Source organism: Castanea sativa, chromosome 3 (assembly GCF_040712315.1).
Source record: "Castanea sativa cultivar Marrone di Chiusa Pesio chromosome 3, ASM4071231v1".
In the NCBI taxonomy this organism is placed as follows: domain Eukaryota; kingdom Viridiplantae; phylum Streptophyta; class Magnoliopsida; order Fagales; family Fagaceae; genus Castanea; species Castanea sativa.
This window is the reverse complement of record NC_134015.1, coordinates 55001832-55122995: the sequence shown is the minus strand read 5'-3', so window position 1 is coordinate 55122995 and position 121164 is coordinate 55001832. Positions and strand designations below refer to the sequence as shown.

The window sequence follows — 121164 nt, the reverse complement described above, 5'->3', positions numbered from 1 at the left end:
GCTGTGTTTGTATCTGTGTTGGCCCCTAGTGGCATTCTAAACATGTATTGAGGCATTTTCATATGTGTTCATGCATTGCTCATAGTTGTTGTTCACTATTGCATGCTATGTGTTCATCAGAAGTTCCATGTGACATTTTTGTGTTGTTTTGGATTCAACCAAGTTCCAATGCTTGGGTTTACTCTTGATTGAATATGTTTGACATGTTTTGATCAATAAGTGAGTGTTTTACACACTTTTCCCATTTTGTGTGATACCATGCCATGTCATGCACCACACTAGGCACACACTATGCATCACCTGCTGCACACACATGCATCAGCTCATGCACACACATGCACAATCACTTATTTTCATGCATTGTGTTTATGTTTACATGTTTCAACACTTATAACATGTTGTTTTGAGATTTTTATGCTCTATTTTAAGCTGTTTTTACTTTTGTTTTGGACTAACTTGAATCTAATCAAGTTTTGGTGGTTTGTTTTATGTTTCTGTTTTCTTTTGTGCCTTATGTCTGTTTGTGCAGATGTCTCCCACCAAGCATGCTGCTAAGAAATCTTCCAAGCATGCTCGCACGGATTCTAACTTCAAATCTGTTGAGGCAGATATGACTTACAATGACTGCTACAAGCAAGGTACAATAATTATGGAGAGAATTGTCCAATTGGATACCCTTGAAGACACTTTCATTCCCGATGTATTCAAGGAGAGGACATGGACGAAGCTGTTAACTCCGAGTGGAAATGTGTACTCAGAAATCATTAAAGAGTTCTTTTCCAATGCTAGTGTGGACAGAGACCTCATTAACTGCTGGGTGAGACACAAGGAATTTGTGATTACAAGATATTCAATTCAAGATTTTCTTGAAGTTCGTCCTCTTTCATAGCCGATTACCGTGCAATACAGTAATCGTTTGGAATCCATCGAGGAAATGATAAAAATTCTTGGTGGTACACCAACCAAGAGGTCTATGAACACAATTCCATTCAGTCCGGAAATGAGGGCTCTTGCTTATGTGATGATCCACAATTTGTATCCGGTCACCAACTTGACAACATTATCCGCTGCAAGGACAATCTTCCTGTATGATCTCTTCACTCACAAAGAGATTGATATTTGTGGACACATCTTCCACCTCTTGACCAAAAGAATTGAAAAGCGAAACTCTAAATTAGTCATGCCATTTCCCTCTCTTATTATGGGTCTCATTTCAAAGGAAAAGCTCAAACTTCCGAGCGGTCTCACTATTGTGCATAGAGATTACCCCATTGGTGCACGCATAGTGACTCAAAGCATAGCTCACATTAAAGGATCAAAGACCGACACTTCTCAAATTCCAAGGGCTGCTGTTCAAGAAGAAGGTGGAGACATGGAGGATGAGATTGAAAGATTTACTTCTGCTCTAGAGAATTCTGCACAGCCATCTTCCCAAGCACAACCACGAGGATCCAATCGTCTTGATTACCTTCTTACAACGATAGATCAGATATATGGCATGCTCGAGTCTCATGTGCAACACACCGCGAATCACTTTGCTTACATCCAGGGTCAAATTACTGCATTATCATCACAGATCGAGGATATGTCGATGGCCCAAGGATCTGATTCAGAATCTGAGCAATTCTAGCTCCTTTGGAAATTCTGGTCAAAAAGGGGGAGAAAATTTTGAGGGGGAGTTGCACATTTTGAGGGGGAGCATAGTGAAGCATAGTGTAGCACATGCACTTCATAGACATATTGGTTATTTTTTGGTGGTTTAGTTGTTTAGTTGTTTACTTTCTTTTGCCATAGTCTAGAACACTTTTATTTACATTGCTTTCTATTAAAGCTTTAAGTACTTTGTTTTAAATTCAGTTTAATATTCAGTACTTTGTGTTTCTCTCATTACTTTGTAGCATTTTTTTTGTACTTATAGTCTATCTTGAGTACTACACTCTTGTGCCCTTATTGGATCTTGTATCCTTAATGCGAATACTTTGGTATTTTGCATTGGTTGAGTGTTTTGGACATACAATTGATTCTTATTTTGCACTTAATTGCATTGTGTGTCTGAATGATCATTTACTAGTTAAATGATCATTGTAATCATTCCGCAATGACTATTCTTGTATGATCAAGTTATGTTTCACTGTTTATATCTTGATCACATTATACTTGCTCCTATACATACCTTGTATTCAACTTATCATGAACTTAATGAAAGTTTTGTTTGTGTACGAGTGTTTCAGGATACAGGTGTATTCATGCAAGTGCTTCATAGCTTCTAGATTTGGTGTGAGTGAGTTTTGACATTGTTCCCAAACTCACGTTTAAGTCTAGAGTCTGTTATAGGGTGTTTTGTCACGGAATAGTCAAAGAGGGAGATTGTAAAGTTGTGATTTACAACTATTTTGTGTTGGCTTTAATTCCGTGTCAAATTTGATTGTAATTTTATTCAATCTTTTGTACCTTGTATTTTATGTGGGATTTATTTGTAAGGGTTGTGTGTGAGAGAGAGAGTGTGAAGACTCAAGGCATCTGTTGAAGACAAAGGAGTTTTCGTGGGTAGCTCGCGACTAGCCATCCCGCGAAATGAGGCATGTGCCCTACACATGACTGGAATGCAAAAAGTCATGACAGATGATGACAGTTGGTTTTCGCGAGTGTCTCGTGGGTAAGGCCTTCCAGCGAGATACCCGCGAAACAGTCTGTTCTGCTATTTTGTCCTATCTGCTCTACTACATCCTCATACATACTATATATACCATCATTACCCACATATTGAGTAGAGAGCTTTTCAGAAGAGAAAACCCTAGCCTCAAACCCTTGAGAGTGTAAGATTGTCATACCCACAATTCTCTATACCATCCATTGTGGTTTTCCTCTACTCCTATCTCTCCATTTCCAAATCCTTGAGAGGTTGATAGCCCAAACATTTACCACACCCATACTGAGTGTCTAGTGAGGTTTTGGTGCTGTTGGGAAGTATTGGGAGAAGCCAAGCTTTGGCGGATACAATCGAGTGCATTGCGGGATCCGGAAAGCTAGACAAGACACGGTTCCGAGAAGCCTTGTTGGAGTAGGAGTTTGGAGGGCTTAGGTGCATTGGGTAGACTAGGCTTGGAGGGTCTTTTGCTATTCCTGTATCCCAACTTATTGTCTAGTGGATCAATTTACCGCTTGGAGGGCGGCAGAGAGGTTTTTCACCGAGTTCTTCGATTTCTTCTTCGATAACACATCGGTGTGTTATCTTGTGTTTGCATCTTCTTCCCTTACTCTTGTGCTTTACTTTTATTGTTTGTTGTTCATGGTTATGCTCTAGAGTAGTATCGGTTGTTTACGCTTCATTTCCTCTTGTTTCCACACTTAGATAAATTAGAGTAAAAGCAATCTAGCCGTAATTTTTTTAATTTGGAGTCTAAACAGCTCTTGTGTTTTTAACACAAATCCGAGCTTTCAGAGGATAATTTTGGAAACCTGCCCTTAAGCAAAGGGAAAATTAGTACACAACATTTTCAATATTAATTTAACAAAATATGGTCAAACAGATGTCAAAGGTGGAAAATGTTTTTTCCTTTCAAGTTTGGGGTGAAGTGTCATCTCCCCAATCCTCAAGGGAGGGGGGTGTAATTACCTCAATTTAGAAAACTTTTTATGAAATTAAAAAAAAAACTATTAAAAAAATCAATTATTTTTTCATTTTCCCATAAAAATTTTCATAAAATGGTTTATCAATAAATGCCCAATGGGCATTTGTTATTATTGTTACCATCATATCTCTCTCACACAAAAAAAGGTAATTATCATGTATCATTATGAAAAATAAGCATGGATATTTTGTAAATTCATTATTTATATTGAAAGTTGGATAAATACACCAATGTTATAGTTTGGAGTTGCTAATACCAAGTAATTATGTTTGTGCATATTTGAGAATCGATAAAATTTCTGTCTTTACCCCTAAAAAAAAAAGGTTTTTAATATCTAGTTTTAGTTTTAAGTTATTTTTCAATGTTATGGGAAAGCAAAAGCTCTTAAAAAAATAATAATAATAAACATGTAACAAGTCTTGCTAAAGAGCTTTAAAAGTTTAAACTACTTACCAGAGTGTAGTAACTGATCAATTGGTTGGTACTTCTTCGAGTTTCTAAGAGAGACATTCATAATTTTGTGAATATATTTTAATAGCTTGGTGCAATTTAACAAGATGGTGTTCTTCAACTTTGTATGTTGGCTTTGATTCGATCTTACATTGTGATATCTGCTGTAACACCAAAAAAATATAATTGGAATACTAGCATGTATCTTTTGAACTACAGTTCTCTCTCTCTCTCTCTCTCTCTCTCTCATATTTTCCCTTCTTTTATATTTATTTATGCTTTAAAAAAGACTGTTTAGAGACTCAATTTACAAAAGGCTAACTAAACCAGGAGCAGCTCCACGTTGAGGCTAGGGTGGTCACAGGATCTTGGGAAAAAAAAATTATATATAGATTTTAGAACTTTATGATTTTTTACCTTGAAAAAAAAAATTTTGTGACCACTTAAAATTTTTTTTGGGCCAAATTAGACTTTGGCAACAAACTTGGTTGTAGATTAAGATTACAACTCCACTTAATATTTTTTTTATTAGAAATGTGAATTTTAACAAATCCATCATTGGCTTACATTTTCTTATATCCTTCATATGCTTGCAAAATTTCAATAGATCAAAGATCAATAACTATATCATCAATCAAATATTTAAATTTTGAGTTTTTTAGTCTAAAATTAGACATAAAAAATAAGTTTATGGATAGAATTGTAAATAATATTAAATTGACATGCAATTTGACATGTGTTTTAAAAACACAAAGACCATACAATTCAACAATTATACTTTCAAAATATGTAGGCATACTAATTTTATTAGTAAGAGTTGTAGCCTTAGGTAATAGCTCATTTTGTAGTCAAATTTTGTCCTTAAACTTCAATCCCCTTAACATTATATTAGGCCCTTATAAACAAGTTACAATGAAAAGTAGAAGAAAAATTTTATTGAACTAAAATTTTGAAAGAAATGTAACTTATAGCATTAATAATGAGACTATCATGCAACAATTTTAAAATAAGAAAACTCGAAAAATGAAATTGTAAATTTTATGTATTTGTGTTTTTTTTTATATCAATATATGAAGTTATATTTTTATTAGATTTTGAATAATTTAAGTTTTATAATGACTATTCTGAAAAAAATTCATAGAGCCGCCACCGAACTAGAACTAATCATGGCATAGTTCGTAATATAGAGAATTAAATATATGCCATAAGAAATTCATAATGAGTTAATTACACGTATCTTTCATTTAGTTCAAGATTTTTAAGAAGGTTGAAATCTTGGCATACAAATCAAAATTGAAAAAAAAAAAATTAAAAGAAGTATGTATAGGAATATTACAAATTCGACTAAGGAGTAGATGGACAGCTACATGGGTTGGTTTTTTGTTTTTTTTTTTTTTTCATAACAATATTCTAATTCAATTGCATATTGTTGTTATCTTAATACAATTTTATAAGATTATCAAACACGAAATTATTTAATATATACTTTGCAAATTTTTGTGGTCCTGTTTCAAATACAATTACTTGTTTTATTATATTATTATAATTAAAAATAGTTTGAATTTATTTTGTTAGAATCTCTCTTGGTCTAGAGAGAGAATTATCAAACTGATAGAAAAAATATTAAAATATTTAAAACATCAAACATAAATAAAATATATGGAAATGTTGATTTTAATAATTGTATTGTTAAATAGCAGAACATATAAATAAAATAAATGTTTATTCACAGCTGTATTCTCGTATATAATAACATAATTTGGCATAATTAAAAATTATAATGTCGAGGTCAAATTAAGGTGCTTTTATACTGTTAGGTTCTAAGGATTTAGGATCTAAATGTATTAGAACTTCAATGTGTAATGTTAGCAAACCATGATCAAAACTTAGAGTCTATAATTAGGCTGCTCAAAGTGTATTTATTTGTATAGTTGGAATCGAGTGTACTGCAGGATTTATTATGTAAATCTACAAGGCTCGATTGATCGAAAATTAGACTCGATCGATCGAAACTCGTGCAGATTGTTTTTCTACAGAATTTTCTAACTCATCCCAAGCTCGTTTGACGTGTAGGGTTTTATGCTTAATGTTTCATATAAATAGAAAAATCCTAGCCACATTTTTTAGGTTGTTGTTTATGCTGTGTGTTGAATCTCTTGTGAGATCTAGAGGTGTTTGCCTTCATAGACACTTAGGGTTATCAATATCGAGATTGATGTCGAGAGCTTGGCGATTGTTTCAGTTGCTGCATAAAGAGCTTAAAGATATACAAGTGGTGTACTTGTGGATGTTGTGGATCTAAGAAAGAAGTAGTCCGTGGACTCAGAGCTATTACGTGGTCGTGGTAGTAAGTTTCCTACTCGAGGTAGCAATAGGATGTTAGTGGTCTAAGTCACTATTGTGTAAACTTCAATTCTTTCATAGCAGATCTTGTTTTACCTTGAGGATAGCTAGGTTAAATCCTCCTCAGGTTTTTTACCGATTTGGTTTTCTAGGTTATCATATCGTTGTGTTCTTTATTTTCCGCACTTGTCAATGATATGATTTACTTGTGTCAACTTAGATCTGAATAATTTACCTAAGTTAATCACTTGGCTAAATAATTAGGTTAATCTATTTGTGTTTAAGGGGTCTAAAAACGTACAAGTGGTATCAGAGTGGGTTAGCTCTTGTGTTTAGATCCTTTGATCTAAGAGTTGATCCTTGACCCTTGTTGTCATGGAATACGGTCACTCTCTTTTGATCCCACCTTATTTTGATGGGAACAATTATGCCTATTGGAAAGTAAGGATGTAAGCATTCCTGAAATCCATTGATGAGAGAGTCTAGAACTCTGTTGAGTACGAATGGGAGAAGCCCATTACTCTTGTTAGTGAGTGGCAAACTTCTCAGAAAGAAGCAGCCGCTTTTAATAGCAAAGCCATGAATGTTATTTTAATGCTGTTTTTATGGAGGAATTTAAGAGAATCTCAAATGTTGAGATTACTCATACTGCATGGAATATTTTCCAAACTATGCATGAAGGCACAAAGGCAGTGAAGATTAACAAATTGCAGTAGTTAACTACTAGATTTGAAAGTATTAGAATGTCTGATGATGAATTTTTTTATGAATTCTATGCTAAACTGAATGATATTGTTAACTTTGCTTATAATTTGGGTGAAATATATGATCAACCTAAGATTGTTAGAAAGATTCTTAGATTTTTAACTGAGGATTTTAGACCCAAAGTGACTGTCATCACTGAAAGCAAGAATGTGGATTTCATCCATGTTGATGAACTTGTAGGATCTCTCCAGTCCTATGATTTAGATATACCCAAGAAAAACAAATCCAAATCAATGGCTCTTAAGTCAGTTGATGATGTTGAAGGGAATGGATTTGATGAAGAGCTCTCTGCTACAGAGATTGCTTATCTTGCCAAGAACTTTAAGAACTTTCTTAGGAACAATAACAGAAGGGCAAGAGGTAAAAACAATGTTGAACCTAGAAAGTTTAGGAGGAATGATCCCACTAAGGTGAATAATATTGAAAAACCTAAAGAAAAAGTAGGTCAAACCTCTAGTAATTCTATGGGTCAATAATGTTTTAGGTGTCAAGGATATGGTCATGTGAAAACAGAATGTCTTACATTCTTGAGGTTTAAGGGTAAGGTTATAGTTGTAACTCTTAGTGATGATGAAATTTCTAATAATGAGTCTGGTAGTGATGAGGATGGAAACTTCATTGCTTTCACAACTACTGCTATAGTTGATGAAAGTGTTGTGGCTGATGAGAACCTTTTTGATGGGGAACTCTCCTAGAATGTTGATTTGTAAGAAGCCTATAATAAGCTTTGCAAGGTTGCTGCAAAGGATGCTATGAATGTTGATATAGGCTTAAAGAAAATTGCATCTCTTGAACTTGATAAGAAAAATTTGTTGTTGAAACTGTTTGATGCTAATGAATTGTTAAATAATGTGAAGACTGAGAACATGCTATTGCTTGATAAAGTTCAGAACTTGGAACTTGAATTATCTGTTGCTAAAGAACAAATAAATAGGTCTGCTAGTCCCAACTTGATCACATGTTTAGTGTTCAGAAGTCTCCCTTAGAAAAAACTAGTTTAGGTTTTGTAGAAAGCATCTCTGTGTCTAAAACTCATTCCACAAACTTTGTTTCTTCTTCTGAGCTCCCCATAAGTGAGGTTGTCAAATCTGTAGAAGTTACACCTCTTAGGAAGATTAGGGTTAATCTTAAAGAGTCCAAGCTTAAGACGCCTAACCTTCCTAAGGATAAGTTGCATGATAGACCTGCATGAGTTTATCATTTTTGTGAAAAGTCTGGGCACATTCGTCCAAACTATTTCAAGTTGCTAGCTACTAAGCGAGCAAATAAACCAAAAGTACCTGTGCCTTAAGCACAAGATCCTATGATACTTATTGGTGAATTGATAAAGGATTTAAACCTTTATTCCAATCCTGGAGTTGCTCATCATTCTAATTAGAATAATAACTCAAATGCTAGAGTTGTATCTAAAAAACTTTGGATGCAAAAAACTCAATCTAATTGAGTTTTTTTGACATGGTCCTTGTGCTTCATCTCTATACTCCTTGTGACCATTTTTTCTTTTGTTGTTTTGGTTTGTTTTTGTTTTTAGGATTTGCATTGCATAACATTCATGCATTTCATTCTAGGTTGTTTTTTTTAAAAAAAAAATAAATGTGTTTTGCACTATTTTTCTTGGATTTTGAAATTAAGGTTGGCCAAACCATCTTTGCATAACATGTTTATGTATTTTGTTTAGCTTGGATGAGCTTATTTTATTGCACTTTACTAGTTTGAGCTTTGTAGTGCATGTTGTGTGGGAGATGTTTATAGTTTTAATCATTTGATCTTAATCTTAAAGTCACATGCTTTTAATTGTTAGACTTGAACTCAATGAGAAAGGCATAAATAACTATCTCACCACTGTTAACTAACCAATCATGAACACCTCAGTGCATATCATAATATTTTGTGCTCGAGAAAGTATAGCACATGCACAAAAAGAATATAAGATGTAGCCTTGGTTTAAATAATAAAATTGATGTGTACATTATTGGGCTATAAACAATTCACAATGAAATAAAATTTATGTGTACATTATCTTGACTATTCTAATAATCTCCAACTCTAATAAAATTAGTGTGTACATTATGAGGCAAAATAAGAAACTTACATGATTGCAAGCTTGTTTATAAGGAGATATGGGAGTTATATGATGTAACTCTTTGAGTGATAGTCTCTTTCTAATTTATGTGATGAATTTTGTAGAAATTGTGATTGATTTCTATCTACATATCACATCACATGTATCTCAAGCTTATTGCTAGTTGCACACATTTCACAAGTTGCTCTTTGCTAAACTTGGTACATATTATTGTGTGTGATCTTGTTGTGGCCATCCAAAATTGACAAGCCTTGATTTTGTTACAAAATGTGTTTAAAGTTTGTGTTTTTGAGGACAAATTGGTTGAAAATCTTATTTTTGGATAATGAGGGTTAAATTCAAGCATTTTTGAAAAACTTTTTATCCCATACTCATGCATTTCATTCATAAAATAATGAGTTTTTAGGAGTTTCTGCATTAAAATGCTCAGTTTTTTGAAAAATTGATTTTTCAAGATTTTCAATCAATCGAACCTGTTGCTTAACCGATTGAAATTGTGATTAAAAATTAGGTTTGAATCTGCCTAGCTCGATCGATGCTGGATCAATCGAATGTGTTTTTTGATCAATCAAAAATTGTTCAGAAGGTTTTTTAAAAACATTAGCTTTTCACATGTTCTTCACTTTTTCAAAAGTTTCAAAAGCTATTCTCTCTCTCTTCAATCGATCTAGATTCAAAGACGAATTTTTTGTCGTTTTCCCTCAAATTTTCTTCAAGTTTTGTCTTCTAGCACCAATAAGACTATTCTACCCCTTTTTTTTTCATTTTATTCACATATTTCATGCATTTTTTATGCATTTTTGGTGGGAATTTCGAACCTATAGAAATTTCGGGTTTTTGATGTTTTCAATGATTTCTTTCAAAATTGATCAATTGGTTTTTGTTGTTGGATGATTTAAACATGTTCTTCATGGTTTAATTTGATCAATTTGATGAATTGGAACAAATTGAAATTTCTAGGGCTGAAACTACCCGAATTAGGGATTTTGTTCAAGCAAGCATATATTGATGAAATTGGCTTGTGTTATTGATTCATTTTGTCATTATATACTGTTATCTAACTTGTGTAATGATAAATTGATCAATTTGTTGGGATTTTTGAAAGTGAGTTTTCAAAGTTTGGGGTTTTTGAAATAAACTCTATGTTCAAGCCAAATTCTGTGTCTTTAAAGTAAAATTGAACTATTCTCAATGCATTAGAGCATGCATTATGTAGTTGTTCTATTCATGCATCATATAAATTGTTATTTTCTATATTTTGTTTTGTGCTCTAACCTTGTCTGATGCAGTCTGCCCTTGGTTTTTTTTTTTTTGTGTGTCTATCCTATTCCATTCCTTAGCATCATGGTTAGGAAGACTAGAGCTCATAGGACCACCTCCTCTTCTTCTTCTCCATCCTTTAAGTGTCATCGGTTTCTCACTAAGAAAAACCAAGAAACCTTTGAGAAGTTGAACATATATAAGAAGGTATAGGCCGAGAGGAAAGTGATTTTAGATGAGTTGGACCTTGAGATTCGTAGGAATTTTGATCGTAGGGGTTGGTTGCCTCTCTTAGATATAGGTCCTCCTCCTCCGGCTGTTCTGATTAGAGAGTTCTATTTGAACCTCTCTATTCACTCCACTTCATCCAACAATCAGTTTGTGAAGAGTTAGATAAGAGGAGAAGAGTATACCATTACTCCTCAGGTAATGGCCTCTGCTCTTGGTGTACCTTTGGTACAATAGCCAGTTTATCCCTATATTGAGTCTCCTCCCATGGATGACATTATGTCCATCATCACTAGTACTACCATTTAGTGAGGTACTGATCCTCACATTAACTTTCATGAGCTTACTGAGCTCAATTATTTGTTTTTCAGGATTTCATGTCATTCCATCTGGCCTATTTCTCACTTGCACACCATTCCTATTGAGCGTTGTGCATTTTTGTATGCTCTAGTGACCGATGCTCCCATGAGTTTTCCTACTCTTTTCATTCGATCTGTGGTTAAGGTTCATAGGAGTAGTTCTAGGTCACATGGTCTGTTCTTCCCTGTTTTCATACATCGGATTTTGTAACATCTAGGATTAGAGGATTTTCCAGCTTCTGATTCTGTTCACATTATAGCTCCCATAGGTGCCACCTTCCTTCAGCAGAGAGCTGCTCAGATGCAAGAGAGCTCTAAATGCCCTAGAGTTGAGTCTTCTTCGGGTGTTGCACCTCTTCCTCCTTCTTCTTTAGGTGATCCTACTGTTGAGGAGTTTATTGATCCGACTGCTGCTGCTAATCCTCCACCTTCTACTTTGGATGATTCTAGCTTTCATCGTATTTTGGACACTGTTGTGACCGTTCAGGCAGCTCATGGTCAGCTATTAGTGGATGTCCTCACAAAGCTTCAAGCTTGCGTGCGGACTAGGCTAGTATTCGGCAGTCGCCTCCACCAACTCCTTTTGATGGTGAGTCTTGATTGCCCTTTGGCAATTCGTCACAAAAAGGAAGAGTACATATGGATGGAGATAGGGGGAGATTTTTTGGTTTTTGGAGTTTTGGAGCTTTAGATTGTATCTAGGTGCTTCATCTTGTATCTATTTTTTTTTGGCTCATGCTGTTTTGTTCCTGATGTATTTATTTTTTTTGGCTGATGTATATGTTAAGGGGAGACATTTTATTTTTCTATTTCTTTTCTTGCTTCACATTGTGATACATTGACTATTGTTTTATATTTATGAGGTTATTTGTGATATATGTCTTTTATTTTATGTTATGTGAAATCAAGAATTTATTTATTTTTTACTTGTATTTTCCACACATGCGTTTAAGTGTTTGTTAAGTGTTTCAGGGAAAAGACAGGTTGGTTCAGTCGTGCTGCTGTCTACACTTGCAACTAATAGATAGTAGTTAGGTTGAATTGTTTTTGGTTGGCCGTTTTTAATGTAATGGGTTGTTTGTGTAACTTTGAGCATTTTGTGTATTTTGTGTTTTGTCACGGATTGCCAAATGGGGAGTTTGTTAGGTTCTAAGGATTTAGGATCTAAATGTATTAGAACTTCAATGTGTAATTTGGCAAACCATGATCAAAACTTAGAGTCTAAAATTAGACTGCTCAAAGTGTATTTATTTGTATAGTTGGAATGGAGTATACTGCAAGATTTATTATGTAAATCTGCAAGACTCGATCGATTGAAAATTAGACTCGATCGATCGAAGCTTGTGCAAATTGTTTTTCTGTAGAATTTTCCAACTCAGCCCAAGCCCGTTTGACGTGTATGGTTTTATGTTTTATGTTTCATATAAATAGGAAAACCCTAACCACATTTTTGAGGTTGTTGTTTATGCTGTGTGTTGAATCTTTTTTGAGATCTAGAGGTGTTTGCCTTCATACACACTTAGGGTTATCAATATCGAGATTGATGTCGAGAGCTTGGTGATCGTTTCAGTTGCTGTTGAAAGCTCGGATTTGTGTTAAAAAAACAAGAGCTGTTTAGACCCAAAACCAAAAAAAAATTACGGCTTTGTTGATTTTACTCTTACTTAAACTAAGTGCGGAAACAAGAGTACATGAAGCGCAAACAACCGATACTACTCTAGTGTATAAACATGAACACCAAAAAATAAAAGTAAAGCATGAGAGTAAAGGAAGAAAGATGCAAACACAAAATAACACGCCGATGTGTTATCAAAGAGGAAACCGAAGAACTCAGTGAAAAACCTTTCTGCCGCCCTCCAAGCGGTAAATCGATCCACTAGAGAATAAAGTTGAAGTACACGAATAACAAAAGACCCTCCAAGCCTAGTCTACTCAATGTACTTGAGCTCTCTAAGCTCCTGCTACTAACGGACTTCACGGAGTCATGTCTTCTCTAGCTTTTCGGATCCTACAATACGCCCGATTGCATCCGCCAAGCCTCACCAGCTTATTTTGGCAAATCCCCAAAACTTCCTAAATTCCAAAACACTCTCTGCACTTTCGAAAGGTGTGGGTTGTGTTTGGGTACAAATCTCCTCTCAAGGTATGACAATGGGAGAGGGAAGGAGAAGAGGCTAGGATGATTTCTCACTAAGGATTAGTAGCTCTCTCTCTAAAAGATGGGTGTGTTTGTTGTTGAAAACTTATTAAGGGTTTTTCTCTCTTAATGGCATCCTTACACATTTGTGGGTAATGAGGGTATATATAGTATGGGTGAAGGGTAAAAAATTTACACTTAAAAATCCTCCAGGTAGAGAGGTTCGCGGGTATCTCGCAAGAAGGCCTTACCCGCGAGACACTTGCGAAATTCTCCAGGCTGGCACGACTCTTCAGCTTCCAGCATGTGCTTCTCACGTGGCTATTTCACAGGTTAGCTACTAGCGAGATAGTCCCGAAATCCACTGATTCTTCATTTTATGCTCGATTTTTTCACCAACTTAATACTAAACCCAATACAATAAAATCCTACAAAATACAAGGAACAAAATTAAAGCAAATACAACACTTTTTGTTATGGAATAAAACTAACATAAAACATAGTTGTAAATCACAACTTTACAGCTACATAAAGAGCTTAAATATATACAAGTGGTGTACTTGTGAATGCTGTAAATCTGAGAAAGAAGTAGTCCATGGACTTAGAGCTGTCACGTGGTCGTGGTAGTAAGTTTCCTACTCGAGGTAGTAATAAGATGTTAGTGGTCTAAGTCGCTATTGTGTAAATTTCAATTCTTTCATAGTGGATCTTGTTTTACCTCGAGGATAGCTAGGTTAAATCCTCTCCAGGTTTTTTACCGGTTTGGTTTTCTTGGGTTATCATATTATTGTGTTCTTTATTTTTCGCACTTGTAATGATATGATTTACTTGTGTTAACCTAGATCTGAATAATTTACCTAAGTTAATCATTTGGCTAAATAACTAGGTTAATCTGTTTGTGTTTAAGGGGTCTAAAAACGTACATATACAAATATAAAATGAGAAATGTTTGATATATACTTTTAATAATAGAAAACATGTGTTTACTTTGTTATAAATATATATATAATGAATAAAAGTATATCATACACGGTACAATTTTATTTCAAACCAAGTTAAGTGAATCTCCTTCAAATCATTATATATATGACAATTCGAATTATCATCCTTAAGCATTTGTTTAGACTAGAGTTAATTAGTTCCTCCAACCCAGCTACTACATGATAACTTAAAAAATTACTCATGTACTTATGGTTACAAGATTTATTTAATAGTTAAGCGATTTGTTTGAATGATTTAATGACACATGATTTGATACATGTGGATTGTCTTATGATCCATAATGCAGAAACTTTGTTCTTTTAATCACAAGACTGATCACTAGGTCATCTAGGTAAGTTGCATTACCATTGAATGTATCGTGTAATTAAGGTTTTTTTTTTTTTTTGAGAATATAATTAAATTTTTTGATGGCTACTTATTTGAGTCAAGACTTGATACATAGAGAGATATAAACAATGGTGTATAACAACACATTTGTATTCTATTAAATCCACAATTTTGTTCCTGTCAGCTTTAAATATCTTTACTGTCCCAACATGCCCGTAGTCTTAAATTCCCATTAATGAAGTCTGTCGTAGAGTACTCCAATCCCAGTATCCGCACGTCACTATTTCTTTTTGGGTAGTCGACAATCATTCACTTACAATTTTTACTGATTGTTTCTCCCAAAAAAAAAAAAAATTAAAAAAAAAAAGTTCTTAGAGTTTGCGTTTGTTACGTGGATTCCAAAGGCTGATACTCGCAAGTTCAAAATTTAACAAAAATAATTTTAAAATTGAGTCTTATGATACTATTTATATATTTAAAATTTACTTTGCAACAGTATTTTCAATTTTCAATAATAGTATTTTTCTTTTTCTTTTTTTGTTTTTTTGGTTTTTTTTTCCTTTTTCTCCTTTAATGGGAAGAGCAATAAGCGTATCCAAATAGTGTTTCCCTTTCTGTTTATTTTTTTTCCTTTTTCTCCTTTGATGGGAAGAAAATATTCTGTTGGCCAAATTATTTGATAGGTAAGAATATTTTTTTCTTTTTCAAAGAAAATCAAATTCACAATTAAGTGTGCACTTCTTCCCAATTTTAAAAATGAGAAGTCATAAAAAAAATTCCATGGGAATTTAAGATGAAGTAAACTTTGATCTAATCAGTTTAAATTTCCTTTATTTTAAATGAATAAATCTTTTTTAAAAAAATTAGAGAGAATTTAGTTTTTTTGACCTTTCGTATTTTATTTGTCATAACAATGATTGTAAGGTTGCAATTTGTACCTAAACCCAACAAGAGGAAGGGTATAGGCCCAAAGAGCCAAATACAATAAATTTATAGAGAATGGGTCAGAAATCTTGTTTCTAATGAGCTTAAACGGTAATAACAGTGGTCCAAGATTACAAAATGATAAGAATAAATGGGTTTATATGATGAAACTTGTCCTCGGACTCAAGCCGAGGAACAAATTCTTATATTTCTTCTCTCTTAAAGATTAATTACAGATATCCAGTTTACAGTGTTTTCTCTTCTTATCTCATGATTCCCCCCTTCTTCGGGACCTTCTTCCTTCCTATACTCCTTCCACCCCCCTTCATTTTTGTTCTCCACGTGTAGATCTAGACTGCTCCCTTGATACTTGTCCCATTAACACCTTCTTGAAATCTTTAGGTAATAACTGTAAGGCTGAAAATCACTGTTCAAATATCATTTCCTCATTAATGCGGCCAGAGATTTAGGTACAGAGCATTCAATGCAGTGATAGCAGCTTTCTTTAAGATATTTTACAACTGTTCTTGCTCTCTGTGCCCCCGTGAAACATATCTTCATCCACAAGACCTCCTAAAAGATCATTCTAGTCAACATGACGTACCATTGGACCCTTACTTCATTGAGCCGAGGAGATACCCCTCCTCAGATTACTTCCATTAACTTCTTCCACCACAATTTACTCGTGGGTCTCTAAGTTTGACATTTTTATTGCCATCAATCCGTCCTCAGATAGATAAACATCCTCGAACAAAGTCCATAACTCAAAAACGCATCTTGGACCTTTTATCCCCACAATGATAGTAATGACTAATGACAATGATGGAAACAAAATTTTAATCCTAAAGTTTTAACTTTTAAGAAGTTTGAAATATTCTTTATATGAAAATTTTATTACCAAGAGTTTAATTAAATTCAAATAAAAATTTGATATTTGTTTTGAAAAATTTAACAAAACTTTTTTTAATATGTACTGATAAACACTCAATTTTACATGACATAATTTAAGTAACTTGAGGTCTTTTTTTTTTCCATTAAATGAATTTTTTTTTAATTTAAATTTAATTTTTAATGCATCACACATGAATATTGCTAGTTATCCCTAAGTCAGTCTCAAAAAAATTTTAGCTCAGTTAATGATATTTGAAAATATTTATAAATGTGTGCATGGGTTTATTTTGCTTCATTCATGCATGTCATTATTTGCAAACCTTCATGTGTTTTTAGACAGAAAGAATTTATAAAAGGTTGAGTTCCAAATACATACATGATAAGTTGGAAAAGCATTTAAGGTATATAACATTGCCATTATTCAATAGTGAAAGTTCGTTTAGAACCATACCATGTGAATTGACCAATATTAAGCCAAGCAATTAATAATCAATTTTTGTTTGAGGCTTTAATTAGTGCAAACAACACCAATATTGTACAAAAATAAATAGCAATGAACACAGTATAGTAACCTACAAAAAACTATCTGAGCAATTGTTCCAAAGTAAAAACTACTAGGGAAAACCTTCCAATAGAACAATTCATTATAGCAAGAGAAGTTATTACAATTTATGTAAAACATTTACATAGACTTTACAACTGGTACACCGACTTATAACAACAACTTTCTACTACTCTAAAACATATTAAATTTTTAGTTATATGAATGCTCCATGGATAACATATCCGCAATCACGACCAAAACCTCCAACCAATTCCAATAACCTCTTGAAAATTTTAATTTTGTTGTTGCACTGGGATGAAAGTTCTGTGATTTCAACAAATGTCCAATACATTTTTGGATCTTGGTGCATGGAATAAAAAACCTCTTCATGGATATTTGATGGAAGAGGTAGAAAGACTCTAGGAATGTTCCTATCGAGTCTCTCTTAGCTTTGTGGCTATCTTCCTCTTATCTAAATTAGGGTCACAAAGTCATGTTTAAATACATGTAAGGTTTGGGGTTTAAGTTGCTACAAAAAGCCTTTGAAAAGCCTAGGTCGGTGGCTTTCTGTAAAAGTTTGGTGGACCTAATTGTCAGGTGAAGGCCAGCCGAACTCCCCTAGAAGGCCACATTGATGATCTTAATTGACCCAACTATTTGGGGAACATTAAGCAAACTTTTTTTATCGACTCGATTGTTAAGTCAACGTTAGGCGAAATTCTTTGTACAACATATTAAACGACAACTCTTGACATCTTCTAGTTTTACACTCAACGTACCCAATTACAATGAAGGGCAAAACTTAAGTACAGTACCTTAGGTTCTCTACTTAAAATTTTGACATCTGTCTAATTTAATAACCCAAACAAACGGCATTAAAACTAAATTATTTTTTTCCTTCTTCCTTCTTTTTCCAGTACTGCAACTGCAAGAGAACCCACTGGCTTAAAATCTCCAAAAAAGAAGAAAGAATCATAGATTAGAATCATAGATCAGAAACGAAGAAAGACTCATAAATCAGAAAAGAAGAAGGAAACAAATACACATACATACACACATCGAGAGAGAGAGAGAGAGAGAGAGAGAGAGAGAGAGAGAGAGAGAGAGAGAATCATAGATCAAAAAAGAAGAATCATAGATCAGAAACGAAGAAAGCCTCATAGATCAAAAAAGAAGAAGGAAACAGATACACATACATACACACACACACTGAGAGAGAGAGAGAGAAAAAGAAGAAGAAAGGAAGCAGATACACACCGAGAGAGATATGAGATTTTCTTTTCTTTTCTTTTTTAACGCCGTTTACTTGAGGTGTTAAATTAGACAAATGTCAAAATTTTAAATAGGGAACCTAAGGTACTGTACCTAAATTTTGCCCTACAGTGAATACATGGAAATTATTAGGATTGCATCAAAACTTTTGACATGGAATTAGCCAACACTAAGATGACCCTAACAAATAGATACACATATATAAACAAGCATTCATGCAATTGTTTTCCCAAATATATTCATTGCAAGACTAATCATTGCTTCAATATGTTCACTCTAATCTTATATTTAGTTAGTGGGTCCCGTTAACAAATGCGGACAATTGTTAATAAATAATTTTAAGAATGTTTTGACATCACTTTAATATAAAATATAAAAAGCCGTTAAAAATATTAATTCATTATTTCTTTTCTCATAAAAATTTTAAAAAATATTTTTTAAATCAAAATTCTTAGACCATCTGTTAACTTTTCCCTTAGTTAATTTTAGTAAATCCTTATAAACATTGTTCAATTGCTTCATTTAAGGGAGTGTTCCCTTAGTTAAATTTAGTAAATCTTTGTAAACATTGTTCTATTGCTTCAGTTAAGGGAGTGATTTTGATTCCCAATTCTAGTATAGGCTACTTAAAGTATTGATTCCTATCAAATCTTAACGAGTAAATAGCTATGGTGATTTCAATTCAAAAAAAAAAAAAAGCTATGGTGATCACTGATCATACGTAAAAAAATAAATGTAATTCACCACGTACGGTTGGTCAACCTTTACCCTTTTCATTCAGTAAAAAAAAAAAAAAAATGTGAAGCACGTTACAATTAATGAAATGAGCAAATGCATGCCCACCCACGCTGAAATATTGTTGTCCAGCATTTTCTTCCTGGCTTTGTAATAAGAAAACACCTGAATTTCTTCCTAGACGTTACTTTTTTTTACAGAGAAACTTGACAGATCGATTGTTTATGCTTATTTCATGAGAGAGAGTGTTTTCTGATTTCTATTTACTCTCATTTATAATGCTTCCTTCTGCAGCAAAAGTTGAGACCACGTACCCTGGTGCATGCATGCTACTCTGCATTACAATTTATCAGCAAAAATATAAGGGCCTGGTTAAACAGGTGTGTTTAAAACATTTGTTAATTGATTATTTTAAAAAAAATTTGATACAATTTTCACGAAAAATATAGTAAATTACAAATTATAAAGTTTGGGATATTTAGATTTTACACGCTGAAATTTTAGAATTTGAAATTTATCCTCCTAAAGTTTGGGGGTGTTTGAATTTTATATTGCGAGTATAATTCAAACATCCCCAAATTTTTGGTAGTAAAATCCAAAAACTCCTAAAATTTAGAGAGTAAAATATAAATACTGAAGCGTTAGGGTGTAAAATCCAAACACTCTAAAACTTTAAGAGTGTAATTTGCAATTTACCCAGAGAAATATAAAAAGTTGTCGAAAAATCAGTTATTTTTTCTTTTTATATAAAAAAGTTTAAAAAATATTTTTTAAATCAATACCTTTAAGACATTAGCAAACATTTTCCAAATTATAATATCTATCACATTATGGATTCAAAATGTTTCGTTTATAAAATAAAACATAATGATTAAATTTTTTTTCTTTTTAGGTAAAAAAAAATACACATTTTCCAAAATATAATATCCATCCACATTATGGCTTCAAAATGTTTCGTTTATAAAAAAAAAAATTTTTAAAAAAAGAAAAGATAATGATTAATTTTTTTTTTCACATATATGTGTGTACACATTTATGCTATGATGAATTACATTTATCTTGAGTGAAAGCTGTGGTCCTTATACAAATTAATTAAGAGCTGAAAGTGCTGCAATTCATATTTAATTTGGCAATGATAAATGCTCTAAATTCAATATAAAGGAAATGTATTTATATCATTACAGTTAAAAAACCACCAAGAAGTTTGTGTGGTTGGTGATTTTGAGCACTGCATTTGTCAAATGGAGCCAGTATGCCATAACTGCCTCCAAAATGGTTCTGATAATAATTATACTAATGAAACCAAAATTTAAAGCCCAAAATGATCATAATGTATAAATCACACCAAGGTGACAAAACTCAACAGAAAAACATTTTCCTTTATTTTTCTTTTGAATCTCTTGATGTTAAATCCAAAATGGCTTATGCAACTTTCTACAAGTACCATAAGACAAGACCACCAATTATGATGTATGGTATTTACTACTTTATTAAACAATATTTTTTTATACAGGTTTTGAAAAATAAAGTGCGCACACAAAATGCAATAAATTTATGTGTGAAAATCAATGATTTTCTCTCTATATTTTGGCTTAATTATCAAAATGGAAAAACCAAGCTCACATTTACAATTGTCAGAGATAAAACAAAAAACTGGTGCATCATAAAAAAGAAAAGGAAATAGGAGACACTGGATAATAAATATATCCTCGTGCCTCACAACAATTAGTGTCGTACAAATTCCCAGTTTGCTTAGTTGTACCTCTTAAAAACTGATACTAAATTCAGGCATTTAATTACCATGTGGTCACGATGCTTTGTATTTTTTTTTTTTGAGTCAGATGCGTTGTATTCTATAACTTCATAGTTTATACATGCACGCAGGACTGGAGCTAGACTTCTTTATTTATGGTCAAATTTTGTTACTAATATGGTAATTAGGAATTAAGATAAATCATCACACACATGTATAAATGCACATACATATATATATAAATATTAATATTTTGATACTAAAGTAAGTCATAATTTATAAATATATAGTATATAAAATTAATAACTTTCACATATGTATATTCGCAAGATAATTTTAAGAGAATTTATAATCTTTTAAACTCCAATTAGTATATGAAAACTATTCAGTTTGATATTAAACATATACAAAAAAAAGAATTTGAAAAAAAAAACTATATTGTTTCTATAACTATTAGACCGATTGACAAATTTTATTAGTTTTTAAGAGCATCATTAAACTAACTCAAACATTTGAGGAGGAAACTTCTATTTTTGTAGCAAAATGTTTAAAGTTTTTAATACTTATACATAATATAAAAGAAATTTTTTAAAAATTGGGGGTGGGGGGGAAGCCTTGCTATTGCTCCGCCCCTGAATACACATGCATGCATTTGTTATTTACTATACAATTTAAGAATGTGCTTCCATTATTAATACATATATGTACTATAAAACAACCCAGTAATTCCTTAACATGCATGCATACCATTGATTTTGTTAAAATGCTTTGAGCTAATTAAAGCTTGCGAAAATCTAAATTTGATATAAGTTGTGTTTCACTTGCAAAAATCTAAAGTGGGCTATTCTCATGACCCCCCTCCCCCCCAAAAAAAACCAAAAATATGTTGCTAAAATAATTAGAAAAGAGAAAAACAAGTAATCTTAATTATGAGAAAAAAAATATATTTGAACATATATAGGAGATTGTCATTCATATCAGGACGCGTAAGGATGGTGGTGGCAAGGCAATGTTTTTATTAGAATTAACTGTGACTTGGAACAGGTTTTTGATTTTTAAATTTTCTCCATAATTAATTAATTAATTATTAAGAAGAGAGGGGTAGATGAAATTTATTAAGCATATATATAGGGCCCCAAACCCACCTTAAAAGGACTAGCATGAGTGCATGGCTTCGGTAAGGGTTTTTGGCAAGTCAACTTGTGAATCTTATTTCCCTGTTTTCTTTTACATAATATGCTCTTATGATCTAAATACCAATATGTATCCATTTATAAGTACCATTTTACTTAAGAGGAAATAGGTTTTCTATCGATATATTATCTTCAAGTTCAAGGACTAGCATAACTGGTTAGAGATTACATCTTGTAAAGCGGATGTCACTAGTTTGTATATATTAATTTTGAGTCATTTTCAAAGCAAAATTTACATATCAAAGAAAAAATGTGTCATCCTCGCAGAACGTTATCCACTTCATTTAAGAATTGTGTCCATTTCATAGTTTTATGTCTTGACTTTTAAATTTATGTGACATAGATATACTTTTAGATTTATAATTTTAATATTGAAAATGATTAAATTCAAATTGAGATAATCCTTTTCTCATACAGTTTGGGAAAGCTAATTATGTGCATATAAGCAGAGTAAAGCCCTATTAAGCTTATTTCATTGGTTATTTTGTGGAGTAGTACTCTTTCATTATGTGAAACAAACAAGAAGGGATTCTACTTTCTATTTCTCAATATCCTCAGATTTTTTTTTTTGTTGGAGTATCTTAGTTATTTATTGGAAAATAAGCTAGCAAAGGTCGTTAGAAGTAAAGTGTTGGAGCAAGAAGACAGTACCTCTGGTCCTCTACGTTAAATTGGGGAGTTATTTCGAGCAGATACTGTCACATCCATATGGAAATGTAGTTGGAGAAGTATTCTCAGCTCTACCAACTAAGTGTACATTTGTTCAGTACTTCTTCAGAGTTGGACCCAATGATATTTATGTACAATTGGTTTACCTTTCTCTGTTACGAATTAGCAACCAACTATGATAAGCCTTTAATACGGTACTTTTATGACATATCCTCCAAAATATATTAAAAAGCAAGAGTACTCTGAGAAAAGCAAGAGTACTTTGTGAAAGCATGCCCTTATGTTTGTTCGATGGGAACAAGTGTTTCAGTATTTTATAACAACAAACACAACTTTTTCTTCGTTTGGTCTACTTCAAGAGTTTTTTTGGGAGAGATTATGGGATTCATTTGAAAGCTGGTAAATTGTTTTTTGGAGAAAGTGTCATACATAGCTACTATAAGTGATCTGTAATTCTGTGTGGTCCAATTGTGCATGTGATTCAGTGAGTCAGAGATATGTAGGAATCTTCTTAGTGTCATGTATAACAAGGTGGAATGGTTATTATATTATATATGCATATTTAGAGCTTTTGACAAACAAAGCCACAAGAACTTCGGAAACAAATTAGGCCAGTTCATTGGTTAGCTAGAGTTAAGGGTCCGTGTAATGATAGGCTGATAGAAAACTTCGTGAACTTGATTGGATTGGGTTTTATTGGTGTGCTGTGTCGTATGTGCCGAGTCTCATATCTGATGTTTATTAGGTAAAAAATATAAGTGATTAGAGCCTTAAATGTAATTAGTTAATCCTTTTGAAATATAACATAAATGTATCCTGTGTTTTTTTCGAGTTGTGATACTATTTCTTTAAGTAAAGTTGTAATAATATGGTAACCCTAAAGAGCAACTTACTCATAACATTTCATGGTAAAAGGGAAAATGGCAATCACAGAAATTATGATGGTTCCAGGAGTTTTAGGGTTGACTTGTGAGCATCCAACTTCACACATTTAGGATGTTATAAATTGGTATAGTTAGAAGCCATTTATGGATTACATTTACTAAACACTAAACTGCAAACAAATTTGGTGGGGAAGTTAAGTTACCTTCATCAATCTCTGACATATACTAGTAGTGCACAATGATATCAAATGGGAAAGAGAAGTAACAATGGTTGTTCCATAACTAGAATATTAAACAGGCATAAAGTTTTCTATCAGCCTATCATTACATGGATGCGATCAAGGGAGCTCAACCCCCAACTATCAAACAGCTGGATGACCTAATTGCCTTGAAGCTGAAAACCAGCCCACTTTAAAGAAGGTAGGGCAAGAAAATGGGCTCAGAAGTCTGGCCCAGTTCCAATCAGGCAATAGAGCCTTAAACATCTGTGGGAACCAGGAATTAACAAGCAACTACAAAGGGAAATTGAATTGTGGAAGCTGGGGGTGATACTGAATATTTACAGCTGATCATCTGAAACATAAATTGCCTTAATTCACAGTAAGGAAAATTCTAATAGGTTTGCCAGTTATGAATGGGTTGCCACCCCTAGAAACAGCTAGGAGTTGTTGGCAAAGAGTAGTGATAGATACTGCGTATGGGATATACGACTGAAAGTGTGTTTTGAAAACACGATTTCAGTTATAATTGTGAAATCATATTTTCAAAACACAGTTTCCTAATTTCACAACTGTAATTGAAATCATGTTTTTAAAACAAAGTTTTAGCTAAAGTTTGTACGTCAATGTATAACTCAGCGTGTACAACAATAATTAGCGTATGACAAAGTAGTAGTTTTAGTTCATTAAACTAATTAAATCTCTTGTTGCCAAATAATGGACTTGAATTTGAATTTGAATTCCATCCACTCATAAAAGAAATCTATTAATGTTTTGAGCCGATGATAAAAAGAAATATAATGGAGTATATGTAATAGTTTCAAATGCTAATGTATCTTTGGAAAAAAGGTGCAGGCATAAGGCAAAGCAAGGCTTCTATCATTAATCAATCATCGATTCTCAATCAGGGCTCTAGTAGAATCGCTGAACACAGGCTAAACATTTGGATTGCCATTTGAGAGTTGACGCATACATGACATTGGTTCTAAGTCGTCTTTTGAGTTTCCAAACATTCTTTGGTTGCAAATAATTAAGGGAAATCTTTTTTTTTTTTTTTATGTCAGTTCCCATAAAACTTTATGATAAGCAGAATTTTGAATTCCTTTGAATATATATGGGATACTTGTCTTGTGTACACATTCCAGAGTTTTCGAAAATTCTATTTGTGCTATATTGATAGTATCATGTTCATGTTTATGCTCCCTTCCTCACCTGACTACTCTCTCTCCCTCACCCCAATTGAAGTCAGGTCATCATTTTGTAGACCTTAACAATATAAAGTGTTTATGCTATGTCTTAGCTTGAGATATTTCTTGAGATCATTTTGTTTTGTATTTTGTTTCTTGAGATAATTGATATTATTAATTTTTCTTGAGACATTTCAAGTTTATATTCTACATGAGTAGTTTGAGAACAAAAATCCCTTCAAAATTCTTGGGAATAAGCTAATGAGAATCTTATTACGATTGTACATTCCAAGTTCATAAATAAAACTCTACAAGACTTTTAGGATTGTAAAATGCCTTTGAGCATTCCAAGGAAAATTTCCAAGTAAATGGACCTGCCACTAAAAGGCTGTGTCTACATGCAAATCTGATCTTCAATACATGAATGTCACTTAATATCAATGGTCACCAGCTAACTGTTTTATTACATGCTGAGAACCAAAACTCAGAATAGTTTAAAAATGGGCAAAAAACTAGGCCTTTCTATAGCACTGACGTAATGTGTGGCACTCTTTTACTCTTAAGAGGCGGACGCCAATCACCATCCAATGCAACAGATATATGAATCATTGCATGAAAGAGGGTAATTGATTCGCCATCTTTGAAGCTTGAAAAGGTGCTTATGAATGGCTCTAATTTAGATCTTAACAGTTGCATGGTGAGTGCTGAACAATTAATTTATCAGAAGGAGGAGAGCCCTGCAATTTGTCTGAGTTTCTCATAAGAGACCCAAAACACAAATTGCCATGGACCAAGCCTTGCCCATGTTGGAAAGAACCCCTTCCATAGTGCTCTCAATCCTTCAATTCTAACAGTCGTCACTAGACAATCATAAGAACTGTTGTAAATAATCTTCCCTTCTTTGCCTGCTGCCTGGTTCATCATTCTTGTCTTTACTACATCAGCTGGACAACTCAAAGTAGTTGCCGAAAGACCTGACATAATAGAGGCCAAGGTGTGGGCATAGATATTGTCATTAGCTATTTGATTTTGAATAACAAAACGTTTTGCATGATCATAGCATGCTAATTCTCCCATATTCACCAAAAATGCTCTTTGTACATTTGGGAAAACTCCTTTCCAAAGTCCTCCAAAACCTTCTGTACGCACAATCTTGTTTAAAGCATCAAGAGGGCCTGAGTATCTAGGTTGGAGTCCTTGGCTCACCAAACGGCCATCTGCTTGCATCCTCACCTTAACAAGATCAGCAGGGCTCGCCACTACCTGCGCTACTAATGGCAAATAGAGAAGTACCATTACTCATCAAACAAATATGCCATGCACTAAACAAATTAATCAACAGGTTTTCTTGTTGAACCAAGAACTGTAGCAGGTATTAGTATCATTTGGTTACTAAAATATCATTAAACTTGTAGCATTATGTGTTCGTCCACTTAGGAGTTAAGGACATGACATGAATCATTTGAAAGTAAAGCTACAATTGACTTTTAAAGATACCTAAGACCTCTAAGGCCTGGCAAACAAATGAAACACCAGATAAATATGTTCTCGTGCAAATCTCAGCAATAACTTGTTCTAGTTTCACATATTGATCATTTTAAACTCAAAGAAATTTTTTTGGTGGAATAGTATAAGCAGACTCATTACTGACGAAGCCAATGATCCATTTTCTGAGCCAGTGCTTCGAAAAAAAGTACACTGATAAGGAGGGGTAAGATCTATTATATTCTGTAAGAGGAAAAAAGAGATTGAGGACCATATTCCCCCATTCAATCAAGCAAAGTTTTTAGCCAGTTGATACTCTCTATGGAGTTAATGAATAGTCTAAGATTTACCTGTCAAATTCAAAGGAATGCAGGATGATGCTTTCTCATCCTTAAATAGGAACTCCAAGACTATCAGCTATATTCTAAAGTGATGCCAGGAACGGTTTTCTGTTTTCTAGAAAGATGTAATGCTTAATTGAAGAGCCATCCATTTATCCTCAAAAAAAAAAAAAAAAAAAAAAAATTTGAAGAACCACAAAACATCACCATCTAACAGAGGACCCTAAAAAACAACTCAATTGATTGTATACAAGTTGGGGTTGATAATCTATAGTCATGGTAAGTGATCATTAAGTCATATATTGTTTAGAAGTAACTTGTTGGATAACTTGGATTTGAGTTAGTTTAGAACAATTATTGTCCGTTGATTGGCAGTAAGTTAATTGTAGCAATTGGGTAGTAGTAAATGGAAATGTTTGTGGAGAGTATATTAGGACTTAGGGGGCCAGTTTCCTTCAAACCTTACCAAGTTTTCTTCAATTTTTCTCTTACCAAAATAGACTCTTGTAACTTCTTCATTAACACCTTCAAAGGGCAACCATCACAATTTTACACAAACTTTTCTGAACCACTAATCACTTGCAGCTTTGAAGGACTTATATATAAGGTAACCTATGTATTTAATGGGTCGTTGTTGTAGAGATAAACACCCTTGGAAAACTCTTTGAGTAGTTACTTAAACCAAAGGTCTAAACTCAATGGGTACAAGCTCAACTATGTTATATTAACCACTCGTTCTTCTCGTCATTATTCAATGAGACACTTCACTCAACACGTGTATACCCAACAGTCTTGATCTGATGACCTCGTCCTCTATCTCATTACATGAAATAAGGAAGTGTCATTTAAGCAAAGAGCTCATTACATTAGCTCCAAAGGTATACATTTTCTAGCAAATAACACATGGGGTTTTGAGTCACTTCTATAGTCCTATTTTGCAACCAACTCTTAGTTAAAAAAAAATTTGAGGTCTCTACTACAATACCCACTTCGTTTCCTTATTTCCAAAAGGAAAATAGTAAAGCTACTACTATTACAAATGAGCCTAAAAACCAATGTTTGAATTACTTTTTTTTTTTTTTTTTTGCGATTAGTGACATACATGAAAAATAAACAAATGTGTATGTCATGAATTCTAGTTAACTCAACTCATAAAGTCTCCGATTGATGACATACACGAAAAATAAACAAATGGGTACGTCCCAGTTATCTCAACTCATAAAGTCTGTGACAATGGAATAAGTGAAAGGGTGAGGGTGTTACCTGAGCAATGACACCGGAGAAGCCACCGGCAAGAGCTTTGGCAGAGAGAGAAAGCGAACCACCATCACCGTTGGCAGAGACCACCGCATTCCTGAGATTCTCGTAAGCTACGATCCGAACGGGAGTGTAGAAGAGGTGTCTGATAATCGCTGGGGACAAGCCCTTGTAGAGCCCGAGCGGACCTTGCTCCCGAACGATCTCCGTGGCCACTCGGAACGCGTTGGTCCTCGACCTCGACTCAAGCTGAAGCCTGGTCTTCGTGAGGTCGATCGGGAAGGTCGAGGTCTCGGCAGCCATGGCTGAGAGTGACGTCAGCATTAGCTTCACGTGGGTATTTTTGTGGGCCCGGAACTGACCTTCTTCTTCTTCTTCTTCACCGCTTGGTTTCATCTCTCACTCTCATTCTCATATCTGTTCTTCTCTGTAAATGAAGCTTTATTTATTTATTAATCGTTTTCTTTTTTTCCTGTGTTTTCGGGGATAAACGACGTGCCGTTTATTGTTTATTTCTTAGGTCTTTGCGGATTTGGCGTGTGTTTGGATTGGGCGTCCAGCGTCCAGCGCCTGCGTCCAGCGTCCAGCTTCAGTTTTTTTTTTTTTTTTTTTTTCCTTCCCAGCCGTAGTTATTGACTTTTCTTCCGTGAACAGTGCATTCGTGTACTGTTCACGGACCCACAAATTTTACTTTTCAGCCACTTTTTCATTAAAAATGGGTCCCAAGGTACTATTCACACATTTTAAAATTATTTTGGTACAGTGTTTTCAGTTTTCAGTTTTCAATTTTCAACAATAAGCTCTATCCAAACAGACCCTTGAACCTCAAAAATTGGTTTTTGAAGGGCCTCTAAAAGAGGCCCAAATACGATTGAAGGAAAAATAAAAAGTGGCAAAAATGGGGACAGGTGATGAGTCTTTGGCAATTAGCCAATTATTACACTTTTTTTTTTAAGGAAATAATACGTTTTAAATTAATTTCTTATTTTTCATACTATTTGTGGGTTTAAGTCATTTTATTTCTTATTTTTTCTACTATTTGTGAGCCCAAACTAGCTTATTGTTTAGTTTTTCCTACTATTTGTGGGTCTCATGTGAATTATTTACTTATTTTATTTAAATTTTGCTTATTTTTCCTATTATTTATAAGTTATGTAAGTTACTTACTTATTTTATTTAACTTTTATCTTTTATCTACAATACTTTTAGCCAAAAAAAAAAATCTAAATAGATTGTTCCCAAACAAACTCTAATGAATGGCTTATTTGTGTTTGTTATAATAAACTAAGTTTTATCTTAGCTTTTAGGGTTGCCTCTTGCCTTGTAGGTGAACTCGAGACAAGTTCATACCAAACTTGAACACCATGCAATCTTACAATAGCATTTGTTTAGATTTAAGCTTATTTTGTTAATGTATAATTTTTAAATCCACACATTTTCAAAATACATATATATTTTAGTCAACTTTTAACAAAAAATAATTAGCAAAAAGTTAAATAAGTTGATACCAAACTTAACTTACTAACTCAACTATAAAACAACATTAATATAAATTCACTTAAAAACAAGTTGTTGAGAAGTCACATGTTCAATCTTAATGCGTGCTCCAACTCGCTAATCAAAATTCTCAATATTGTGCTTGGATTATTATTTTTTAATAAAAAATACTAAAGTTGTTATGACTTCTATAATAAAATGTTTACAAATTAGTATAATAATGAATATGATTATTAGACTTTAATAGTCTAACAAACGAATATTCAAATTAATTTTTGTATCCATCAAAAAAATTAATTTTTGTAAATTGTACGCAATAATATTTACAATATCGAATTATCAATCATTTTTATTGATTTGTTTGAAATTGGATAAAATTATAAGTATAAAAAAAACAAGTATTTAAAGTCCTATATAGTATATAAGTAATAAATGAATAACGTTATCATATGCGAAGTATGTTTAGTGATACGAATGTAAGAAATTCTTGTGACTTATTAAACGCGCAAGTTTAAGAGTTGTAAATTCAAATAGTCCCACCCCATTAGTGCTCCTAGGCATGGGTATAAACTGCTTAGTTTGTCGTGGGTGCTTCTGAATTACCCGACAATTGGTTCTAATGGGTGGGGTCTATTAATTGTAGGTTTTACTAGCTAGAAGCGAGTCCAAAGGTCTTTTGAGAGGTTCCCTATGTTATCCAAACTTGAAATTTAAAACATCTTATAGTTGTGTGTGTGTGAGAGAGAGAGAGAGAGAGAGAGAGAGAGATCAATTAAAATTCTTGATAAAGATAAGGTATTGAATTGGAAAATTGGTGACTTGCACTTCTTTTTTTTTTGGAATTATACACACAATGCATATGGTGGATCATGAACCGGCGATCTCACCTTCTACTTTACATTTACGAGGGTAATGTAGAGAGAGAGGAGATGCCATTTAAGCTACAACTCATTGGCTTAATTGTGAAGTGCAGATATGCGAGAGTGAGGTTCAAGAAGTGCTGTGCAAAGCTCTATAAGAGATATCTTTGGAAAAGCAATACCAGGAGAAGTGCTTATTGATGTTGTCTCATGCTTTGCAGTCCTACAAGGATCAGATGTCTGAGGGAAGGAATCCTTCGGATGCGGAGAGAAGCCATCTCTTTTCTAGATACCAATTACTCGTGTCTTCAGTGCTTATGGCTAGTCTTCCTCGGCATTTTCCTGGTATATACTTAATGATATATCTTGATTGATTACTAGTATTCTTGAGCATAGTGCTTTTGCTGAGTTTGTGTTGGCTAAAAGCTAGATTTCAATGAATGCTATTTGGTAGTTAGCATCCTTCATCTAAGTATCTTTTCATCTAAGCTTGATCTTCTGCTGAATGTTCTATTTTTTTGCCATCACCCAGTTCTCCACTACACTAGTCAGTACAAGGTCAAGTCGCTCAACTTTAATTAGGTGTGCTTTAGGATTAAAACAATCCACTCTTCTTTTTTTACCTGATTATCTACACTGGAGATCTTTCGTTTTATGTTGTCTAAAAATTAGCTTTGTGTGAGTGTGTAACAATTTCCTGATTTTTCTTTAATTTCTTCCTTCTTTTTACCTCCCAAATGTTCTTAGAGATACTCCACTGGTATTTTAAGGGGAGGCTGGAGGAATTGAGTACAATAATGGGTGGAGAGTTCTATGATGATGAATCTCAAGACAAAGATGAAATGGATTTAGATGAAAAAAGCAAAATCTCTTATAGGACTGGTGAAATGGATATTGATGAATGTTCTCACCAGGGTAAGTTCTTGGAGAACAATAAGTTGGTAAAGAGCATTGGGAAGGTTGTTCGAGATCTTAGAAGTCTTGGATTTACATCTATGACTGAAGATGCCTATTCTTGTGCCATATTTCTGCTTCTAAATGTGAGCATGTGCTCCATTTTTGCAATACTTGTCCAGCTTATTTCTTTTCACCTCTACATTGGCATTTTTCTTTTCATTTCCAATATTGTATTGTTGTATTGGACATCCTCTTTTCCAATACTATATGTGAGAATCACATCTCACATTTTCTTTGTATGTAATTTGTCTTTGGGTCCCATCAAAATTTTCCTGTCTGTGTGGCAGGCTAAAGTACACGATTTGGCTGGTGATGATTACAGAAGTTCTGTTTTGGAGTCCATTAAAGGGTGGATACAGGTATTTTTTCTTGTTTGTGTTGCCTTATTTTTTTAATTATCATTTTCTAAAATCCCTAATGTCTGAACTTGTTATCTATCCAAGATATTTTCATTTGCATTGGACTTTTGATTCAATAAACCTGGTCCTCGTTTTGAGTTAATGTATTAAATTATACTGGTCTATACTATATGACAGATGTTTTCTTGTCTATATATGCGGAAGGTCGATGAACAGTTGTTGAAGATCTTATAGTTGTTTCAGCCAGGCATATAATTATTTGGTTTATATGTAATTGGGTTTTTGATTTAAATTATTTGTTAGTTATAATATGGCTATATACAAAATTGTATTAGTTCTTTGGTCATAAACAGTAATTTGATTTGATTTAAGGAGCTACTGTAATTGTCCAAAAATTCTTCCTGCATAGAGTGAATGCCATCTACAAGATGCTGTAAAATTGATATTGTTTTTCTTGCCATAAATTGTATTTCTTCTGCTTATTTTTCTACTGTCCTCCATGCTAGTTTCTATTTTTGGTATATATTTTTATGCTACTAATAAATGACTCCATATACTTGGAGTTATGTCTCCCAGGCTGTGCCTCTCCAGTTTTTCCTTGCACTTCTTGCTTATCTTGGTGACTCTGTTAGTTATGATAGTCCTTCATCTGGTCTCAAATCACCTTTGGCTTCACATCCTTCGTCGTGCTATCCTGGAATTGATACTCCTTCTCAAGACTTTTTAGATGGCAGTTGCGACTAGAGTATTCTGCTTATGAGACGTTGCAAGATTTAAGGATAGCCAAACTATTTGAGATAATTGTGGATTATCCTGACAGGTGATTCCTTTTACATTCTTAATCTGGTATTTTCCTTGGTTTCCTATTGTAGAAGTCAAGTAAATGTGATTGTTTAGTGGTCAAGTTGTCAAATTGTACACTGGTCTTGCTTTAGTTTTGTTTCTTAAAAATGAGAAGAGAATTAAGATTCTTACAGTGGCTATAATTGCAACATAATTTGATGTGATGAGATCTCTATATCAACTGGATGGTGAAATGGGTGTTAATGTTTGATACAATCACCTGAATGCCTGAAAGATTCTCCTGTGGTTGTCCTCATTCTGTTTTCCATTTTTCTTTTCTTATTTTTTTTTTCTAATAAATTTTGCAGCTCTACAGCTAATGAAGATTTAAAACAATGTCTTGAATATACGGGACAACATTCTAAGTTGGTTGAATCATTTATCTCAGCACCACAATATCGCTTGCTTACTGCTGGTGCCTCAACCAATGACATACTGCGTCAATATGTTTCAACTATTAAAGAACTACGGACTATAGACCCAGCAGGTGTTTTTCTTGAAGCAGTTGATGAACCAATAAGAGACCATTTAAGGGGAAGGAAAGATACCATAAAATGCATAGTGACAATGTTAACTGATGGGACTGGTGGAAATCCTAATGTATCTGGAAATGCTGGGGATAGCCTTCTTGAAGAATTAAATAGAGATGAAGAAAGTCAAGAGAATACTGGTGTTGATGATGATTTCATCACCGATGACAAGCAAGCATGGATCAATGCTGCCTGGTATGTTTATGCTATCATGGCAATGGATGATATGTAACTTAGTTGTACCTTTAAGCTTGCCTTGTCAGTTGACTGATATATGTCTCCATGAATTCTGCCTGTCAGCTGGGAGCCTGATCCTGTAGAAGCTGACCCATCGAAAGGTAGTAGGAACTGGAGGAAGGTTGACATACTTGGGATGATTGTTGGCATAATTGGTTCAAAGGACCAACTAGTCAATGAATATTGTGTTATGCTGGCGGAAAAGCTTCTCAACAAATCTGATTATGACATTGACTCAGAGATACGTACTTTAGAACTCCTCAAGGCAAGTGGTTTGTATATTGGAGTCTTTGATCTGTTTAATTAGCTCTCCTGGTAGTAGTTGACATTTGGCATTCTCTTTGTTACGTTAGAATTTTTCGCCTTCATTTTCATGGTGGTACTGTCATCCTGCAGATACATTTTGGAGAGAGCAGCATGCAAAAATGTGAAATAATGCTCAATGACCTGATAGATTCAAAGAGGACAAACTCCAATATAAAAGCAACCATTGCTCAGACCCCTCTGATGGGTAGCATTTTGAAATTAGGAATGAGATAATCTATGATTAGGTGACACCTCATCAAATTTGATGGTGCTGCACCCATCTTCTCATTCCATGGCAAGAATACTTTCCATATCCAAATCATTCAAATAAATCTACAAACTATGATGGATGGCATTTTGCTTGAATAAGTGTAGTATTATGATTTATATCTTTCTTTAGTAGTTTTTGGGACTACTTGTGCCATGATTGCCAGTAGGCCATCTTAGTTTTGTATGATCTATTCATTTATGAAAAAATTTCAAGTAACCTTTGGTGAATAAATTCTTGGGGGCTGAGCTGGGGGATTCTACAGTGTCAATGGATATTCTTGATGCTACAATCATATCTTCTAATTTCTGGCCTCTAATACAGGTATAGAGGTCACCATTGCTATCATTGATATCAATCATTTTAAATTCTGGTAGTTGAAAAAGGCTTGATAATTTACGTGATCTTTGTTGATGGTCTCCTGCATGGGGTTTTACTAATAGTAACTCCGTTCAGTCCATTGCTGATTTTTTTTTTAGCTGTTGCCTTTTTTTACAGAATAATTTTTTTCTAATTCTTTAGACTCCTTTGTGTTCATTGTACATGTGCATTAAGTAGTCTTATTTCAATAAATTTTTTCTTTACTTATTAAAAAAAAAAAAAAGTTTTCTGGCAATATTACTTGACGCGCTATCTAAGATGATTGGGCATATTTACATGTTTTCTCATTTCTGCTTTCACACACACTCTGCTGTCTCTGCATGAAGTATCTGTTTACACCAACACTATAGACCTATATCTGTCCCTTGCTAACAATATATATACTTAGGTTAAAATTTCTTCTTTTCAAATGACAATTTCTTTTTCCTTAGTGACAAATTATTTTTGCTCTATTAACGTTGAAGAAAATTTTCAGGATGAGACCCTTAATGTGCCTGAGCCAGTTGACACCTGCTCTCTGATTATGAAAAGAGGTTTAATGAAATCAAAACCCCTTGTAAGTTTCTATGGTAGAAAAATCTTGGTACTGTCAAGGAATGGTTCAGAATTTAAAAAATGCAATTTCATACACACACTGATATTTGGATTACTTCCATGTTTAAACAAAGCAAAATTTGTCCAGTTTTCCTTTCTCTCTGTCCTGAATCAGTAAATCATTCACTTTTTTATTTATCATGGATGTGCAGTTGGAGTTGCAATTTGAAGATAGGGCAGTGCAGTTCACAGTGGCACCTGTACATGCAGCAATTATTATGCAATTTCAGGATCAAACAAGGTAACCATGGGAATTATCTGATGCATTATATGCTATTCATCAATAGTGTAACCGCATTTGTATTTTCTACTTTCAGTTGGACCTCTAAAAATCTTGCAGCTGCTATTGGCTTACCTGTAGATGTACTCAATCGAAGGATAAATTTTTGGATAAGCAAGGTATCTGATAACATTCACGTACTCAATTAGTTTTGGACACTTGATAGATCTAATGAAAACTCCTGGATTGCTGCTGAACATACATGACCAATTCAATGATTCATTCTAGTGAGTGATCAATTATTGTTGGACACTCAATAGATTTTTAATAGCTGGAAAAAAAAAAATAAGGCTGACTTGCTTGGTTCAGTTTCCTTTACCTCAGAACTTTCCACATTATACTGGCAATTGCACCGATCTTCTTTTATTGACTTTGTGGTTGTTTTGAATCGTATGATTTGTCGCTTTTTTTGTGAAATCAACCTTTTTGATTTTTTTCTCCCAAGTACTGGTTAAATCTTTTCAATTAGGTAGAAATTTGGTAATCCATAAAAATTCAAATATATGACAATCTTCAAGGGCTGGGGTCAAGATGAAAACTAATTTTTTTTAACCTCCTTTTGTAATCAGGGAATCCTTGAAGAATCACTTGGGGCAGACTCTAATGACCTTGTATTTGCCCTGATGGAAGGCATGGTTGAAACTAATAAGAATGGTGGAAATAGTGGAAGTTGTGAGGAGATTTTAGTTGGTGATGACGAGGGAGAGAGATCTGTGGCCTCTGTTGAGGATCAAATACGCAAGAAAATGACTATTTATGAGGTATGTGATGTGAATTTGAGCATTATTTGACGTATTTGCATGAATGGTTGTTTAAAACTGTTCCGTTGTTTCTTTTTCTGACTTTCCTCGTACAAATTCCAAATTAGTTAGACTCAAGGCCCTGCTTTGAAGGATATTTACTTTTATTTATAGGGTTGGGTGGGTCTGGTGTTTCATTTTGGACTAAAGGCTATAACTAAAAGTTACTCTTAACTCACCAAGGTTAAGTAGAAGCAGATATCCCCAGAAAAAGAGATGGAGAAGAACAGAAACACTGAAACACATGCCCCTGAAGCCAATTATTTGAATCCTAGCCTAGGTCATTATCACTTGCTGAATCCGAAGTGACAAATTGGGTGGGTCTGGTGTTTCATTTTGGACTAAAGGCTATAACTTAAAGTTTCTCTTAACTCACCAAGGTTAAGTAGAAGCAGATATCCCCAGAAAAAGAGATGGGGAAGAACAGAAACACTGAAACACATGCCCATGAAGCCAATTATTTGAATCCTAGCCTAGGTCATTATCACTTGCTGAATCCAAAGTGACAAATGAGGGTTTTTTTTTTCTTCTTCTTTTTTAATGAATTAAAAATGAGGCACTTTTTTTGTAATGTAATGAAATGTGACTAGTAAGGATATTTTATTGGATAGGACTAGGGGTGTTTGCGGTACGGTGGGGTGCAGTTTTAGGCCATTTTAGCACTGTACTTTGCGGTGTAATTTAGCCAAAACCATAACTGCACCGCACCTCATTTTTGCAGTCACATGTGCAGTATGGTACGATGCAGTGCAATGTGGTTTAGAGTTTAACTAAAACTATAACCACACTGCACCTCATTTTTGTGGTTACATGTGCGGTGCGATATATAAGATGCAGTTTGAAATTAGTATATTTTTCAAATTTTGTGCTTTCTTGCCCAGCTTAAAACTGTTTTTTCCCTTTATTTTGGGCCAAATTTTAAACTATTGAGTTAGTTTTTTTTTTGTTTTGGGTTGGTTTCCTAATCAACACTTGGGTTATTAAACTATTAATAATATATTTAATATATATGTGTATATATATATATATATTAATATATAGAGAGGGTGCGGTATGGTGCGATGTGATGCTGTGTGCTGTTAGTTGCGATGCGCTACGGTTATACCATTTTGAGAGTGATTTTGGTGTGATTTTTTGCGGTTTGGTGATCACTCCTAGATAGAATGGATTTGGATCCCACACAATATTTAGAGTATTGAATAGGATGCAATGGCATCCAATGACTAAAAATTATTAAAATTAAAAAAAAAATGTTGAAAAATATTTGTGATTGGAGGGGATTTCTTTTAACTTTTTACTACTATTTATTTTTTTAAATTTTTTGGTCCAATCCAAAGGCAGTTATTTTTAATATTTTGCTAACCATTAGATGCTATTGTATCCTGTGCAATATCTAGAGTATTATATAGGATCCAAATCCTATTGCGACATTATTCATAATAAAGAAAGAGTCGCGTCAATAGTCGATTCAAATCCTATTTGCTAACCATTATGATTCTTTATTTAAATTATGTTATGTTAAAGTTTTTAATTTTATCTCTATTATACTTTTTTTTTTTTTGGTTTTGTGGCTAGATAATTTGAGGAAGTCTTGTTGCAAGAATATCATTTGTTCTAGTCTTGACTTCCTCTTATGAGAATTGAAGGCACAGAGCCGGATGAATACATTTTAAGGCTCAAGGCAAAAACAAATTAGTGATTTTTTAGTATTTAAATATCAATTAAATATTATTTATTCAATTTTCTATATTATATTTTTTATTTAAAAACCTTTGTTCTTATTTTGTGAGATGCAATTTTTTAATTAAGTTTTTGTATTTAGTGTTAACATCTTTTTTTATAAGATGTTATAAAAATTATTTGTAAATGATTGTTTGGTACACTCTTTTAAATATATATATATATATATATATGTGTGTGTGTGTGTGTGTGTGTGTGTGTGTGTGTGTGGGAACAATAAAGTGGGGCGTTCTGGTTTAAAGGTGAATGGCGGAGGCAAATCAGGAAAGGGAAGAATCAGTAGGTTCACAAAGGAGAAACCTTACCATAAATATGCAACGGGGAGTTGGAAAGAAACACACCCCAAGTGTGGCGGTGGAATCGTATCGTAGTGATCAAGTGGTTGGTCAACGATCACCGACTGAGAGGCAAATGTCTCGTGATAATGTGTTGCAGCAAATGCAGTCCGAGATAGATTATCTGCGTAAGCGCTTAGATCGTAAGAAGCATTGTAGGAAGAGCCCGTCTTACTCTTCCAGTGATAGCTCTGAGGAAAAACCTGGAGGAAAGGAATCTTCAACATTTGAGTCTCTTCACAGTGAGGCCCGTTTGAGTACTTCTTCGGGTGCTAGGAAAAAGGGGCGGGAGGAGACGCAAGGTGAAAATGGGGCATACTAAGGTGAGGGGAATGATGCAATGGGTAAAACTTTGAGGCAAATTTCTAAATCCCTTTTCGTGGCCAGGATAAATAAGGCAAAACTCCCCCACAGATTTTCTCAACCTATATTTACTATTTATAATGAAAGGACTGATCTTGTAGAACACGTCAGTCATTTTAATCAAAAGATGGCGGTCTATTCGAATAATGAAGCGTTGATGTGCAGAGTGTTTCCTTCCAGTCTGGGACCAGTGGCTATGCGGTGGTTTGATGCTTTGACGAAAGGTTCCCTAAAGTCCTTTGAAGAGTTGACAAGGGCATTCGGGGCTCGGTTCATAACTTGTAGTAGGATCCCAAAACCCTTGGATGCATTACTGTCTATGGCCATGAGGGAAGGAGAAACGCTCAAAACTTATTCTGATCGATATTGGGAAATGTATAATGAAATTGACGGAGATGTTGAAAATGTGGCTGTAAGAACTTTTAAGGTGGGGCTCCCCACGGAACATGAATTGAGGAAGTCCTTGACAATGAAGGCAGCTGTAGACATGCGCCAGCTTATGGACCGTATAGACAAATATAAACGGGTGGAGGAGGACCAGATTCAAAGCAAAGGAAAAGCGAAGTTATATCCGGAGAAGAAAGATCTTCGGGGAATGGGGTATCAAGGCCGTCGGCCTAGGCGAGACTTTCCAAGTCGTCCATTGCCAGCTGAAACTCCTTTGTTAATTCACTGTTCAAGGAGCCTATACATCACATATTGGAGAAAATTCGAAATGAACCATACTTTAGACTACCTAACAAGATGAGTGGAAATGCATCTACGAGGAATCAAAATCTTCATTGTCATTATCATCAAGACAAGAGACATACCACAGAGGAGTGTCGGACGTTGCGTGACCATTTGAACCAATTAGCCAAGGCGGGAAAGATCAATCATTTCTTGTCTAGGCCGGACGGGCAAGTGGGGCATCAAGGTACGCGAATGTATCGTGGAAATATTCCTCGGCCAGCTTTAGGCACCATTAACGTTATTTTGGCACAGCCGAGAAGAGAAGCCGAGGATCCTTCTCAGATCATGTCCGTGCATAGTAGTTTTGGAAACGAAGTCATAGAGGGAAACAACCAACTGGCTAAAAGAATGAGGTTCTCGGTGACGCCAGTATTGGGTTTTTCTGAGGAAGATAAGGAGGGAACGTATCAACCCCATGATGATGCATTGGTAGTAACTATTCGTATCGGGGGATATGACGTGAAACGAGTCTTGGTGGATGATGGAAGTGGTGCAGAAATTATGTATCCCGACTTGTTTAATGGTTTAAAGTTGAAAGAAGAGGATTTGGAGAAGTATGATTTCTCGTTAGTAGGTTTTGATGGGAAACAGGTGATTCCGCGGGGGATGATTAGGCTGCCTGTACAGGTTGAGGATACAGAGGTCTAGGTTAACTTCATAGTAGTCAGGATATATGCACCTTACACGACCATTCTAGCTAGGCCTTGGCTCCATGCAATGGGGGCAGTTTCTTCGACTTTGCACGTAATGGTGAAATATCCTATCCAAGGAAGGGTGGGGATATTACACGGCAGCCAATCGGTAGCCAGGCAGTGTCTGATGTCTGCAAGTATTAAAACAGGGCAAGGTTCATCAACGGGGGCGACTCCGAAAGCGTTATAGCAATTAAAGAAACCTGCTCGGGGGATAGGTGTCGATGATAATGGAGGTTCCGCTGAAGAACTGGACAAGATATTTATAGGAGAAGGTAAGGAGAAATATTTTCAGGTGGGATCCCAATTACCAGTACCAGAAAGGGAGGAGTTAGTTAAGTTCTTAAAGGATAACATTGATGTTTTTGCATGGACGGCCTATGACGTCCCGGGAATTGATCCAGAATTCATCTGTCATCATTTAAATGTTAGTCCCAACGCAAAGCCTCGTAAGCAACCTCCTCGGCGTGCGTCCCAAGAGCATGCCGAAGCAGTTAAAGAGGAGGTCAACAAGTTAAAGCAAGCGGGGGCAATCAAGGAAATTTATTATCCTGAGTGGCTTGCCAACACTGTTGTGGTTAAAAAGAAGAACGGAAAATGGAGAGTTTGTGTCGATTTCACTGATCTGAACAAGGCATGTCCAAAGGATCCTTTCCCTATTCCGAGAATTGATCAGTTGGTGGATGCAACTGTTGGACATCCATGGATGAGTTTCTTGGATGCTTTTCAGGGTTATCATCAGATACCTATGTCATTGGGTGATCAGGAGAAGACAGCTTTTCGTGCTCCTAATGGCAATTACCATTATCGAGTAATGCACTTTGGTCTTAAGAATGCAGGTTCCACTTATCAAAAAATGGTGACTAGAATGTTTGAGTTGCAGTTGGGGCGTAATATGGAAGCATACATCAATGACATGGTGGTTAAAAGTAAGGAAGTAGGAGACCATTTGAGGGACTTACACGAAACCTTCTCAGTCCTTAGGAGGTATAAATTGCGTTTGAATGCTTCCAAGTGCTCCTTTGGAGTAAGTTCAGGAAAGTTTCTTGAGTATATGATAACGCACCGAGGAATTGAAGTTAATCCTGATCAAATCAAGGCTATCTTAGGGTTGAATCCTCCTCGGAATCCTAAGGAGGTACAAAAGCTAACTGGAATGTTTGCAGCCTTGAATCGGTTTATATCGCGATCTGCGGACAGGTGCCGACCTTTTTATCGCCTTTTGCATAAATGGAAAGATTTTCAGTGGACAGATGAGTATAATTTGGCTTTTGAGGATTTGAAGCAATATTTGGCAAATCCGCTAATACTATCACGGCCGGAGAAGGAAGAGGTGTTGTATGCCTATTTAGCAGTCACGGACTATGCTGTAAGTCTTGTCCTAGTACGGAATGATGATGGAGTTCAAAAACCGGTATATTATATTAGTAAATCCTTGCAAGAGGCCGAGCGGCGATATTTACCTTTGGAAAAGGCTCTTCTAGCCGTCGTACATGCAACAAGGAAGCTTCCACATTATTTTCAAGCCCATATGATAGTAGTACTTACCCAATTGCCTTTGCAGGCTATCATGAGGAGATTTGATTACACTGGTCGCGTGGCTAAGTGGGGAACTAAGCTTGGAGCTTATGATGTTAAGTATATGCCCCGGACGGCTATTAAAGGACAGGTTCTTGCCAATTTCGCGGCTGAATTCACGGAAAGTGGCATTAAGCAAGAAGATGTTATGCTAGTCGTAATGTCTATTGGGCTTAGGAATGTCCTTCTTTGGGAAGTTTATACGGATGGGGTATCTAATCGAAAGGGAGCCGGGATTGGAATTGTGTTGATTACCCCTGAGAAGTTAGTTATGGAAAAGTCACTACAGCTAGGATTTGTAGCCACTAATAATGAGGCCGAGTATGAAGCTCTCTTGGCAGGCGCTCAAATGGTTAGGCATCTGGGAGGAGAAGTAGTGGAATTGTATTGTGATTCCAGATTAGTTGTTGGGCAAGTTAATGGAGAGTTTGAGGCAAGAGATGAAAGAATGAAAAAATACCTCGAACGAGTCAAAGAGGTGTTAGGTCTGTTTAAAAGTTTTAAAGTACGACAAATTCCAAGAGGGCATAACGCTCATGCCGACTTGTTGGCCATATTAGCTACATCCTTGGGCTCAAAGTTACCACGGACGGTAATGGTAAAGGACTTGTTGACTTCTAGCCTTACTGGCATCCCGACAATCAGGGTTCACAGCATTCACGTTGGCCTGAGCTGGATGGATCCGATTGTGACCTTCTTACAGTATGGTGTGTTACCCGAAGATAAAGTGGAAGCCGAGAAGGTACGGAGAAGTGCCCCCCAATATTGGCTTTCTGGGGAGCATAAGTTGTACAAACGTTCCTACTCGGGGCCATATCTGCTTTGCGTACATCCTGAAGCTGTTGAGCCTTTATTGGAAGAGTTACATGAAGGAATATGTGGAAGTCATACGTGGGGAAGATCGTTAGCCCACAAAGCCATGACTCAAGGGTATTGGTGGCCAAATATGCAGAAGGCCTCCTAGGAGTATGCAAGGAAGTGTGACCAATGTCAAAGGTTTGCATCAAACATTCACCAACCAGGGGGAGTCTTGAATCCATTATCTAACCCATGGCCTTTTGCTAAGTGGGGCTTGGATATCATCGGACCTTTTCCTCGGGCAATTGGTAATAGAAGATGGCTCCTTGTCGGCACGAATTATTTTACTAAGTGGGTGGAAGCCGAACCATTAGCTAATATCAGGGATGCAGACGCTAAGAAGTTTGTTTGGAAGAATATCGTAACTCGCTTTGGAGTCCCGCATACTTTGATTTCTGATAATAGACTTCAATTTGATAGCAAGGCTTTTCGTAGATATTGTGCGGATATGGGAATAAGAAATGGATATTCAACACCGGCCTACCCTCAAGGAAATGGTCAAGCTGAGGCTACAAATAAAGTGATTCTGGCAGGATTAAAGAAGCGATTAGACGATGCTAAAGGAAGATGGGTAGAAGAGTTGCCTCATGTGTTGTGGACTCATCGTACTACCCCCCAAAGATCAATAGGCGAGACACCCTTTTCAATGACATATGAAATGGAAGCGGTAATCCCGTTGGAGTCAGGCTTTCCCACCTTGAAATCTGATCAGTATAACGATGCGAGTAATCATGATATGATGTGCGATAGTTTGAATACTATTGAAGAAAGAAGGGAAGTAGCCAGTGTGAAGATGGGCAGTTACCAACAGAAACTCAAGCAAACATATGACAAGGGAGTAAAGTCAAGACCTTTAGTACAAGGAGATTTGGTATTAAGAAAGGTGGTGGGGATAGCAAGAAATCCTGCCTGGGGTAAGTTAGGGCCTAATTGGGAAGGATCGTATAGAATTACGTTTGTAGCAGGTGTGGGGGCTTATTGTTTAGAAGATTTAAATGGAAAGGTAGTTCATCGCCCCTGGAATGTAAACAACTTACAACGTTATTACTATTAAAGGAAGAGCCTTCTTTTGTATCAATTGTAGGCTTATTTTGTTTCATTAGTCTGTGTTTCTTCTTTTTTTTACTGGAATAACCTATACCCAAGTGTTAAGCTGACCTTAGCTCTTGTTCGGCTCCTCAGGTCACAAGTCTAAGATAAATTAACAGCTTATAAAAAATCCAAGTGTTAAGCTGACCTTAGGCCTTGTTCGGCTCCTCGAGCCACAAGTCTAAGAGAAATTAACAACTTATAAGAAATTCAAGTGTTAAGCTGACCTTAGGCCTTGTTCGGCTCCTCGGGCCACAAGTCTAAAAGAAATTAACACCTTATAAAAAATCTGAGTGTTAAGCTGATCTTAATTCTTGTCCGGCTCCTCGAGCCACAAGTTTAAGAAAAATTAACGCCTTATGAAAAATCTAAATGTTAAGTTGATCTTAGCTCTTGTTCGGCTTTTCGGGCCACAAGTCTAAGAAAAATTAACATTCTATGGAACATCCAAGTGGTAAGTTGATCTTAGCTCTTGTACGGCTCCTTGGGCCACAAGTCTAAAAAATAATAACTCCTTAAAGAAGAGTTAAGTGTTAACTTAATCTTAGTTCTTGATCAGCTTCTCAAATCATAAGTGTAAGACGAAAAAATGAACACCGTTTTTTGTTGGCTTATGTTGCAAAGTTGATGATCGCGTTACGTTTAGATGTATAAGCAAAATTGATGATCGTGATCTATGTTATGTGTGCATGAAAAGTTATTATCTTAGCGGTAAGGCATTGTACTTGGCAAATGAGTAGAAACAAAGTAAATACTTAAGTATTGCAATATGTCAACAATAAATAATATGCACGGCACGGCTATTAATTCCTTCCATTCAGTCTATAAAAAAAAAAACGGCAACAAAAAGAACAAAAAGAAAAGTAACAGCATCAAGTGCTTGTTTGTTTGTCTTTAGGGTTCTTCTTCTCTGCTTCTTTCTCTTTTTTCTTCTTTTTTGCCTGTCCCACTTCCTTCGGATCGGCTTCATTTCCTTCATTCACTAGCTCGGCGTTAGGAGAAGGGTTCTCGGCTATTTCTTGGCCCTTAGGATGAACAGAAGAAGGTTCTGGGTCTGGAGTGGTTGCAGCTGCGGGAGGAACGGAACTAGAGTCACTTGTTGGTTTGGGAGGAGCAGGAGCTAGTTGTAAGGCAGAAGGGTAATAAACACTGTCGGGATTTCGAAGCTCGGACTCGGTGGATACTCCGGCAGCGTCTAAGGCCCGACCCCAAACTTCTAAACAGAACGCACGGGCAACCCCTTTTAGTTGAGCGGTGAGGTTGTCAGCAGCTTTCTTCATACCGGCATCATATGCTGCTTGCTCAGCATCAGCCTTCTCCTGCTCCTTAGAGGCTAATTCCCTTTGCACCTGCTTAAGCTCCACCACAGTAAGAGCAAGTCTGTTTTGAGCTTGTTTTTAGGCTTCAAGAGCAATATTAGCCTGCGACTCATAACTTTGCAAGACAGATTCTGCGTTTTATGAGCCTTTTCTACCTTGGCTAAGCGAATGAGGGTTTCCTTCAAATTCTGTTCTGCTTCATTCTGAGCCCTCACAGCGACCTCGGCATTGTGCTCAGCTTTTCTGGCTAAGTCCAAGGAATGATCCACCCATTCCTCAGCTATGAATAAAGCCTGGACAGCCTATAATGTACATAAATTACGAAAGTCATATGAGTAATGCTTTCAATAATAATGAAGATAAAATGATATAGAATTGGGAAAATACCTTAGCTAAGTCCTGTTTTAGAGACAGGAAGACTTCTCTTTTGCGGAAAGACCGCAGTTCAGCCATGTCCTCGGGAAGGCATAAGGTCTTTTCCAAGCACTCGGCCACCAAACTTGAGCTTCCCTTTTTCGGATCTCTAAGATTGGCATCATCAAGAACGGGGCTGCCTGAACTTAGGGTAAAGTTGGGGCGCCAAACCGATACTTTCCTTGTTGGATCGTTACTGGTGTCCTTAGAAGATCCAGTATGAGCGGGCTTCTTAGAGAGGGTTTTCCCTGCCCTAGTATCTTTAGAAGGGAGGTCGAGGTTCTCTCTTTCTTCGATCTCTATAACATTTTTGCTATTTTGACCCCTTTTTCTTTTCTTGTCCACGACCTTGAAGGGAGGGGTACGTGTCACGGCAAAGGTGATTGGACGAGGGGGTACGGCCACAGCAGGGGAAGAGCTGCTAGCATGTGCTTGTAGCAAGGCCAGAAGATCGGGTTTTTTCTCTTGGAAGCCCATGTTGCTTGTTGCTTGTTGAAGGATGTGAATTGCGAGGGGCGTCTTCACGATAAAAAACTTCAAAGTCCTTATCCGTCACCTCGGGGTGACTCGGCTCGGGAGTTGAAGTTTTTTCCTCGACCGCTAGATCAGTGAATTGCTCTTGGGGGTAAAGTAGTCTGGCTACGAGAGGGGCGGGAAGTTGTGCGTCTTGTGTTCTTACTGGAGGAGGTGCAGGTAGTAAGAAGCCAGGCACCGCAACGTCAATATGAGCTAACCGAAGATCCCTGGCTTGGATTACGTTCTTTGGACTTTGAAAGCGTTTGGTGGAAGGGGTGTAGCCGAGGATGACGTGGGCTGCCCAGAGTTGACCGTCTCTGTGCAAGAATATTTCTGACTGGAGAATTCTGTTCAAATCTTGACGGTTCACAACGGCTTTGTTTGGAGCGGTGTGGTAGTCGTCTGCAGTAAGGAATAAAAACCGTTAGGAAGAATTAATCAATGTTAGATTATAAAAGAAGACTGTTATTCCTAAGTATTATATCAGTCCTCGGGAACTCTACCTGGCACCCCATCTTGGGTTGGGCAGTGTAAGCCGTCATGCCAATTCCCCGAGATGATGAGGTAATCCTCGTCCATGCCTTTGCTTGAGTCAGGCAAGCAGGAGATCAACCTAACGGCTGGGACCCTACACTTCATGTAGTATTTGGTTTTTTCCCCTTTTTGGCATTTGTACACCAGTTTACATCATGCCAAGTTAAGTTGGTTCCCATTTTACGATTTAGGGCATCTACACATCCTAGGATCCTAAAGACATTGGGAGAACATTGGGCTAGGGTAAGTCTATAGTTTATAAGAAAATCTCGGGTCACCCTACCCATGGGGATTTTCATTCCGCCTTCGATAAAAACGATCATGGGAATTAAAACTAACTCGGGTGGCTAGGGTACAATTAGACAATCTTTTTCCTCACAATATTGAATATCTACATCGTCAGGAATCCTATATTGGGCCTTAAAAGCGGCCTTCGCCTCATCTGTTTTTACTAGTTTAGCGTATCTACCCATTAAACCTTACGATAGAAAAAGAAAAATAAACAATAAAAAAGAAGCAATAGGAGAGCTGACACACCTCTGAAGAATGCTTAAAACTGCTCCTCGGGAGGTCCTTTTTCCTTTAATCCTTCAAAACGCCAAAATGAACCTCAGCCAGCCTCAAGGTTTGCTTTTATAGGGGTAAAAAAAAAAATGGCAGTAACTTTCCCACTCATAATTAAGATCTCCATCTGAACCGTACGATGCTAATCCAGCCGTAGAATGTGCATAGGTAAGGAATCGCCTGACACCATAAATGCTCCATCGTGGACTACGAGGCGTCAGAAGCATGTCATGGGCAACGAAAAGACGTCCGTACGTGTGAAAGCAAAATCCACGTAAGAAGTGTATCCGAGAAGTTAAAACTTGGCTATTAATTCGTGGTTAATAGCCCAAGTGTTAAGGGGCTATTGTGAGAACCCGAAGATCCGAGGACCCAAAGATCTAAAGACCCGAAGACATATTGGAAGGCATAAGGAGTAGAGGAGAATAAAAGTCAAGGTCCCGAGGATGAAGTGGGATGGCCTGGCAAAGGACGAAAGATAGATTGATGATGTATGGGGTACATTGCAAATATCTGGGTGGGGGTTGGATAACTATGAACGTTGCATTGAATGTTTTGCACCAACCATTCTGGCCGCATTGAATAGGGAGTACCAGCTTTATCCGTTGCATTAATGTAGAAATGACCTGAACAGTACAAAGCACAGAGCTAAAGCTTCTCTCCATTACCGACTACAAGGGAATGGACAAGTGTCAGTAAAGGGGGTTGAGTAGATGAGAGGTGTAGGACTGAGATAGTAAGGGCAAAGGATATAAATAAGAGAGGAGAGACACAGGAATGGGGGACAGGACGTCAAAAACTTTGTTGTTGCTACCCTCTCTACAAATTCGTTGTTTTAGGACCTTTAGTCATAAAACGTTGTTGTTGTTAAGTCTTTTACGTGATTTTTGGTCCTTACAATATATATTCTCAATTGGGAAGGATTTCTAAAGCAAAACCCACCTATATATATATATATGTGTGTGTGTGTGTGTTTCCTTTTAAAAAAATCAATTATCATTCTAGAATTTTAGGACATTTTTGCACTATTTTAAAGGTCTTTTATTTATGTAATGAGGGCCTTAAAAGTTAGAACACCTTCAATATTTTTGGCATAGGTGGTGCCATAGGCCTAAGCGATTATAATAATTTGTCACTCATCTAACTTTCATTTTTGGATGAATTTTTTATACTTGCTTGCATCAATGTTTTATCTGTGGTGTTTTTTTTTTTTTTTTTGAGAAAACCGTGGTGTTTTTATTATTGATGTTCATATATTTACTTAAACAAATATAAATATTTTCTCAGTTATAAGAATATTGGACACATAAATACATAATGAGTCAGTTATTAATTATGACTTTTAATTGGTTTATATATTATAGGAAAGCCAGCAACAACATTTTGGGTCTTTTGATGTGGGCTTTGGCCCTCCTTGTTTTGTATCTGTTGTTAAGGCTGAGGCTAGCTAGTAGTTCTTTTGTGTATTTTTCTTTGTTCTAAATAAGATTTGCAATTCATAAAAAAAGAAAAAAAAAGGAAAGCCAACAACAATGTATAGATGTTAGTATTTTTTTTTTTTCAAGTACTAAGTTAATCTTAAAAGCTAAAACTTAGTATTTTTATTAGGCCTGACAAAATAGCTTCAACCTGATGATCAAACCTGTTAGGGATATATTGGGGTGGTGTATATTGGTAATACAATATAGTGGTAATACAATTGTATTGGTAGTTCAGTATTGATATTGTATAGTGGATTGGATGGTTATGTACACGTTAATGTACACGTTAGGGAAATAAGGGCTGGGCCAAGTTAGTTAGTTAGAAGTTAGTTAGGAAGTTGGGCTTAGTGGGAAGTAACAGACACGGGTCTAGAAGGTGTGGTTTGGGTCAATGTATAAAAGATCAGTAGGTTGTAAAGGGGAAAGATAGTCAAATTGCCATTGTTTCTATGTTCTTTGTTCTCTGTTTCCCTTCTCTGTTCTTTACCTAATTTCTGGGAGGCCTAGCTGACCTCGAATTCAGCTACCAAACTTCATTCCTTGATTTCCATTCTTAACAAAACCCAACTCAATCCATACGAGTTCGGTTGCATTAATTTTAGAGCTACCATAAACTAGCTTGGATTGGATGTTTCTCAATCCGATGAGTAAGGTTAGATTGAGAAAGGTATGTTTCTCTAGCTTTGTTTGGTCATTTGATTTCTAATGCTAAGTTACTTGTAGATACCTTTAGGGGCATTAGTTTATCCAAGGGTTGTCAAAATCGGGATTCTACGTAAGATTATGGGAGGTAGGTAGGGTCGTGGATCGTAAGATCCTACATATTTTAGATTTAAAGAAAAAAACACATCAATAATGACTTTGTATGTTGAATAATCATGTATATAGAAATTAGCTAACTACAGTATAAAATCCAAAAGCAAGACGAATATTAAGGTGAAGTGAACATTTAGGGCCTGTTTGATTTAGCATTTCAAACTCACATTTTTACATTTTAAACAACATTACACACATTTCTACACACTTTTTTACCCGCATGTATTTCAAAAAATTACAAAAATACCATCTCAAACTACTTTACCAAACACCTCTTTAATTATTCACATTCTAAGATTCTTATAAGTTATAATTACTGTCTTAATCATCATTATCCATTTCATCATTTATGTAGACATTGTATATTTATAAACTAGAGCTGCAAAAAACATCAAGATACAACTTCACACTCAACTATTCAAGTTATACTACTCAACAACAATTAAAGAGCATGCTCAAAAAAAGCAATCAATTAATATACAAATACAAACATAACTAATAAAATTATTAAAAAAAAATATTTTAGTAATATTAGAATAGTAACAAACAAATTTAACAATATTATAGCTTAAAAGACAACAAAGTCAACATCAAATTCTTCATTTAGAAATGATTAAGCATTCTTTCATTTGATTACAAAGAACTAGAAACTAGAAAATATTTGCTTAGGTAAACATAATTTTATATAAAAAAAAGTCATACAATCACAACATGGAAAAATAAAAACCCTTAAGTTTCACTAATACCAAAAATTTATCCCATAAAAGAAAACCAAAAATTTATGTTTTGGTAGAATTGGTAGAATCTTATACAATCCTACAATCCTACCATTTTTGCAATCCTAAACGTTTTGATGAGGTAGGGTTGTAAAATTGTGCGATCCTATGATCCAAATCGCGATTTTGACAACTATGAGTTTATCTCATGTTCGCTGCTTAGGTAATTTTGCTGCTCATAACCTTCCTAAATATGTCAAACATGTCACAAATTTTTCAGTGTGGATGGAAGATGTTCCTTTCCACCTTACTACTGTGATCCAAAACGCCCCTAAGTCATACTTGCAAGAAATATATGGCTTACAATACTAGCCTATTTCGGATGACTTAAAAAAAAATCAATTTATTTCTTACATACAATTTTTTAAATTCTCACATTTTTTTTGTTGTTCAAATTACAACTTTACAACACTTAGCATTATAAACGAAATAATACTCATATGGTAAATTTTTTTATAGTTGAATAAAAGATAAGAGTTCAATTCTGACCTGCACACAAAAAAAAAAAAAAATCAATTAATTTTTTGATCTGATGATAAAGAACACAATTATAAGTAGACTTCATAATTTGTAACTCTATAAAAATAAAAATAAAAATAAATCTAATCTAATGAAAATAAAACCGTACCAAACTCATAGATGCTGTATCTTTTTATGCTGAAACATAGATGTTGTATCATTGTGAAAGGTTTTTAGACTTTTGCCCAACGAAACAATCTAATTTAATGAAAATAAAACCGTACCAGACTCATAAATACTATATATATAATTGCAACTGCAACACATTATTGACTATGACAATGTTACACTTTAATTATGATTTTTTTTTTACTTTACAAAACCAATAAAACCGTACCAGACATATAAATACTATATATATAATTGCAACTGCAACACATTATTGACTATGACAATGTTACACTTTAATTATGATTTTTTTTTTACTTTACAAAACCAATAAAACCGTACCAGACATATAAATACTATATATATAATTGCAACTGCAACACATTATTGACAATGACAATGTTACACTTTAATTATGATTTTTTTTTTTTTTTTACTTTACAAAACCAATTGGTTTCTCAGGGGAAAATGGGCATTATTCGCACAAAAAAAAAAAGGTAAATGTCCAATTTTCCAAACTAATTAGGGAAATACTCTTTTTTTGAAACTCGATTTTCTCAAAATCGAGTTTCAAAAAAAAAAAATTTTTTTGGAGCCCTATAGTGACGTTTTAAGGACCTATAGCAGTGTTTTGTAACTCGACCTTTATGAAATCGAGTTACATGCAAGTTTTTTTATTTTTTATTTTTTATTTTACCTATAACTCGACTTCATGGAGTTCAAGGTATAAAACGTCGTTATAGGTTCTTAAAAAGGTCACTATAGGCTTTTTAAAACGTCGCTATAGGGCTTAACTCAATTTTGAAAAAATTGAGTTTTAAATGAAGGACATTCCTTAATTAGTTTGAAAAATGAGACAACATGCTGATTTTTTTTTTCGCGAAAAGAGCAAAAGCCAATTTTGCCCTGGTTTCTCAGTTATAAGACTATTGGACACATAAATACATAATGAATTAGTAATTATCACTTTTATTTGATTTATAATTTTATATTATAGAAAAGCCATCAACAATAGATGCTAGTATTGTTTTTTCATTTATTAATTTAATCTTAAAAGATAGTATATTTTGCTAAGCATGACAAAATATCTCTTCAATCTTCAGTTGCTGCCTTGGAATGTTTGGCGGTTGTTCATGCGCTTAGATTTGCCAGTGAATGTGGCTCCTCCCCTATTATCCTTGAGGGTGATTTGTATGCAAAGCTCTTGGTAGCGAGAAAGAGTCGTTTACTTCTTTTGGTCATTTAGTAGCTAAAGTCAAATTTATTGTGAAGACCTTCTGTGTAGTTATTTTTTCTCATGCCCGTAGATAAGGTGTGTAACTCATAATTTGATTAGACATGTTAGTAATTTATCGATGTGAACATATGTCAATTCTGTAACTTTGACCGATGTTGATTGAGTTTTCTTAATAATATTTTCTATCTTCATGTAAAAACAAATAAAAATACTATACATGACAAAATAGCTTCAACCCAATGAACTAATCCAACTCAATCCATACAAGTTGGGTTCGGTTAATATTTAGAGCAACCCAAACTAACTTGGACGGGAGATTTCTCAGTCCAAAAAGTAAGGTTATATTGGAAAATACCACAAACACAAACCCAAAACCTAAACCCAAACCCAGCACACTCCTAAGTTATACTTGAAAGAATAATATATATATATATATATATATATATTTTTTTTTTTTTGAGAAATACTTGAAAGAACAATATAGCTTAAAGTAATAGCCTATTTGGGATGCCTTAAAAATGAAAATAAATCAATTTATTTCTTAGGTACAATATTTTAAAACCTCCCCCCCCCCCCTCCCCTTTTTTTTTTTTAAATTCTAATTACAACTTTAAAAGACTCAACATTATAAACGAAATAATCTAATCTAAATGAAAATAAAACCGTATCAAACTCATAGTCATAGATGCTGTATCATTTTTGCTGAAACAAGGATGCTGTATCATAGTAAATGGTTTTTGGCCTTTTGCCCAACTATAGTAAAGTATTGAACAAACACTGATAAATATCAGCATGTATTTACAGCTAGTTTCATAATTACATCTGGGTTCTCAATTTTAGTTTTCTGTTTTTTTTTAGTCTTCTTCATCATTAGAGATTATTAAATATCCGTGTTTTCATGGAAGTGATTGAAGTGACTATGCAGTAAGCCCCGGTGCAGTGGTGGCAGTTGGTGACTTATTTGAGTTATTTCTCTTTTATATGAAAATGGATACAATCAAATTAACAGAACGTAAAATCACATTAATGAAGGGATCGAAATATCGAATACGAATAATAAGATATGATGGTTATGCAAGACATTTCTTACCATTTATTCCCAACACGAAGCAATGAAAATGCTGGAATACCAGAAAGTGTAGACCTGTTTTGTATGTACATTTAAATAATAGTTTTTAGTTTTTTTAGAAAATATATGTGCGTAAAAAAATATAAAAATACGTGTAATGTTGTTTTAAAAATGAAAATATGTATTTAAACACATGTACCAAATATACCCTTATTATTTGAATCCAGTTATTTAGCCTGAGCCACACTTTTTTTTTTTTTTTAAAAAGAATTTATGTCTAGTATAGTTATTAGACACAAGCCGTCATTTTTTCTCTTCCTCTAAATATATATAAGTATATAAACGTATTAAAGATGAGTGTTGTATGTATCATAGTCGCTTAGATTATGTATTCAATAATACTTTCCACAAAATAATTCATAATTATCATGGTAATAAGTTGCTAATTGAATGTAATATAAACATTGTACATGAAAATCAATAAAAGTACATGAACTCAACTTATGTGAATTGAAATTGTTTCTTAAAAAACAATTGTGAAAATTTTATTTTGTCTGTATGTCTGTAACATTACTTTGTTACTTATTTACCGTGAGTTGCATGCATTTTTGTTTTTTCTTCTCTCTCTATTTACTGTCTTTTAATCTCCTTATTCATGAGATTCTTCATATGGTCCTGCTATTACTTCATCAGGTGAAGGTGCATTTAATATATACAAAGGGATTCAATCAAATATGATGGGATAAGCTATGGAGACTCTTTTTTTTTTTTTTTTGAAAAAACAAATCCTATGTTTCACTCATAATATTGTATTTTATATATATATTTCATCAATCATCATATATGTCACATGCCTTTATTTTTTTTTGGGAAAGTAATATATGGAGCGAATATTATCATCCTATACATATCTTCTATGATTCATTTACATTTATTCCCATAATTAATCTCTTAATTTACATGGAACTATTATGGAGGAAAATTATAAAATTTTGAAATAGTTTAATTTTTTTTTTGTTTCAATTTTATTTTCATTTTTTCATAATATTTTTCCTTCAATGAATTCTTTCTATTTTGAATTATGTTGACTTTCTTAATTATGTGCTGAATTTTTTTCATATATATTTTTTCTTTGATTGATTTTCTTAACAATAAAATTTTAATTTTTCTTAAGTACTACTCATCATGTATGTATCCATTTGAACATTGACTGTCATATATTGTAATTAACGATTTTATCAATAAATATTATTGAGCTCTCTTTAATTAAGTTTACCTGTATAAAGAGAGTTCGATAATTTTAATATTGTTTTAAGTATATCGCTATATGCTTATATCTTATATTGTGAGTATTTTATGTATTTTTTTAATCAATATATTAATTTTTAATACTTTTTGAATTTTATAAATATTATAAATGGTTATTTAACCTTATAGTTTGATCAAGGACTCAAAACTATAACAAGTTAAGTTTTAGCTTGAGTTTAATTAGTAGAAGTAGTTTTAAATTGGAAGAACACTAGGTACAAAAGCATAGTAAATTTAAAATTTAATTTAGTATAGTTGATACAATATTAATTATATTGAATTAGTTTGTTCATTTACTGAATTTTCACTTTAATTATTTAGTATAGATAGTGAAAATGAGCATACTTAATTTCCACGAGTTGGATTATTGCATCTATTTTTTAATTTTTATCTTATAATCTCCTTCTTCGCATGAGATTATTCATTTTTCTTCTATGTCCGCATATTATTAATAAGTCTAATAATGTAAAATGGTTCGAAACTTTTTCCACAACTGCTAATAATGTGGTTTGTCATTTTTTTTTTTTTTTTTTTTGTTGAGCTTACAAGAAGTGGGAATGGGAACTTTGGATCAAAGTTATTTCAATTTGAATAATCAAGTAATGTCAATAAGTAGTAAGACTCTTGGAATGTGGCTTGTCATAATTGATACATATTAAAAGTGGTGTGAGCTAGTTATAAGCCAGCATGAATGTAATGTTACTACAATCACAGTTTACTATCTTATCAATTTATGAAAAAATTGTGTCTATATCATCAAGGTTTTTGGATGAAATCACTGTTGTTGATAGTGAGGGGGGTTTGGTCCTTTTATGTAAAACTGCATGTAATTAATCGAGATAAACATACATAAAATACAATATTTGAGAAAATTTAATGAAGTAAGATATGTAAAATAACATTATTACAACGAATTCAAGATGTGAATATAAGGAAAATACTGATATGATTGTCATATTTACCACGAGTTGATTTTCATTTTTATAATCTCTTTCTTCAAATGAGATTTTCAATTGATGTCATTTTTTAGTTCATTAAATTAAGTAATTGTCCCTTTATATATATAAAATGAGACCATCAGGTCCGTGATGATTGCCCCCCATACTATTGAGCACATGTGACTTATGTTTCGCTGAACCTTTTAATTTGGGATAATATCATATCTTATTAAATCTTTTAATTTCTTTAAATTTTTATTTAGATGTAAGACATGTTGCATTTAAGAATCAAATAAATACATGTGTGTCACACATCTAAATAAAAATAAAAGAAAATTTGGAGGAATGAATTGAAAAGGACCCTTTTTCCTGTATTTGTTTTCATCAAAGAAAAAAATCTATATTGAAAGTGAGGGGAGTTGGTTTTCTATTTTTCCTAACTTGTTTAACCTATATTCAGATAGAATCACCATCCTTTCCATTTCCATTTTTAACTCAGAATAGAGAGAATTTATTTTATGATTAAAGGATGAGTATAAAATGTCATATTGTTCAAAATTTTAAATGTTGTATCACTAAATATACTTTAATATTTATAATATTTAATTTGAATCATAAAACATATCCATATCAAATGAATCCAATCTAACACAATCGCACGTGATTATATATAGTGCATGAGAGTTGGATGCACTGCAACTGCAACACTACTTATGGCCCTGGCTTATTCATCTATTGCACCATGGTCCATGGATGGTGCACTCAGAATTACTCATAACAGTAGTGGCTCCAAAATTTTTATTTAAGGGGGTCAATAATGGCGGAGCCATGACTTTATTGGCGAGGAGGCGTGATTAAAAAATAAAATGATTATTTTTTTTATTTTTTTTTCAATATATATAACTTTCACGTTATATACAATACAACTATATTGTACAATAATCTTTAAAAATATTAACATTTGAAAGATTGTTAAGACGGCAATCATTGGATCCATAAACAAATAGAATTAAAAGACTAATTATACATTTTTATCAAATTAATAATAACTTATTATATAATTTATATTTATAAGTTATATCAATTGAATAAAAAAAATTAAATAAATAAGAATAGTAACACACTTAGGAGTAGGGCTAGGGCCTGGGAGTAAGTGTGAAACTACGAAAAATAATACTCCTTTAATAAAATTTTGCTTTTGAAGTGTATAATTTTTAAAATATGCACATTATTACTCTCCTGGAATTAGAGTAAACAGTAAAAGATTTCTTAGACTTGCAAATGTGTAGAGCACTTCCCAATATACTTGATCAAACATAAAGAAAAACCAAAAAAACATAAATACAAATCAAAAATAGAGAAAAACTAAGGATCATGTTTAAACTTATTTCAATTGAGTTTAACAAAAAATTTAAAGTTAGAGTGTTCAAATTTTTATTGTAAGAATAAAAAAAAATTATATATAAATGTTTTCTTTAGGACCAGGTCATGGGGTTCGTTTGAACCCCTGGGTTGGTCTTGGGGCCGCCTCTGACTCATTGCAATTGCTGCTTCGTTCTAAATATTTGGTACCAATGAGATGGCCGTACGGTATTCAATATCCAAGTCGCAATAATACGTAGAAGTGTAGAAAAATAGCTGTTACGTACAGTTACAACTGGCAATTAAGTTCACTGAGGCCCATCCATTTACTGCAGATGTTCTGAGTCTTCTGACCTAGATCTACATTGAAATAAATAACAAAATTTTAAAGAAGGAAAAGTAGCGGTGGTTAATTAAAAACTGAGAGCATTCTCGTTAAACATGTCAAAAAATATAGTATTTAGTATCTTAAAATACTACTTTATTTATTTTAACATTTTACTTTATAATACACTCAACATTAAAAGTTTTATTTTTTTTACCACTTCATCAAAATATTATTTATTTTAATAAAGTGAGAGAGAGAGTAGTGGAGAAAGGCTAAGGCACACAGCATAACAGAGAGCGGAAGAGAGAAAAAGAAAAAAAAAAATTCTAACATCTTGCTACAGTGGAGATGACACTCCACTGTAGCAAAAATGTCAAAAATTTTAAGAATAACATGCCTAATGTGGATGAATTTTTAAGGAGATGAGAGCTAAAATTAGGATTTAGCATTTTTCACATCTTTGATGTGAATGCTCTTATACTATCGTAAAAGATATTACAAGTGATCCAATTTTTTATTTATTAAAAGTTGTTAAAGTTATTATGAATTTTACTATAAAAGTGTAAAAAAGAATATGATGTTACCATATCTTAAATATCAATAATATATATAATAAATAATTTTTTTTGTTAAATTAGATATTTGGTCATCAAACTTTAACATTTGTTTCAAAAATTGTACGTACTTATACTTTAAAATGTTTCATAAAAAGCTCCTTAATAAAATATGATCATCTTATAAATGAAATATGCTAACATAACAAATGGAATTCATGAAACTAAGATCACTTATTCCATTTGCCATGTCAATATTTACCATCAAACAAAAGAGGATAAAAACCCTTTTCATAAAAGTTTTAAAGTATAGGAACTAAATTGAAACATTTTAAAATATGAGGAAAATTTTGAAAAAACTGTCAAAGTTTAAGGACTAATATGCAACTTAACCTAAAAATTTAAATTACTCTTTTTTTGTATTTTAAAAATTTATATGTTAATTTATAAAGTCTATGGGATAAAAATTTAAGGTAAAAGTTGTTACACATACTTGTTGTAAACACCTTTTTTTTAACTGAAATCATGAGTTAAAGACACAATTTTAATTGTAAACTGTGTGTAATAAACATTACCCTAGAATCTATAGTTGCTATAGCATTATTTGAATAAAGGTGACCTGCATAATGGTTAAAGCACTTCTCATTATTATTAGAAAGTCTTTCTTATGATTACATTAATGGTCTGTTTGGAAGTTTAGAAAGGGAGGAGAATAGAGGAGAGTAGAGTAGTGGGGAAGAGAGTAGAGGGGAATGGTTGCCCTCCACCTTTTTTGGATGTTTTTAAAATTAGTAAGGGAGAAGGGAGTAATTAGCCCTTTCTCTTGTTTGGATGTTTTAAAAATTATGATGGAAATGAGAGGAAATAGTTTAAATAGACAAATTTACCCCTATTTGAATTTTTTTTTTATCTAATTAATAAAGCAAAATCTTTTTTTTATCTGTTCTTTCACTGTTTGGATGCCAAGAAAAAAGAAAAAAGAAAACTTCGTATGCCTGGATCTTCCTCTCCATCAAGCTCCATAGCGGCCACCGTCGGATTTCCGGTCGCACTTCCCTCTTCACCAAGCTCCATGCGTCTGGCACGCCACGTGTCGCGAGATCGCCCACCACTGCGGTGCCGACGCCGCTCAATTCCTCCTGATCGAAGGCGGAAGCTTCACCGTACTCTCCTCCATCGCTCTCCTCTCGATCTTCCTCATTCTCCCTATCAACCTCTACGCCGGCATCGCTTCTCTGAACGACAACCAGTTCTTCAAAACGACGATCAACCACATTGCCAAAGGCTCTCCTTTGCTTTGGATCCATTTCCTCTTCGTCGTCGTTTTGGTTCATTTCGGTCTCTCCGCAATCGAAGAGAGGTTGAGGTTCACTAGGGACAAGAATGGACATATGAGCGATCCGAATTAACACTTTAGTTTATTAAAATTCAAAATTTTCTAGTTACTTAATTGATTTTTTATATTATTTTTTCATTTTTGTGGTCTTTCAATGGTTTTTAGCCAAAATGACATAGTTGTTTAGCTTCAGTGTCAGTGAAATAATGAGATTCAAATTTTTTTTCATTCACCTTAAATTTTCTCAGGAAACAAACATAATTGGTTTGTAATTTTGTTAATTTAGAAAGAGTAAATTGGAGAATTCATTTGGTCAATAATTTATCTACTCTCCTCTCTCTTTAAATCTCTCTAATTTGGAAAAATTAAAAATGAAGGGTTAGAAATAGTAAAAACCCCTCCAAACCCCTCTCCATTCTTCCTTAAAAAACTTCCAAATAAGCTAATTGAATTACTCTCCCTACCTTTAATCTACTCTCTCCTTTTTTTTTTAACTTCCAAAAACGCCATTAATGCATCGGGCCGCAATAACATCTAACTAAACTAGCTAGTACGTACTAATTAAGAGTACTCAAAATTTCAGAACACAAGGTGTACTAGAGGACGAAGCATTCACCAAATGGAATATACTGTTCCAGTAATTCTTACTGTTCTCCTCAAAATTTCCGCCGCAACTTTTGTCCCCATTGTCCAAGCTGTCTCCTCCACCCATCATTGTGTTATGTTCTTCACAATTGTAACCAAAGATATCCGTGAAACCTTCCATGATATTTGAGAGTTGCATGTTGTTTTCATTCACAGCCCTAAAAGAGTCGCCAATTAACCATGCACTTGCTGTGGTGTTAGTAGTAGTAGTTGTTGTTGTGGTACTACTATTATTCATGTCCTGCAATGACATTGTGTTATCCATTTCACATGTGACTGAGTTTTTGGCGAAATCAAGTGCTGCACTCACTGTGCTTTCATTGAACACAACGTTTGGGATAGTGACAGTGTGGTCTGCGAAGCTCAACGTGGAAGTCGGAGATTCAAGGTCATCACAACCTATAGGGAACATTCCTGGACTTATTGACTTTGACCACACTCCTTGCCAAGCTTTGAGTACGTCTAGGCATGGTGGTGGTGGGCTTTTGTTGATAAGCTGAGTCTGAATCTGACTCTGAGTCTGAGACTGAATAGGTTTAGACACCACAACAAGCTTGGACTCTCTCACAAGTCTAGCTTCAGCTTCAATACGTGCACTCTCCCACTGAGCCATGTGGCTTAAATTGGCTGCATTTTTGGAGTTGCCACTGCCTGAGCTGAGTGCATCGGTTTTGGGCTTGTGGGTCACGGGATCAATGCCCATCTTAGTTAGCCTTTTCTTCAAATGTGTGTTCCAATAGTTCTTGATCTCATTATCGGTTCTCTTGGGCAAGTGAGTTGCTATAGCTGACCATCTGCAAAAGAACAAAAAAAATCATATATATATATATATATATATATATATATATATATATATATATATATATATATGGATCAATAATTTATCTAAGTCACAAATTTTTTTCAATGTGACCTAGTATAATTGACACATAATAAAAATAATGGTCATTAACATATAAAATACCACATCATTTAAAATTTTAAAATAATAGGACATTATTTATACATTTATATTTATAATATTTAACATGAAATATATATATATATATATATATATAAAGATATTATTTTATATGAAAATAATATTGTTTCAATTATAATTTATCTAATTTAACATATTATGAAAAGGATAATATTTCGACAAACGACAATGAAATTAATGATTGAGATCAGGAAAGTCGACAAAAAATGGTACATTGATTAAAATCTAATAAGTTTTGGGAAAAAAGATAACCAAAAGTGAGTTTGAATAGGATTTTCCTCAACCACGTGAGTGGGACAGGGTCTGCCATGTTCAGAGACAGAGCTAAGACTTGTAGTTAGAGAGGGCGACTTTGCTATTGGTTATGTACAGTGACTTTGCTACTAAGGTGTTTTTTTTTATTTTTTTGAAAATTTTTAAAAGGCTGCGTCGTTTGTTTTCGGTAAAATTGGTTGATTAGACTTTTTTTTTTTTTTAATTTTACTATTGGTAATTTTTGTTGTTGGGCTAATTTTTTTGGGCTTGTATATTTTGTTTTAAATTTTAAACTTATAGATTTTTATGGTCTGGGGCTTTGTTGAAGGAGAGGGAGTCTATGTGGTGGAGTTGGAGAGTGGCGGTGGAGGTGGAATCTGGGTCGGCTTCGGTGACTATGGAGAGAGATTCTGATTCAGGTTTTGGCCATGAGAGGGTGGTTTGTGGAGTGGTGATGGAGTTCGGATGGAGTTCTGAATCAATTTCTTCTTCTTTTTTTCTTTTTTTTCACAAAATTTTCTTTTTTCTTTAAATTCCGAAATTTATTTAAAAAAAACAAAAACAAAACGACCTAGTTTTGGCTCAATTAACGACAACTCCTAACTGAGTTCTAATAGAGTCCTACATTGACAAAAATTGAAAGTCAAAGAATAAAAATGACAAAACTGAAAATTAGAGGACTGAAATGAAAAAAACTGAAAGTTAGAGGGTTTACATTTTTACCAAAATAATAATTAAAAATGATTTTTTAGATTTTTTATGTAGTAATAATCACTTTTTTTTTTAATAATCAAGAAACTCAACAAGTTGGAACCACCATCAACAACAACACACAGTGAGGCCAGACTCAAAACAACAAGAGCCTTCAAATAAGTAATAGTAAAAGACAAGAGTGGGACTGTGGAAGGAAAATGATGATATCACAGACACTGTTTTTTGTTTTGCTACAAAACACAGACACTGTAAATAGAAATATTTGTAGAAACCTTAGACTTTTCCTTTAAAAACTAAGATTACCTGTTTCCAAGAAGAGCATGAAGCTGAATGATGGTTTGCTCTTCCTGCAAACTGAACTTTCCTCTTTTAATGTCTGGTCTGAGGTAATTTGTCCACCTCAATCGGCAGCTTCTCCCACATCTCTGAAGTCCTAAACCCCCCCCCCCCCCCCCCCCCAAAAAAACCATGAGTTAGTGACTTTAGAACATCCACAGCAGTGGAGCTAAATTTTTAGCTACACAAAAAAACACTTTATCTATTTTACCTTCTCACATCCTACAACAATGAAGCTATTTTAGCTTTTAACACAATAAAATAATATAAACATTACAATAAAATAATATGTCATTCAACCACCAACACACAACCACAACCACCATCAAACCCATAAAAATCGCTGCACAACCACAACCCTGTCGTGCCTATCGAAACCAGTGAAGAACAAAAAAAGAAAGCAGAAAAATCAACACAGCCAAACCGAAACCCATGCCCGAAACAAAAACCTAGCCGGAAACACAAACTTGAAACATAAGCACAGCTCGAAACACAAACCCAAAACACAAGCACAGCCCTAAACACAAAGCCGAAACGCCGAAAATAAAGAAGAGAGGCCGAAATGGGTCAGGTCGGCGGCGATGGGTTTGTGGCGGTTGGGTTCGTATAGATCGACGATGGTTCTGTTAAGGAAGAAAGAAGGGTTTATGGAGGAAGAAAGAAGAGATGGAGAGGCAGTGAGGAGAGAGACACGGAGAAAGGAGAATGAAAGCAAGAAAAAATAAAAAATAAAAAAAGTAGTGTGAACACATAATAATTTTTTTTTATTTTTTAGCTTTCAGCGACAGTGCTTGTGCACTGTAGCAATGAAGGTAAAAATTTTACCTTTAGCTCCACTAGTGTAAAGTGAATTTTTGGGTTTTAGTGTAATTAAAATAAAATAGCTAAAATAAAATAGCTATATAGCTATTTAGCTATACTGTTGTGAGTGTTCTAAGAGTTGTTGTAATATTTGGCAATATCCATAATACAAGTATACACTATAAAGGGTCCTCATAAATAGAAAAATCACCAGCTTTTGCAGGCAAGCCTCGCCAGCTTCCATGACCATGACCATGTTCTTCGATGTAAGCCAAGAGCTTTTGGTCTTCCTCAGGAGTCCATAGACCTTTTTTTAACCCCACCTTTTCACAACATGGAGACCTGCCCATTTTGGAGTTTTGATAATGACCAAGTAAAAGAACTTTAGGACTCTCTAGCACTAGTTCCCACAAAGAGAAAGAGAAAACTGAGAATTATAGGAAGGACTGTTTGGGATCGAGGAAAATGATGGATTGGAGTAGTGATGCTGATGGGTCAGTCACAATATATAGAGGATAAAGAATTAAATGTGACCTTGACGAACCAAACTTTGTGCGTCATGACCATTATACCCTCAACCTTCTACATATAATGAAAAACTACAATACTATAGTCAATTTCAAGTCCCCTATATTTTTGCATGGCTAGCCTAGCTATTAAGTACGAAAAAAATGGAGTTAGCTTTGTTGGTAACTCACATGTTGTTCATCCACAGGCTAATCATTGCACACGATATGGTAGGTGGGGGCTTTAATGAAATGGTTGTCGTGGTTCAATCATAGCAGTCTATTTGTTTGCATCATTTCATGCGAGTCTAATTGTCTAAATATATATATAGAAATACATATAATCTACAGGGGTGTGAATGTCACAAAGACAATTAAAAAACAAAGATTCCCTATCCCAACAATCTCAAACATTTCACCAGAAAAACGAAAAAAAGAAATTGAAAAGAAAAGAAAAAAGTTTATGCTAATAATTTCCCAACTGATTAATTCACTAGGGACTTTTGTACATGGTTATGATATGCTAGAAATTTTCTCCTTTAAATTCGTACAGTATGAAAACAGTCGTGTGTATATATATACACACATATATATATATATATATATATATATATATATTAATATATATATATATATATATATATTGTAATTTATTGTTTTATATTCACATATTCGAAAATCATTTCTAGAAAATAATACAGATTGATAAAGATAATTTGAAAAAAAAAACAGAAAAAAGAAGAAGAATAAAATTATAAAAACTATATGTAAATAAAATAATATTAATTGTATCAAAATAAAAAATATTTTATTAATATATCAAAAATATTTTAATAATTTGTGAACTACTTGAAACTTCTAATAGTTAACCTAAAGTAAATTACACTATCTTAATGATTAGTTAATGAGTTAAATGTCAAAAATACATTAATTTTATGATGTGTAATATTTTAAAAACTGATACGGAAAAAGAACCGAAAAAAGAGCTAATTACCGGTTTTCTAGTCAAATTGGGGTTCGACCGATGGTCGAATTGGTGATGTTATAAATAATTTAATTAAAACATTAAAATAATTTATATTTAAAATTTGAATTTTAATAACTTATATTAAGAAAATATAAAAAATGAAAAGTGTTTTTTTCCATAGCACCTTTCTTTTCTTGTCAATAACCTTGGACAAAGAATAAACTATTTAGGAGGTGTTTGGTACACCATCTCAAATAATAATTTTCAGTTTTTAAATAATATTACACATTTTTTCACACATTTTTTTACCCACATATATTTTTACATATTTTTAAATAAAAATTTTCAATTTTTAATTGCATATACCAAACACCCTTTTAATATTTAAGCTTCATCTTTTAGTTGGTATAGACAATAGCATAAATTTAACTATTTATTTATTCAAGAATTTTTAGATTAAAGAAAAAAACCCAAAAGTCAGATGACAAGTCACTGACTTATCTTGTCAATCCACTTTCCCACTCCACTCCTAGCCACACGTTTACTCTCTCTTTAATTCTTTCTTTTTTTCTTTTTTTTTTAAATCTAATACACGGATACACCTGAGTACACTGATACACTCCCCAATCCCCACTTCACTTACCTTCCAAAGACTCTATTTTTCCAGTCTTCTCCCTTCTATAGAATCCATATCTCCCCCTAGGCATGGCAACGGATCAAATTCGGGCCGAGTTTTTGTATATTCAGACTCGACTCGTGAGCCAAGACCTGAGACCCGGATTCGGCCCGATTGTTAATGGAATTTTTTTTCCGAGGCCCAAACCCGCCCCGCTAGGCCCCGCGGATCCCGTTTATCTTCTTGGGCCCAAATCTGACCCAACAAAAAAAAATTCCAGCAAGTAAGCATAATCCAACACCCTCATCCCTCGATCAAAATCACATCATTTTCAGATTAATTAACCAAGTAAGCATAATCCAACACGATTTGAATTCAGTACAAAATTCCAGCAACTAACATCATCATCATCACAGTCTTTAATATAACATTTAAAACAAAAATAATAAAACCCAACAAATTCTTTAATCTAAAACGCTCAACTGCTTCACTTCTCGGACGAGTTGGGTCCCCTCTTCTTGCCAAATTCGACCACTACAAAAAAAAAAAACAATGGCACCAATCAAAATAAAAAATTTATCAAAACCCATTTCGAAACCTTGTACTAAAACCATGTTGTCACAAAACCCAGATGCTAAAAGCAAACAAAACACAAAAAAAAAAAAAAAAAAAAAGATATTGAGAGAGATATATAGATATATATACCGGCTGTGACGAATTGGCGATTGTGGCTGTGTGCTGAGGCGTGAGGGCTGAGAGACGATTCAGCGTGCTGAGGCCGGCGTGAGGGGCTGAGGGCGTGATGAGGGGTGATGAGGCGTGAGGGGCTGAGGGCATTGAGGCGTGAAGCTGAGGGCGTGAAGGGTTGCTGACTGCTGAGGACTGATGGGAATGAGAGGGGCGGCTGGGCTGGGCTGGGCTGGGTAGTGACTTAGGGTTACAAATCTCAATGATATATATATATATATATATATATATATATATATATATATATAGTGGGTTTTAGTAATTTAACATAACCAGGTATTTATCCGGGCTAGGTTTCGGGTTTGGTTTCAAGTTTTTTTTATAAAACCCGAACCCAACTTGGATCCGCTTCGAGTTTTTTTTTTAAAAATCCCATACCCGACCCTGTTCTTTATCGGGCCGGGTAAAAAATCAGGCCCATTAGGGCCGGGTATCCACGGGTCGGATCTAAATTGTCATCTCTCTCTCTCTCTCTCTCTCTCTCTCTCTCTCTCTCTCTCTCTCTCTCTCTCTCTCTCTCAGGAAGTCAAATCTATTGTTTATCTCTAAAATACCATCATTAGTTCCTCTCTTCCTCAATGAAGATCCGTAGATACCACTCAAAGATGCTAATTTCAATGCCAAGCATGAACATTTCGTCATTTTCTCTCTCTCAAGCATAACCAATCTTAAGAAAAAAGACTTTATTGCAAAAATTTGTCCTCACCATCAGCAGATCTAAGAGAGAAAAAAGAAGATTTTTTACTGCAAAAAAAGCTCCATAGCAGATCTGTTTCAGCAATTTTGCAAAACCAATTTGATTGTGCCGATTTTCGATTCTCAGGTTAAACCGGCCAATTTTTACTATTTACCAGTTTTTAGGCCATTTTTGGTTTTATGGATCGGATTGAAGGGCGGTTCTTGGTTCAATCGGTCGGACCTGCCGGTCCGGTCTGGTTTTTAAACTATGGTGTGTAATACATACATATATTGAATCATATTTGGCAAACAAGACGTGTAATGTGTATGATTTTTATTATAAAATATAAATTATGATATCTACTAAAACTAATTAAAATAAATATTTTATTTTAAATGCATTTTTTTTATAAAAAAAATCTTATTTCTTTTAAAAAAATGCTTATTCTTTTTTTGTATTATCACTTATTTTTAAAAAATTTTGCAACAAGTGAATACATTCTCCTTACGACTATGTATATAATAACAGAGTTCTCACTGCACAATAAATAAATTAAAATTATTAAGCTAATTTTACTTTACATGAACTCTATTGACAAAGTTCCAATAATTTAAAGTACTATTTTGGTCTAAATTCTCTTATCAAAAGTTAAACTTTACAATAAATTAAAATTTATAATTTATTTTAAATTATTTGTCTACAATAATTCTTAGTTGATTTTTATTTTTTAATCTTACATGATATACTTCTGCATATAATTTGAGGTAATTTTTTTATCGTTTACTTTCATTTATATTTGTATCTTTTTTTGCTTTACATATAAAATTACTTAATCCGTGCATCTCTATTTAAATGAAAACTCATGTTACCTTTAATATAAAAATTAATTCCTTTAAAAATGTTGGTATTTTCATTAATTAAACCTTACATATCCTGTGGATTCCAGTTACCTCAATTAGTAAAGTCTTTGATGGTTATATAAGAGATTTGGGGTTCAATTCTCACTTATACCAAATAACTGATTGGTGTCTTGATTTGATGATAAAGAGCTATCATCAAAAGCGGACGCCATAAATTGAAACTCTCAAAAAAAAAAAAAAAAAAACTTACATATCCTCTTTGAAAAAGTCAAGAAAACTTTTCAAAATAATGTACATAAGTATCTTTTCAAATAAAGAAAATATCGTACTCCCACAAAAAACCGCAAATTAAATATACTACAAATAATTTATTTTTGCAGAGAAAAAAGAGAGTACAATTTAATGTGTATTACTGTCAATTTAACATTAATGGTACATGGTGGGTGATCTTTTTTTGTAGAAACTGATGTCATAATTGATAAATGTTAGCACTGTTAAGCCGTAAGCCGTGGGTCCTTTGGTTTATGGCTGCTTCGAGTCCAGGAGGAAGCTCATATTCTATTTCTATGCCACGGTCCCCCGGGAAGAAATTTTGGTGAATCCCAGCAAGCATTAATAAATGGGCCAAAATGGGCATTTCTCCATTTCACCCAAAACAAGTAGTAAAATACTTCTATTTTGAAATTATCTAGCAAAATATTCTTATTTTGAAACCCGATTTTTAAAAAAATAAAGTTTCAATTAAAAACTCGATTTAATGAAAATCGAGTTACTAGCCATGAACTTGAGTTTTATGTAATTTTTTTAAAAGTTTTTTTTCTATAACTCAATTTTTTTTTAAATCAAGTTTTTCATTGAAACTCAATTTTTAGAAAATCGAGTTTAAAACAGGGACATATGGCTAAATAGTTTCAGAACATGGGTATTTTGTTACTTGTTTTGGGCGAAAGGGCAAATGTCCATTTTGGCCTTAATAAATGTGTGATTTTTTTTAATTAAAGATAGAAACTTTTTTTTCTAATAAATTGCTTTATTATAATTTTTTTTGTTTAAACAATTTAAAGGTATGTTTGGTAACTGTTTTTTCCCTTATTTTTTGTTTTCAAAAACAATTTTCTATTTTTAAAACTTAAAAACTTGTTTGGCAACTCAAAATAGATAGAAATTAAAAATTGTTCTCCAGACTCATTTTGTGAAGGAAACTGAAAACATGCAAAAGACTATTTTCAGTTTCTAATTTTTTTTTTTTGATACAAGATAGAATTCTACTCTAGCCTAATCTAAGTGTATATGTGTGTGAAGCTCCCTCTTGGAGACTTGAACCCCGGCTCTTACCTCCCACACTCCACAAGCACTTATACTTGTGTAGTGACCATCGCACCAAGGGTGTGCGGTGATAGTTTCTAATTTTCAAAAGTCAATGAAAATGCACATTTAATTTAATGAATCTGCCACATCTAATGAATTAGCATTAAAGTTCAAATTCTAGAAACAATATATTTTAGTATTTTTTTTCTTCAAAAACCTTTTTTTTTTAATTTCAACTAACCAAACATGTTTATGATTTCAAAAATATAAGAAAATAGTTTTTTCTTCATATTCCCAAAAACAAGTTTTTGAAAATAGAAAACAAAAATTGTTGCCAAACATAGGCTAATTGTTACTTATAATAAGAGGGTAAGTTCTAGTAAAGTTTTTTCCTCATCAAATATTATTAGAGTAATGCTAGAGCTACAAACTTTTTTACGAAAGTTTTTACAAAATGTTGATGTAGTGAGTGGTAAATGAAAGAGTGATGTTAATGGTAGGCTAAATGGAAACCAATATAAAATTGACCACATTAACAATTGTAAAATATTGTAAAAGAGATTGTAACTGTAGCATTACTTATATTATTGATATACTAAAAAGAAAATTATTGTTATTTCAATAATAACTTATGTGTCCCGTTAATGTATACCTTTAGAACATATATTAATCGTCAATTTTAAGAAATATTTTATGGCAAATTGAAAAAGCTATCAAACTTTTTGACAGCTTTTTTCAAATTTTCATAATAAATCTCATAAAATAATAATTTAAAAGTTGAAATATTGAGTTTTCTAAGTTGTGGTCTTTTTTAAAATTTTATTTTATGTTTGGTCGAGGTAGCAGTCGAGGTGGCAGTCTTATGTGGCCTAAAATCAATATTTTATATTGAACATTAGCCACGTTAGTATTTTCCATCTACCATTTAACAGTAGGGACAAATTTGACACAATACCAAAAGATTAGGGACCAAATTGACACATTTGAAAGATTAGGAACCAAATTGACATTTAACATAAAGGTTAGGGATCAAATATGTAGTTTACTCATAAATAAACATTGTTTATTTGTTAGGATCATTTACTCTAGATAATAAATATACACAAACTTTAGAGCAGCTACACTAAAGATGGGTGTAGAAAAAGTACATACATTGCCGTAAAGCAATTTATGGCACTTATCACCATCACACACTCTTGGTGCAATGGTCACTCTACAAACAAATATAAGTGTTTGTGGAGTGTGTGTGGCAATGACCAGAGTTCAAGTATCTAGGAGGGAGTTTTAAACGCATATACATTTAAATTAGGTTAGAGTAGAATTTCTATCTTGTATTAAAAAAAATTGTGGCACTTACCACACATAATAAATTACATAATCACAATTCACAGACACACACACAAAATAAATGTCCTTTCAATCAACATCTACATCATTCTTATTTTTAATCAAACATTGGGAAACCTCTAGCTTTAAGGTGTGTTTTCTAGTGTTTCAATGCCCATTTAAGGCTGTTGTAGAAAGAATAGTTTAAGTTATAGATTTTTTACACAAGATAAAAATTCTACTTTAGCTTAATCTAAGTGTATATGTGTGTGAAACTTCCACCTGAAGACTTAAACCCCGACCCTTACCCCCACACTCCACAAGCACTTATACTTGTGAAGTATCAAGAGTGTACGATGATTTTATAATAAATAGATTTAACTAAAAACATAAAAGGATTTAGCAAATTATAATGATATAAGAATCTTTGAAATTGTTACACCAATTTGATAACTAAATTGATAAAAGGCCTTTAGATAAGATAAATGGCTAAAATAATTTTACAAAAGTGTTTTAAAATTTCATGCTTGCATTTAATTAATAGCAAGTTTATTACTATTATTAGGTCCAGTTAACGGGTGCTCTTAAAATATCTATTAATTATCAATTTTAGAAGGGGTAATTACACTCCCCCCTTAAAGTTTGAGGGAATGACACTTCACTCTACATTTGAAAAGAAAAAACACTCTTTTCCCTTGATGTTTGAAGAAATTAACACTCACCTCCTTTTATTTATATTAGTAGTGAAATATTTTTAATTTGGCAAAAATGCAAAACTGATCCTCTAACTTTCACCGTTTTTCATTTCAGTCCTCTAACTTTCATTTTTCTCAATTCAGTCCTCTAACTTTCAAGTTTTTGTTAATTCAAGGCTCTGTTACTGCTGCCATCAGACCCACTAAAACGACGCCGTTTTGGTTGTGCTTTTTTTTCTTTTTCTTTTTTTAATTCGGAATTAAAATAAGAAAAATCATAAAAAAAAAACATTAAGGGGAACGACGTTCCCCTGAAATCAAAATAAAACCCAAGTACCCAATTCCTGTGAACCTGAACAGGGGTTTCCTCACAAGACAAGCCTTCAAGAAATCCATAGTTCGCTCTGTTCCCAATTCGAATTCGAAGATGTTTTTCAATCCCTAATTTCTCAATTCCCTTATGCCAATTCCTTGGAATTCATCGCTCCGGCACTCGGTTGCGCCTTCGGTTTCGCTATCCACCAATCGAAGAATTAGTGGAGACTTCGAATGATTCCAATATTGGGGAATGAATGAATTCTCTTCACCAGTCTGACGTTGTTTAACCGGTTCATGTTCCTGCGATGCCCTTCTATATCGTTCGCCGGTAGTGAAGACGTGAATGAGACACTGGTGAAGGAAGATAGCCATTTTGTGAGGTTAAACAAAGGAATAATGGTGATGAGGAGTGAGATTGAGATTGAGAGTGGTTTGCAATTGGAGTTTCTGAAAGTTTGTGTGAGTACAGAGGATGGAGGAGTGGCCTCCTTTGAAATTTTGGGCATTATAACCCCCAAAAGCTCCCCTGTATCCAACTATTCCTCTCTATCCCAAGGGGATTTCCAAGTAAGCATTTTACACAGCAAATTTTACAGTGGGGTGGTGGCGATGAACTTAGTCTCTCTCTCTCTCTCTCAAACCGGCTCACTCTCTCTCTCTCTCTCTCAAAGTTTCACGAGTCAGGGATTTAGGTACTTGGGTTTTCTTTTGATTTCAGGGGAAGGGGGACGACGACATCGTTCCCCTTAATGTTTTTTTTTTCTCTAATTTTTCTTATTTTAATTCCAAAAAAAAAAACCAAAATGTTGTCGTTTTAGTGGGTCTGACGGCAACAATAACAGAGCAGTAAAGGCTAATTGACAAAAAATTGAAAGTTAAAAGACTGAATTGACAAAATTGAAAGTTAGAAGACAAATGAAAAATGGTGAAAATTAGAGGGTCAGTTTTGCATTTTAATTTTTATAAGAATCTCTTCACAAAAGTTTAACCATGCATGGTTGGTAAGAATGTAACTAATAAACTCTCCATAACCCGTTGAAATTGAAAAGAAGTAGAAGTAAAAGTCATACTTAATATTTTAAAATACACTTCAATTAAAGTTTTAAAACAATAGATTTTGAAATTGAGGATAATTTTGGAAACTTGCCCTTAAGCAAAGAGAAAATGTACACAACATTTTCAATATTAATTTAACAAAATTTGGTCAAATAGATGTCAAAGGTGGAAAATGTTTTTTCCTTTTAAGTTTGTGGTGAAGTGTCATCTTCCCAATCCTCAAGGGAAGGGAGTTTAATTACCCATTTTTGAAAAAAATTTATGAAAAATTAAAAAAAAAACTATAAAAAAATCAATTATTTTTTTCATTTTCCCAAAAAAAATTTCATAAACTAGTTTATCAATGCCCAAAAGGCATTTGTTATAATTGTTACCATCATATCTCTCTCACACACAAAAATAAAAGAAGAAGGTAATTACCTTGTATCATTTTGAAAAATAAGCATACATATGTTGTAAATTCATTATTTATATTGAAACTTGGATAAATACACCAATGTTATAGCCTGGAGTTACTAATACCAAGTAATTATGTTTGTGCATACTTGAGAATCGATAAAATTTCCGTCTCTACTCCAAAAAAAAAAAAGGTTTTTAATATCTAGTTTTAGTTTTAAGTTATTTTTCAATGTTATGGGAAAGCAAAAGCTCTTCAAAAAATAATAATAATAAACATGTAACAAGTTTTGCTAAAGAGCTTTAAAAGTTTAAAGTACTTACTAAAGCGTAGTAATTGATCAATTGGTTGGTACTTCTTAGAGTTTCTAAGTGGGACATTCATAATTTTGTGAATATATTTTAATCGCTTGGAGCAATTTAAAAAGATGGTGTTCTTCAAATTTGTACGTTGGTTTTGATTCAATCTTACATAGTGATATCTGTTGTAACACCAAAAAAAATATAATTGGAATACTAGCATATATCTTTTGAACTACAACTCTCTCTCTCTCTTTCTCTCATTTTCCCTTCTTTTAGATTTATTAATGCTTAAAAAAAAGACTGTTTAGAGACTTAGTTTACAAAAGGCTAACTAGACCAGGGGCAGCTCCATGTTGAGGCTAGGGTGGTCACAGGATCTTAGAAAAAAAAATTATATATAAATTTTAGAACTTTATGATTTTTACCTTGAAAAAAAAAATTGTGACCACTTTAAATTTTTTTTGGGCCAACATAAATAGACTTTGGCAACAAACTTAGTTGTATATTAACGTTACAACTCCACTTAATTTTTTTTATTAGAGATTTGAATTTTGACAAATCCATCATTGGCTTACATTTTATATCTTTCATATGCTTGCAAAATTTCAATGGTTCAAAGATCAATAGCTATGTCATCAATTAAATATTTAAATTTTGAGATTTTTTTAGTCTAAAATTAGATATAAAAAATAAGTTTATAGATAGAATAGTAAATAATATTTTATTGACATGCAATTTGACATGTGTTTTAAAAACACAAAGACCACACAATTCAACAATTATATTTTCAAAATATGTAGGCATACTAATTTTTTTAGTAAGAGTTGTAGCCTTACAACTAATTTTGTAGTCAAATTTTGTCCTTAAACTTTAGTCCCTCTAACAATATATTAGGCCCTTATAAATAAAAATAAAAAGTCGAAGAAAAATTTTATTGAACTAAAATTTTGAAAGAAATGTAACTTACAACATTGATAATGAGACTATCATGCAACAATTTTAAAATAAGATAACTCAAAAAATAGAATTTTAAAATTTTATGTATTTGTGTTTTTTTTTTATATCAATATATGAAGTTATATTTTTATTAGATTTTGAATAATTTAAGTTTCATAATAACCACCCTGAAAAAAATTGATGGAGCCACCACTGAACTAGAACTAATCATGCCATAGTTCGTAATATAGAGAATTAAATATATGCCATAAGAAATTCATAATTAGTTAATTACGTACATCTTTCATTTAGCTCAAGATTTTTCAAGAAGATTGAAAACTTGGCATACAAATCAAAATTGAAATTTTTTTTTGAAAGACGTATGAATAGGAATATTACAGATTCGAATAAGGAGTACATGATGGACAGCTACATGGGTTGGTTTTTTGTTTTTTGTTTTTTTTCTTAACAATATTTTAATTTAATTGCATATTGTTGTTATCTAAATACAATTTTATAAGATTATCAAACACGAAATAATTTAATATATACTTTGCAAATTTTTGTGGTCCTGTTTCGAATGCAATTACTTGTTTTCTTATATTGGTATAATTAAATATATAATGAATTTGTTTTTTTTAGAATCTCTCTTGGTCTAGAGAGAGAATTATCAAAATGATAGAAAAATATTAATAGATCAAATATTAAAAACATCAAACATAAATAAAATATATGGAAATGTTGATTTTAATAATTGTATTGTTATATAGCAGAACATCTAATTAAAATAAATGTTAATTCACAGCTGTATTCTTGTATATAATAACATAATTTGGCATAATTAAAAATTATAATGTCGAGCATTAAATTTTAGTCAAATTAAAGTGCTTTTATACAAATATAATATGAGAAATGTTTGATATATACTTTTATACTTTTAATAATAGAAAACATGTGTTTACTTTGATTTATATGTATATGTGGGGTCATGGATTTTGCGATTTGGCCGAGAGCGTGGGTGGTCCGAGTCCGAGGAGTAATATCTCCTTGGATAAAGCTAAACGCAGATCTGGTATAGATCTGCGTGATCAAGGATGACCTTTCAGGAAGTTCTAATGATAGAAACGAGCATCATGAATGTACAAGAGGGATAAAGACTCAAAAATATCTAAGAGAAAGCTGCTACCACCGCATTAATGAGAAAGTGGCCTCTGAACAGTATTATGGCAGCCTTACAGCCACCCCAGAAGGCTTTTAGAGTAGCTGATGGGACAAGTATCAGCATAAACCATCAACTGTCCATATGTAGTCCACGTGTAGGGTAAGGATGAAGGGAGCGATGTAATATAAATAAGGGTAGAGATCCCAGAGAAGGGAGGATGATGAAAAAAGGAGAATAGAAAGCATTGTAGCAATCTCAACAACTCCTGTAACCATTGTTATCCAATATATACTAGAACAGAGCTCATCGAACTGTGTCAAGGACAAACTTTCTTGCACAAACCTGGGTCAATTCTTGTTGGCTCATCATCCGAAACCATATTAACTGTTATCCATATACTAAAGGCTAGCTCTTTGATCAACTCTCTACAAATTTATTGTACTGGGTTCACTGGGCCAAGATCCTTACATTTTTGGGCTTGGTCTGAAAATCGTGTCCCTACAATATATATAAATGACTAAAAGTATGTCATACATGATACAATTTTATTTCAAACCAAGTTAAGTGAACCTCCTTCAACTCATTATATGACAATTCGAATTATCATCCTTAAGCATTTGTTTAGAATAGAGTTAATTAGTTCCTCCAACCTAGCTACTACATGATAAATTAAAAAATTACTCATGTACATTTGGTTACAAGATCTATTTAATAGTTAAATGACTTGTTTGAATGATTTAATGACACGTGATTTGATACATGTGGATTTTCTTATGATCCATAACGCAGAAACTTTTGCTCTTTTAATCACAAGATTGATCACTAGGTTATCTAGATAAGTTGCATTACCATTGAATGTATGTAATTAAGTTTTTTTTTTTTTTTTGAAAATATAATTAAATTTATTGATGGCTACTTATTTGAGTCAATATTTGATACTTAGAGAGATATAGACAATGGTGTATAAGAACACATTTGTATTCTATTATCTATCCATATAAATTTGTAAATTTTGATGTGAAAGTTGTTAATTTTATATACTATATATTTACAAGTTATGACCTACTTTAGTATCAAAATATTAATATTTATATATGTATATGTGGGCCAAAATGGGATTTTACCATTTTCTCACAAATTTTCCAACAAAATGCCCCATGTCTAAAACTAATTAGGAAAATGTCTCTGACTCAATTTTTGGAACATCGAGTTATAGCGAACATGGACTTAGGATTTTTTTTTTTTTGGAACTTGAGTTCCATGAATACAAGTTCCATGTAAAGTACTTGAGTTCCACTTGAATTTTTTCAAGGAACTCGAGTTCCATGAACTCAAGTACTTCACATGGTACTCGAGTTCATGGAACCCGAGTACTTTACACGGAACTTAAGTTCCAGAAATTTTTTTTTTAATTTTTCAGTTTGCTATAACTCGATTGTCCAAATATCGAGTATTAAATTGAAAGTTTTTAGAAAATCGAGTTTCAAAACAGGGACATTGCCCTAATTAGTTTCAGATGTGGGGCATTTTGCTAAAAAGTTTTGACAAAATGGACAAATGCCCATTTTCTCTTATAAATGTGCATTTATGTATGTGTGTGATGATTTATCTTGACTCGTAACTACTATATTAGTACCAAAATTTGACCATAAATATAGAAGTCTAGCTCCAGTCCTGGGTGCATGTATAAACTAAAAAGTTTTAGAATACAAAGCATCTGACTCCAAAAAAAAAAAAAAAAAAAGAAGAAGAATAAAAAGCATCGTGACCACATGGTAATTAAATGCCTGAATTTAATTTCAGTTTTTAAGAGGTATAAGCAAGCTGGTTATTCACTTCAAAAAAAAAAAAAAAAAAAAAAAACAAGGTGGTTATTTGTACGATACTAATTATTGTGAGGCACGAGGCAATATATATTATCCAGTGTCTCCTATTTCCTTTTCTTTTTATAGCATTCTTGTCAAGAATACTAAATATTTTAACATTTATCATTTCAAAATTTTACTTTATCAATTTTAACATACCATTTTACAATCTACTAAACATCAAATATTCTATTTTTTTTACAACTTCATTTAAATAATATTATTTTTATTTTACCATTGTGTCTCTCTCTTTCCACCACTTTCTTCTCAATCCAGCAACCCCAGTCACAGCCACACCCACGGCTAGCCATTGCCAGCCACCACCACCACCACCACCACCATAACCATTCAACACAATCAACCATCAACATTCAACAGCAAACCCAAACCCATGGCCAACCCACTGCCACCACAATCAGCATCCATCCAAAAATCAACCCCATAGCAAAAAAAAAAAAAAAAAAAAAACTAAACTAAACTTGAGAGAGAGAAGCCTCACCGTGAGAGGAAGAGAGGGAGGCGGAGGATAGAGCGGCGAACAAAACCCACAAACATAAGACCCACGACGACCACGGAAAACAAAACCTATCAAACCCAAGACCCACGGCTAGCCACTGCCAGCGATCACCACCCAAACCCACATCCTCATACCACCATCAACCAGAAAAACAAAAACAACCCAGAGACCCACGCCTCAGCCACAACAACCAACCTCAGTCACCACCCACCCACCTCGTTCTCAACCCCAACCAAAACCCACCACCCCAATCTCAACCCTGATCACGTCGATGATCCACGAACGCAGACCCATGAATCCAGGCCCATGAACCCAGACCCACAAACCCAGACCCATGAACTCAGACCCATAAACCCAGACCCACAAAATTGCCGAAGCACATCAGACCACGACCCATGACCATCGCCGGAGCACAATCATCAGCGGAGCACACTCATCGGCGAACCACATCCACGAAGCACAAAGAGAGAAGAGAGAAGAAAGAAGTGAGAGAGGAAAGAGAAAGATAGAAGAGAGAGAGCTGTTGAGCTGAATAAAAAGAATTTTTCTTTTATAATTGTAGCTACAGTGCAGTCTCAAATATGAGATTATATTGTAGCTGAATTTTAAAAATTTTGTAGTTGAATCTTAAAAATTTTAAGATTTAGCAACTTTAATGTAGAGGTGTTTTTATCTCAAAAATTCTATAAAAAAAATAGCATTTTTAGCATTTAAGAGCTTTAGTGTGTATGCTCTTATGATGCAACTGTTTTTTTATTTTATTTCTGTCAATTGTAAATGTGTATCTTTGGCCAGAACTCCCTAAATTTTTGCTTCCAATGTCATCGGAACCCATTTAATAGCCTGCCGAAGAGGGTGTCAATGAGTGACCAGAGAACAATAAATAAACATAATTTTAACAAATAAAAAATAAATGAAAGTCCCTCATGAAGCAAACGTGGATGATACAATACCACAAACCGATGGTTCACTACTCAGCAATGTCAGCATTCAGTGTCTAAAAAATCCCTCTTGAGAAAAGTAAAAAAAGATTAAAAAAAAGAGAGAGGATTAATGCATTATTCATGGACAGTAGATTTTGGGACCAAGTTCCCAACTGCCAAATTCGGCAAAAAAAAAAGGTTCCCAACTGCCAAATGGGGTAATATTAATCACATATATTTATATATCTGTATTCATTATTTTATGTTTTGATGTCTAAAAGTTTTTTTTTTTTCCCGAGTATTTGATGTCTTAAATTAAAAGTTAAAACATTGTTGGGTTTAAAAATGACTTAATAATCATCGCGCACTTTTAGTGTGATGGTTAGTGGTTACTTCACAAATATATTCTTGTGAGATGGAGGATGGACAAGGGCTTGAGTTTAAGTTTTCAGGAGAAAGTTTCATATACTTATACATTTAGATTGATTAAGCTATAGTAAGATTTATGCCTCGGATCAAAAAGAAAATCACTGAACAGTTTATCTTAGTATGAGTTTAATTAAACATAATAGAATTGAAAGTTACTCATCTTTTTTATTTGAAGGATAATATATTAAGTAAGGGTCATTCTACCATACCCCCTCTTTTTTTTTGGGGTATGATACCCACCTAAATCTAAACCATTAAATGAATAAAAATTTGATCCGGACCATTCGTTTAATTTGGAGTAATTTAGAGTAAATACTGGCTATTGGTCAAACAGTTATATATATAAGTAAAAAAACGAAAAGAATCCAGTATTCACTGTGTGCTTCTCTTTTTGAAAAACAAAATTCTCTCTATCATGCTTCTTTCTCTTTATCACGCTTTGGACTTTATATCACGCTTCCGATTCGGTTTATCTAAAGAACCCATAATTTGGCTTCTCCTGTATTAGCTTCTTCTCTTACTAATCAACCACAAGAACCTAGGGCAGCTAAATAAAACCCAAAGAAGAAATAGTATCGACCGTTCTCTGCCTGGCGACGATATTTGAAATAGGTTTCTCTCTCTCTCTCTCTCTCTCTCTCTCTCTCTCTCTCTCTCTCTCTCTCTCTCTCTCTCTCTCTCTCTCTCTCTCTCTCTCTCTCTCAGACGAAGTTGATTTTACTACTAATATATAGATTATTAAAGTTTCATTGATTATCAATGCATGATTTGTCTTTAGTTTTATTCATTGTTGTAATCCCTAATGCTATTAATTGATTTGGGTTTTTATTTTTACTATTTTGATAGGAGATTTGGGTGTTGTTTGTTAACTTTTTTTCGAAAGTTGATTTAGAATTTCCTCCTATTTGAGAAAAAAAAAATTCAATACCCATGATTGCTTTACCATAATTTTCCCTTACCAAGACCACCACCATAATATAAAAAAGCATAATAATAAATATAAAAAAAATAAATTGTTGTAATGAGAGGGTCTGTCAACTATGCTTGTAACAAAATGTAATAGAGCGGCAACTCAGTTGGCAGACTGGGCTGGTAGAGTAAAATAGTTTCATGTCTAGCTAGGGGAAGGCTCTGACTTCTTCAAACATTTGTACAACAAGAACTAGTAGTCTTGTTCCTTAATACAAATACTGCTATTTTAATTAAATTAAAATAAAAAGGTTAAGAGATTGTTATAGCATTATGTCCCTGTAAGTCCTCTCTCAGCTAAGTTCTACCTATCCCTGGCATTCTTTAACATGGTACTGTAGCTTGAATTTTCAAAATAATGCCTGTTGGTACTATAGCTACTCAAAAATAGTTAAATTGAAATTTAGTGGCTAATAGAAGTCAGTTCTTTACATGGAAGAAAGAAAAAGAGAGAAAGTCATGCCTTTGTCAAACATCCAATTTATTTGCTTTTTTCCTTTCTCTGGTCTTTTTACAAATCCTTTGCATGTGGATAAATAGCTGGAAAAATTACAGTGGACTTAAGTGGTGCTATAGATGAGAAGTTCAAATTTCAGTTGGTGGATTGTGTAAAGTTATAATTTATAACTATTTTGTGTTGACTTTAATTCCGTGTCAAATTTGATTGTAATTTTGTTCAATCTTTTGTACCATGTATTTCATGTGGGATTTATTTGTAAAGGTTGTGTGTAAGAGAGACAGTGCGAAGACTTAAGGCAACTATTGAAGACAAAAGAAGTTTTCGCGGGTAGCTTATGAGTAGCCTTCCCATGAAGGGAGGCATGTGCTCAGCACATGACTAGAATGCGAAGAGTCAAAACAAATGGTGACAATTGGTTTTCGCGAGTGTCTCACAGGTAAGGCATTGCCGCGAGATACCCTCAAAATAATCTGTTTTGTTATTTTGTCATATCTACTCCACTACCTCCTTATACATACTATATATACCATCATTACCCACATATTGAGTAGAGATCTTTTCAGAGAGAAAACTATAGTCACAAATCCTTGAGAGTGAGAGATTGTCATACCCACAATTCTCTACACCATCCATTGTGGTTTTCATCTACTCCTAACTCTCCATTTCTAAATCCTTGAGAGGTTGATAGCTCAAACACTTACCACACCCATACTGAGTGTCAAGTGAGGTTTTGGTGCTGCTGGGAAGTATTGGAAGAAGCCAAGCTTTGGCAGATGCAATCAGGCGCATTGCGGGATCTTGAAAGCTAGACAAGACACGGTTCCGAGAAGCCTCGTTAGAGTAGGAGCTTGGAGGGCTTAAGTGCACTGGGTAGATTAGGCTTGGAGGGTCTTTTGCTATTCGGGTATCTTAACTTATTGTCTAGTAGATTGATTTACCGCTTGGAGGGCGGTGGAGAGGTTTTTCGTCAAGTTTTTCAGTTTTCTCTTCGATAACACATCGGCGTGTTATCTTGTGTTTGTATTTCTCTTCCCTACTCTTTTAACTTTCATTTTACTCTTGTGATTTGTTGAATATGGCTTAAAGTAATTTTATTGTTTGTTCGCTCGTATTTACTCTATTCCGCACTTAGTTTAAATTAGAGTAAAATCAACCGAGCCATAATTTATTAATTTGGGGTCTAAACAGCTTTTGTGTTTTTAACACAAATCTAAACTTTCAGATTGGGAACTTGCTTGTTGTCCTTCTAAGTTGAAGTGTTTAGAATAAGGAAGCTAAGTACCTATAACCAAGCTTCGCTAGCAAATGATCGTAGTATTTGGGGAGGAAAGATCTTTGGAGGCATATTATTGGGATGAAAATGGGGTTTCCTAGGTGAGCAGGTGACAGATATAGTGGGGAGCACTCACAGTTGTAGTAATATGCTTCTGTTAATTCTTGGAGTACACAAAAGATTGGGGATCCATTCTAGGTCTTTTTATGTTTGGTCAAGTTTGCCAAGATTGAGAATCAGAGTAAGTTGATTCACTGATGAGCCTATTATATTTCAATATCCTGATGGATGAGTGGGCTGACAAATAGTTAGGGAAGCCTAACATAATGTTATATATATGAGTGGGCTGATATATATGTATTTGGAATTATAGATCTTTTTGCTGCACTGTTCTCCTCTTCCAACCTTTTGATTGTGTTCTCTATGTTAGCAATAATGTTATCTTTTATTTTTATCTTGTTCATTTCTTTCAAATACTGATTTTTTTGTGGCACTTCCAAATGCTAGTCATTGCAATGTTTTGTAACAACTGCAAATTAGATATTCTATATTTTTTTTTATATTATATTTTCGTCACAATTTTTTTTCAATCTATAGTTTTTAGTTTGTTTGTTGGTTTTTTTTGCTTGGGTTTACTCCCATGGCAGCTAAATATGACTTAGGAAGCCTTAGTTGATAGTTGCTTCGCTAATTTATGGAGTTTGTCAAACAATTCTGTATATTACTTCTGTGTCAACAGTCCAGTCCTTCACATTTTTTTTATTCTATAATTTTTTTCCTTTGCTGAGTTGTTAAAGTTGAGTTGGAGCTAAAGCTCATTGGCATCTATGTTATTTGCAACTTGAACTTCCTGGATTCGTATATTTTTCTAAGCCTTATATATGTTTTTTTTTTCCTTTTCAAATATCCAGAGATACTTCTCCCTTACAATTTAGCTTTACCTATTGAAGGGGAGGGGCAACCAGATTTTTTGTCTATCTTTTGTTGGGGAAATAGTTGGGACGAGGAAGAAAGAGAGAAATATTTTTCTGGTAGAGAATATAAAAATTCCATTGAATTCTTACTTGCAATGAGGATTTTGATTTTTTATAATCAGAAAAAATGAAATGAAAGTATTCAAACTTCTGTTGTATACCTTTTTGAAATTATTTTTGCTATATGGTTGGCATATTGTTAGTATCCTCTTTTATTAGATATATCATATATGAAAACTACGACATTACATGAGTCCAGCACCTTTCAGTCTCCATTACAGAAACTCATTAGTTGTTAAAATAATTTAAATTGAATGCTAAATAATCACATATTTAATGGCATTGAGTTGTTTAATGTTTACTCTTCAACTAAAGTATTTATGATTGTTGTCTTTTTATGAGTGGACTACTGGTATTGGCAAAGTTACAGTCCCTTCTCTTTTGTAGACTTGGTAAATTATTTACATTTTAGCTTGCAATTATTTAGATTATTGCCACTTCCCTTCTAGGTGTGTGTGTAATTTCTAACAAAAAAAATCTTTAGAAATTAGAGGGTTTCTCTATTTTCTTTCTAATAAAATGTTTATGACTTAAAAAAGAAAAGAAAAAGAAAGAATGCTGAATTACAATAGCTATCAAACAGAAGTGAACAAATGAGTATTCTTCCAACTGTTTAGGTCTCCAAGTAAAATTTCAAATATAGTATTGCTATTAATTAGACCTTTTCTCTTCATGTTCCCCATATTAATTTCCCAGTTATGCTCACTTTCTTGGTACTGGTCCTTATATTAGTGAGTCTTGGAATTTAGCACAAGGGTCCAGAAGTTTCATTGTACGATGAAGTTATATATGTAGACATTGTTTTGGAAAATAATTGGCATTGAAGGTGAAGGCAAGACCCCGCCTCAATTCTTCTAAATGAATCTTCTATTTTTCTACCTGAACTCCCATTTCATATTTTTTCTTCCTATAAATTGTGGAATGGTCATTGTTTGCAAAATAAATTTGCTGCACAAATGAATTCAAAAGCTTTCTCATGACTTTATTCTATGGAAGCAGTTTTTTTAGAACCCAAGGAAAATTACACTTCTGAGATCAAATAGGTGTTATTGTACTATAATTTTTCCCTTTTAAGAATTGTACTCAGTCTCAACTGATTAACAAGTGCATGGAAAAAAAAAAGCTTCATTTTTGTTTTGTCCATCCAATGAATTTTCCTTTGATTAGACTATTTACTCCTTGGTGGTTGGTAAAAGTGTCATGCATGCTTTGTAGATTTGATGATGAAGAGTTTATTTATAGAAGTCAATTACCCAATTTGCCTTAATGTTTTCTTCAGTCAAAATATTTTTAAAAAACCTCTTAAGATAATCACATTAAAAAAGTTTAGTTGAAGTTTATCTTAATTTCTCAATAGATTTCCGTAGTGTACGTAATTATTTATTTATCTTATAAATTGTTGCTTAATGTCATTGCTCAGTTCATCCAAGTGAAACAGTGCTGACACTTACAATGCATAAGGCTATAATATGGCTTAGCTCACTAAATGTTTTTTTGGTTAATGAGTTCTTAGACTTCATTTTCTGCAATAGGAAATTTTAAACTTTTGACATAGTTATTGAATCTTTCTTAGCAAATTGCCTTAGTGTATGTAATTATTTATTTATCTCTTAAAATGATGCCTAATGTCATGGCCCAGTTCATCCAAGTGAAATAGAGTTGGTACTTACAGTGCATCAAGCTAGAGTATGGCTTTGCTCACTAAATGTTTTTTTGACTAATGAGTTCTTAGACTTTATTTTTTGGCTATGATGATAGAGTTGGGGGTGGTGAATGCCATTGCAGTCCTGGCAGCATGGTGTGAAAGAGATTTAGGGTGGTATATCATAATAGGTTGTTGCATTTTCATCATAATCACAAGGTGAACATGTGTTTACCCAAATCAATAGCTGATGTGTTTTTGTCATTATCACAAGATGAAGATAGACTTAGTGTGGTATATCTATCTTAGTTTTAAAATTATTTCTATTATCCATTATAACATTTGTACGTGCCTTTTAATTTTTTATGATATAAGTTTTATGTTAAGTTGTGCAGTAGTCACTCCACAAGTATAAGTGTTTGTGGAGTGTGGAGATAAGGGATAGGGTTTAAGTTTCCAAGAGGGACCTTCACACACATAAAATGTGAGAAAAAAAATAAGGGAACCAACAAATGTGACAAAAGTATAGTCACATGTGATAAAAGTATAGTCACATGTGATATTGGTACTGTGCAATGTGATATTGGTACCATAAAATGTGAAAAAAAGAAAGGAGAACTACCAAATGTGATAAAAGTACAGTTACATGTGATGTTGGTACTACGCAATGTGAGGTTGGTACCATAAAATGTGAAAAAAAAATAAGGGAACTATTGAATGTGACAAAAGTACAGTCACATGTGATGTTGGTACTACACAATGTAAGGCTAGTACCATAACATGTGAGCGAAAAATAAGGAAACTACCAAATGTTTTATGTTGAGATTGAGACACGATGAGTTGAAGATATTAACTGTGGTAACATAGGGCAAACTACTTAGACAAGCCATCATGTGCTCCCTTCTATTTTTTTGTTTATTGTATTGATAGACATGTTATAATTTTTTATGCTCGATACTGTTTTTGGGTGAATGCAAAAATGTAATTGATATTTAAGTAAAATTCAATGGCTTGAACTCAAACAACTTGAAATCTATTATTAACTCTTTCGTGTTGGTAAAGTGCAAGGCACAATTAAGTGAAAACGCTTGTTGGAGCCTAGGCACAATACAAGTGCGCACCAGATTGATGTGAAGCACACGTTTAAAAAAAAATAGTTTGATAAATTCAAAAATAATTATTAATGAAAAATACAACAATTAAGAGATCAAATAATCATGTAAATGGATATAAAATAATATTTTTAATTCATATGAAAGTTATAGAAGCCCATCATTTTGCGATTTTACCACAAATAGTGCAAGTTAAGTCATTTTTATTTTTTGTATAAGCTGAATGAGTACTTTTGTCAATATCCTTTCACATCTGAATAGACTTTCTTCGTACAGATTTCTACGCATATGTTTAAGACACTTCTCCTCACTTCCAGAAGTAACTGATACCCAGTGATCATTTAGTGACCCTTTCGGAAGTGTTAGTAGATGATGATTAACTGCCTTTTTCTTTTGACCTTGCCCTGAGATTCTTTAGACCAAGGTATAACCATCCTTTCTAAGACTTCTGTATTCTGAAGCAAAAGTCCTCACCATAAGTACTTCTTCTTCAATTCCAAGAAAATCACCAATTTTAATAGTTTTGCAGCCTCTCCCGCCCTATTGGTTCCTCGAATGATCCTTCAACTGCATAACTGATACCAGATGAATAACCAAGTACTCGATGTGCAAGAAAAATTAGGCATGGTTGCTTTTGCCTATCAACTGATGTCAAGCAATGCTCAATGAACTTGAGTGTATCCATTGTCTCAACCTGTGCTGTAAAATGGTCCCACTGTGAAATGTATTCATTTGCATAACAAATCTCTTCACTGTGAAAAACAATATCAATGTTCTTTAAGTCTCTAATAAGCTCTCGAGTAGTGTTAAGAGATCAGACACTATAGATTGAAACTTTCTCCAAAAAAAAAAAAAAAACCTTACCCATCATTTTTAAAAAAGTAAAGCAAACTTTTCAAAATAATGTACACAAGTATCTTTTCAAATAAAGAAAATATCGTACTCCCAAAAAAAACCGCAAATTAAATATACTACAAATAATTAATTTTTGCAGAGAAAAAAGATAGTACAATTTAATGTGTATTACTGTCAATTTGACAATAATGGCACATGGTGGTTGATCTTTTTCGGTAGAAACTGATGTCATAAATGATAAATGTTAGCACTGTTAAGCCGTGGGTCTAATGGTTTACGGCTGCTTCGAGTACAGGAGGAAGCTCATATTCTATTTATATGCCACGGGAAGAAATTTTGGCGAATCCCAGCAAGTCAAAATGGGCATTTGTCCATTTCACCCAAAATAAGTAGTAAAATAATTATATTTTGAAATTATTTAGTAAAAAGTCCCTATTTTGAAATTCGATTTTAAAAAAAATTGAGTTTTAATGAAAATTGAGTTACTATCCATGAACCCGAGTTTTATGTAATTTTTTTAAAAGAAGTTTTTTGTTTATAACTCGATTTTCTAAAAAATCGAATTTTTCAATATAGTTTAAAACATGAGCATATAGCTAAATAGTTTTAAAATATGGCATTTTGCTACTTGTTTTAGGCAAAAAGGACAAATACCCATTTTGGCCTTAATAAATGTGTGTGATTGTTTTTTTTTTTTAATTAAAGATAGAATTTTTTTTTTTCTAATATATTGCTTTATTATATATTTTTTTGTTTAGACAATTTAAGGGTATGTTTGGTAACTGTTTTTTTCTCCTTGTTTTTTGTTTTAAAATACAAATTTCTATTTTTGAAACTCAAAAACTTGTTTGGCAACCCAAAATAGATAGAAAATAAAAATTGTTCTCCAAACTCATTTTGTGAAGGAAACTGAAAACATGCAAAAAACTGTTTTCAGTTTATAATTTTCAAAAGTCAATGAAAATGCAAATTTAATTTAACGAATCTACCACATTTAATGAATTAGCATTAAAGTTCAAATTCTAGTAACGATATATTTTAATATTTTTTTCTTCAAAAAACTTTTTTTTTTTTTAAATTTCAACTAACCAAACATGTTTTTTATTTCAAAAATATAAGAAAAAAATTTCTTTATATTCCCAAAAACAAGTTTTTGAAAATAGAAAACAAAAATTATTGCCAAACATAACCTAGTTATTACTTATAATAAGAGGGTAAGTTCTAGTACAATTTTTTCCTCGTTAAAAATTATTAGAATAATGCTAGAGTTACAAACTTTTTTATGAAAGTTTTTAATTACAAAATGTTGATGTGGTGAGTGGTAAATAAAAGAGTGATGTTAATGGTAGGTTAAGTGGAAACCAATATGAAATTGACCACATTAACAATTGTAAAAATGTTGTAAAAAAGTTTGTAACTGTAGCATTACTTATATTATTAATATACTATAAAGAAAATTATTGTTATTTCAATAATAACTTATGTGTCCCGTTAATGTAAACCTTTAGAACATATATTAATCATCAATTTTAAGAAATATTTTATGGAAACTTGAAAAAGCTGTCAAACTTTTTGACAGCTTATTCCAATTTTCTTAATAAATCTCCTAAAATAATAATTTAAAAGTTGAAATATTGATTCTTCTAAGCTGGGGTCTTTTTTTAATTTTATTTTATGTTTGGTCAAGGTATCGGTTGAGGTGGCAGTCTTATGTGGCCTAAAAACAATATTTTATATTGAACATTAGCCACGTCAGTATTTTCCATCTACCATTTAACAGTAAGGACAAATTTGACACAATACCAAAAGATTAGGGACCAAATTAACACATTTGAAATATTAGAGACCAAATTGACATTCAGCATAAAGGTTAGAGATCAAATATGTAGTTTACCCATAAATAAACATTGTTTATTTGTTAGGATCATTTACTCTAGATAATAAATATACACAAACTTTAGAGCAGCTACACTAAAGATGGGTGTAGAAAAAGTACATACATTGCTGTAAAGCAATTTGTGCACTTACACCATAAAATAAAGCAATTTATGGTAAAGCAATTTATGGCACTTATCACCATCACACACTCTTGGTGCAATAGTCACTCCACAAACAAGTATAAGTGTTTGTGGAGTGTGGGGGGCAATGGCCAGAGAGTTCAAGTATCTAGAAGAGAGTTTTACACACATATACATTTAAATTAGGCTAGAGTAGAATTTCTATCTTGTATTAAAAAAAATGTGGCACTTACCACACATAATAAATTACATAATCACAATTCACAGACACACACACACACAAAATAAATGTCCTTTCAAGTTTCAACATCTACATCATTCTTATTTTTAATCAAACATTGGGAAACCTCTAGCTTTGAGGTGTGTTTTCTAGTGTTTTAATGCCCATTTGAGGTTGTTGTAGAAAGTACAGTTTAAGTTATAGATTTTTTACACAAGATAAAATTTCTATTTTAGCTTAAGTGTATATGTGTGTGAAACTTTCACCTGAAGACTTAAACCCCGACCCTTACCCCTACACCCCACAAGCACTTATACTTGTGGAGTAACCATTGCATCAAGAGTGTACAATGATTTTACAATAAATAGATTTAACTAAAAACATATAAGGATTTAGCAAATTATAATGATATAAGAATCTTTGAAATTGTTACACCAATTTGATAACTAAATTGATAAAAGGCCTTTAGATAAGATAAATGGCTAAAATAATTTTACAAAAGTGTTTTAAAATTTCATGCTTGCATTTAATTAATAGCAAGTTTATACTGTTATTAGGTCCAGTTAACGGGTGCTCTTAAAATATCTATTAATTATCAATTTTAGAAGGGGTAATTACACTCCCCCCTTAAAGTTTGAGGGAATGACACTTCACTCCACATTTGAAAAGAAAAAAAAACACTCTCTTCCCTTGATGTTTGAAGAAATTAACACTCACCTCCTTTTATTTATATTAGTAGTGAAATATTTTTAATTTTTATAAGAATCTCTTCGCAAAAGTTTAACCATGCATGGTTAGTAAGAATGTAACTAATAAACTCTCCATAACCCGTTGAAATTGAAAAAAAGAAGAAGTAAAAGTCATACTTAATATTTAAAATACATTTTAATTAAAATTTTAAAACAACATATTCTGAAATTGAGGATAATTTTGGAAACTTGCCCTTAAGCAAAGAGAAAATTAGTACACAACATTTTCAATATTAATTTAACAAAATTTGGTCAAATAGATGTCAAAGGTGAAAAATGTTTTTTCCTTTTAAGTTTGGGGTGGAGTGTCATCTTCCCAATCCTCAAGGGAATGGAGTGTAATTACCCCATTTTAGAAAAAAATTTATGAAAAATTATAAAATATATACTATAAAAAAAATCAATTATTTTTTCATTTTCCAATAAAAATTTTCATAAAATGGTTTATTAATGAATGCCCAAAAGGCATTTGTTATTTTCGTTACCATCATATCTCTCTCACACAAAAAAAAGGTAATTACCTTGTATCATTTTGAAAAATAAGCATACATATGTTGTAAATTCATTATATATATTGAAACTTGGATAAATACACCAATGTTATAGCCTGGAGTTACTAATACCAAGCAATTATGTTTGTGCATATTTGAGAATCGATAAAATTTCCGTCTTTACTCCAAAATTTTTTTTTTTTAATATCTAGTTTTAGTTTTAAGTTATTTTTCAATGTTATGGTAAAGCAAAAGCTCTTCAAAAAAAATAATAATAAACATGTAACAAGTTAAAGAGCTTTAAAAGTTTAAAGTACTTACTAGAGTGTAGTAATTGATCAATTGGTTGGTACTTCTTAGAGTTTCTAAGTGGGACATTCATAATTTTGTGAATATATTTTAATCGCTTCGAGAAATTTAACAAGATGGTGTTCTTCAAATTTGTACGTTGGTTTTGATTCAATCTTACATAGTGATATCTGCTGTAACACCAAAAAAAATATAATTGGAATACTAGCATATATCTTTTGAACTACAACTCTCTCTCTCTGTCTCTCATTTTCCCTTCTTTTAGATTTATTAATGCTTAAAAGAAAGACTGTTTAGAGACTCAGTTTACAAAAGGCTAACTAAACCAAGGGCAACTCCATGTTGAGGCTAGGGTGGTCACAGGATCTTAGAAAAAAAAATTATATATAAATTTTAGAACTTTATGATTTTTACCTTGAAAAAAATATTGTGACTGTGAGGTCACTTCCCCAATTAATCGGTTATTGTCCGCTTTGGGGAGCCAGTCCCTCACGGTTTTGTCCTCGTCCCCGAGTGCAGGCAGGATTTTCACCCGGACCAAGGGCTGGCCTTGTAATCGCAGGCTTGACACCAAGTCCCACATCGGTTAGAGAACCCTCCCACTCATGGTTTATAAGCTTCTGGAGCAACCATGAGTGTACCACTACAACACATGTGTGGTAGTGGTACACTCATGGTTGCTCCAGAAGCTTATAAACCATGAGTGGGAGGGTTCTCTAACCGATGTGGGACTTGGTGTCAAGCCTGCGATTACAAGGCCAGCCCTTGGTCCGGGTGAAAATCCTGCCTGCACTCGGGGACGAGGACAAAACCGTGAGGGACTGGCTCCTCAAAGCGGACAATAACCGATTAATTGGGGAAGTGACCTCACATTAAAAGGGTCATTTTAATGTGAGGACACTAATCGGACTTATCCGCTTTGGGGAGCCAGTCCCTCACGGTTTAATCTCAAGCGACATGAGAACGTACGGATCTTCACCCTCTGGGGGCTTTACACCGCAGTCCCACATCGGCAAGAAATCCCTCCCACTCATGGTTTATAAGCTTCTGGAGTGCGGTGTAAAGCCCCCAGAGGGTGAAGATCCGTACATTCCCATGTCGCTTGAGATTAAACCATGAGGGACTGGCTCCCCAAAGCGGATAAGTCCGATTAGTGTCCTCACAGTGACCACTTTAAATTTTTTTTGGGCCAACATAATTAAACTTTGGCAACAAATTTAGTTGTATATTAAGGTTACAACTCCACTTAATATTTTTTTTTATTAGAGATGTGAATTTTGACAAATCCATCATTGTCTTACATTTTGTATCTTTCATATGCTTGCAAAATTTCAATAGATCAAAGATCAATAGCTATGTCATCAATTAAATATTTAAATTTTGAGATTTTTTTAGTCTAAAATTAAACATAAAAAATAAGTTTATGGATAGAATAGTAAATAATATTCAATTGACATGCAATTTGACATGTGTTTTAATAACACAAAGACCACACAATTCAACAATTAGATTTTCAAAATATGTAGGCATACTAATATTTTTAGTAAGAGTTGTAGCCTTAGGTTACAACTAATTTTGTAGTCAAATTTTGTCCTTAAATTTTAGTCCCTCTAACAATATATTAGGCCCTTATAAATAAAAATAAAAAGTCAAAGAAAAATTTTATTGAACTAAAATTTTGAAAGAAATGTAACTTACAACATTGATAATGAGACTATTATGCAACAATTTTAAAATAAGATAACTCAAAAAATAGAATTGTAAAATTTTTTGTATTTGTGTTTTTTTTATATCAATATATGAAGTTAGATTTTTGTTAGATTTTGAATAATTTAAGTTTTATAATAACCATCCTAAAAAAAATTCATAGAGCCACCACTGAACTAGAACTAATCATGGCATAGTTCGTAATATAGAGAATTAAATATATGCCGTATGAAATTCATAACTAGTTAATTACGTACATCTTTCATTTACTTCAAGATTTTTCAAGAAGATTGAAAACTTGGCATACAAATCAAAATTGAAAAAAAGTTAAAAGAAGTGTGTATAGGAATATTACAGATTCGAATAAGGAGTAGATGGACAGCTATATGGGTTGGTTTTTTGTTTTTTGTTTTTTTTTCTTAACAATATTTTAATTTAATTGCATATTGTTGTTGTCTTAATACAATTTTATAAGATTATCAAACACGAAATAATTTAATATATACTTTGCAAATTTTTGTGGTCCTGTTTCGAATGCAATTACTTGTTTTCTTATATTGGTATAATTAAATATATAATGAATTTATTTTTTTTAGAATCTCTCTTGGTCTAGAGAGAGAATTATCAAAATGATAGAAAAATATTAATAGATTAAATAATCAAAACATCAAACATAAATAAAATATATGGAAATGTTGATTTTAATAATTGTATTGTTATATAGCAAAACATCTAATTAAAATAAATGTTAATTCACAGCTGTATTCTCGTATATAATAACATAATTTGGCATAATTAAAAATTATAATGTTGAGCATTAAGTTTTAGTCAAATTAAAGTGCTTTTACACAAATATAATATGAGAAATGTTTGATATATACTTTTATACTTTTAATAATAGAAAACATGTGTTTACTTTGATATATATATATATATATATAAATGAATAAAATTATATCACACATGATATAATTTTATTTCAAACCAAGTTAATTAAGTGAACCTCCTTCAACTCATTATATGACAATTCGAATTATCATCCTTAAGCATTTGTTAAGAATAGAGTTAATTAGTTCCTCCAACCTAGCTAATTCTCCCATATTCACCAAAAATGCTCTTTGTACATTTGGGAAAACTCCTTTCCAAAGTCCTCCAAAACCTTCTGTACGCACAATCTTGTTTAAAGCATCAAGAGGGCCTGAGTATCTAGGTTGGAGTCCTTGGCTCACCAAACGGCCATCTGCTTGCATCCTCACCTTAACAAGATCAGCAGGGCTCGCCACTACCTGCACTACTAATGGCAAATAGAGAAGTACCATTACTCATCAAACATCTATGCCAAGCACTAAACAAATTAATCAACAGGTTTTCTTGTTGAACCAAGAACTATAGCAGGTATTAATATCATTTGGTTACTAAAATATCATTAAACTTGTAGCATTCATGTGTTCATCCACTTAGGACATGACATGAATCATTTGAAAGTAAAGCTACAGTTGGCTTTTAAAGATGCCTAAGACCTCTAAGGCCCGGTGAACGAATGAAACACCAGATAAATGTATATGTTCCCGTGCAAATCTCAGTAATAATTTGTTCTAGTTTCACATATTGATCATTTTAAACTCAGAAATCTTTTTGGTGGAATAGTATAAGCAGACTCAATACTGACGAAGCCAATAATATATTTTCTGAGCCAGTGCTTCGAAAAAAGTACACTCATAAGGAGGGGTAAGATGTATTATATTCTGTAAGAGGAAAAAAGAGATTGAGGATCATATTCCCCCATTCCATCAGGCCAAGTTTTTAGCCAGTTGATACCCTCTATGGAGTTAATGAATAGTCTAAGATTTACCTGTCAAATTAAGAGGAATGCAGGATGATTCTTTCTCATCCTTAAATAGGAACTCCAAGACTATCAGCTATATTCTAAAGTGATGCCAGGAATAGTTTTCTGTTTTCTAGAAATATGTAATGCTTAATTGAAGAACCGCAAAATATCACCATCTAACAGAGGACCCTAAAAAACAACTCAATTGATTCTATACAAGTCGGGGTTGATAATCTACAGTCATGGTAAGTGTTCATTAAGTCATATTTTTTTGAAGTAACTTGTTGGATAACTTGGATTTGAGTTAGTTTAGAACAATTATTGTCCGTTGATTGGCAGTAATTTAATTGTAGCAATTGGGTAGCAGTAAATGGAAATGTTTGCAGAGAGTATATTAGGACTTAGGGGGCCAGTTTCCCTCAAACCTTACCAAGTTTTCTTAATTTTTTCTCTTACCAAAATAGACTCTCGTAACTTCTTCATTAACACCTTCAAGGGGCACCCATCACAATTTTACACAAACTTTTCTGAACCACCAATCACTTGCAGCTTTGAATGACTTATATACAAGGTAACCTATGTATCTAATGGGTCTTTGGTGTAGAGATAAACACCTTTGGAAGACTCTTCGAGTAGTTATTGTAACATATAGAGACACACTTAAACTAAAGGCTTAAACCCAATTAGTACAAGCTCAACTATGTTATATTAACCACTCATTCTTCTTACTGTTATTCCGTGAGACTTCACTCACACATATATACTCAATAGTCTTGATGTGATGACCTCACCCTCTATCTCATTACATGAAATAAGGAAGTGTCATTTCAGCAAAGAGCTCATTACATTAGCTCCAAAGGTATACATTTTCTAGCAAAAACACTTGCGGTTTTGAGTCACTTCTATAGTCCTATTTTGCAACCAACTCTTAGTTCAAAAAAATTTGAGGTCTTTACTACAATACCTACTTCATTTCCTTATTTCCAAAAGGAAAATTGTAAAGCTACTACTATTACAAATGAGCTTAAAAAAACCAATGTTTGAATTTCTTTTTCTTTTTTTTGCGATTAGTGACGTACACGAAAAAAAAACATGAGTATGTCGTGAGTTCGAACTAGTTCAACTTCTCCGACGGTGGAAACGGTGGAATAAGAGAGAGGGTGAGGGTGTTACCTGAGCAATGACACCGGAGAAGCCACCGGCGAGAGCTTTGGCAGAGAGAGAAAGCGAACCACCACCACTACCATCACCGTCGGCGGAGACCACCGCATTCCTGAGATTCTCGTAAGCTACGATCCGAATGGGAGTGTAGAAGAGGTGTCTGACAATCGCTGGGGACAAGCCCTTGTAGAGCCCGAGCGGGCCTTGCTCCCGAACGATCTCCGTGGCCACTCGGAACGCGTTGGTCCTCGAGCTCGAGCTCGAGCTGAAGCCTGGTTTTCCTGAGGTCAATCGGGAAGGTCGAGGTCTCGGCAGCCATGGCTGAGAGTGACGTCAGCATTAGCTTCACGTGGGTATTTTTGTGGGCCCGGAGCTGACCTCCTTCTTCTTCTTCTTCGCTTGGTTTCATCTCTCACTCTCACTCTCACTCTCACTCTCAAATCTCCGTGTGTCTGCAAATGAAGCTTCATTTAATTAAAACCTTTTTTTTTTCCTGTGTTTTCGGTGGATAAACGACGTGCCGTTTGTTGTTCATTTCTTATGTTTTAGCGGGTTTGGACCTCAAAAATGGGTTTTTGAAGGGAAAAAAAGAGAGGCCCCAATGGGGCCTGATGATGAGTCTTTGGCAATTATAAGGTTGAATTTGGATTGCACTGAAAAATGAAAGAGTTTGCATTTGGCGTTTTTTTCATGGGTCCTGTGCACTGTTTATGGGACCCGCAAATATGAATTTCAATAAATGTTAAGTTAAAACTGAGTCCTACGGCACTATTCACATATTTAAAAATTATTTTGCTACAGTGTTTTCAGCAATAAGTTTTCAGTTTTCAACAATAAACGGTATTCAAACAGATCCTAAATTTGAATTGAGCTGTTTAGAGTCAAACCAGACTTGATGAATGGCTTTGTTTATGTTTGGTATAAATATACTAAGTTTTAACTTAGCTTCTTAGGTTGCCTCTGCAAGGTTGAGTAGAAGAGACTGATACCATATTAAATTGTCGATTGTCCCAAAAGTTTAAATTATTAAAATATGATAAATTTAATTGTTTAACCACATACTTTTAACCGCCTCTTGCCTTGTGGGTGAACTCGTGACAAGCTTGTACCAAACTTGAACGCCATATAATCTTACAATAGCTTTTTTTGTTTAGTTTTAGCTTATTTTTTTAATGTACAATTTTTAGAACTTCATATTTTGAAAATACAAATATACTATAATCAAATTTTAATAAAAATAATACTTAGCAAAAAGACAAATAAGCTAAGACCAAATGGACACCAAAATTAAGTTACTAGCTCAATTATAAAACAACATCAATATCAATTCACTGAAAAACAAGTTGTTAAGGAGCCACATGTTCAATTTCAGTGTGCGCTCCAACTCTACTTATCATAATTCTTAGTATTGTGCTTGGATTAATTTTTAAAAAAAAATACTAAAGTTATAACGACTTCTTTTATAAAATGTTTACAAACTAATGTAATACTAATAATGAATGTGATTATTGGACTTTAACAATCTAACAAATGAATATTTGAATTAATTTTTGAAAATTGTATGCATAATATCAAATTATCAATCATTTTTATTAATTTTTTCTAAAATTGGATAACATTATAAGTATAATAAAAAAGGGGTAATTACACATAACCTACCTCTAGTTTAGGCGAAAATCACTTTGCCTACCCGTGGTTTATATAGTATCACTTAACCCACCTGTGGTATGTTTCCGTCAATCTCCGTAACCCACCTCAAGCCCAGCCGTTACAAAACGTCTCTTAACCCCAAAACACAACATAACGAGAATCAAAACATCCAAAACTCAGAAACTTTTCGAGAGAGAGACTTACGGTGTTCTTCGTGGTTTGGAGTGTCTAGAGGGGGAGAAAACACAAGTTTCGCAACATCGAAGCTAGGGAAGGTATGTGTGACTGTTGTTGATTTGCATTTGGGTTCTTAATGGCTTTTTTTATCGCGACCCACCCACGTAGTTAGGGTTTGTACAATTTTCTCAAAATTGGCGTATGTTAAATGTGCATTTTGCTATTTATATGTAGAATCGCTTAGGATGTACTAATGTACTGCTATGATTGTTTATATAATGCGTATACCTAAAAGAATCAAGTTTATTTGTCAATGATTACACTTGTTTGTGAACTGTGGGTAGTGTGGTCCCTATGAATTTGTTGGGAATCTGGTTTTGCATGTGCTATATGTGGTCCTTTGTCCATGTGTTGTCTCTCAACAACAAAACAACTTTTATATGAAAACAAAATAGCATATGTTTGGCTTGTTGTCTCTTTTAGCTTGTTGTCGTTTCTATATGTCAAAATGTAAACGAACTAATTATTTTAATTGTAGATGGTTGACTTCACATTTGACATTGAAATTCACGTTAGGAGGTGTTTTGTGGAGGACCCAACCCTACGATATGTGGGTGGGTCTGTACATTGTGTGGGCCTTTTTTGCAATGTCAGGCTGGGGCGCTTGCTGCTATACTGGGCCCAAGATTTTCTTCTGAGTTGGAGAGTTGGGACCGGTCTGAGAACAAACCTTCCTGGTCCGACTTGTGCACAAACAATGTCTTTTGGTAATCAGATCTTTATAGCAGGCAAAACTGTCACATTAGCTACAGCAGGCAGATATGATAAAGAGGACAGGAAAAGAATAAAGAGGACAGGAAAAGAATAAAGATTTAAGCAACATAGTCAGTGGGCCTTAAAGAAGGGTGGCCGTTTTACAATATAATATCTGAATAATAAATGTCAGATGAGAGTCAAGAATGTATTAAGTAAATAAACGTTAGCCTGTCGCGATGGGCTGTTTCACAGAGCTCGTGTCAGGAAAGGGAATCACTCCCTCAACGCGACTAATTTCTCTGAGGAAAAATTAGCTGCTTTGAAGGAACGGGCCTAAGTGACTTTGGCTGATCGAGATTCTTTGTTTGGTTAACAGAAAGCATGAGTTAGAAGGGGAGAGGGAGATTAATCCATTCGGTGCATGCCAATCACTTCATTCACTCTGTTTCTTTCTTGCTTCTGTATTCTTTTTCTTTTACTTTCTTTCTTTCTTTTATCTTTTCTCTCATTTCTTCTCTGCGCCCTTTAATCCCCTGTTTTCTATAATTTTTTCTACTATTTTACAGAGGTTCCCTTTTTCCTGTTCTTTTTCCTGTCCATTGTAGGACTTCTTATATAGGATCAGCCACGCTTGGCTTTTTACCCTTTTAGCCCTTAACCGTTTTTGTCTGGCATGTGCTCCTTCGCCGATCGTCACTGACTGGTCAGTCACCCAGCCAGTGCTACCCTGCCTCAATCAGAGAAGACTTTTTGTTTTGCTCACTCCCTGCGGCAATCCTACCTGTCACATGATGAATACTCTCCTTCCCTTTACCCCTTACAACATACACCTGGTGGTTCCCACTCATCCTTGCCTCTTTTGGTTCGCATGCCTTTCCAGCAGGACATTGCTTCCAAAAGGAGTTGAGTAGGAAACACAAAAATAGATTTTCACCCTCCCTACCGCCAGATCATACCCACTTACCTCTGACCCATGACCTCACCATTTCCTGTATTGGCTAGGTACAAGCTGGTGGTGCCTGGGCTTTGCGCGTGCCTTACCTCCGTACTTGTTCAAATCCTGCCTGCTGCTCATCTGTCTACCGCGGTCTGAACGTCAAACTGCTTAGCCTGCTGCTCATTTTTGGCTTCTTTTGGCGTGGGTTATTTCGCCCGACCTTTCCTTTGTGGCTTGCAGCTTCTGAGGACTGGGCCATGCTTGTTCGTGGGCTGTTCCAAGCCTTTTATTCCCGGCCCCTGTTACTTGCTTCCTGCCACACAATTCTGTCGTGCCTACCGTGAGGCCTTCTTGACCCCAAGTCTGCTAGGCCACTTTGGACCTTTTCTGTTCATTCTTTCTCGGAAGGCCCAATGATCCTTCTGGGCCCTTTTGCTATTTGCAAGCCCCTATTATCCTACCTACTTTCGTTTGGGCGTCCTTAGCCATTTTTTAATTCTACGTCTCCCATGGGCTATTACTAACTTCTTGGGCTTTTTCGGCCCAAGTATTTCTCACTTTTCCTTTAGGGCTTATGAGTTTTCCACAGTCCCCTACTTTCTTTACTTGCACTATTTGAGCCTGTCGTAGCAGTTATGGCCTATTCTCACTTTTCCACATCTATACAGCCCATGGGTTTGTGGTTACTTTCTTCCTGGCCTTTTTAGGCCCACTTACTTCCTCAAGATCTATTTATTTTTCTGTTAGACCCACTATTCGTTACTCTTGCCACTCGCTTAATGATACTTCCATAATACTTTCTATAGCCCATGACTTTGGGCCTTCCTCTCTTCTGGGCTTGTCAAAAAATGAGCATCTACATACATACATTGACAGAGATTGACCTTGATAAATTGAGTTTCTTTGAAATTCAAGATTTATGCCATCTAGTTGGTGCCCCCAAAGAATACAGTAGATATAGGTATTTACTTCCTGAAGGTGATCTAGAGGATGATTTAAGGGTCATAAAAATAGATGCAGATGTGGTGAACATGAGTACCCTTCATAGGGCATGACTAGCTGACAAAATCATAATCTATACTAACATAGATGTGGAGCCAATGGCAGTTGAAAATCCAGATGGAGGGGGAGTGACGGATGATGGTGTAGGTGGTGATAGAGGGGGAGTGGTAGAAATAGGTGGTGATGTAGGTGGTGTAGGTGGTGATTGAGGGGTGGATGAAATAGATTTGGAGAGTGATTATGATGAAGCTGAGAATGATGAAGAAGATGATGTTGAGAATGTTGAGGATGTTGAAGTTGGTGTAAGAGTTGAAGAACAGGATGTTGAGGTTGGTGCAAGGGTTGAAGAGCATAATATTAAAGGAGATGATGATGATGATTGGCTATATGAAGGCCTAGAGGGGGAGGACTTTAGTGATGACATATTTGCTGCTCCAAACTCAGCTCCACAAGTTTCAGTCCCAGCATAAGACAATGCTCCCAATACAACCCCAGCATCAGGCAATGCTCCTAATACAGCCCTAGAATCAAGCAATGCACCTCATGCAATCCCAAAATCAAGCAATGCACCCCATGAGTGGGTTGAGCCAGCTTTTGAGGATGAGCCGGTAAGCATGGATGGGTCTGATGATAGGCAGGTACCTGAGCAGCCAGAGTTTAATGCTAAGAGTGACATGAGAAATGTTGTACTGAAGAAGGAGATGAAGTTTTATAATGCAAAGGTGTTCAAAGTTGCTTTGAGGGAGTATGCAATTAAAAAATCTGTTGACATCAAATTCAAGCTGAATGAGAGGACCAAGATATCAGTTCACTGCAAGAATGAATGTGGGTGGAGATGTTATGCATCTTAGATAAGTGGAGAGCTAACATTTCAGATTAAGACCTTGACTGATGAGTGTACTTGCCCCAAGCCTTTTAAAAATAGCTAAGCAACATCAGCTTATGTTGCTAAGAGGTTCATTGAGGACTTTAGCAAAAATCCAAATTGGGAGGTGGGTGGTGTACATAACCATGTGATGCAAAATTTATCTATAGACCTAAGTATAAACCAAATGTATAGGCCAAAGAGAAAGGCAAAGGATTTGATCAATGAAGATGAGCAACTGCAATATGGTGTCCTTAGGGACTCTGCACAAATAATAAACACTGTAGACAAGGGGAGTAGGGTTATACTACAGACAGAAATGGCTGATAAGACTTCCTAGCCAAAATTTAAGAGGATGTATGTTAGGTTCAATGCTTAGAAGGTAGGATTTTTAGGTGGATGCAGGTCATTTATAGGTTTAGATGGTTGTCACATAAAGCACAGATTTTGTGGGCAAATCTTACCTGTCACTGCCAAGGATGCAAATGACAACATTTTTCTAGTAGCCATGACTGTTGCGGAACAAGGAGTCTTGGATATGGTTTTTGGAAATATTTGCTGATGATATAGGGAGACCAGAGGAGCTTTAGTTGGTTTTCATTTCTGATAGGTACAAGGTATGAACTAACATGTTTTGGAAATATTAGCTTGTTTGGAACTAACATGTTTTGGACATATTTGTTGAACTAACATGTTTTGTTTATTTGTTTGGTTATTTGCAGGGGCTTATACCTGCAATAGAGACATTATTCCGTACTGTGGAGCATAAATACTGTATAAAACACATCTACAACAATTTCAAAGTCAATCATAGGGGATTGGAGCTGAAGGATACACTGTGGAGATGTGCTACTGCCATAATAGTAAGGGAGTTTAAGAGAGGCATACAGTACATAAAGCATTTGGATGAAAAGACATATGAGTATCTTGCAAACATTGCACTTGCACAGTGGACAAGGTCACACTTCACTTCTAGGGTAACAAATTGTTTGGTAAATAACTTGAGTGAGTCTTTTAACTCAATGATATTGAAGTTTAGGGACAAGCCCATCTTGGCAATGTTGGAGTGGATTAGGGTTAGACTTATGACTAGGCTTTACACTTCTAACTAGGCTTTACACAAAAAGGCAAGGGATAGAGAAGTATGCTAGAAAATTGTGTTCAAGCATACAAGATAAGTTAGAGAAATTGAAGCTTGAAAGCAAGCCATTTAGTGCTACCCCAACTGGCAGTTTCCTTTATGAGGTCGCCAGTTAGTATGAGAGGCATGTAGTTGATCTGGTCAAGAAGACATGCAGCTATAGGTCTTGGGATTTAAATGGCATTCCATGCAAACATGCCATAACAGCCATTTATACATGCTACCTCAAAGAAACTTTCATGGACATATACAAGGAGGTACTTCCTCCCATGCCTGGCTAGTCAAAATGGTTTAAGACTAGACAGCCTACTCCCCTAGCACCTCACATATACAAACCACCAAGCAGGCCACCCAAGCAAAGAAAGAGGGCTCCTGATGAGCCTAGGAACCCTTACAAAGCAAGTAGGCTGAACATACCTGTAAGGTGTGGAAAATGCAAAAAGGAAGAGCATAACTCAAGAGGGTGCAAGGCTGGCATCACTAGAGAGACACCATGGCAGAGGAGACAGAGGCTTCAAAGAGAAAAAAGTTGTAAGTAATTGGGATTTAAATGGCAAAAAAAACTTGCTTTTAAACTTACAAAGGTATTTGTGTACTGAAACTGAGTTTTGTTGCAGGCAAGGGGAGGGGTGCCTGCACCTAGTACCAGATCTGGATCTGCACCTCAGCTTGAAGCCCAGCCACCATCCTAGCAGCCTACCCAGACTTACAACTTGAGGTTTGCCACTCAGCATTCATCCTCACAGCAAAGAAATCAAGCTTCACAGCAAGGAAGTCAAGCTAGGTCATCTCACAAGAGAGCAGGATGGTTCTCTTCCTCAGAGCTAGAGTTTCACACACCTAGGGAGACCTGGGATACCCTACCAATTTCTTCACAGGTAACTTAGTTAAGTTGCTTCTTTCCTAGATGGTTGTGTAGACTGAGATATTTTTTAACAAGTGGATTTATTTTTTATTTTGTAGTCTTTACATGCAAATATAAACACTGGTGGTGTGAGGACTAGAGGACAGCTTGTTGCACAAAGGCCACCAAAAATGAATTTAGTGGGTAGAAAGAGCAAAGCAAGAAATGAAGTTAGTGGGTACGCATGCCAGGATTGGGGGTAAAGGCAAGGGCAGGAGAACATGTGGGCTTGCAGCTAGTGTTTTTTGTGAAAACCACTGTTGGCTTTTTGTAATTATCAATTAGTGTAAAAAACAATCACCTTGTTTTGAGTAATTATGTAGCTGACCTTGGGATGTGCTTTTTTGTAATTTATTAAAAGTTAAGTTAAGGTACATTACACTCCAGGTTGTTATTATGGTATGAAATTTTGTGATATTATATGGATGTTGTGGTATTTATTCAATTCAGATTGTATGGAACATTATTTGTCCAAAACAGTTTGTATGGAACATTATTTGTCCAAACCAGATTATATGGAAGTTTATTTATTGCTGCTATAGACTGTGTCCAAAACAGTTTGTATGGAACATTATTTGTCCAAACCAAATTATATGGAAGTTTATTTAATGCTGCTACAGATTGTGTCCAAAACAATTGTATAGAACATTATTTGTCCAAACCAACTTATATGGAACATTGAATGGTTGTTATGGTGTGCACAAAATACTCAATAATTGACCAATTCTTCATCCATTGACACATCAAAACATTACACCAGTAGGCAATTCATTAACACCATTGCCATAAATATCTGTACTAACCAATTAACTACTTCAGGGCAACAACCTCAGTCTCTTTACTCCAGAGAACTCAATTGAGCCAAAACACAACAACAACATAACAATAACAAAAAAGATCCATGACAAAATGCATGCAAACTTCCACATTCTCTACTTCTCTTCAGCAAACATGGAATTTTCCTTAGCTTTTGCACAGACAGCTCGAGCATTTCTCTCCTTCTCCTTGGCTTTGGCTTCCTCTTCAAGAGCCTTTTCTGCCATTTGCCTAGCTTCTTCTATCATTTCCAGAGCTGTCATTTCCTTCTCATTGGCAAGTTGGAAAGCACTCTGAAGCCTAGACATCCTCTCTAGAACCAAATGTGCAGTTTCACTCCCAAGAGGACAGGTTGGGTTATCAAGCCAAACAAAGAAATGACACTTAGGACCAGCCTTATAACGGCTACAACCCAAGAACCTCCTCCCAAAATTATACAAACTCAAACTTGTTCTCAAAAACACAAGTCTACTCATTATACATATGCCCACATAAACCCGAGAAACTACCACTTGATGAAGACATATCAACAAAACACGAGTTTCACATAGTAAGTTGGCACTTGAACAAAATTTGAAACCCTAAATCGAGAATAGACACAAATAACTTGATTTTCTTTACCGAAACTACCTTCCCTAGTTTCGATGTTGCGAAACTTGTGTTTTCTCCCCCTCCAGACACTCCAAACCACGAAGAACACCACAGGTCTCTCTCTCGAAAAGTTTATGAGTTTTAGATGTTTTGATTCGAGTTATGTTGTGGTTTGGGGTTAAGAGGTGTTTTTGAATTGATTGGGCTTAAGGTGGGTTACGAAGATTAACAAAAACATACCATAGGTGTGTTAAGTGATACTTTTCAAATCACGGGTAGGCAAAGTGATTTTCACCTAAACCACAGGTGGACTATGTGTAATTACCTCATAAAAAAAAAACTTAAAGTCCTTTATATATAATATATAAGTAATAAATCAATAAGTTTACCATATGTGAAGGTGGTTTTGTAATAGAAAGGCTTTGTAACTCATCACATATGAGAGTCTGAAAAATGTGAGCTCGAGTAATAGTAACCCCCATTATTGCATGAATTGTCCCAGACTCCCATATCGTACTTTAGTTGGGTTTAAGTGGGTTGAGAGAAGTGACCACATCTATAAGTCTCTTTTATCTCAAGTGAAAAAAAAAAAAAAAAACCAAGTATTTCAAGTCCTATATAGTATATAAGTAATAAATGAATAAGGTTACCAAACGTGAAGTATGTTTAATAAACGTGCAAGTTTAAGAGTTGTGAATTCGAATAGTAACACCCTATTATTGCACGAATTGTCCTACACCAAACCTGAATTGAGCTTAAGTGGGCCGAAAGAAGTGACCACATCAAAATACGAAGTTCAACCAAGGGTTAGACGTAAACCGGTTCTGTCAAAATCGGGACCTGGAACCAATTCACGTTGACCGTTTCGGTTTTTAAAACTTTTTCTTTATTATCTTTTTTGAAAAAAGAAAAAGAAAAAGAAAAAGAAAAAGAAAAAGCTATGGTAAAAGCAAAAGAGACACTACTGTGAACTCCACTGCCCCAACTCCATTTCAATCTCACAGTGGCGGCAAAACCCCACACACACACACACACACACACACACACACAAATCAAAACTTGATGGCGACGGAGGGACCCTCCTCCTCCTCCTCCTCCTCCGCCGTAGTCTGCAACCTAGCGATTCTCGACTCTCTCACCGACGATTCCATCCGACAAATCCACGATAGCTACACTGGCTTCTGCGCCACCACCGTAACTCTTCTCACCGGCGCCGGTGACCTCTCCGTCGGCCCCGAGTTCATCGCTCACATCCATTCCCTCTGCCACCACGGCCTCCACTCTCCCGTCCGCGACCACTTTCTCAAGTCACTAGAGGTATATATACATATATATCTATGTATGCAAGATTGTTATAATGCTCTCAATTTTCAAAGTTAGGGCACTATTTGTTTTGAAAATTCGTACTTCAATTAGGGTTTCATTGTCTGTGTGTGCAGGAAATTTTTGAGCAAAATGGAGCTTCGAAATTTTGGCGCCATTTTGATGCTTACACCAATTTTGCAATTCTCTCCAAAAACCCACCCCCTGTATGTATAGCATCAATGGCAATAGCTTATTATTGGATTTATATTTTAAAGTTTTCACCTTTGGATTATATGCTTTCATTCTTCTTAACATTCACACAAAATTTCGTACTATTTGATTCATCCTCATGTTTTGTGGATATTTTTTAAATAAAGAAAGTTTTTTTTTTTTTTATAATTCAATTATTACAACAAGTGGGGAGGAGGGATTTGAACCGTAGTTCTCCTTAAGTAGGAGACTAGATAATGCCACTGAGCTACAAGACTCTTGAAAATTCTAAAATACAATGCTCTTGAGCATGGGTATAGACTGCTTAGTTTGTCATGGGTGCCTCTAAATTACCCGACAAGTGGTTCTAATGGGTGGGGTCTATTAATTGTAGGTTTTACTAGCTAGAAGCGAGTCCAAAGGTCTTTTGAGAGGTTCCCTATGTTATCCAAACTTGAAATTTAAAACATCTTATAGTTGTGTTTGTGTGTGTGTGTGTGTGTGTGTGTGTGTGAGAGAGAGAGAGAGAGAGAGAGAGAGAGAGAGTGATCAATTAAAATTCTTGATAAAGATAAGGTTTTGAATTGGAAAATTGGTGACTTGCACTTCTTCTTCTTTTTTTGGAATTATACACACAACGCATGTGGTGGATCATGAACCAGTGATCTCACCTTCTACTTTACATTTATGAGGGTAATGTAGAGAGAGAGGAGATGCCATTTAAGCTACAACTCATTGGCTTAATTGTGAAGTGCAGATATGCGAGAGTGAGGTTCAGGAAGTGCTGTGCAAAGCTCTAGAAGAGATATCTTTGGAAAAGCAATACCAGGAGAAGTGCTTATTGATGTTGTCTCATGCTTTGCAGTCCTACAAGGATCAGATGTCTGAGGGAAGGAATCCTTCGGATGCGGAGAGAAGCCATCTCTTTTCTAGATACCAATTACTCTTGTCTTCAGTGCTTATGGCTAGTCTTCCTCGGCATTTTCCTGGTATACACTTAATGATATATCTTGATTGATTACTAGTATTCTTGAGCATAGTGCTTTTGCTGAGTTTGTGTTGGCTAAAAGCTAGATTTCAATGAATGCTATTTGGTAGTTAGCATCCTTCATCTAAGTATCTTTTCATTTTTTGGCTCGTTCTGTGTGTTATGAAGATTGAAAGTTTGGGTGATGGATATTATAAATTCACATTTGATGCATAAAAAATTTATTTGGGTTGGGTTCAGGTATTGCTTGGATCTGCATGTCAGTATCCATAGCAAGTGAATACATTCTATTTGGTGGCTCAGTATAGAAGAAAACAAGCTCAAATTTTGATTTATAATCGTCAATCTAAATTGTTTTGTTATATTCTGGTGCTCCCCTATGCTCCCAAAAAACATAGAAGCCCTGGAAAGAATATATACATTTATTTTTTTCCAAAGGATGAATGTATTCCTCAACAATTGATTGAAATGGGAGGCCTACTTATTTCTATACCAAGGAGTATTTGAACTCATCAAGTAACTAGATATAGATGGGGCAGCAATCATCGCTGTCTTGATGCACCGTTTGTTGGATTGATCTTCTGCTGAATGTTCTAATTTTTTGCCATCACCCAGTTCTCCACTACACTAGTCAGTACAAGGTCAAGTCGCTCAACTTTAATTAGGTGTGCTTTAGGATTAAAACAATCCACTCTTCTTTTTTTACCTGATTATCTACACTGGAGATCTTTCGTTTATGTTGTCTAAAAATTAGCTTTGTGTATGTAACAATTTCCTGATTTTACTTTAATTTCTTCCTTCTTTTTACCTCCCAAATGTTCTTAGAGATACTCCACTGGTATTTTAAGGGAAGGTTGGAGGAACTGAGTACAATAATGGGTGGAGAGTTCTATGATGATGAATCTCAAGACAAAGATGAAATGGATTTAGATGAAAAAAGCAAAATCTCTTATAGGACTGGTGAAATGGATATTGATGAATGTTCTCACCAGGGTAAGTTCTTGGAGAACAATAAGTTGGTAAAGAACATTGGGAAGGTTGTTCGAGATCTTAGAAATCTTGGATTTACATCTATGACTGAAGATACCTATTCTTGTGCCATATTTCTGCTTCTAAATGTGAGCATGTGTTCCATTTTTGCAATACTTGTCCAGCTCATTTCTTTTCACCTCTACATTGGCATTTTTCTTTTCATTTCCAATGTTGTATTGTTGTATTGGACATCCTCTTTTCCAATACTATATGTGAGAATCACATCTCACATTTTCTTTGTATGTAATTTGTCTTTGGGTCCCATCAAAATTTTCCTGTATGTGTGGCAGGCTAAAGTACATGATTTGGCTGGTGATGATTACAGAAGTTCTGTTTTGGAGTCCATTAAAGGGTGGATACAGGTATTTTTTCTTGTTTGTGTTGCCTTATATTTTTAATTATCATTTTCTAAAATCCCTAATGTCTGAACTTTGAATCTATCCAAGATGTTTTCATTTGCATTGGACTTTTGATTCAATAAACCTGGTCCTTGTTTTGAGTTAATGGGTTAAATTGTACTGGTCTATACCATATGACAGATGTTTTCTTGTCTATATATGCGGAAGGTCGTTGAACAGTTGTTGAAGATCTTATAGTTGTTTCGGCCAGGCATATAATTATTTGGTTTGTATGTAATTGGGTTTTTGATATAAATTATTTGTTAGTTAGAATATGGCTATATACAAAATTGTAATAGTTCTTTGGTCATAAACAGTGATTTGATTTGATTTAAGGAGCTACTGTAATTGTCCAAAAATTCTTCCTGCATAGAGTGAATGCCATCTACAAGATGCTGTAAAATTGATATTGTTTTTCTTGCCATATTTTGTATTTCTTCTGCTTATTTTTCTACTGTCCTCCATGCTAGTTTCTAGTTTTGGTATATATTTTTATGCTACTAATAAATGACTCCATATACTTGGAGTTATGTATCCCAGGCTGTGCCTCTCCAGTTTTTCCATGCACTTCTTGCTTATCTCGGTGACTCTGTTAGTTATGATAGTCCTTCATCTGGTCTCAAATCACCTTTGGCTTCACTTCCTTTGTCATGCTATCCTGGAATTGATACTCCTCAAGACTTTTTAGATGGCAGTTTCGGCTAGAGTATTTTGCTTATGAGACGTTGCAAGATTTAAGGATAGCCAAACTATTTGAGATAATTGTGGATTATCCTGACAGGTGATTCCTTTTACATTCTTAATCTGGTATTTTCCTTGGTTTCCTATTGTAGAAGTCAAGTAAATGTGATTGTTTAGTGGTCAAGTTGTCAAATTGTGCACTGGTCTTGCTTTATTTTTGTTTCTTAAAAATGAGAAGAGAATTAAGATTCTTACAGTGGCTATAATGCAACATAATTTGATGTGATGAGATCTCTATATCAACTGGATGGTGAAATGGGTGTTAATGTTTGATACAATCACCTGAATGCCTGAAAGATTCTCCTGTGGTTGTCCTCATTCTGTTTTCCATTTTTCTTTTCTTATTTTTTTTTTTCTAATAAATTTTGCAGCTCTACAGCTAATGAAGATTTAAAACAATGTCTTGAATGTACGGGACAACATTCTAAGTTGGTTGAATCATTTATCTCAGCACCACAATATCGCTTGCTTACTGCTGGTGCCTCAACCAATGACATACTGCGTCAATATGTTTCAACTATTAAAGCACTACGGACTATAGACTCAGCAGGTGTTTTTCTTGAAGCAGTTGGTGAACCAGTAAGAGACTATTTAAGGGGAAGGAAAGATACCATAAAATGCATTGTGACAATGTTAACTGATGGGACTGGTGGAAATCCTAATGTATCTGGAAATGCTGGGGATAGCCTTCTTGAAGAATTAAATAGAGATGAAGAAAGTCAAGAGAATACTGGTGTTGATGACGATTTCATCACCGATGACAAGCAAGCATGGATCAATGCTGCCTGGTATGTTTATGCTATCATGGCAATGGATGGTATGTAACTTAGTTGTACCTTTAAGCTTGCCTTGTCAGTTGACTGATACATGTCTCCATGAATTCTGCCTGTCAGCTGGGAGCCTGATCCTGTAGAAGCTGACCCATTGAAAGGTAGTAGGAACTGGAGGAAGGTTGACATACTTGGGATGATTGTTGGCATAATTAGTTCAAAGGACCAACTAGTCAATGAATATCGTGTTATGCTGGCGGAAAAGCTTCTCAACAAATCTGATTATGACATTGACTCAGAGATACGTACTTTGGAACTCCTCAAGGCAAGTGGTTTGTATATTGGAGTCTTTGATCTGTTTAATTAGCTCTCCTGGTAGTAGTTGATATTTGGCATTCTCTTTGTTGCGTTAGAAATTTTCGCCTTCATTTTCATGGTGGTACTGTCATCCTGCAGATACATTTTGGGGAGGGCAGCATGCAAAAATGTGAAATAATGCCCGATGACCTGATAGATTCAAAGAGGACAAACTCCAATATAAAAGTAACCATTGCTCAGACCCCTCTGATGGGTAGCATTTTGAAATTAGGAATGAGATAATCTATGATTAGGTGACACCTCATCAAATTTGATGGTGCTGCACCCATCTTCTCATTCCATGGCAAGAATACTTTCCATATCCAAATCATTCAAATAAATCTACAAACTATGATGGATGGCATTTTGCTTGAATAAGTATAGTATTATGATTTATATCTTTCTTTAGTAGTTTTTGGGACTACTTGTGCCATGATTGCCAGTAGGCCATCTTAGTTTTGTATGATCTATTCATTTATGAAAAAATTTCAAGTAACCTTTGGTGAATAAATTCTTGGGGGCTGAGCTGGGGGATTCTGCAGTGTCAATGGATATTCTTGATGCTACAATCATATCTTCTAATTTCTGGCCTCTAATACAGGTATAGAGGTCACCATTGCTATCATTGATATCAATCATTTTAAATTCTGGTAGTCGGAAAAGGCTTGACAATTACGTGATCTTTGTTGATGGTCTCCTATATGGGGTTTTACTAATAGTAACTCCGTTCAGTCCATTGCTGATTTTTTTTGAGCTGTTGCCTTTTTTTTACAGAATAATTTTTTTCTAATTCTTTAGACTCCTTTGTGGTCATTGTACATGTGCATTAAGTAGTCTTATTTCAATAAATTTTTTCTTTACTTATATAAAAAAAAATAAAAAAAAAAAGTTTTCTGGCAATAGTACTTGATGCGCTATCTAATATGATTGGGCATATTTACATGTTTTCTCATTTCTGCTATCACACACACTCTGCTGTCTCTGCATGAAGTATCTGTTTACACCAACACTATAGACCTATATCTGTCCCTTGCTAACAATATATATACTTGGGTTAAAATTTCTTCTTTTCAAATGACAATTTCTTTTTCTTTAGTGACATTATTTTTGCTCTATTAACGTTGAATAAAATTTTCAGGATGAGACCCTTAATGTGCCTGAGCCAGTTGACAACCTTCTCTCTGATTATGAAAAGAGGTTTAATGAAATCAAAACCCCTTGTAAGCTTCTATGGAAGAAAAATCTTAGTACTGTCAAGGTATGGTTCAGAATTTAAAAAAATGCAATTTGATACATACACTGATATTTGGATTACTTCCATGTTTAAACAAAGCAAAATTTGTCCAGTTTTCCTTTCTCTCTGTCCTGAATCAGTAAATCATTCACTTTTTTATTTATCATGGATGTGCATTTGGAGTTGCAATTTGAAGATAGGGCAGTGCAGTTCACAGTGGCACCTGTACATGCAGCAATTATTATGCAATTTCAGGATCAAACAAGGTAACCATGGGAATTATCTGATGCATTATATGCTATTCATCAATAGTGTAACCACATTTGTATTTTCTACTTTCAGTTGGACCTCTAAAAATCTTGCAGCTGCTATTGGCTTACCTGTAGATGTACTCAATCGAAGGATAAATTTTTGGATAAGCATGGTATCTGATAACATTCACGTACTCAATTAGTTTTGGACACTTGATAGATCTAATGAAAACTCCTGGATTGCTGCTGAACATACATGACCAATTCAATGATTCATTCTAGTGAGTGATCAATTATTGTTGGACACCCAATAGATTTTTAATAGATGGAAAAAAAAAATAATAAGGCTTACTTGCTTGGTTTAGTTTCCTTTACCTCAGAACTTTCCACATTATACTGGCAAGGGCACTGATCTTATTTTATTGACTTTGTGGTTACTTTGAATCATATGATTTGTTGCTTTTTTTGTGAAGTCAACCTTTTTGATTTTTTCCTTCCAAGTGCTGGTTAAAACTTTTCAATTAGGTAGAAATTTGGTAATCCATAAAAATTCAAATATATGACAATCTTCAAGGGCTGGGGTCAAGATGAAAACTAATTTTATTAACCTCCTTTTGTAATCAGGGAATCCTTGAAGAATCACTTGGGGCAGACTCTAATGACCATGTATTTGCCCTGATGGAAGGCATGGTTGAAACTAATAAGAATGGTGGAAATAGTGGGAGTTGTGAGGAGATTTTAGTTGGTGATGACAAGGGAGAGAGATCTGTGGCCTCTGTTGAGGATCAAATACGCAAGGATCAATGCATATTTATGAGGTATGTGATGTGAATTTGAGCATTATTTGACGTATTTGCATGAATGGTTGTTTAAAACTGTTCCGTTGTTTCTTTTTCTGACTTTCCTCGTACAAATTCCAAATTAGTTAGACTCAAGGCCCTGCTTTGAAGGATATTTACTTTTATTTATAGGGTTGGGTGGGTCTGGTGTTTCATTTTGGACTAAGGCTATAACTAAAAGTTACTCTTAACTCACCAAGGTTAAGTAGAAGCAGATATCCCCAGAAAAAGAGATGGAGAAGAACAGAAACACTGAAACACATGCCCATGAAGCCAATTATTTGAATCCTAGCCTAGGTCATTATCACTTGCTGAATCCAAAGTGACAAATTGGGTGGGTCTGGTGTTTCATTTTGGACTAAAGGCTATAACTTAATGTTTCTCTTAACTCACCAAGGTTAAGAAGAAGCAGATATCCCCAGAAAAAGAGATGGGGAAGAACAGAAACACTGAAACACATGCCCATGAAGCCAATTATTTGAATACTAGCCTAGGTCATTATCACTTGCTGAGTCCAAAGTGACAAATGAGGGTTTTTTTCTTCTTTTTTAATGAATTAAAAATGAGGCACTTTTTTTGTAATGTAATGAAATGTGACTAGTAAGGATATTTTATTGGATAGGACTAGGGGTGTTTGCGGTACGGTGGGGTGCAGTTTTGGGCCATTTTTAGCACTGTACTTTGCGGTGCAGTTTAGCCAAAACCATAACTGTACCGCACCTCATTTTTGCAGTCACGTGCAGTACGGTACAATGTAGTGCAATGTGGATTAGAGTTTAACTAAAACCATAACTACACCACACCTCATTTTTGTGGTTACATGTGCGATGCGATATATATGATGCAGTTTAAAATTGGTATATTTTTCAAATTTTGTGTTTTCTTGCCCAGCTTAAAACTGCTTTTTCCCTTTGTTTTGGGCCAAATTTTAAACTATTGAGTTAGTTTTTCTTTGTTTTTGGTTGGTTTCCTAATCAACACTTGGGTTATTAAACTATTAATAATATATATATATATATATAGGTTGTGTTAACGGGTACTGTAAAGTGTCCATTAACAACACATTTTGGGTAATTTTTTGTGTAGCTTTTTTAACTTTTGACAATTTTTCAGTTTTTGGTATTTTTTTATAATTTCTTTTAGCAGTTTTTTGAAAGCTTTTTTTCCTCTTTTTAAGTTAAACACAAAAGAGGAAACTTTAACCAGCACCGCACAGTGCCGGTTAACATTTTCCTATATATATATATATATAGAGAGAGAGAGAGAGAGAGAGAGAGGGTGTGGTATGGTGCGATGTGATGCTGTGTGCTGTTAGTTGTGATGCATTGCGGTTATACCATTTTGAGAGTGATTTTGGTGCGATTTTTGCGGTTTGGTGAACACTCCTAGATAAGACGGATTTGGATCCCATACAATATTTAGAGTATTGAACAGGATGCAATGGCATCCAATGACTAAAAATTATTAAAATTAAAATAAATAAAAAAAGTTGAAAAATATTTGCGATTGGAGGGGATTTCTTTTAACTTTTTACTATTTATTTTTTAAACTTTTTTGGTCCAATCCAAAGGCAGTTATTTTTAATATTTATCTATCCATTAGATGCTATTGTATCCTGTGCAATATCTAGAGTATTATATAGGATATAAATCCTATTGCGACATTATTCATAATAAAGAAAGAGACGCGTCAATAGTCAATTCAAATCCTATTTGCTAACCATTATGATTCTTTATTTAAATTATGTTATGTTAAAATTTTTAATTTTATCTCTATTATACTTTTTTTTTTTGTTTTGGTTTTGTGGCTAGATAATTTGAGGAAGTCTTGTTGCTAGAATATCATTTGTTCTGGTCTTGACTTCCTCTTATGAGAATTGAAGGCACAGAGCCAGATGAATACATTTTAAGGCTCAAGGCAAAAACAAATTAGTGATTTTTTAGTATTTAAATATCAATTAAATATTATTTATTCAATTTTCTATATTATATTTTTTATTTAAAAACCTTTGTTCTTATTTTGTGAGATGCAATTTTTTAATTAAGTTTTTGTATTTAGTGTTAACATCTTTTTTTATAAGATGTTATAAAAATTGATTGTAAATGATTGTTTGGTACACTCTTTTAAATATATATATATATATATATATATATATATATATATATATATATATATATATATATATTCTCAATTGGGAAGGATTTCTAAAGCAAAACCCACCTATATATATGTGTGTGTGTGTGTTTTTCCTTTTAAAAAAATCAATTACCATTCTAGAATTTTAGGACATTTTTGCACTATTTTAAAGGTCTTTTATTTATGTAATGAGGACCTTAAAAGTTAGAACACCTTCAATATTTTTGGCATAGGTGTTGCCATAGGCCTAAGCGACTAAAATAATTTGTCACTCATCTAACTTTCATTTTTGGATGAATTTTTGTTCTTGAGTAAATATAATTGCAATAGTACGTTAATTTCTAATTTTTATTACTTGCTTGCATCAATGTTTTGTCCGTGGTGTTTTTATTATTGATGTTCATATATTTACTTAAACAAATATAAATAGTTTCTCAGTTATAAGAATATTGGACACATAAATACATAATGAGTCAGTAATTAATTATGGCTTTTAATTGGTTTATATATTATAGGAAAGCCAGCAACAACATTTTGGGTCTTTTGATGTGGGCTTTGGCTCTGTTGTTAAGGCTGAGGCTAGCTAGTACTTTTTTGTATTTTTCTTTGTTCTAAATAAGATTTGCAGTTCATAAATAAATAAATAAATAAAAAAAGCCAACAACAATGTATAGATGTTAGTATTTTTTTTTTTTTCATGTACTAATTTAATCTTAAAAGCTAAAACTTAGTATTTTTATCAGGCCTGACAAAATAGCTTCAACCTGATGATCAAACCCAACTCAATCCATACAAGTTCGGTTGCATTAATTTTAGAGCTACCATAAACTAGCTTGGATTGGATGTTTCTCAATCCGATGAGTAAGGTTAGATTGAGAAAGGTGTGGTAGATATTGAAGCTATGGCAACGGTAAAACCCTTTAAATTTTCTCTACAAATAGGGATTTCTAAAGCAATTCTTGAAAGATATTTAGATCTTATTATGAATACTCTGAAAGCAAAAGATGTATCTGTAGCTTTGTTTGGTCATTTGATTTCTAATGCTAAATTACTTGCAGATAGCTTTAGGGGTATTAATTTATCCAAGGGTTGTCAAAATTAGGATTCTACGTAAGATCATGGGAGGTAGGTAGGTAGAATCGTGGATCGTAAGATCCAACATATTTTAAATTTAAAGCAAAAAACACATCAATAATGATTTTGTATGTTGAATAATCATGTACATAGAAATTAGCTAACTACAATATAAAATTCAAAAGCAAGACGAATATTAAGGTGAAGTGAACATTTAGGGCCTGTTTGGTTTAGCATTTCAAACTTACATTTTTACATTTTAAACAGTATTATACATATTTTTACACACATTTTCACCCACACGTATTTCAAAAAATTACAAAAATATTATCTCAAACTACTCTACCTAACACCTTCTTAATTATTCTCATTCTAAGATTCTTATAAGTTATAATTACTGTCTTAATCATCATTATTCATTTCATCATTTATGTAGACATTGTATATTTATAAACTAGAGTTGCAAAAGACATCAAGATACAATTTCACACTCAACTATTCAAGTTATATTACTCAACAACAATTAAAGAGCATGCTAAAAAAAAACAATCAATCAATATACAAATACAAACATAACTAATAAAATTATATATAAAAAAAATATTTTAGTAATATTAGAATACTAGCAAACAAATTTAACAACATTATAGCTTAAAAGACAACAAAGTCAACATCAAATTCTTAATTAGAAATGATTAAGCATTCTTTCATTTTGATTACAAAGAACTAGAAATTAGAAAACATTTGTTTAGGTAAACATAATTTTATATAAAAAAAAGGTCATACAATCACAACATGGAAAAATAAAAACCTTTAAGTTTCACTAATACTAAAAACTTATCCCATAAAAGAAAACCAAAAATTTATGTTTTGGTAGGATTGGTAGAATCTCATACAATCCTACAATTTTTGCAATCCTAAACGTTTTGATGAGGTAGGATCGTAAAATCGTGTGATCTTATGATCCAAATCGTGATTTTGACAACCATAAGTTTATCTCATGTTCGCTGCTTAGGTAATTTGCTGCTCATAACCTTTCTAAATATGTCAAACACGTCACAAATTTTTCAGTGTGGATGAAAGATGTTCTTTTCCACCTTACTACTGTGATCCAAAATGCCCCTAAGTTATAGTTGCAACAAATATATGGCTTACAATACTAGTCTGTTTCTAGTCTGTTTCGGGTGACTTAAAAAAAAATCAATTTATTTCTTGCATACAATTTTTTAAAATCTCACATTTTTGTTGTTCAAATTACAACTTTACAACACGTAGCATTATAAACGAAATAATATTTATATGGTAAAATTTCTGATGGTTGAATAAAAGATAAAGGTTCAATTTTGGCTTGTACAAAAAAAAAAAAATTTAATATTTTGATTTGATTATAAAGACCACAATTATAAGTAGACTTTATAATCTATAACTCTATAAAAATAAAAATAAAAATAAATAATGAAAATAAAACCGTACCAAACTCATAGATGCTGTATCTTTTTCTACTGAAATATAGATGCTGGATCATTGTGAAAGGTTTTTGGACTTTTGCCCAACGAAACAATCTAATTTAATGAAAATAAAACCGTACCAGACTCATAAATACTATATATATAATTGCAACTGCAACACATTATTGACTATGACAATGTTACACTTTCATTATGATTTTTTTTTTGTACTTTACAAAATCAATTGGTATCTCAGTTATAAGAATATTGGACACATAAATACATAATGAATTGGTAATTATCACTTTTATTTTATTTATAATTTTATATTATAGAAAAGCCAACAACAATAGATGCTAGTATTGTTTTTTCATTTATTAATTTAATCTTAAAAGATAGTACATTTTGCTAAGCATGACAAAATATCTCTTCCATCTTCAGTTGCTGCCTTGGAATGTTTGGCGGTTGTTCATGCGCTTAGATTTGCCAGTGAATGTGGCTTCTCCCCTATTATCCTTGAGTAGAGGGTGGCAAATGGGTGGGCTTGGGTGGGTTTGGGGTGGATTTAATTGGGTTGGGTATATAAAACTTATTTACCCAATTAAAATTTATCTAACTAATTGTTTCTAACCTAAATCCAACTCAACCCAATTATTACGGGTAAATTTCAACCCTCCCAATTACCCAATTATCAAAATTACTAAAATGCCATTAAAGTGAAAATGACCAAAGTACTCTAAAATCTTTAAAAATGACCAAAATACCTCAAAACCAAAAAATTACTAAAATATTTCCAAAACCCAAAAAATTACCAAAATACTCCAAAAAAAAACCAAAATACCCCCAAAATACCCCCAAAGCCAAAAAAATGACCAAAATACCCCCGAAACCAAAAAAAGGCCAAAATACTCCCAAAACCCAGAAAACGACCAAAATACCCCCGAAACTCAGAAATGACCAAAATACTCCCGAAACACAAAAAACGACCAAAATACCCCACCCCCCCCCCCCCCAAAACCCAAAAATTACCAAAATACCCCCTAAACTCAAAAATTACCAAAATGCAAACACATGACAAGAGCATTGGACCTAACCGTTCCATAATATAGAAGTACTGCATGTTTTATTAATAAAACTTTTCTTGTAAGCTAATTATTTCTTTGATCAGTTGCAGGGTCTAATCCCAGAGGAAAAGGTATATACATTCAATGCACCCTACTATGGTCCACGTGCCGAAGAGATAGAATTAGAGGTACAAAAAGAAGGATCATTCATTATGGATCGGCTGGAAGCGTTTGAGATTGATTGGGATGGAGGTGTAGACATGCCTAACACAATTAATGGGACACTTTCAAGTGGGCAGCGAGTGGCCAAGACCATAAGGGCTGTGATTGAGTCAAAGCTGGAATCTCATTTTGGAAGAGATATAATGGATGAATTATTTCAAGGCATGTTGAATTAGTGGACGAGCACTTGGCAAAAACTAGAACCAAGTACACAAATTTGGTCATTCACCTTGTAAGAAAGGGTTGAAAAATGTAAAGGCCTATGGAATCACATTATATCTTATATGTGATTTGGACTTAATGTCCTAAATTAACTAAGTTTTATTATGTTAATAGTCAGTAGAAGTTTTAATTCACCGTATAAAAACTACCAAATGAACCACATCCCATTAGTCTCCACATGCCCAATTCATTTGATAGTAATATGAGATTAAAGACATAGCTGCACCTAACAACATGGAGTCATAACCTTGAACTTCAAAAACAAAAACTGAAGAGTAGCAAAGGATTTTAAAATGCTTTCTAGATTCTGACTTACATGTTTAATAAGGATGAGCCATCGCTAACACGATCAAAATAAAAAAAGACTGCACTCAATGATTAATGCAGGTTATACATTTTTAAATGTATCCCCAAGAAAGTCTTCTTCGAACCCAAAAAATAAATTGCAGCCTTAGGATCCCAGATGTTAGCCTCTTTTTTCTTGTATTGCTTTGTACTGGTTTATTGAAGCACCTTGTCCCACAGCATAGTCCATAAGCTTGTCAAATGTCCCACTCTCCACTACCTTTATGTCTAAGGGACCAATGGACTTATCTGAAACCCTGCCTTGGCGGTATACACTGTTGAATGATTCTTCAACAGTGAGGCAACAATCCTCAAAAACTGAAGGAGGAATTGGTGTTGCCCGGCTGAGGCTAATCTCCCAGTACAGGACATAGTGCCCCGGGATAGTTGAAGTGTCAGCATAGCTGGTATATTCTGTGAGTGATACATCAAATGACAAAAGATTGTTAGCTGCATTCTTCACTGCATTTTGTAGTTCAACTTCATCGGTTTTATCAGAATCAATGCTAAGAACCACATTCTAACGTAAAACTTTAGAGAGTACACTATTGAAAATTGTTTAGCATTTGGAAAGCAAATGGTTAAACAGTACCTTAAGACCCCAACCAATCAGACTAGATGCGTACCACAAATAACATAGATTCAGGATTGGCAACTCACACTTAAGCCAATACACTTAAATTAATGCGGAAATTTGAACTAAACACAAACCCCATTACAGCCCATACTTGAACTTAGTTAAAAATTTCAAAGCATTAACCAGTACCAGCATAGTTAAAAGATTATAAATAAATAAAAAAACTACAATTCAACATACCACATTTAATCTACTATCTTAAGACTTAATTTGACACTACAATCATGGCCCGATGGTTCAATTAAAAAGAACACCAATTTGGAAGTCTCAAGTAAGCATTAAAACAAACACCTGAAGAGCAACCTAGAACGAACAGCCTAACAGGACGCTTAGGACTCCCATATCTTCTCTTAGACCCATCTCTTTCATGCCTATCAGCTCTATCATGCCTATCATACCTGTCCTTGCTAGATCACCCGTTTCCTTTCTTTTCTCTCACTTTCTCAGAGACCAAACAGTGCAAAGTGGGGAATAGAAAGAAAGAAAAAAGACTGAAATTTGAAAATTACCAGGTGGGCTTCTAAGGAGACGAAAATCTGAGAGAAATGACGAAAATCTGAGGAGTCTCCGAAGCTTTGAAGCTGCTGAAGATGTTGGGTTTCTGACTAAAACGTGATTGGAGGCCGAGAAAATGAGGGAAAATGAGGAAAAATGAAACCCTTGTGAAACCTTGAAACGTCTGACTGTCTGAGGAGTGAGGGCTGGGTTTTTTTTTTTTTTTTTTTTTTAATAGGATGGGCTGGGTTGAATTTGGTTATATTGATTTTGGGTTAAATGGACTTCAACGAGTTTTTAGTTAAAACCTAATAATTATTGGGTCTAATTAAATTGATGTTTATTTAACCCAACTAATAATTGGATAGATTTTAATTCAATTAAAGTGGGTGAATTTGAATGGACAAATAAATTTGAGTTTACTTTACCACCCCCACTTGAGGGTGATTTGTATGCAAAGCTCTTGGTAGCCAAGAAGAGTCATTTACTTCTTTTGGTCATTTAGTAGCTAAAGCCAAAATTTATTGTAAAGACCTTTTGTATAGTTATTTTTTCTCATGCCCGTAGATAAGGTGTGTAACTCATAACTTGATTACACATGTTAGTAATTTATCGATGTGAACATATCTCAATTCTGTAACTTTGACTGATGTTGATTGAGTTTTCTTAATAATATTTTCAATCTTCTTGTAAAAACAAATAAAAATACTATACGTGACAAAATAGCTTCAACCCAATGAACTAACCCAACTCAATCCGTACAAGTTGGGTTGGGTTGATATTTAGAGCAACCCAAACTACCTTGGACAGGAGATTTCTCAGTCCAAAAAGTAAGGTTATATCAGAAAATACCACAAACACAAACTCAAACCTAAACCCAAATTCAACACACTCCTAAGTTATACTTGAAAGAATAATACACATACATACATACATACATACATATATATATATATATATATATATTGAGAAATACTTGAAAGAACAATATAGCTTAAAGTAATAGCCTATTTGGGATGCCTTAAAAATGAAAATAAATCAATTTATTTCTTAGGTACAATTTTTTAAAACCTCCCCCTCCCCCTTTTTTTTTTTTAATTCTAATTCCAACTTTAAAAGACTCAACATTATAAACGAAATAATCTAATCTAAATGAAAATAAAACCGTACCAAACTCATAGTCATAGATGCTGTATCATTTTTGCTGAAACATGGATGCTGTATCATTGTAAATGGTTTTTGGCCTTTTGCCCAACTATAGGAAAGTATTGAACAAACACTGATACAGATCAGCATGTATTTACAGCTAGTTTCATAATTACATCTGGGTTCTCAATTTTTGTTTTCTGTTTTTTTGTAATCTTCTTCATCATTAGAGATTATTAAATATCCGTGTTTTCATGGAAGTGATTGAAGTGACTATGCAGTAAGCCCTGCTGCAGTGGTGGCAGTTGGTGACTTATTTCTCTTATATATGAAAATGGATACAATCAAATTAATACAACGTAAAGAAAGGACGAACAAGGAAGCTGTAAAGAAAGGATGTAAAGAAAGGACGAATAAGGAAGGTACGAGTAAAGGATAAAACTAAACTAAAGGAAAGGATAATATATGTGAAGGACGAATAAATTAATAAAGGGAGTGTAAGAAAATCATGAAAGTTTGTTAATGGCATATATTAATAAAATACTATGTAAAATAAACTAAAAGTATGGAATAGAATATAGAACAAGATACAGCAAACTGAGGGATATTATTAGATTTATAAGCTTTTTACGGGACTGAAAGATATAAACTGAGAAATATTACACAAGTTTCTCTTTCTTGCTAACTCTCTCTAACTCTTTTTTCACTCTTGTCCTCCTCTAACTAAGAACATCAGAGGCCTATTTATAGGCAATAATTTATAAAAGTACAAAAAATATTTTACATTCAGAGGATAATCATTAAGTAGGAAGGGCCGGCTTGTTCTTGACATTTGTCCAAAGGAGTGGGGGTCCTGGGATTGGAGTGACAAATGTCTCCTGAAAATAAGGATGTCAGTGCAGTAGATATGCTTCTCTGGATATATTGCTGACAAGAGATAATTATGTTGTGGAAAATAACGAAGGACATCATGCAATAGTTGTAATCTTAAAGGAATAGTTACGGCAAAATTATAGTGAAAGAAAGAAATGCCAAAATAGTAACCTTTTTGAAAAGTAAAAAATAATGGCTTCTAACACCTTTTTTTTTTTTTAACATATATATATATATATATATATATATATATATATATATATATATATCTTTAGTCATCCCATCTATCTCTACCTTGAAACCATTCTTCATCAACATCTGCATCTAGATCATGATTATGATAGTAAGGGTCATCATAGCCAAATAAAGGATTATGCATTTCCCAATGGTCTTCATGTGGCCATTGCTGTCTGCAAACATCTAGGCCGGCTGGTACTATGTCTGGGAAGATTCCCTGATTGAGAGATTCTGCCATTGTGAGGGAGTAGTGACAAGATATCCAAGACACGTCCACATGTGTGTGAAGAGTACTATCAGCATTAGTCATCCAATGTATATTTGGAGGATGGAGGATTCCTTTTGCTTGAACATTATTTTTGGAATTTAGCTTGGCTACTATGCATGCAGAAGCTATTTGCGACCAAAACGGGGGTGATCTATTTTGGGATATTTGAACCATTGGTCATCATGAGCATCGTTTTTCAAAATTTCAGACAAGAATTTGTGGAAATATTTATTTTCTCAGGGAAAAATGTACAAGTAGAATTATGGTTCGAAATGGAAGCACAAGTAATACTCATTGAGTAAATACCACATGTAAAGGTAGTGTACAACAGTTCAGTTTGTTAGTCAAAATGCAAATGGAGTTTTCCATAGTTGCTCAATGTTTGGGAAAAGGGCAAGGAAATGACATTGGTGTTCTTTGAGGTAATCATGGAGTACTCTAATGAT

At 34.0% G+C, this 121164-nt stretch overlaps 2 protein-coding genes, 1 long non-coding RNA gene and 3 pseudogenes across 4 annotated transcripts; 2 read left to right on the top strand and 4 right to left on the bottom strand.

Annotated features, from left to right (window-relative positions):
* Nucleotides 1-25125: 25125 nt before the first annotated feature.
* On the bottom strand, nucleotides 25126-28361 carry LOC142627368 (mitochondrial uncoupling protein 3-like). Of its 2 annotated transcripts, none has more exons than XM_075801212.1 (2): nucleotides 27946-28361; nucleotides 25126-26119 (listed from the first exon to the last, which is right to left on the bottom strand). In XM_075801212.1, exons 1-2 carry the CDS (start codon nucleotides 28333-28335, stop codon nucleotides 25577-25579), a joined length of 933 nt encoding a protein of 310 aa, XP_075657327.1. In that variant the 5' UTR covers nucleotides 28336-28361; the 3' UTR covers nucleotides 25126-25576. The 2 variants fall into 2 exon arrangements, 1 of the variants encoding a protein (XP_075657327.1); XR_012842817.1 differs by having other exon boundaries at nucleotides 25982-26124; nucleotides 27946-28087.
* A 2672-nt stretch (nucleotides 28362-31033) lies between these two features.
* Nucleotides 31034-51681, top strand: LOC142629192 (anaphase-promoting complex subunit 2-like; annotated as a pseudogene).
* A 7307-nt stretch (nucleotides 51682-58988) lies between these two features.
* Nucleotides 58989-62570, bottom strand: LOC142629191 (transcription factor MYB106-like). The gene is made up of 3 exons (XM_075803160.1): nucleotides 62362-62570; nucleotides 61317-61446; nucleotides 58989-59856 (listed from the first exon to the last, which is right to left on the bottom strand). The coding sequence occupies exons 1-3, from the start codon at nucleotides 62498-62500 to the stop codon at nucleotides 58989-58991; spliced, it is 1137 nt and encodes a 378-aa protein (XP_075659275.1). The 5' UTR covers nucleotides 62501-62570.
* Nucleotides 62571-84763: 22193 nt separating this feature from the next.
* On the bottom strand, nucleotides 84764-94027 carry LOC142629190 (mitochondrial uncoupling protein 3-like; annotated as a pseudogene).
* A 9356-nt stretch (nucleotides 94028-103383) lies between these two features.
* LOC142629952 (anaphase-promoting complex subunit 2-like) lies at nucleotides 103384-116851 on the top strand (annotated as a pseudogene).
* A 135-nt stretch (nucleotides 116852-116986) lies between these two features.
* LOC142629953 (uncharacterized) lies at nucleotides 116987-118759 on the bottom strand. Its single transcript, XR_012843159.1, has 2 exons — nucleotides 118209-118759; nucleotides 116987-117476 (listed from the first exon to the last, which is right to left on the bottom strand). It is a non-coding gene; the product is annotated as an uncharacterized LOC142629953 (long non-coding RNA).
* Nucleotides 118760-121164: the final 2405 nt, after the last annotated feature.

Coding starts and splice junctions, on each gene's coding strand:
- LOC142627368 (XM_075801212.1), bottom strand. CDS start 28,335: ATGAAACCAAGCGGTGAAGAAGAAGAAGAAGAAGGTCAGTTCCGGGCC. Junction 26,120..27,945: donor TCTCCGGTGTCATTGCTCAG/GTAACACCCTCA, acceptor TTAGTAGCGCAG/GTAGTGGCGAGCCCTGCTGA.
- LOC142629191 (XM_075803160.1), bottom strand. CDS start 62,500: ATGGGCAGGTCTCCATGTTGTGAAAAGGTGGGGTTAAAAAAAGGTCTA. Junction 61,447..62,361: donor AGGCTTGCCTGCAAAAGCTG/GTGATTTTTCTA, acceptor GGGGGGGTTTAG/GACTTCAGAGATGTGGGAGA. Junction 59,857..61,316: donor CATGCTCTTCTTGGAAACAG/GTAATCTTAGTT, acceptor GTTCTTTTGCAG/ATGGTCAGCTATAGCAACTC.